Source organism: Girardinichthys multiradiatus, chromosome 5, assembly GCF_021462225.1.
Source record: "Girardinichthys multiradiatus isolate DD_20200921_A chromosome 5, DD_fGirMul_XY1, whole genome shotgun sequence".
In the NCBI taxonomy this organism is placed as follows: Eukaryota; Metazoa; Chordata; class Actinopteri; order Cyprinodontiformes; family Goodeidae; genus Girardinichthys; species Girardinichthys multiradiatus.
In genome coordinates, this window is record NC_061798.1 from 39,416,821 (window position 1) to 39,548,157 (window position 131,337).

At 40.0% G+C, this 131,337-nt stretch overlaps 3 protein-coding genes across 4 annotated transcripts; all 3 read left to right on the forward strand.

Moving 5' to 3' along the window:
• The first annotated feature begins 5,557 nt into the window (after positions 1–5,557).
• On the forward strand, positions 5,558–29,317 carry LOC124868576 (axin-1-like). 2 transcript variants are annotated; one of them, XM_047365990.1, is made up of 13 exons: positions 5,558–5,799; positions 8,046–8,724; positions 14,438–14,631; positions 19,430–19,582; positions 19,843–19,977; positions 20,122–20,218; positions 20,700–20,837; positions 21,952–22,342; positions 22,542–22,716; positions 22,807–22,989; positions 23,164–23,463; positions 23,564–23,713; positions 25,111–29,317. In XM_047365990.1, exons 2-13 carry the CDS (start codon positions 8,116–8,118, stop codon positions 25,235–25,237), a joined length of 2,652 nt encoding a protein of 883 aa, XP_047221946.1. In that variant the 5' UTR covers positions 5,558–5,799; positions 8,046–8,115; the 3' UTR covers positions 25,238–29,317. The 2 variants fall into 2 exon arrangements, with proteins under 2 accessions (XP_047221946.1, XP_047221945.1); XM_047365989.1 differs by having other exon boundaries at positions 5,559–5,799; positions 22,804–22,989.
• A 3,133-nt stretch (positions 29,318–32,450) lies between these two features.
• On the forward strand, positions 32,451–62,179 carry LOC124868566 (general transcription factor 3C polypeptide 1). Its single transcript, XM_047365973.1, has 40 exons — positions 32,451–32,873; positions 33,572–33,781; positions 33,943–34,119; positions 34,218–34,361; positions 35,751–35,847; positions 35,928–36,051; positions 36,361–36,543; positions 37,702–37,817; positions 39,207–39,259; positions 39,352–39,737; positions 39,841–39,909; positions 41,112–41,242; positions 41,328–41,416; positions 41,505–41,658; positions 41,903–42,006; positions 43,134–43,258; positions 44,866–45,177; positions 45,341–45,486; positions 46,490–46,587; positions 46,686–46,782; positions 47,097–47,280; positions 47,379–47,475; positions 48,546–48,678; positions 48,765–48,852; positions 48,968–49,029; positions 49,110–49,218; positions 50,638–50,780; positions 50,879–51,021; positions 51,110–51,194; positions 51,280–51,392; positions 51,471–51,530; positions 51,625–51,718; positions 52,009–52,181; positions 53,409–54,041; positions 55,999–56,141; positions 56,817–56,921; positions 56,997–57,286; positions 59,700–60,235; positions 60,355–60,541; positions 61,770–62,179. Exons 1-40 carry the CDS (start codon positions 32,653–32,655, stop codon positions 61,977–61,979), a joined length of 6,624 nt encoding a protein of 2,207 aa, XP_047221929.1. The 5' UTR covers positions 32,451–32,652; the 3' UTR covers positions 61,980–62,179.
• A 2,390-nt stretch (positions 62,180–64,569) lies between these two features.
• On the forward strand, positions 64,570–116,824 carry LOC124867728 (intercellular adhesion molecule 1-like). The gene is made up of 12 exons (XM_047364308.1): positions 64,570–64,711; positions 66,925–67,203; positions 67,324–67,668; positions 84,006–84,284; positions 84,460–84,786; positions 87,287–87,541; positions 87,744–87,852; positions 89,834–89,853; positions 111,927–112,205; positions 112,379–112,705; positions 114,363–114,617; positions 114,820–116,824. Exons 1-12 carry the CDS (start codon positions 64,642–64,644, stop codon positions 114,993–114,995), a joined length of 2,721 nt encoding a protein of 906 aa, XP_047220264.1. The 5' UTR covers positions 64,570–64,641; the 3' UTR covers positions 114,996–116,824.
• Positions 116,825–131,337: the final 14,513 nt, after the last annotated feature.

Here is a 131,337-nt window from a genome sequence, read left to right on the forward strand (position 1 = left end):
TAATTTTGCAGATATTTGTGCATTTTCTCATAAATACTGACATCATATCAGTAAATTTAAACACCAGATTACAATTTGAGAATTAACTAGCAAAATATGTTTCTTTTCCAGAGCTCAGCTAGCTCAAGAAATACAGAACGAAAATGTTTTGGTCTGAACTCTATCTTTTTTTTAATCTAATTTCTAAACCTGAAATTTTGCAAGAAAATTAACAATTACAGCGTGTTTCAAAATTACCCTTTTAATTGTCTTTTGGTTTTTTTTTAACATTTTGTCATATTACATCCACACATTCCAATGTATGATTTTCTCTAACAGACTGAATTTGAGAATAATTGGGAAGTTGAATGAAAGTGCATTTGTATTTAGGCCCATTAACTCTAATGCCCCCAAATAAAATCCACTGCACCCAATGGTTCTTTGGATGTGCTTAATTAGCATACAGTCCACCTGTGTGTAATTCCATGTTAGCAGCTGTTCTTCTAAAGTTTCAGAGGCTCGTGAGTAGATCTTTAATTAGAGAAGTAGTCAAGAGGCCCATGGTACATCTGGAGGAGCTAAGGAGATCAGGTGGGAAAATGTGTTCACAGCGACACTAGTTTTACTAGCAGTTACTACTTTTACTAGTAGTTGTCCACATCTGAGGGCTGCACGGTGGCGCAGTTGGTAGCACTGTTGCTTTGAAGCAAGAAAGTCCTGGGTTCGACTTCCGGCCAGGGGTCTTTCTGCATGGAGTTTGCATGTTCTCCCCGTGACTGTTAGGTTAACTGGTTTCTCTAAATTGCCCTTAGGTGTGAATGAGTGTGTGCTTGGTTGTTTGTGTGTTGCCCTGCAATGGACTGGTGACCTGTCCAGGGTGTACCCTGCCTCCCACCCATAGACTGCTGGAGAGGCACCAGCTTCCCCCGCGACCCACTATGGAAGAAGCGGTAGAAAATGACTGACTGCCCCCATCGGGTTTATGGAACAGTGATTGTTGATTGTTGATAGAAAGATGTAAGACATTGTGTTTGTAATTTAAAGTTGTACGCTCCTAACAGACACAGTGGTTTTCTGGAGTTTTGCATTTTGGTGACAGAACACATTTTTTGTAAGTATCCCAACATGCGAAACACTATACCAGGCATAAAATGTAACATAGCATCTCACCCGGAACACACAATTCCCACTGTCAAACATGGTAGTGGCAGCATCATGCTCTGGGAATGCTTTTTTTCAGCATGTTTGGATGATGAGAACAATGGTGTTAAAAAATACAGGGCAGTCCTGGATGAAAACCTGTTAGAGCCAACAAAAAACTTGAGACTAGGTCAGAATTTCAGCAGGATGATGGCTGTAAACATACAGCCAGAGCTACATTTTAATGCTTTGGGTCAAAGAATGTTAATGTCTTAGAAAGGCCCAGTCAAAATACAGATCTCAATTTGATTGGAATTCTGGTCAATCACACAATAAAATATATTTAGGTTTGCTGTTGTAACATGACAAAACGTAAAAAAAAAAAAAAAAAAAGCTAAATTAGTATGAATACTTTTGCAAAGCAGTGAATGGAAATCACATGCAAGACTAATTAATATAAACAAACATGCACATTAGAAAACACTGGTGTTAGGATGGTGATAACAACGTTATTTACTGGAGACGAAATTCTGATTTTTGCATCACTCCTCTGGTACTTTTTAATAGCCATCTCTGTCTGTCTGACTCCCTCCCTCCCTTTCTCTGCCCCCTCTCTCTGACACACACACACATACCAGCGGAAGCTCAGGCTCCTGGATGACTGACAGCCCGGCGGAGGAGAGTGACAGGGAGGTTGCTCGGGTGGCGGCAGCGGCGTGCTGTTTAAGTCCGGTCAGGGTCTCTGCCTGTGTGGATGTCGGTTCCTATAGGACTTGATTAAATGAACAACAAGACTGAGAGGTGAGGTTATTATTAACACGTGTATTGCCTTAGGGTTGTCGCGCATTTAAATCCAGAGTGAGGTTCAGCCTACCTGCGTGTTGGCTGGTGCGACTGGTGCTTCTTCAATTTTTACCTTTCATTTTATTTAAGTAGCGACTTTTCTTTTTTTTTTTTCTTGTCTCTATTGTGGCGTTTGGTCCTATCGTATTATGGTAAATCTTGTAATAACTTATCAGAAGCTTTCGTTGCAAATCTTTCACTTTCTCAAACTAGTGTAATAATCAGTTCTTATCGATAGGGGCGCTGTTGGGCGCATTTTTACTCGTACAAAAATTGCAAAGAATTGAACTGGTATGATCAATGAAGTCCGTTTAATTAGTCATTAAATGCTCCATCTCTTATGATGGGCACTAGAAAACTCTTGTATTTCTATATTTTCTATTTAGCTTGAGTTAGTTTTTCTCTTAAATCATACTCTTGCACGGCAAGTTAAATCTGCAATTTGACTCAGCTGATGTAATACTACCTGCCTTGCTATTTCCCAAATTAATTAATATTTCATCACATTCATTAGCCTAAAGTAGCATGTTTTGTTACTTGTTAGTGTATATAACAAGAATAATTCAACCTAGAGGACTAATCATAACCAGTTTGCCTGCTGTGCAAATTTTCCCTTTAATACATGGGCTGATAAAATTTATTTTAGTTTAAATTCTTATAATCTACCATATAATCTCAAGTAAGGCTGTTATATATTTATTGATGTTATTTTGCAGAACATGTCAAACTAGCTGTGGTACAGATATATGAATAAAAAGTGGTGCACTACAACATTTTTCCCTGCGTTGTTATAGCAACTGCACTTGTGTAAGTACTATGTATTGCTAATAAATAATAACTGTAATTACAATTGAAAATATAAAAAAATTATATTTGGTTTATTGCTGATTATAATAGACAATCTTACTAACTCATAAAATCTATGGTGACTTCTGACTTTGGTAAACTGAGTTTTTTCTGATTGAATCTTAATTCTGTAATTAATCCACACTTAAAAGATAAATATTTTTGATATATGTTTTTTTCTTGTATTACAAGAACACAGACTTTTGAATAATGTTTAATATATTTAATGTATGTATTTTTATTCAGGACATTTATACAGTGGCCAGTAGACAACAACATTTACTCTGACAACTGTCATCCCTAGGTATTTTGCTAAATAAATGAGTCAAGTTTAATAGATTTGTATTCAGTCAAGTCAGTGAAGTCAGATTCAGATTCAAAAGCAATTAAAAACAGTTCAGTTCCAACTGTTACAAAATACTGTCATAGGTCATACAATTCCAATTATTAAAATGCTCTCTATTGAACAAAACCAACAGATCCCCCATCCTGAGCAAGCATGGGGCAACAGTGGAGAGGAATAGGTCTCCAACAGGAAGAAACCTCCAGATTATTGTTTTCAAACTTAGGTTGGGAACTCCAGTAATATCCCCTTTTTAGATCATGCTTTCATTCAGTAATCTATGTGTATTCTTTACACCTCTCATTGAGCTGAATGGAGATTTGAGTCACCTCTTTTCCACTTTGGGAGGTAGTCCCAAATCTGTAACCATTACGGTTTACTGTGAAAGCAGGCATAGTTATGATACTAAGGGAAGACAGCTGCAGAACTAGCAGGACTCCACAGTGCACACACTGAATGATCTTTTAGAGTCCATCTAAGAAATGTGTTGATCAGCTGCATCCGATGCAGATAATGACATGTTGAGGCTAGTGCACATCAACTTTGCTCGTTTTTAAAGCGCTGAACTGAATGGATTTGAAAAGGCTGCATGAAGATGGGGAAATAGAGCTCAGCCCTTTTGGATAGCATTTCTCAAAGGGCAACTCCGAAAAAGACTCCAATGGATTTTTTTTTATTTTTTTATTAATACTTTTATCATTATCACTATAAGTACCACAAAATATTGTGATAAACTTTGAAATCTATATCGCCCATCCCTATTCAATAGCAAATTTTAATGCTTAACTACCAAGAAACAGCATTTTGAAATTATTTCTTTAAAAATCATGTTAAAAAATATATAATTCTGAACAACTTTTTAGAATGTAAATATAATTATCACTCAAAAATAAAAGTAATAATAATCAGTGATTCTACTTCGATCTCCACCCGGATGACAGTGCTCCTCACACTATCTCTAAGGCCTAGTCCAGCCACCCTCTAGATGAGGATCATTTCGGCCATTTTTATCGGGGATCTCTTTCTTTCGGTCATGATCTATCTCATAACCATAGGTGAGGGTCGGAAAATTGATGGACCAGTAAATTTAGAGCTTTGCTTTTTGGCTCAGCTTTTTTTTTCATCACAACAGAACGGAGCTGCGCCCCTGTTACTGCAGATAAAGGCCCAATATGTCTGTCCATCTCCTGCATTGCATGGACGTCTGTGGCTCTGCTGAGGTGTTAAGGAAGCCCATGTTGCTTTGAAGGTGGCCTTCAGCTTGTTTGCGTTGTTCGCTCTGGTGGTCTCATCTTCCTGACTGATACCTTGATTTTTTTAATGAAATGCAAAATGTAGGTTGGGATATGACGTCTGATACTGGCACAGTTGGTAGCACTGTTTCCTCGCTGTAAGAAGGTCCTGGGTTTGAATGCTGGCCTGCGGTCTTTCTGCGTGGAACTTCCTCACCATGCATGTGTGGGTTTTCTCCATGTACTCCGGCTTCCTCCCACAGTCTCAAAAACATGACTGTTAGGTGAACTGGTTACCCTAAATTGCCCTTAGGTATGAGTGCTTATGATTGATTGTCCTGTTTGCCTCTGTGTTGCCCTCTAATGGACTGGTGAACTGTCCAGGGAGTACCCTGCCTCTTGCCCAATGACTGCAGGTATAGACAATGGATGTAAAATTTACGTATGCATGTAAAGAGGACATTTGGACCACTGAAGCAACACTCCAGTCTCTTTTTATCCTTAGCACAGGTAAGATGCTACTGACTTTCTCTCAGGTTCAGGAGATGAATGAGACAGTTCATGTCCAGTCGACGAGACGCCTTGTGAATCTCCCCAAAACTCTGGTCTTGACTTCATAATCCTTCTAAACCTTTCCTTTCCACTTAGCTTGTCATGTAAATGTCTGGATGCAGCAATCTGTGAGCTTTCAGCTTCTTTAGCATTGTTTTTTAAGTTTACCCTCTTTGAGGTCTGCTGAGAACAGTCTGCTGGAAGATGGTCCATTGACAATGGAATATTTATGAATCAAAGTATATGTCCCTAATCTTTACTAAACTCCCACACATATGTATACTGTACATATTGTGTGTGTGTATATATATATATATATATATATATATATAGCACCTTTAATTACATTTGTGAAATAACTTCACTTTTAGGTTTATTCAAATTTATTTAGATGCACCTGTTTTATTTTATGGACAAGATGCTGAAAAGGTTAATAAAAACACTTAAGACATGTCTTTGTACAATTGGGCTGCAGTAACACAATGAAAAAGAGATCTATTTTTTTTACACTGTATGCATATATCTATGTATATTTTAAAGTTATAAAACCCAGTCTTAAGTCATTATTTTTACTTTATTACAAAAGAAATTGTGTGTAGTGTTCCCAGGTTCGGTTCTTGACATCGCTCGGCTTCCTGCAGTCCTTTGAACGTACTTCACAGTCGGCGTGCTCGCACGTACTCCGTCCCTCTCTGTATTATTGCTCTGAAACTAACCACCATGGGGAGTTGAAGGCAAAGCGACAGATATATTTTTGTTATTGCTTTAGCAACTGAAATCGATCCATATGCCGCGTTTTGGAGCACCGTGTTCACGCCAGTATCCCCAATGCAGCGGACCACGGGGAACGGGCTTTCAGAGACGGTAGGACGGACACTTTTTAGAGGAAAACACGGGACGTTAAGGCACTAGCTTAGGAAGCTAATAAACTAGCTAAGAAGCGAAGCTAGCTGCTTCTGCCGTTGCTGCAGCCGCTGGAGTGGAAAGCGTGCCCCCGCTTTCTTGTTTCTTTTAATGTTACACCAGCCGGTTTATGTCGGGCGTATTCATTAAGAAAGTTGGTGTTGCTTTCGCAGGAGTTTTTTCAATTGTACAATTCACGCTTGTATTGAAGTGTTGTTGCATGCAGGCCCGTCTTGTGTGGCTGTGGAGTTTGTTGCTTTTCCCATCCCCCCACCGTCTTTTGCAGGCCAACATGAATGAGATTCTCACTTCAAAGCTCTGGCATCGCTGGTGGCATTGCTACGCGGCTAGCTAACAGTCTTAGCTTGTTAACACTGGTTGATTGTTTGGGAAATGACGTTTAACTTTGCGAAGAGTGATCTATGCCGGCTGTTAACGATGCTTTGCGAGTTGAATGGTAAACAAACGGCAACAACTTCGTAAATCTATTGGAAATTTGCATATACTGTTCTCAGTTGTATCTGGAGCTTTGCTTTCATGTAGCAAAACTTACAAGTTGTTGGTTTGACTATGGGACAAATTAGCCGAGCAATATTTTGGTATTTAAGTGGCTGTTTTACATTCAATCTCATTTTGGGGGTTCAGTTTGTCTACTCTATAACTAGCAGAGACAAAGATACTGAAAATAATTGTCAATACAAATGAAATACTTAAGAGCACAACAAAAAGGTGTTAGCATTTTCCCTCAAACAGTTGAATGTCAAAACATATTTCATCTTAAGAGCAATAAAAACACTTTCAATTGTTTCAAAGATTAAAAATGTAGATTAAGAAATAAGACAGCTGAAATGTTTTAAAAGCTCTTATTCATTTTTTGTTCCTCTGTATAAAGTTGTGATCCAAAACTACAAAAAAATCTTACTTTTATTTTTTTTTTTTTTTTTTTTTTTTAGGGGAATGTTAAAAAGTGTTTGGTGAATTTTGTGCCTTTTTTGGTGATTTAACTAAAAGTCAAATAATTGCCTTGCAGTTGTCCTTTTATTAAGCCAAAAGGTAGTAATTATTTTTGGAAATACTGTTTATGCTTAATAATAGAGGCAGGGAATATTCCCTGCTTTGAATCAAACTGACGTTTGTCGTCCATTCTTTATCAAATTAAACCGTCCCTTAAATCCTAAAACTAAGCTCTACATTCTTTCTATATTTGATGGACGTTTAAGCACTGCGTGGCACAATTAAGCATGTAACACATGAGCACATGTTTATTGTAAATCAGACACTGTTTTGTTGGACCTAAATTGTAGTAATAAGCCCCAAATGGGGAAAAAAAATAGACAATGAGGGATATTCTGGATACGCTCACTTTGCGTTGGCATCGGAAATTCTCGAAATCGCAACCCACAAAGTCTCATACAAAGCTGTTTTTGAGGGGATGATGCTGCCAGTAAGATTTAACACTTGTAACTTTCAGGTTATTTGTCATTGGACTGATAGGTCTGTTGAATAGTGTTTGCCAGGCTTTAGAAATAATGTAGAAATCAGCCGGTCAAACCTCCAAGTAAATCCAGGAATTGGTATAGGCCAGCGAAAGCCAGATCCATCTGTGTTTAAGAGTAATTAACTTCCATCAATTTACATATAAAACATTTTGACCAAAATCAGACTATTTGTCACAAAAATTGGCCTAATTTTTACTGTTTTTTTTATTTTTTATGTTGGCATAAAACTGTTCTTGGATGAATTTACCCATTTTAGAACTTAGTATAAATAATAATCCATTCTTCCTGATTACGTTAAATATCAGCTTGAGTTAGTGAACTTTGAAGCATAATGTAGTAATTTTTTAGTTTTTAAATACTCCTGCACACTTTCAGGAAAATCAAGTGTGTTTCCATCAGATTGAAAGTTTTTATTTTGCAGATAGAAAGAAAACAATAGATGACAAATGAAATCTGTGTTTTTTTCTATTTACTTCAAATCCAACCTGCGGTAGCTAATAAAAAATTACTTTTAGAATGGCCACAACCTGCCAGGTTGTAAAACCATAAATCCAGCAGCTGTGTGTTCTCTGAACGTAACCTCCCTAATAAAGACAGTCTGACTCATGTGGACCGTGAGAGATGAGTTAGTCATTCACATTTTTTTAGGTTTACTTGTGTTGTGTCGAGTCATACTACTAAAGCTGTCTCTTTTTTTTTCCATCCTAGGCTGAATTGTTTTCCAGCAAAATCACTGCTAGAGGGGAAGGTCTGACCTCCTTCTTCTGCAATCAGAGACATGAGCGTTGTCACAGAATTACATGGGATTGGGTACAGAGGTGGTGGAGGCGTCATGGCCTCTATGAATGGTCCCACACACTTTACCGAAGATGCCCCTCGACCTCCTGTTCCTGGTGAGGAGGGAACTGATCTGGACCCTCCGGTCCAGTCAGGCAACAGCCGGCCAAGCACCCTTTCCCAAACCCAAGGATATCCCTCATCTAAAATGGGAGACCCCTCAATTTACACACCCTCCTCCTCGTCCGCGACCCCACGTCGTCCTGACCTGGACCTGGGCTATGAACCTGAGGGCTCAGCTTCTCCAACTCCACCTTATCTGAAGTGGGCTGAGTCACTACACTCGCTCCTGGATGATCAGGAAGGCACCCACCTGTTCAGAAGCTTCCTATGCCAGGAAGGGTGTGAAGACCTTGTTGACTTTTGGTTCGCGTGCTCGGGCTTCAGGCAGACCAGCCAGGAGAAAAGGGCGAAGTTGGCTAAGGTTATCTACAGGAAATACATCGTGGATGGAGGCAGCATTGTCTCCAGGACGATCAAAGCAGCTACAAAGAGCTTCATCAAAGACTGCGTGGGAAAGCCACATCTAGACCCTGCAATGTTTGAACAGGTGATTAAAACACTAAGTTATGGTTATTGTTATTTTTATTCTGTAACCAAATAGAGCTGGAATCTTTGTGGAAAATTAGGAGTGTGTTCTCTTTGCACTAGGAAGTCTGGTGTTTAGAGATCCCCCTCAAGATAGCAGTTTACTGAATAGCCCCAAGTTCAGTATCTAATATTATGCAGCCGCAAATAGTCCATGTAAATATGTCTGTTGGTATATTTAATGTAATTTGTTGGCATAAAGAACAGCAACGTGTTTTCTCCATGCCGCTCTGTGTGGCGAGTTCCTGGCTGCGGCCTGCAGGGGTCCTGTGTGTGTATCAGCAGAGTTTGCCTCCCCTCATTGGTCAGCCTCGTCCTGGACTTTAAATAAGGATAAAGTGTCTGTTTTAGTGACTAATTAGCCAGGGTGAGCAAAAGTTTTGAAAGGCCAAGCTTTGCAAACTTTATTGGTTCGACAAAGTGCAATGCATGAGTGTCAGATGCCATAGATGAACTGGCACGGAAAAGTCACAGTATGTTCATTTGAAAATGCTGCAGAATGCACTTTGTGAAGTTAGCCAGATATGTGTGCTGCTTTTTGTTCCGGACAAATGATTGAGGGAACATTTAGACAACAATCTGGGCCCATGTATGACTGATGAATGCTGTTCCTGTGCGTAGTTATTAGCAGACTTCATGTAGCTTACCATGTGAGTTTTAATTCTGTCCATTTTCAACACATTTAACTGTGTTGATATTTATATTTCAATGAATACCATTTATACCAGACAAATGCAAACATAACATTTTTAAATAATAATTACAATTCATATGTATGTAACATGGAAATGTTTCAGCCCCTATTTTTGTGTCTTTAGCAGGTTTTGAAGGATTTAAGAGGAACAGATGAGTTTTACTTTAGAGTTGCACTTATGAATGAAATGATTCCTATTTTTCTTTTTTTCTACTTGATTCTCATCATATTTGACTTCCTTATTTTTTTAATCATGTTGGAGTCGGCACTTTATACATACAAAATAGAAAATACCAAATAGCATTTATTTTCTGGTTGATAGATTAACCAAAAATAAACTGTGTTTATTGGCAGGCTTATTCAAGTATGGCTACTGTGCATAAATAAACAGTGAAAGTTGCTGATATAAACTATTCATCTCATTAAACTAGTGGAAATACTGTACATAATCAATTTGTAGACCCGTTACAAATTGATGTTTGTATGTTTGTGTTTGTATGCATGAAATAAGAATACATTGTTGTTTTCTGGAACTGCTGATACTAGTTAGCACCACAATTACCAAATTCCATAGGTTTTCAACTTGCAACTAGACCACTTTCCCTGACTCCCTAGTCGCATCAAACGGTGCATAAATATTGCCACATACAATCTTCTTTGTTCGTAATTTTATGTTTGCTCTGATTTAATTATCAGCAGTTTAATTGCATCAGTTGGACAAATATTTGTGTTTCCCATCCAAACTCTTGGTGCAGAGGATGTTGCATGCTTGTCGCATGTATAAGCTTCGTACAGTGTTGCTTCACTGACTTCAGAGAGTAAAAAGAGGGCTATCGGCTAGTTTTTCAAAGTATATTGTTTTTAACGTTTGACAGGAAGCCACTTCAAATGGCCAGGCTGCATGAAGTGTCAGTCTGCTCCTGGTAACCCAAACCAATGTTTGCTGTCACAGTGAGACCTTAATGTCCCACAGTTTGAGCACATAATCAAATGTAGTTACTGTTGCCAGCTTCATAGCCAATTCAGATGATAAAACATGCACACAAACTTTCCATCCCCTAATAAACGCATAACCTTAGTATCATTGATCTCAACTTTGACCTATCTGCAAAGAATGGAAATCACCTAAAGAGACTCTCTTTGAACTGTTGTCCCGTTAGATATGATCTTATCTTCTTCCCGTTAACTTGATCACAAGTGAAAGTGTTGGCGTTAAGCTTGAATTGCCCACCCTGTTTCCTACCTATTCAACTGTGAGTACTCGTACTCGGTCGGACTTTGTAACAGTTGCGTATCGCTTTCAGCACCGTAAAAGCTCGCTCTGCAGTCACATTAGATCTGAGTCTGACACAGCGTGGGTCTGGTTCGTTTGGTTTCACTAAACAATCAAAAAACTGCTTTAATGTTATAGTCTATGTTTTCTCACAATTATTAGGTGTTGCATGTTTTTAGACACTAAAATGAGTGAACTAGAGCAAATAATACATTTACTGCAGCTTCCTTTCACCACTGCTATGTATAAATCAACAGCATCTTGCTTGTTATAAATGATGAGATCTTTTATAGGGAGATTACATTAGATGAAGAAAAACTGGGACTCTGTAAAGGGTTATGTTGTAGCTCACGTGGCAAATGTTCAATTCTTGCATTGATGACAGTTTTCGCACACACGAATGCACCATTACAGCGAAGGGGTTTGTAAGGAATGAAGCTGAAGCAAGTTTGTAAAAACAATCATTCGCTAAACACACAGAGAACTCTATTTTCAGACTACGGGTGACACCCATGGAATCTTTACACAATGTTTGATGCTAATGAAGAGCTGCACAATCAGGGCTGCTTTGGTGCAATATTTGGTAGACGACTATATTTCCCGTTTGTCTCTGCGTTACCCTGTGATGGACTTGGGACCTGGCCAGGGTGGACCCTGCCCCCCGCCCATTGATCCCTAGAAATGGACACTAGCAGTCCATGCGACTCGACAAGAATTAGGCAGGTTCAGAAAAGGCATCGATGGATATTTTAAAATGTGATGTATTAACACCCGCTCATATACAGGGGTTGGACAATTAAACTGAAACACCTGTCATTTTAGTGTGGGAGGTTTCAAGGCTAAATTGGATCAGCTTGGTAGCTGCGCTTTGTCTGATCCCTCACCTAAGATCTGTTTACCTTTGGGTGACCCTACCAGGGGCATAAAGCCCCTGACAACATAGCTCCTAGAATTATTGGGACACTCAAACCCCACCACCACGGTAAGGTGGCAGCCCAGGGAGGGGTAGTTGAATATCAAGGAAAATACCACAATGTAGAGGAAACATACAGGGGTTGGACAATGAAACTGAAACACCTGTCATTTTAGTGTGGGAGGTTTCATGGCTAAATTGGACCAGCCTGGTAGCCAGTCTTCATTGATTGCACATTGCACCAGTAAGAGCAGAGTATGAAGGTTCAATTAGCAGGGTAAGAGCACAGTTTTGCTCAAAATATTGAAACCCACACAACATTATGGGTGACATACCAGAGTTCAAAAGAGGACAAATTCTTGGTGCACGTCTTGCTGGCGCATCTGTGACCAAGACAGCAAGTCTTTGTGATGTATCAAGAGCCACGGTATCCAGGGTAATGTCAGCATACCACCAAGAAGGACGAACCACATCCAACAGGATTAACTGTGGACGCAAGAGGAAGCTGTCTGAAAGGGATGTTCGGGTGCTAACCTGGATTGTATCCAAAAAACATAAAACCACGGCTGCCCAAATCATGGCAGAATTAAATGTGCACCTCAACTCTCCTGTTTCCACCAGAACTGTCCGTCAGGAGCTCCACAGGGTCAATATACACGGCCGGGCTGCTATAGCCAAACCTTTGGTCACTCATGCCAATGCCAAACGTCGGTTCCAATGGTGCAAGGAGCGCAAATCTTGGGCTGTGGACAATGTGAAACATGTATTGTTCTCTGATGAGTCCACCTTTACTGTTTTCCCCACATCCGGGAGAGTTACGGTGTGGAGAAGCCCCAAAGAAGCGGACCACCCAGACTGTTGCATGCCTAGAGTGAAGCATGGGGGAGGATCAGTGATGGTTTGGGCTGCCATATCATGGCATTCCCTTGGCCCAATACTTGTGCTAGATGGTTGCGTCACTGCCAAGGACTACCGAACCATTCTTGAGGACCATGTGCATCCAATGGTTCAAACATTGTATCCTGAAGGCGGTGCCGTGTATCAGGATGACAATGCACCAATACACACAGCAAGACTGGTGAAAGATTGGTTTGATGAACATGAAAGTGAAGTTGAACATCTCCCATGGCCTGCACAGTCACCAGATCTAAATATTATTGAGCCACTTTGGGGTGTTTTGGAGGAGCGAGTCAGGAAACGTTTTCCTCCACCAGTATCACGTAGTGACCTGGCCACTATCCTGCAAGAAGAATGGCTTAAAATCCCTCTGACCACTGTGCAGGACTTGTATATGTCATTCCCAAGACGAATTGATGCTGTATTCGCCGCAAAAGGAGGCCCTACACCATACTAATAAATTATTGTGGTCTAAAACCAGGTGTTTCAGTTTCATTGTCCAACCCCTGTACATGATCATTGTGAGATCAGTTTCCTTTAGCCTCACTTGTGCTCCTAACCTGAATCTGTGTGAGCCCAGTCAAACACTTTACTGCTGTTTCTTCTGTTTTCACTTCATTACTGGTTACATACTACAGCTCGGCTTGAATGGGCTTTATGCAGAAATTACCTCTGTGACTGAGAGAAAACGTCACAAATACAGTGCTCTGTAAAATCCTCAGTGCACTGATGATTTTTTTTTTTTTTTTCTCGTGCATTGGGAAAATTTTATAGTTTTGAACAATATTCTTATAGACTTTCTTAAGGTTTTTCCAAAGGTTTCTCTTCAGACTTTGGCTGCTTTTTCACAAATTACCCGTCCAGGTCTTGCACCCCAACATGATAGCATGCTTTTGAAGTGTAAGAAAACATGCAAAAGCGACAAACAAATCATTAATTAATCTAAAACATCTACAACAAATGAAAAATGTGTAAATGTCTATAAGAATAATTTAAAAACAAAATCCTGCAAAGATCTAGCAGAGGTACCTGAGATGAACCTGTAGTTTTTTTTGTTTAGGGAGGGTCAGAGATTTAAAAAAAACCCAAAGTCAGAACTAGTCTGATGGAACGTTGCGTTTCTATTAATGGAATAAATCTGTCTAAACAACCAGAGTGGATAATTTTTTATGAAGAATATAATCAGATGTAATATGCTGTCATGATATAATAAAATATATTGACTTAGTGGAGAGCTGTATTATTATTATTATAAAATAATATTATAGTTTCTTTCCTTATTGCTTGCTTTTTCCAAAGAGGTATGTGTATGAGAAGTCGTAAATTCCAAAAGATTTTTCTTTTTCTGCTCCCGTTTATTTATTTGTTGTCTTTCTTGTTCCATTATAGTGTGTTATGTTTATTTTATCCATTATCAAATGAAATAAAATGTAATTAATAAATAAAAAATACTAAATACCAGGTTTTCTTTAGCTTGTAGCACTATGGGACACTCATTTTATGTGGTAGACACACTGTCTTCCAAACCAATATTCTTAACTTCTTGCATTTATAGACATTAGAACAAATTGTGCCTTTATGACAGGCTGCTGTAAACACACTGCATAACAATTGAATTTTCTTTTCCGGTATGTGTGGAAAAACTGGCTTTTCCCATAGGTTTTATTTCGCAGGGATCTCAGTGATCGGGTTCTGGACTGAAAATGTGTGTTTGAAAAACATGAAACATGAAACATTTTCGGTTTTAACAAACCCAGACAATATGGTGAACAAATTCAAGTTTTACTTGTATTTGTGTTAGAGAGCTAAATTCTCAACCCTAACGACTGCGAGTCAAATAAAAAGTACAATATCAAGCAAGATCTTCGATGTAGTCTAAGGATAAAAATCTGTTCCAGGCTCAGACAGAGATCCAAGCCATGATGGAGGAGAACACCTACCCCTTGTTCCTTAAATCTGATCTGTACCTGGAGTACACACGGACGGGAGGAGAGAGCCCCAAGCCTAATCCCAGTGATCAGAGTCCCTCATCAGGCCCAGCCAAGCCCCTGCCTGGCTACCTGCCAACTCTGGCTGAGGATGTGGAGTGGAGGTGAGATAAACTTTATATTGACATGCAGTTCTCAACGTATGTTTTGTCATTTTTAATAAAGCAGTAAATTCCACTGGCTTTTGTCAGCTGGTCGGTTTCTGATGCCAAGTGCATCACTAATAGTGTTTGAAGTGCAGTACAGTAACAGTATTCAAACCCATTGAACCTTTTTGCACTTTGTCATGTTACAACAACAAATTTCAAAATATTATTTTTAATATGATAAACCATCTCACAGAAATGCATAATATTAAAGGGGAAAGATAACTAGACACAATTTGTAAATACAAATGTATTTATCCCGACCCCATCCCCCACCCCGCTGAGGCAATACTTCGTAGAGCGACCTTATGCTGCTATCATCCCTGTGCTTGTGACTAAGATTTTTGCCTCTTTTATTTCATTTCTACAGGTCCTTCTCAAAAAATTAGCATATTGTGATAAAGTTAATTATTTTCCATAATGTCATGATGAAAATTTAACATTCATATATTTTAGATTCATTGCACACTAACTGAAATATTTCAGGTCTTTTATTGTCTTAATACGGATGATTTTGGCATACAGCTCATGAAAACCCAAAATTCCTATCTCACAAAATTAGCATATCATTAAAAGGGTCTCTAAACGAGCTATGAACCTAATCATCTGAATCAACGAGTTAACTCTAAACACCTGCAAAAGATTCCTGAGGCCTTTAAAACTCCCAGCCTGGTTCATCACTCAAAACCCCAATCATGGGTAAGACTGCCGACCTGACTGCTGTCCAGAAGGCCACTATTGACACCCTCAAGCAAGAGGGTAAGACACAGAAAGAAATTTCTGAACGAATAGGCTGTTCCCAGAGTGCTGTATCAAGGCACCTCAGTGGGAAGTCTGTGGGAAGGAAAAAGTGTGGCAGAAAACGCTGCACAACGAGAAGAGGTGACCGGACCCTGAGGAAGATTGTAGAGAAGGGCCGATTCCAGACCTTGGGGGACCTGCGGAAGCAGTGGACTGAGTCTGGAGTAGAAACATCCAGAGCCACCGTGCACAGGCGTGTGCAGGAAATGGGCTACAGGTGCCGCATTCCCCAGGTCAAGCCACTTTTGAACCAGAAACAACGGCAGAAGCGCCTGACCTGGGCTACAGAGAAGCAGCACTGGACTGTTGCTCAGTGGTCCAAAGTACTTTTTTTCGGATGAAAGCAAATTCTGCATGTCATTCGGAAATCAAGGTGCCAGAGTCTGGAGGAAGACTGGGGAGAAGGAAATGCCAAAATGCCAGAAGTCCAGTGTCAAGTACCCACAGTCAGTGATGGTCTGGGGTGCCGTGTCAGCTGCTGGTGTTGGTCCACTGTATTTTATCAAGGGCAGGGTCAATGCAGCTAGCTATCAGGAGATTTTGGAGCACTTCATGCTTCCATCTGCTGAAAAGCTTTATGGAGATGAAGATTTCCTTTTTCAGCACGACCTGGCACCTGCTCACAGTGCCAAAACCACTGGTAAATGGTTTACTGACCATGGTATCACTGTGCTCAATTGGCCTACCAACTCTCCTGACCTGAACCCCATAGAGAATCTGTGGGATATTGTGAAGAGAACGTTGAGAGACTCAAGACCCAACACTCTGGATGAGCTAAAGGCCGCTATCGAAGCATCCTGGGCCTCCATAAGACCTCAGCAGTGCCACAGACTGATTGCCTCCATGCCACGCCGCATTGAAGCAGTCATTTCTGCAAAAGGATTCCCGACCAAGTATTGAGTGTATGACTGTACATGATTATTTGAAGGTTGACGTTTTTTGTATTAAAAACACTTTTCTTTTATTGGTCGGATGAAATATGCTAATTTTGTGAGATAGGAATTTTGGGTTTTCATGAGCTGTATGCCAAAATCATCCGTATTAAGAAAATAAAAGACCTGGAATATTTCAGTTAGTGTGCAATGAATCTAAAATATATGATAAATTTTCATCTTGACATTATGGAAAATAATTAACTTTATCACAATATGCTAATATTTTGAGAAGGACCTGTATATGGCTCTAGTTAGGAAAAACAAAGGGTCCTCACAGTATGATGGTCCCGCTACCTTGTTTCATGGTAAAGATGGTGCTTTTGTGTTAATGTGCTGTGTTTAGTTTTCTTTCACACCGTTTTTTATGTAGACACAAGAGTTTAGTATTGGTCTCATCTGACCAGAGCTCCTTTAAACCATGTTTTGTGTAGATTCCTGCCACTAGCTTCCCTGTAAACAGATTGTCCCACTTGAGCTTTGGGTGTCCGCAGTTCCTCCAGAGCTATCATGGGCCTCTTAGTTGCTTCTCTGATTAATGCTCTCCAGCTTTACCTGTGACCTGTCTGCTGTGTTCCTTGGTGTTCATGATGCAGTTTATTCACTAATGTTCTCTAATAAATCTCATTAGGTGGCTTAATTATTGGTCGAGACTTCAACGTTCATATTGACACAACATGTTAAACGGCAAACGCACAAACAGGGACATATTTTGGACTTGATCATCACTAATGGTCTAAACATTTCCAAAGTGTCTGTAACTGATGTTGCTCTATCTGACCACTTTTCTGTTATTTTTGAAAGCGTCATCTGCTATGACTCAGTTTGCCAAAGAGACATGATAAGAAAACGCATCTTTACGGACGGTGCTGCTGAAACCTTTAACCAGATTTACTCTTCTACCTCCACTTTGCCCTGTAACACTGTAGATGAGCTGGTAGATAACTTTCATTTTAAAGTGTCAGACATCATTGATTCAATTGCTCCAATTAAAGTGAAAGTCGTTTCTGGGAAGGAAAAGCCTCCATGGAGAAGTGCTCCAACAGTCAGAAGTAAAAAAAGGCAGTGTTGAAAAGCTGAACGCAGGTGGCGAAAGACTGGACTCAAGGTTCACTATATTATCTATAAAGAGACACTATACAGATATAACCTACAACTGAAAAATGTAAGGGAATCTTTCTTTTCTGAGATCATCAGCAAAACATTAACAATGCTCGTGTATTATTTGCCACGGTTGACAGGTTAACAAACCCTCCTGTAACTGTAGCATCTGAACTCCACTCTACCAGGGCCTGCAATGAATTTGCTACATTCTTTACTGAAAAAACCCAAAAGATCAGAGGGGCAGTCAGCACATCCACATCAACTCCAGTACCAATGTTGTCTCCAACTAGAACTGATTTTGACAAAATTTCCCAATTTCACCAAATAAATTGCAAAAACTAAGAAGAAATCATACAGCAACTAAGCTCTTCTTCCTGCTGTCTCGATGTTTTACCCACAGCTTTCCTTAAGAAAGCTTTGCCTGTAATAATATCTGATTTAACACAAATAATAAACACGTCCCTTTTGTCAGGTGTTTTCCCCCAGGCCCTGAAAACAGCAATTATCAAACCTCTATTGAAAAAGAGCAACTTGGACAAGCTGCTGGATGGGCCAAAATGTTCTTCAGCTGAATCAAAACAAAACTGAAGTAATAATCTTTGGACCAAAGGAAGAGCGTTTAAAAGTTGGCACACAGCTTCAGTTAATACAGCTAGAAACCACCAGTCAGGCTCGAAACCTGGGTGTAGTGATGGACTCAGACCTGAACCTTCAGATACACATGAAGACACCTAAAGAACATCTCCAGGATTGAAGGACTAATGTCTCAGCAGGACCTTGAAAAACTAATTCATGCGTTCATCTTTAGTAGAATTGATTACTGCAACGGTATCTTCACAGGTCTGCCTAAAAAGTTGATCAGACAGCTGCAGTTGACCCAGAACGCTGCTGCCCGCGTCCTCACTAGAACTAAGAAAGTGGAGCACATCACCCCGGTTCTAAAGTCCTTACACTGGCTCCCTGTAGCTCAAAGAATAGACTTTAAAATACTTCTGTTAGTCTATAAATCACTGAATGGCTTAGCACCAAAATACATTACAGACTTGTTGTTAGTGTATCAACCACCCAGACCTCTCAGGTCTTCTGGCTCAAATCTACTCTGCAGAACCAGAACCAGAACTAAACACGGAGAAGCAGCTTTTAGTTCTTATGCTCCACTAATCTGGTATAAACTCCCAAAAAACTGTAAAAGTGCTGAAACCCTAAGTTGCTTTAAATCAAGATTAAAAACTTATTTGTTTAGAGTGGCCTTTGACTATGCCATCTAGGCATGATTAGTTGCGTTTTCAGTCCAATATTCCTTTCATTTTCTTATTAATCATTTTATCATACATTTTTTATTTTACTTTTCTTAATTATCTTTTTAATAATTCATTTTTATTCTCTTTAATTATTTAATTAGCTTTATGCCACTGCAATGTACTTTTCCTCTTATGTTTTTTCTTTATTTTTCACGTACAGCACTTTGAATTGCCTTGCTACTAAAATATGCTATACAGATAAACTTGCCTTGCCTTGTTTTCGTATGTTGTGGTATTAGGGCTGAATATGTGGGACAAGGCAACATCATCTAGCACTATGCATACTCTGGGTTTTTCAAAGCGCTTTACATGAAGAACAAAGGAACATAATAAAAAAAAAAACAGGACACATCAAAAAGACAAACTAAGCACCACCGTTTTAAGATTTTTATTTATGAAAAAGCTTGAAAACCATGAATCATTTTCCTTCCGCTTCAAAATTATATGCAACTTTAGTTGGTCTTGGTCTATCACATAAAATCCCAATACAACATATTGACGTTTGTGGGTGTAATGTGAAAAGTTTCAGGAGGTATCAGTACTTTCAGTGCTAAATACATGGTTTAAATTGTATTTAACACACTTACTATTTAGGAATTATATTTACTCTATGTTTAGGTGTGGAAGTGGAGTTCGAGAGGTGGAGGATGAGAAAGATGAGGAAGATTGCGGCGATACACCAGTCAGTAGGCTGACTCAAAGCCTGCTGATGCACACGGCATCACAGAGAGCCTCGCCCAGCCGGAGGAGGCAGGACAGCAGGGAGTACAGGTGTGTGCCTCAGTTAACAGAAAAATAACAGTAATAGCTTAAATTTTGATGCTTTATTCCATTTTGTTATGCAGTCGAAGTAAGGGCAGTTTCAGATTGCAATTGCTTTTAGCCTAGAATGTACTTGTTACGTTTTATGCATTTTGTTGTGTAATTTAATAGGAAATGATATAACAAACCGAAATAAGACGAAACTGAGACCAATTAATGTGTATTTTAAGGTGCTTCTTCACAGTGTTTTTGTTCCCGTCCTTCCTCAGACCGTGGAAAGAGCCTGTAAACCCATACTACGCAAACATGGGCTACGCCCGAGCTCCAGCAACCAGTGCCAACGACAGCGAGCAGCAGAGCATGTCAAGTGATGCAGACACAATGTCCTTGACCGACAGCAGTGTGTAAGTAATTCATTTTTGTCACCAATTCATTCACACCTTCATTCATTTGGCTCCGTAATTTCATCAGGCTAAAAGCAATGGGACCCCTGTTCTTTGCACAGTTAAGACACATATTTAATGCTTCTTTTTTGTCTGTGTTCCCAGAGATGGTATTCCTCCATACAGATATCGGAAGCAGCATCGGAAAGAGATGCATGAAAGTGCCAAAGCCAATGGCCGTGTGCCCCTACCTCATATACCTGTGAGTGTAGTTATACATCAGTCACCCCATTGTCAGCTTGAAATGTTGAAGTATGTTCCACATTACACACTTGAAGTCTGTTTACATAACATTTTGAGGATTTATTGTGCATATCTTTATCTTGAGAAGCCATGGGCCAGATATCAAGATGTATACCAAGGCTTTAAGTTACAATTTCAAAGCTGCTCCGAGGGATTAAGTTCCTACTGTTTAGTCAGTTACATGTGATGCAGGGACCAGGTTTTGTTGTATTGAGCACAAAGTAATGCAGCGCTGCCCCTCCCCCACCTGTTCCTGTCAGCTGGCTGTGGAAGGCTACAGTACATTTCTCTTATGTTCAAGAAAGGCAGATTTGAGCAGAATAGATAGCCTGACTAATTAGCTGACCAATATCAATTTATGTTCTTTACAAGGTTAAAACTCTTGCTGAGGCAGTAGAAATGTAACTGTTAAAATGTGTTCTGTTTATGTTTTCTCAAAGCGCACGTATCGCATACCAAAGGACATCCACGTAAAGCCGGAGATGTTTGCAGCAGAGCTCATCAACAGGCTGGAGGGCGTTCTCAGAGAAAGAGAGGCCCAGGAAAGGCTTGAAGAAAGATTGAAGAGAGTACGACTGGTGAGTGTAGAGATTATAAAAGGCGTGCTTTATTTCAGCTGATGTGCTTTGTCTTAAAAAATATATTTATATATATATATATTGGGGACGCTTCATCTTTTACAGTTTTAACTTGAAAATGTCCTCTAGGTTACGTTATGTGTGGAAGGGCTGTGAAATTTATTGAATGTATTTGTTGTATCATGAAACTGCTCAATGTTCTATATCTATACGTGTGAAAACTGACAATATTGTGACTGTGAAGTGTAAATTTCCATAGCAACCATTGCACATCTACATACAGTTTTACTGATGGCCCAGTTTCTCTTAGCGCTCCTGAACACATCACACACTGCTTTCCCATGTGTAAAATTGTGCCACAAGCAGAGTGTTTACCAGGTGAGTTGAGAGGGAGCATGATGATAACAAAAAAAGTTAAGTGTCAGGTGTTGAATTAATAGAGAAACAGCTTGTTTGTAAAGGTAAACTGCTCTGGGTTGGGAAGTGTGATAAGAAAGAGACATTAGGCAGTCTGGACGTTTAGCGAGCAGTCATCCTGGACAACAAAGACTTCAGCTTGTTTCCATCAAATTGCTCAGATTGGTGAAAGCTATAATTTGGCTGATAATCTGCCGACAGAACAAGGGATGTTAGAAAAATCAGGATTCTGCTGCAGGGCAAAAAGAGTCATGGAGACATTAAGGGAATGTACAGATCATGTTACCCCTGTGCAACTAACAAACACTGAGCAGATTGTCGTAAGTTTTAACAGACAGAAATTATTGGCAGATTAACGGGGATAATAAAATTTATTATTTCAGCCTTTGTCAAAGAGTGAGTAATTTGGTTGTAAATAAGTTGCTCAGCTGTATAAAATGGCTTCTATCCTAAACTCTGTTCTGCTGTTCATGTAACCAATTATGGAGTTCATTTGAAACGTCATCATTAATTGACATATATTGCCGTAACCACTGGTTGACAAAGTTTCCGATCACATTGCAAAGTACTTATTTTTAAATGTAAAATATGGCCTGATGGGAAGGACACTGGATGTTTCAGTTCCCGCCTGGCGAGTCACCAGTCAGAGCTGGTCAAGCTGATTATTATTTTTTTTTGTGCATTTCTATCTCCCCAGGAAGAAGAGGGGGATGATGCTGACGTCTCCATGACAACCTCCATGTCTTCTCACAGTATACCACTCCCCCTCCCCTTATCGTTTCCACCTCTATACGGTGCCCGTTATTCAGAGACCACTGCGAACACAGGAACAGCCGCCACCTACGGCGGCCTGGTTACCATGGAGGACCCTCACGAAGACAACCCAGAATCTATTTTGGATGAGCATGTGCAGCGGGTGATGAAGACGCCGGGCTGCCAGTCGCCAGGGGCTACCAACAGCAGCTCAGGCGGAGGAGGTCGGCACACTCCACCCAAATCGTTGCGCTCACCTGACGGTGGAATCGGACCGCCTCACTACCCCTCTCACAAAGGCGGAGGACACAGTCTGCCAACTGTGGGGGCAAAAGGTGGGTCCCTCTTACATATTTTCCATTTTAAAATGGAACTTGACGTTTCTTTTTCCTTATGACTATATACTGTCACCAAATTGTTTGCCTAAATATTGACCTGTAAGTTCCTGTTTGGAAGAACGTCGTGTTGTGGCTAAAAGCACATGGAACCTGTTGGATGTCTTTCATCACTGAGACTCTCCCTCATTTATTTCAGGCATTTTCCACCATAAGCAGGTATACCACCACAGAGGAAGAGACGGACAGGAGGAGATTGGAGGTCGGCCTCTGCCCAACGTCCTGTGGAACGGAGACCAAGCCAATCAATACGCAGGCCGGAGAAACTACGCGGACGGAGCTGGAGCCAGCACTCTCGAGGGCATGGGTAACAGGTATACATGCGTGTTTTATCTCCAACATTGTATGAGCTTTTATTTATTCAGTTGACCTCCAAATTGTTTGTTATATTATTTCTGCAGTAGCAAAGGCAGCACAATGTCACGGCGGGGTGGTAAGAAGACAGAAACATCGAGCAAAGGTGACGAAAGTGGGCGTGGCCTGGAAACCCCGGTGTATTCAGGCACTCAGGTGGAGGATCTGGAAAGAAACCAGAAGATTATGCAGTGGATGATGGATGGAGACCGGCAAAGGAAGAGTTCCCATGGGTGAGGAAAACCTTGCATTGGCTAAAATATTTTTTTCTTGTTAGTTTTATTCTTCTGTAGCTACGTCGCAATTCTTCAGCATTGTTTGTGCCTTATTAACTTTCTCAGCTGTCTTCAACTGGTTGCATGTGCAAGAAAGATTTTTACAAATTTTTGTTCCCTTTTTACTCTCAGTGGCAGTACCAGTAGCTCCAGGAGAACAGGAACCAGCACCGACTCCCCACGTCCAACTTCAGTTGAACGACCTGGAGCCGTGCACCCATGGGTCTCCGCTCAGCTGCGCAACAACTCCTCCTCAGTGTCCACAGCTATCCCTGGCTCATCATCCACTCAAGTTCAGCCTTCGCATCCTTTCATCCAGGACCCGGCTATGCCACCCAACCCAGCTCCCAACCCCCTCACGCAGCTGGAGGAGGCTAGAAGGAGGTTGGAGGAGGAGAGGAGGAGGGCTGCTCTACTACAGGCTAAGCAGAAGTATGAGTTTTTTTTTTTATATTTTAACATCAGGTTTGCCTGAGATCATTACATGTTCTTCATTTCGGGTGTTTGACAAGGATCTCCCGTTTTCTGTTAGACACAAGTCTGGGAAACGACAGGTGTGTGAGAACATGACCGTAGCGTACTACTTCTGTGGAGAGCCCATCCCATACCGGACATCAGTAAAGGGCCGCGTGGTGACTTTGGGCCAGTTTAAAGAGCTGCTTACCAAAAAGGGCCACTACAGGTGAGAACAAATGGCTCATACACTACCTTCCATAATTGTCCATACTTCCTAAACGTTTTCACATTGTGGCATGTGAAAACCGCCAAGTTCAGTGTTCTTTATGAGCATTTTATATTATAAAGTGGAAGGAACATGATAGATGGTTTTCACAATGTTGTACAAAGATCTGAAATGTGTGGTGTGCATTTTTATTTAGTGCCGATACCCTTCATAAAACCCAGTGCAGCAAACATGTCTCATAAATCTTATTTCTAAAGTCCACCTTTGTGTAATTTAATAGTAGTATAAATACAGTTTTGGTAATACAGTTTAGTGAACATACAGCATCATGAAGACCAAGTAACACCCAATAAAGGTCAGTTTAGTTGTAAATTTAAACCAGGGGTTTGGAAAAATATTAAAAGTTTTGAAAATCCCACAGAGCACTGTCCCAATCGATCATCTGAAAATAGGATGAGTATGGCACAAGTGCAAACCTCCATGGTCGTCCACCTAAACGTACTGGCCGGGCACAGAGAGCCTTTGTCAGAGCCACATTTAAAAGCCTCACGGTAACCCTGGAGGAGCTGCAGAGATCCACAGCTCATCCAGGAGACCCTGTGAACACAACAACTCAACAACTATTCATCGTGCACTCAGCAAATCTGGCTTTAAAAGAATAGTGGCATTAACATAGCAATAAGAAGTCCCATTTGCAATTTGTCACAAGACATGGAAAGGAAATTGTTTTAGTTAGAGGGGAGGAAAAACTGACATTTTTGGCCTATATGCAAAATAAAAAAGCAAAACGTGACAGAAAACTGACACTGGATGTCACCAAGAATAGACCATCCCCACTTTAAGAAATGGTGGGGGCAACATCATGCTGGGGGAACTTTTCTTTAGAATGGACTGAGAATGTTGTCAGAGTTGATTTAAAGATGGATGTAACTGGAGGCTGAAAAAGACACCAGACTGGCGGAGAGATACAATGGAATGGTTTGGTTTAAAGCATTTTCATGTGTCAAAATGGCCCAGTCAAAGTTCAGACCTAATTCCATTTGAGAATCTGTGACCAGACTTAAAAGCTGTTGTTCATAGAGGCTCTGATTGAGCTTCAGCTATTTATGCAAAGAATATTATTGACCCAAGGTGGCTGGACAAAAAAAAAAAAAAAAACACTTTTTAGATTTTTTTAATTTGTATAAAATAAATCAATGCATCATTTTACATACATGTGCTACCTTGTTGGTCTTTCATTTAAAATCCCAATAAAATGTTTACGGTTGTACCGTGAAGAAGTTAAAAAGATACAAATACTTTTCAGTATGTTCTAAAAAATGATGGTAAGTTGGAATTTTGTCGTTACATGTTGAGAACTAATAGTTGACTCTGTTCCCTGATGCTGTTCTCTTCAGGTTCTACTTCAAGAAAGTTAGCGATGAGTTCGACTGTGGTGTTGTGTTCGAGGAGGTCCGCGACGACGACGCGATTCTGCCCATCTTTGAGGAGAAGATTGTCGGGAAAGTGGAGAAGGTTGATTGAAATTTGGGAACAGGAAATGGAATTAGTTGATTTTGAAAGGAGGAGATGCAAAGAAAACGTTCGGGTTGAAGAAACGGAATAACCTGTGGGAAATCGAACGTTGGCAAGAAGAATGTTGAATGAGCAACGTGTCTCAGAAGGGAGAGGAGGGTGCATAGAATGATTGAGGAAGATGGGATTTTCATGGATAAATAAATACCTGCGTGGATTAAAAACATAAAGGAAAAAAAGCTCAGTCAGATCATGCTGGAATGGAGGAAAGAACAAAATATTTCACCTGTTCTGTTCTTCATGCATCAATAAGGAGAGCTGTAAAAATATGCCTCAGCAGTCTTTTCCTGCAATCGATGGAAAGAGGTGAGGAGACTTCTGGAAGAAAAGAGGATAAAAGTAGTCTTCCACTTCTGTTCTGGAGGAGTCTGTCCTCTGCAGACCATTACAATGCTGCTACATTACCACGGAAACGCTTCAGTCGGTGCTTGGGACAGTGAAGATGGCAGGTTCCCTCCTCTCAGGATCCGAGCCGCCTCTCGCTGTCTCTGTTCCTCAACAGCTGGGGACCGGTGGGAGAGGACAAAAAAAATCTTGGAACTTTTTCACCTGCTTCTCGTTTTTTTTGTTTTGCCTTTGTAGCCTCAGAACAGAGAGACTTATCACGGTAACACGGCCCAACGTGTTACTCACTGATCTCTCACATCCTTTTGTTCAGACGACAGTTCTCTACATAACTTGTTTACCAAAGCTACATATTTTTGATAGGACAAGTATTCTAGCTACTTGTTATCATTTCATTTGATTTGTATATGAACAGGTACTATTACTTACTGCATTTACTGCATTTTTTAGTCATATCTCACTTTATATTGTATTATTGTGTATGTTTTGAAAATAGCTTGTCAGTCACGTTTCTCGTTATCAAATCATGAAAGTACCTGTCGTTTCTGTCCTGTCGACACACAGATTAGGATTCGCTTCCCTTAAACTTTTTTTTTTTTTTAAGCTCGCTTTTTTCTCCACTATAGTTTTAGTCACCGCCCTCCCCCTTTTACAAACGCCTCTGCATCTTTTCCACGTCCACTGGTGCACATCGATTGGAAATCATCCGTTGTATGTGAGGTTTGTTACGGAGTGCGGGTAGTGGGTGTGCTCAGTCCGTGCAGGTCCTTAAATTCTGGTCCCGAGTTGATCCCGGAGGGAGCCGCGGGTAACTTGCAGAGTGGTTCACATTATTGTGTTTACAGGTCTTCAGATTAAGTTAATATGGAAATTGCCTTTTCTTTTTCTGCTTGGTGAAATCCTCAACAGGAGGTTTATTCTGGGTGCCTGCCTGGTCAGTGCTATTACTCTATTAAAAAGCTAATTCTGAATCATATTCAAGCCTTTATCTATCTTCCTTGTAAACTCTGCCAAAGAACACGAGACCTATGAGCTTACATGCTTGTCTAAGAATACATTTTTTCCATAATGAGCTGAAGGGAATGTTCCTCCTGCAAATTTGCCAACCTAAAACATGGCAGTCAGACAATTAGTTTGAAATAGAGATGCAGCGATCAGACTTTTGTGATTTTTCTGGACCTATAATATCTTTTTTTATTTTTTTATTTTTTAAGATTTTATCTGCCTAAGTCTATTTTAGTCAATTTCTGATTTCTCTTTACAAACTTTAGTTACAAGCAGTCAAAATGTGTTTGTCTAGCTTTCCAGCCATGAACAGTCACTACTTATTTCGTTTAGAAGCAGAGGTGTTGTCACTGTGTATGTGTCTGAGAAAGTGTTCACTGTAAAACAGAATTTCACTATTTAAAGCAAAGACAATGTGATCACAGAGGTGACATTTTAAGATGGCATTAGCATGCTTTATTAAAGCCTAGCACGGTTACCTTCACAGTCTGTTTATTGCCTTGACCAGGGCTCTGAAACCAGTGGCTCCTTAAACCCTCCACTGTGGTTCTTAATATTTTGTCCAAAACGCCTAAGGCAATATTTTAAAATGTAAAAGTAATTTAAAAATGGTAACAACTTAATAATAAATAAGTACTATCAAAACAAGCCTTGCTTTTGTGGCTCTGAACAAATTAGCTGGACCAAAGGCGAAAATGGCTCTTAGGGTTGTAAAGGTTGCTGACCCCTGGAATAGGCAATGTGAAAATTTACCACAACTCTGAGAGGGGGGAGTTCCTATCAAACTTGTTAAAGTGTTGAACAGGTGCCCGCTCAGCACCAGCTGTTTGGGTTCTTACCACCACAAGCTCTGGCACAGATAAACTGGTTCAACCTTAGCACCGGATTTGAGGAAAGAGCTTGAGGTGTGCTTAATGAGACCACCAAACAATCAAAACCTGGTGAAGCGCTGTTTAGGACTCACGCTTTAGTTTGTTTTTTATCTGCCTAATTTAAGACAAGCAAACCCTAAAAAAAAAATCATTGAAACGTCACACAACCCTGAATGCCATTTCTGACTCTGATCCTAAACATAGTCTTTTAATGTCACGAGCTCTTAATAAATCCAGCTCTAAAATTGGTTCATCTCCCCTTTCCCAACTCTGGTCCAGATCAGAAATCAGCTGATTGGGATTTAGAAACTTGAACAGGTAAAACCTGTCTAAAACAGTGAAAACGTTAAGATTTTAATAATAGGACATCTGTTTGCAGATATGCTGAGATGAATAATGTGATTTCTGTAGTTAAATTGTCTCCTTGCACTGCGATTCTTTACAAAAACCCATATGAGGATTTTACTGGATGAGGTGTTTATAGGTTGCTCTCAGGTTGTGGAAAGTCGAACTGGTTCTTTTATTTAAAAAAAACACAAATAAAATTTCAAAATGGCTGCCCAGATATCCATATCATTTTAATTGATTGAGGTTGAAAGTTAAAAAACAAAGAGACATAGCGACTGTGCTTTGATATGTTTAGCCTCCCTGTTATCTGCAGGAACATCACTCCCCTATTGAAATGAACAGCCAAGATGAAGCTTCTTTCACCTTCTGTGCTTCCTTCATTTTAGGACCTTTTTGTACCATCTTCCTTCCTGAAGAGTGTTGCTATTAGTTTGACTCTGTCGTTTATAGTTATGAATCTAATCTCAGTTAACGCGCTCTAGGTTCTGGTTTTGTGTTTATTTTACAGACATGCGTTTGGTGTTAAATCTTGTCATCTAACGGTTGTCGAGGAAACAGAAAAAGCACATTTTAAATCCCCTGTCCTTTTAACCGCTTCCATTAGTACTTTACTGCAGGGGAGCCTCAGTGCCGCAGTATCTTAGTTTTGTTCAGCTGGTTCACTGAAACACACCAGCTATCTGAGCTGAATGTATTTTTATCTTTTGCTCATTTCCTGAAAGGAATCATCTGCCTCCAGTATTGATCTCATGCTGTTGGGTCGGGTTGCGCTTTTTTATCCCCATGCTGGTAGATAATTGAATGTGTCCGTCACACAGGTTCTGTTGGAATATCAAGGACGTTGTCCTGGGTTGAAAGATCTGAATTGTCCTTAAAACCCCTTATGCCTTCAGATGAAAATAAAAAATTTAGATATGTATTTGTTTATAAAAAAAATAATAATAATCACTGAGCATGTTGTTTATAAGGAAAGCTTTTGAAATAATTTAATTATCTATTTGTATTGTTTCTGTGCTAGCTGCTTTGGCCCTCTGACATCTTGTAACATTAGCAACGGGCAGTTAAATGACAACAATTGTCAAGTTTTTTTCTGATTTAGTTTTGAAACGACAGCAAGAACACCTTCATCTGCTGCAGTGGGGATTTGTGTCAAACACAGTGCCTTTTTATCATGTTTTCTTAACCATTCTATGTTTTTAATGTAAAAAATGTAGTCATAAGTCACTCCTGGTGTGTGTTTTCTTTAGGGCCGCAGCGTTGCTCTTTCACGCTTCTGTTCAGATCAACCTTGTGCTGTAAATATGTATATTATCATTTCATACATGTTCTCAGACCCGCACCACATTGTCTATGGTGTTCCTGTTTTTTGTTTTTTTTCCAATGCAAAGATGTCCCTGTGCTGGTTCCACTTGTACATTTCTTTTAAAAAGGTACTTCATAATAAAGATGTTGAATAAACCTTTTTTTTTTTGTTGTCTATTTTATATTTAAAACTATAGGTGCTAAAACTTTACATAATACCAATAAAAGATTACTCATGTATAAATGCAGGCCTGATGAAACGTATTTCCATATACTGTACACCATATCTCAATACTTGATTGGGGCTCTTTGTGCCTGAGTTACTTCATCAATGCAGTGTGGGTGGGAGGCAATCAGCCTGTGGCTCCATTGAGGAAGACCGGATTGCGTTATTTGAGACTTGCAGCTCATCTGCGTTGTTGGCTCTGGTGTGTCTCATCTCCTTTACTGTACTCTATAGATCCTCTGGGATTTAAGGCAAGGTGAGTTTGCTGGCTAATTAGGCACAATGTCATGGTCAATAAAACAGGCACTGGTATTTTTGGCAGTCTGGGCTGGTTCCAGGAACTGCTGGAGATTAAAAGAAGAAAGCATGAAGTGCTCTAATATTTCCTGGTGGACAGGGACTTTCAGAAAAAACAGTGGACCAACACCAGCACATTACATGGATACCATTACTGATATACAGGTCCTTCTCAAAATATTAGCATATTGTGATAAAGTTAACTATTTTCCATAATGTCATGATGAAAATTTAACATTCATATATTTTAGATTCATTGCACACTAACTGAAATATTTCAGGTCTTTTATTGTCTTAATACGGATGAGTTTGGCATACAGCTCATGAAAACCCAAAATTCCTATCTCACAAAATTAGCATATCATTAAAAGGGTCTCTAAACGAGCTATGAACCTAATCATCTGAATCAACGAGTTAACTCTAAATACCTGCAAAAGATTCCTGAGGCCTTTAAAACTCCCAGCCTGGTTCATCACTCAAAACCCCAATCATGGGTAAGACTGCCGACCTGACTGCTGTCCAGAAGGCCACTATTGACACCCTCAAGCAAGAGGGTAAGACACAGAAAGAAATTTCTGAACGAATAGGCTGTTCCCAGAGTGCTGTATCAAGGCACCTCAGTGGGAAGTCTGTGGGAAGGAAAAAGTGTGGCAGAAAACGCTGCACAACGAGAAGAGGTGACCGGACCCTGAGGAAGATTGTGGAGAAGGGCCGATTCCAGACCTTGGGGGACCTGCGGAAGCAGTGGACTGAGTCTGGAGTAGAAACATCCAGAGCCACCGTGCACAGGCGTGTGCAGGAAATGGTCTACAGGTGCCGCATTCCCCAGATCAAGCCACTTTTGAACCAGAAACAGCGGCAGAAGCGCCTGACCTGGGCTACAGAGAAGCAGCACTGGACTGTTACTCAGTGGTCCAAAGTACTTTTTTCGGATGAAAGCAAATTCTGCATGTCATTCGGAAATCAAGGTGCCAGAGTCTGGAGGAAGACTGGGGAGAAGGAAATGCCAAAATGCCAGAAGTCCAGTGTCAAGTACCCACAGTCAGTGATGGTCTGGGGTACCGTGTCAGCTGCTGGTGTTGGTCCACTGTGTTTTATCAAGGGCAGGGTCAATGCAGCTAGCTATCAGGAGATTTTGGAGCACTTCATGCTTCCATCTGCTGAAAAGCTTTATGGAGATAAAGATTTCATTTTTCAGCACGACCTGGCACCTGCTCACAATGCCAAAACCACTGGTAAATGGTTTACTGACCATGGTATCACTGTGCTCAATTGGCCTGCCAACTCTCCTGACCTGAACCCCATAGAGAATCTGTGGGATATTGTGAAGAGAACGTTGAGAGACTCAAGACCCAACACTCTGGATGAGCTAAAGGCCGCTATCGAAGCATCCTGGGCCTCCATAAGACCTCAGCAGTGCCACAGGCTGATTGCCTCCATGCCACGCCGCACTGAAGCAGTCAGTTCTGCCAAAGGATTCCCGACCAAGTATTGAGTGCATAACTGTACATGGTTATTTGAAGGTTGACGTTTTTTGTATTAAAAACACTTTTCTTTTATTGGTCGGATGAAATATGCTAATTTTATGAGATAGGAATTTTGGGTTTTCCTGAGCTGTATGCCAAAATCATCCGTATTAAGACAATAAAAGACCTGAAATATTTCAGTTAGTGTGCAATGAATCTAAAATATATGAATGTTAAATTTTCATCATGACATTATGGAAAATAATGAACTTTATCACAATATGCTAATATTTTGAGAAGGACCTGTACAGAGGGATCAACATGTTTTCCAAAAGCAACTTCTTTCTGCATCCCGGGTACAAGCTAGGGATTATCTGTCATTTTCCATCATTGCAGAGCAAGGCAGAATCTATTAATAGTCTCAAGATTAACAGGATTTAGATTTTCGACCCACGGCTTGAAATTGTCCCAGATCTTAACTTCATTTAGAACCAGGTGGATAATCAGGAACAGACAAATTACCATCATCTTAAAACACTAATATGGCAAGAATGGGTTCTCATCAGTCAGGATTAAAAGAAGTTTATAACAAGCATGCCAGCACCATAAATATTGACTGTTCAGTATACCATTGACAAATGTCAAACAAATAAATAATCCATTAAAAATATGAGTAACAAAGATGTGGGTATTTATGTAGTCGATCATTTGATAGGACAATTTCGTATTTAGAAATAAATAAATGATATAGCTGATGTTTTATACAGGGGTGTCTCCAGAAAGACATAAAGAGTCATATTCAATCAATTACTTTATATGTTCCAGTGAGGCTCGTTTATCAGATCAAAAGTACCTTTTCTAAATAACAACCTTTAAGCTGGTAATAAACATATCTTTTTTATTATCACATTTCTGTGATTAAAAAAATATTTTTATTGGACTGATGTTATATTCTTATCTTAAATGTGTTTTCATTAGCAGTAAGTGGAAAAATTATTAGGAAAAATAAAAAAAAATTTTCTATAGTATTCCAATTTATTGAATTGGTCTGTATAGGGAGGTTGGAGGCAGGACAAATAAATAAAAAAAATTCTTAAATAAACTGCTGTTATAAGGTTTTCTCTTCTTTGGTAAATTCGTATTTTAAAAAAACATGCAATAAAAAATACGTAAATGACCAGCAAATTTACAGAGGTGGCCTTTGGCCTCCTTGACCACCGCTTGGTGGCGCCACTGGTTTTCCAAAAGTGTACTTGAGCGCCGCCTTACGGAAATGTTTTTCCAAACAACATAAGGTCAAAGTTCAATTATGACGTAGACACGTATTAACCAGTTGAAGTTGCGGGAGCGTTTTTTCAAGCTTAATTTTATGAAAAAATATTTTATTTATTTTCTTCCTCAATAACAAGAATATCTGAGTCGAACTGAAGTAATCCGTTCGTATTTAATGATTCGGCTCTGTCTGTTAACTAGCGTGTTAGCTAGTAGCATGCTAGCCCAGTTATGGATGCGCTGAGCATCGTTGTGGATGAAGTGGCTTTGGAGGGACTGGACGGAATAACCCTCCCTTCTCTTTGGATACGTTTGGAGGACAGACAGCCAAAGTTTCCCCTGAAGCTCGATGACTGCACCAAGGGGCTCATTTGGAGGTCGCTTGTTAGCAACGCCGACCTGAGCTTCTACGAGCTACCTGTGGAGAGAGAAGACGTAGAGCTGTTTGACAGGTGAGTGTTACTGTGAGCACCGAGAAATACGTTCAAAACGCTTCGCTAAACAATTACAGCTTATTCCCATAAAAGTCAAAGCTTTATTGTATTTTCGACTTATGGGGTATCTTCTTAAAGGACTTTTGTAGAAGTGACCAACCTCGTGAAAATCACAAATTAGTATCCCCAAAGCCAAACATTTCTTCCAAGCAGGGTTCATGATGGTCAGCATTTGATTTCTTTTTTTTTTTTTTACTTCATAATCCAATTCCAGCTGATTTCTCACTGTTTCCTGTTTTTGACTACCCTCCTATTATTTTGTTGAACATTTTATTTTTGTTCATGTAATTTTAACTGCAGACTCATATTCATTATCAGACTCGTGTGGGTATTTGGTTTTGAAATATAAATTACAGGATGCTTCCAATTTTTATAAGACAGAATCTACAAAATAACACTTTTTCTCACATTTTCTGGCTATGAAGTAAAACTCTCCATCAATCTTCCGATCAACTCTGACCAGGTTCGTCTGTGCTGCAGAAAAGCATCCCTACCTCATGTTCCACAATGAGAATATAAAGTGTTTCATTCATTTCTTTATTTTTTTATAAGAAATGTATAAGACATTTTCAGCACAGCACAGTTTCTGTATTTGGGCCTAAAACTCCAAACAAAATAGAGCAGTCTTTTGTGTTTTGGTGCTCTGTGTTTTTTAGGTATAAGGACATCGACCCAGAGACGGGCTTTGAAACAAAACAGAAATTCTCTCATGAAAGAAGAGATGTCTATTCTGTTCATGCCATTCCCGAGAATAAGAATGGGATACAAGGCTCCTGTCTCTTCTTCAAGGAGAGGAAGAACATCACAAAGCAAGTCCGTTGCAAGTCCCTCACCCCGCTGGTTAACCTACAGGAAGCTCTGGAAAAGTTAGTACACTTTGTAATTAAAGAATGATAAGTTACATGTTTTTATATTGTTTACTTCCTGAGGCTGAGAATAATTTCAGTTAGTTGGATGTGGCATATTTCACCTTCATTATGTTCCCCAATGTTGGAAAGATTTTCTTCCTCTCTTTTTAACCCTCTAGATATGGACGAAAGCTTCTGGCCGTGGCTTCTCAGGCTCTGCGATTTCGGACTCTGATCGGAAGTGAGAACGATCCCGAGTTAAAACTCAGCAACGACTCTTACTGTCTGCTTGAGAGGGTTGGCCGTGGACGTTGGCAGGGAGAACTACAAAGTGATCTGCATGGAGGCCTTTTCAAGTAGGAGACATGCTACGCACCTGTCTTTGGGTTTTTGACCTTGTGTTACAATAGTTGTTTTAATGTCCACACTGTAACAAGCTGTTGATTCTGAGCAGGGTAGACGCTCGAAAACTGCACTACTTTAGGAAGTCTCTTGTCAAGCACGAACTGATCACCATGCAGTCTTACATCAGACGGCTGAAGACAGGACAGCAGCAGCACTCCATTCTCCTCCTGCTCAAACGCTTCCATGTTAACAGGTCAGTTTGGTTCTTGTTTTGTTCCTATTTTTAGCACTTATTTCTTACATTTTTGTCAACTGCAATAGAATCTCAAACTTTATTGCCCAATCATTTCAGTTTCTAACCCACAAAATGCCAGTGTAAACAGGGATGTAAAAACTGCACCAACAGCATCCAACGGCAGTACTTTTGTTTTATGTCTTTGTCAGAACTGTCATTAGCTTTTATATCATTTACAGCAAACATATGCTTTTACACATGATCATTTTCATTGCAGTTTACAATTGAGCCCTTCCATACGGGTTTTTATAATATTTTATAATTCCATAAGTTTTTTAAATCAATTTTTTGCTTTAAGCTTTGTGTGTCTCCATATTTTCCTATGTAGTCTTAAAATGTCTGGATACGAATAGAAAAAAGCGAAAATTGGGTATAGAAAAATGTTTGAGTGTGCAACCTTTGTTCCTTACTCCATTATATAAAATCTAAATTTCTTAAAATAAAGCGCTTTGGTTACACTTGTTTATTTGACTAAAACATCCATTATTTTAGATTTTTATACAACTTGTTGATTGTTTTGGGTTTGAGTTCCTGGCAGGTAAAATAATGTCCATTTCAAAGTTTCTGACCTATAGATCCTTACATCAAGGTTTTAAACTGGACCATTAGATTTTAAACTGGATCCAGTTTAGATGCCAAAAAGACTTGACACACTTAAATATAATTTTTTTTTGTTTAAGAATACAGAGGTATCACCTATCACAAACTCTGATTTAAAGAATCTATTTGTTGTATAATTATCACAAATGCAGTCCACGTTTGATCTAAATCTTATAGATTTTGAAATACAGCTGAAACAAGGTAGTTACTTTATTAGTGTCATTCTGTTGTTAAATTTCTGTAAAGATATTTTCTGTTGAATAACTCAATAATCCAGCTTTTTTCTGTTGAAGACCCATATTCTGTACACTTGAACTGAGGTAATAAACACATATATTATAAGGTTGTGTAAATAGCACAGAGCAGGAGTGTCCAATCTTTTAGGCTTCTGAATTTTTAAAACACAGGAGCCAAAACTTACAACCATGATTACTGATGGTTTAAGTATGTAATCTTAGGTAATAAGCCGACTAAAGGGTACAATAACAACTGCAGTAGTTTCTGCAGTAGTAATGCTGTTTTTATCCATTTCTAAATTTTTTAAATGCTTTCCGAAAGCATAAAATGTAATTTAAACTTACAATTATTATTAAAAACACAAAGAAATCTCAAGATTAAAATGACATCTATATTTTCTCTATAGATAGGCTGTGTTGTGTTTCTGTCTTTTGACAGATTTTCTCATTTTATCCTCTTGTCGATGTCCAACTCCTGAATAAATCCTCTCCCCTCTATCTGCTCTCTCAGGCGGAACAAATATGACATACTGATGGAGCACGTGTCCAACTTTCTGCAACAGTTACCTGATCAGTTCACGACTGTGGACAACCTCAAAGACCACCTTGTGAGCGTCTCTCAGTGTGTGCAACTGTATAAGTTTCTGTTTTATTGCAGCGTTCTTGTTCCTTTCTTTTCTTCTTTCAGAATTTGAACGATAAGACTATAAAACGTTTATTCAGAAACCTCCGATACACCAAGTTGGTCGAGTTCAGTCAGTACCCTTTAGAAGACTTGGATCCCAGTTCTGAACCTTGCACCAATAAAAATGGTAAAAGAGGATTTCTTTACACATAAGCGTCATGACAATAAGAGTCTTTAAGACTTTCACACAAGTCTGTTAGATCTCATGTAATTACACTCGCGTATGAAGTTGAAATCAGAACCAAAGAAAAAAAATTTTTTTCTTGTTGTCTGTTTTGGATTTTCTACTTAAAAAAAGATAAGTCCGTTGCAAATGTTGATGTTATTGTAACTGCAGGAGATCAACGTATAAAAATCCGGTAACTTTGAGTTTAAAGATTTTTATAGTGTACGTTTTTTTAATTTAACACCTGATGAATGCATTCCTTTGTTCCAGGCAGTAAAGTGCTTGTGCGCTGTATAAAACTCGTGAAGCCGTATGGAAAGAGAGGCGCTGCAGATTTTGACGATGAGGACGAGGAGGATGATGAAGAGGAAGGTTACACTGGAGGAGGAGGAAGAGTCCTCTCAGAGGGACGAATCATGGAGAGGGACGTCCTGTCGCAGGCCTACCACATCAGTGAGTTTGATTACTTTAATTCGCTGAAGAAGCAGAAAACTAAGGCAAAGTAAGCAGATGGTTTTATAGCGATTCATAAGCTGCAGGAAGTAGGAGAGTTATCACCAGCAAAACAGCAGCAACGGGTCCCTGGGCTGTAACACAATGCTGTACACTTGAAACCAGACATTTAAATTTGTTGTTTAAAGTTGTTTTTATTTGCGAGATGACAGAATACTGAGAGAGAAATTCAGAATCGTGCATACGCTAACCTTTTCCTTTTAAACATGTAAAAAAAAAATGGTGGGAAATCAGCATATCATAACAAAAGCATTAGACCTTTTGGAAGATTTTGACTGTAGCTGGTAAGAGAGAGTCATTATCTATAGTTAAACAAACCCAATACCGACATGGACTGAAAGGCCGCTCAGAGATGAAGAAACCATTATTCCAAAAGAATAACATAAAGAGCCTGGCAGGCATGTCCTTTGGTCTGATTAAACTAAAATGAAAACGTCTGGCGATTTTGACAATTATTACACAAAAGTAGGAAGGTTGTGAGCCCAACAGAGGGGGCAGCATCAATTTGTGTGGGCAGTTTGCTGCAGGAGAGATCGATACTCTTCAGAAAATGGATGGCAACATGAACATTATGTCAATACAACATCTCAAGTCTTAAAGCTTGGATGCAGATGGGTCTTCCAAATGTACAGTTACCATAAGCATACCACAGTTACAAAGTCAATGTTTTGGAGTGGCCCCCAATCTCTGGGAAAATGTTTGGCTGAAGCTGAAAAAACAAGGCAACGGGCAAAAATTCCAGTAAATTATTGTCAGAGACTAGTGGACGGACCCAAATCGTACAATGCAAAATGTAATTCTAACAAAAACTAAGGTTATGCACTTAAACTTCTAAATTTCAAGAACGTTAATAAAAATTCTCCAAAAAAAAGGCCTCGTTATTTTGGTATTTAGCAAATTAAACTGTTTTTGGTAATCCCAGCTGACCTAAAACAGAAATATTTAGTCTGATTTAGACCCAGATTTGGTTGGAGCTGAATTCTATCCCTTTTAACCGCTGCTGTACTTGTACAAATAGTCGTTTCAACTTCCTTTACAAGTTGCCTCATATTCCAAGGATTTAAAACTACTATTTTGGCCTGTTTTCTTTTATTTCAGTATTGTCCTCTGGTACGAAAGGAATCCCTCAGAGGGATATCGGATTAAGAATGAATGTTGGTAAGCTGGAATCTCGTATGATCTGTAGAAGGCTGTCTAGGGACGGCGTTATTAAGGTAAGGGGCTTTTAATTTTTTGCTTTTACCCAAAATAAAACTACATTCATGGTGAATACAAAGCCTGTCTTCTTTCAGTCCTAGTTAAGTTGGTTATTCAAATCTGACCTCGAGTTTACAAAAACACACACGGATTCCACATTCTCATCATATTACAAACAAAGATAAAAGGATTTTATTTGTTTTCTGAGCACCTTTAGCAGCCATAACTTAAAGTGTTAATTTGACTTTATCAGCCTCTCACATCATGGTGGAGACATCCCTTTCTGCAGAGCTCACTTAGGGTGCTGCCATAGTATTTCAGTTAAGCTGAGATGTGGACCATGATTGGACCAATGCAACACCTTGACTGGTTAATTTTTCAGCCATTCTGTTGTAGATTTGCTGCTGTGTTTCCAATCGTCGCCCTTTTGTTGACCCAATTGCAGCTAAATTGTGACCTGAGTGTACTTTGATAAACGGGGGGAGTTCATAACAGTCTCAATTACTGAATCTTACCCAGGTCATTTGACCGTAAAGCATTTACAGATGACTATAAATGATGAATTTAAAATAGTTTAGAAATGGCCTCATAACTATCCCCAGATTGATGGGTAATATCAGTTGTTTCTATGGTTATTTCTGTTGTCTTTCCTTTCTGGGATTGTGTTAAAGCACACCTGCAGATGTTAGGGAAGAACTGGGAAAACCCCTGCTTTTAAAGAGCTGGAAACTGTGATGATGACCAGTTAATTAGCTGCACCTACTTTCCATACTAAACCAGACACCAAGGGTGTACTTAGTTTTTCCACACACAGCTTCATCTTTGTTTAATAAATAACTGTTTGTGTTCTTTTGTACACTTGAAGGTAGATTGAAATAATATTTGAACTGGTAAATACCTGATGTGTGAAACCCTAGCGGTGAAAGAGGGTGTACTTTCTTTTTACCATGACTGTATCTCATACCAAATTTGTGTGGATAATCTTATTAAACTTTACTAAGTGACGCATTTTAAAATGGGTAAGATGTAGAGAAGATGCCATCAGTGGGCACCACTTCTTCTCCGGGAAACACAGATGACTAAGAGATTGAAGGAAATCTGTTTTTCTTAAACAAAAGTTCTGGATCCTTGGCTGGAAATTCCCACTGATGGCATTCTGATGTTTAGGTTTAGGCAGACAGAGCGTCCAACACGACTGGATGTTTTGGTTTAGTCTTTGTAGAGATTGTTTTTTTTTTCTAAACTATGTCTTCTTAAATGTATTTTTTTAAGTGTTTTTTTTTTGGGTGTATTATGTTTGTAATAAAAGCAGTAATAAGGCATATTTCTGATTGATTCAATTTTGTATTAGAATTTTTAGCTGTTTCTGTGTTGCATTCTTACAATTCATCCTTTTTACCCTACAGAGCTTTATGGTAGATGAGGGTCGGCAGAGGACTTCAAAATTTATCAGCCACAAGTCTGTATAAGCACTTGAGTTTCCATTTTTACGTTCGTGGGTCAGCACCCAGTCACTTCAGATGGCTCTGTTGTACTCATATCTCTGGACAGGTTCGCGAGTGTCAGCAATCAACTCCAGTTGTTTGCTAAGGAGCAGGAAAGAAACAAGCTGCTGTTCTTCTCAGCTCCAGACATGTTAGACACAGAACCCGCCTCCCCTAAAACATCGTCAACCTCAAGAGGGCCCGCAAGCAAAAGCTGTAGAACCCCCACAGCAAAGAAAGGAAAGAAAACAGGCGGAGGTCAAAACAAAGGCACAGAAGAGGGGCAGCAGGTTTGTGGCGATCCCACAGAGGACGTGGAGGAGGAAAAGCTGGATGGAAAGAGGGATGAAGTAAATGAAATATCAGGAGCAAAGAGGACAGAGGAGGAAGACGATGTGACAACAAAGCAGACGGAACCCGACATTCCCGTCACACAATCTACTCAAGCTGAACGTGAGCATTTAATTTGCATAACATTTGACATTTAATGAAATACCAGCTTTTTCGTGTGTAAAATGTTTGTTTTAAAATTTTTAAAAGTCCTGTGATTTCCCAGGTGAGACTCTATCCTGCAGTGGACCTGTTAACACTACAACACCTGAGTCGGCATCCATTCCTGCTGCAGGTAGTTTTACAAATATGGACCTTAATGGCTAAACTTCAGCTCCAACGCTTTAAATGTGCCATCAGAAAGAATCTGTAGACAAGATTTTATGTCAAACTGTAAAAGTATTTGATAAGTGTTTGCATATTTATAAATCCATAAAATATAGAACAACATTACCATACATTTAAAGTTCAGTCTGTTGAAATGCTAAAAATAAATCTAACAGTCAAACATTCGTTAAATCATCTTCTTACATGAAGTTCACCAGATTTTCACAGGCAAAAGTATGGAATTTGCTTTTAGTGTTTCACCAACTTTTCACGTGGCCAGAATAAACAACCACTTTTTTACTGGGTTGTAGTTAAAGGACATCAACCACCAGCTAATTTCTAATGAGCACCAGGTATAAGCATCTTAGAGTAAACTATCTGTTGTGATCTTAATCTAAAACAACTCAATAAAAAGTTACAGATCCATTTTATGGCATACGTTACTCAGGTGTTGGAGCAGGCCATAACAATGCTGAAATCTGGTATTTATGCTGATACATATTTACAAAAACAGGTTCAACTATTTAATTTAATCTTTTAAACATATATATGGTTCTACCAATAATAATATATAGGGAAATGTTGTATGTAGCCTTTAAAGGTAGGTGAAAAATCTGGAAAATTTGTTTAGATGAAATCAATAGAGACAAAGAAGTTGATGGTAATGTAAGTGGTTAGAAAAAAGGTTACTGCTACACCTAAACAAATGGCACCATTTAATTGTCCTTTAAAATCTTATTAGACATGTTGCCGAGATAAAAATGTTTTTAAAAAGTAGGGCTGAGATCTGGAAAATTCACAGGCATATTTTATGCATCCAACTCATTGTTTGCAGTTTTCCAACCATTCTGCGGCATCTTTGTTTGCCCTGCATACAAAAAGGCCCACTTATCAGGAAATACAGTTGCCATGAAGTGGTATAGGTGTTCACCTCAAACTGTAAACTGCTTCTCCTAAATTATCTTTTTGTTGTTGTTGTTAAATTAGAGCATTTAAGCGGTTTCTTTGGCTTCAGGAAATGCGGGCTGGCCACTTAAATATGCAGATGACAAAATCATTTCTTTCCCTGATTTAAAAAAAAGAAAATTGCACGTAAATCCATCACCTTAAATGTAAATTAAAAACCAAATATTGAGGTTGGTTTTTCTTAAAAAGCATTTCATCTTTAAGGTCCAGCGGGGGAAGAAAAACAATCCAATTCAACTCCTGCCAGATCTTTGTGTCAGAGTGAGGTTGTTCATCCATCTGAAAACCCAGCAAACACCGAGATTGTCGAGGTTGATAGTATGTTCCAGTCGCAGGTAATGATGCCTTATTGTTAGCGGCTTGTTTTTCCACATGAAAAGGTCATAGTTGACCCCTTTTATTTTCTTCATATCCCTTCAGAGGTCTCATGAGACGTACCGCCTGTTGAAGAGGAAGAACATGATTGTCGAAGCCATTCGTAGCTTTAAGATTATCGGGGGATTTTTCCCGTCAGTTTGTTTTCTTTGCTTTGTGAATTCAGTGTAACATTAGAAAGGAGACATGAGAGTAAATGTCAACATGGTTCTTTTTTTTTAGACTGCAGAAAATCATCAATGATGCAGAAAAACAGGATGGTGTCAATTCAAAGTGTTGCAAGAAGACTGTTTTACGGCTTGTCCACAGTCTGTCCAGAGAAGGCTTGTTGAAGCTTTACACCACCACTGTTATTCAGGATGGGGTCACTAAGAAGGTACACACACTTCATAAAGGTTTAAACGGGGAACATATGACTTATAGCACATCATATACATAAGTGGCTCCTCGTAAACCGCGGTGTGAATCATGTAAAATATTATCTGTGTTATTTATCTTTAACAAGGTACTTGCTTGAATTGATGCGAGGAGCACCAAAAGCTAGCAGAACTGGATTTATTCAAAGCAAGATTTATTCCCACATGTGTATTTCTGGTTTTCCTTTTTCTCCACACATGTAGGTGGACATAATTGTTGATCCATCTATTCAACCGAGTGATGAGAGAGTTGCTCAGGTCATTGAGCAGGTTCGGTTCAAGATCTCAAGCTCGTATGCAGCTGGACGGTAAGCAACAGCAAGATGCCTAATCTGTACTGAAGTTTATTAAAAAGTTCTGAATTTATTGTTTCAGGATAGGAAGTGGACTTTGGTACTTACAGGTGTGTCTTAATACATTTGATTGTTGTCAAAAAGAAAATCCTAATATTAAAGTTCTGTTCATTTTGATGATTATGGCTCACAGCTAATCAAAACCAAAAGTTAATTTTCACTGAAACCTAAAATATTGCATAAGATCAATTAAAAAAGGATTTATAATAATGAAATGTTACATTGTGGCATACATAGTCATGAGAAAGCTGGCTTTTTGCCATTTGCCAAGCATATTATGAGAAAGTTGAGTGGAAGTAAAATGTGGAAAAGAGTCTACAAGGGGAAACCACATCGTTGAGAGGAATGTGAAGCGAAGTCCATTCAAGAGTTTGGTTGAGATTCCTAAGGTGTGGACTGCTTCTGGATTCGCACAGACATATTCAGGACATGGACTACACCTGTCATAAACTTGTATTAAGCCACTCACCCAAGACAATGCAAGAAAAGTCCTACCTGGACTAAGATTAAATAAAAATCTTAATCTAAATCAAATTTAGCATTTCCTTTGGACATTAAGGGCCTAGAGTCTATAGGAAGAGTGGGGAGGCACAGAATCCAAAGTGTCCACTAGGAAGTTTCCACATTCGGTGAAGATTTAGTAGCCCTGTCCTCTGCTGTTGTTGGTCCACTGTCTAACAGAAGGTTTTAGAGCACTTCCTGCTTCTCTCAACTGTCAAGCTCTGTTGAGATGTTGATACGACCCACACTGCCAAAAGTAACAAACCTGCTTTAATGACCATGGTAACTCTCCGCTTGATTGGCTAGCAAACTCTTCTATCCTAAACCCTTTCATTGATAAATGATTGTAGTATACCACTAAGCATTTAGTGAATCTAAATAATACAGCGGTTTACATTTTTAGACTTCACTGCGGAAATGCATGAAGTTTTTCTAATGTGTAGAGATGCACGTGTAAAAGCTTCAGATTGCACATTCAAGTCTTACTTAAAACTGGTGCCTGAACTAAATTAAAAGTCTTTTGTTGTTTTTACTTCTATTCTCTTTTTGTGTCACCTTTGTCTTCCTTTTCTGTCCCTCAGTCTGCAGGGTGCTGAAGAAGAACAACTTGATTCAGAAAATCCAGCCATGTCTAAAGGACCCAGGAGCAAGGCTTCAAATAAGATCTTAAAAAAAGATGAAGATAAGGACTTTAAGCCCACACCAGGTTCTCGTAGATTACCTTTTATGAAGTATAAAAAAGTACTATGGTTTAAAGGTCTTTACCCTTAATTTAATAACCACCCATAATTACCTATTGAGATTTTAGTTTTTGTCAAGCCAGCATTTGTAAACAAAGGCATCAACATCTAGATCAACATCTCAGCATTCTTCTGGTTAATAGTTTAAATGGTTGTGCCACTGCACTAAACGTGCACTGTATGAGATTCTCACGCTATGATATCCTTAAGTAACAATAACACAGTTTTAGCGTATTTGCAAAGAAATTTAAAACAAACTGGTACACCACGATCTAACTACTTTCATTTGAACGAGAAACGTAACAATTATTTCTACTCATAATAATAATAATCTGTGTTAATTCATAGTTTTGATGCCTTCAGTGTGAAGCTACAATATTCATAGTCATGAAAATAAAGAAAACTCTTTGAATGAGAAGGTGTGTCCAAACCTTTGGTCTGTACTGTACTTTAAACCCCGTTCCACACAAATCACAAATAATACGAATTACCAAAGATTGCCAAATTTTGGGATTCTTAGTTGAATCGTGATAAGTTCCTAAATTCGTAGCTGATTCGTATATTATTCTTAGTCAGTTCTTGCAATTCTTGAGCCATCTGGAATTCATGGCAAGAGATTTGAGCTGTTCAAAATGTTGGTTCTGTTCTGACGAATCCAAAACATCTCAATTAATTCTTAATAAATTCCTACTTCATTCTTAGGAATAGGTAACTGATTCCTAATTGATTCATAGGCATTCCTATGCGTTCGATTTGTGAAGCATTGTCTTGACCCCCCTAGGCCGTTGTACCCCCTACAACTGCCCAAATCTTTCTTCTGCCCTTGGAAAAAAAATGAGGCAGTAAAGAAAATAAGTAATAAAAAAAAAAAGTAAAAACCAAACTAATAAAAAATAAAACCAAAATTCAGTTTTTTTTATTTAGTTTATTTTATGTCCAAAAACAAGCACTTTACTTGAAACGTTTTAATTCCTAAAGTCATCATTCCAATAACATTCACTCCTGCTAGTTCTTCACTTTTTATTATATCTTGATGGAAAATCCCACGAATTGTCAAGAATTAAAGTTTAATCGTACCCAATTATTAGATGCATTTGTCATATTAATTGAGTCCCAACCTTTGTGCAGTATTCTTAATGGATTCTTGTAAATCCATTAAAATTTAGCAATTGTTTCGTGATATTCGTGTTATTCGTGGTCTGTGTGAATTGGTGGCTTTAAGAGTGATCGCTGGTCAACCTTTTCTTTTAGGAAACCCATCCTGCTGCTGCTGATGGAGATTGTCATCAGAGGATATTATAAAGCTTTATAATCACATTCAATCTGTTGCTGATGCTAATTATGTCATAAAATGTTTTTCTAGGAGATTTGTATAAAAAAAAACCTTAAAACTTACTATTACAATTTCTTGTAAGCTCGAGAGTTCAGTCTCCAATTAGTTATCAAAAACATATAAATTATCATTTTGCTATAATACAGAATTATAAATAACTGCAGTTTTAACAGTTTTTTTGTGAGGTTATTACATTTTCCATTGTCTGTTGATGGATTACTTCCCGTTTGTTGTTTACAGTTCCAGGATTGGGCAAAACTTTGGGTTTCCAGCCCAAGATGATTCGTCTGCGTGTTGTTCATAGCTTTCTCTGGTACCTCATCTACGGCCACCCTCTGCGGGAGAACCCCTCTGAGTCTGCCTCTGCCTCTGCCAATCCGACACCAGCAGAACCAACCAGCTCTGATCCTGATGCCAAGCTCCCAGAATCCCAAGCAAAACAGGATGTGAGAGAAGCTGAAATCTCTAATTCGTCTCTAATAGATGAGGGTTCAGGGGATGAAGAGGGGCTGCAGAATTATAAATGTAAACCTGATCTGTCTGACTTGAAAGGTAAGAGCATTGTTGGGGTAAAGTTGTCGTGCATTTTGAAGAAGCATTTATTCATTGGTTTCTTCGAAACGTTGCAGTTATTTGTGTAGTTATTTTTCACCACTGCTCCAGTAGGAATGCTTTTCAAAACTTTTTTCTCTTTTCTGTTTTATTTCTCTGACAGTGTATGCTGATGAAGACTCATGGAGAAGATTTATCCCTCCTGTTCATGTACACAAAGGCTTTACCAGCGGCTGGGTGATGGTTCGCAATCTTCTCCTTTGCTTGCCTCTGTCTATTTTTGTGCAGATCGTACAGATCAATTACAAGGTAAGATCCAACTTTTATCTGGCTGTTAAAGGAATGTTAGCTCCATCTTACTGTCGAGGTTTTCAGAAATGGTTCTTTTCCGTTGTTGTGACATTATACTACATAGCGTGTACTCTTTAGGTAAAATTAAGTAAAAAAATATTCATGATAATAATAATCACTGGAGGTGTGGATTAAATGATCATTTTATTCTACCAAGAAGTTTGTTTCTGACAGGAGATGAATGAGTGTGTTGAAAACAACATAAAAGGAGTGTCAGTTCTGAAAACAAGTGATTTCTGTTGTGTTTTTTTTTTTTTTTTTTCTTCATTCGCATTTTATAAAAACAAAATGTTACCTAAAACTGACGGCTTACCCTGCTTTTGGCTCTTAATTACGGGACATCTCCGAGGCAGTCATAAAGCTTTGAAACTTCGCTTCCATACAGTCAGTTGGTTCTTTTAAATATGAAAAAATAGTAAAACAAGCCATTGAATTCCACATGATCCAAATATACTCGCACTATTCAGAATGGAAGTGCATCTAACGTTGAGAGACTCAAGACCCAACACTCTGGATGAGCTAAAGGCCGCTATCGAAGCATCCTGGGCCTCCATAAAACCTCAGCAGTGCCACAGGCTGATTGCCTCCATGCCACGCCGCATTGAAGCAGTCATTTCTGCAAAAGGATTCCTGACCAAGTATTGAGTGCATAACTGTACATGATTATTTGAAGGTTGACGTTTTTTGTATTAAAAACACTTTTCTTTTATTGGTCGGATGAAATATGCTAATTTTGTGAGATAGGAATTTTGGGTTTTCATGAGCTGTATGCCAAAATCATCCGTATTAAGACAATAAAAGACCTGAAATATTTCAGTTGGTGTGCAATGAATCTAAAATATATGAATGTTAAATTTTCATCATGACATTATGGAAAATAATGAACTTTATCACAATATGCTAATTTTTTGAGAAGGACCTGTATACCAACAGTTTGCTGGTTTTGCTTGTGTGTCTGCAGGTGGATGAACTGGAGGAGTATCTCAGTGACCCTGTGAAGCAACACTATCTTGTGAGAGCGCTGCCTGCAAGAATGAAAAGACAGCTTCTTTATAAAAGGTTTCATTTTGTTCTCCGCTCTCTTAACTTTGAATATAATTTCCAACCAGACGCCATGGCTTTATGTCACAAGCAACAACCAATGCCTTCTTTTTTAGGAAATACATCTTCATCTTTCACGAGAACCTGCAGAAGTTGACCTACATGGGTTTGGTGCAGTTCGGGGTTGTTGAGAGGTTCAAAGACAAAGACCAGGTACCGTGAGATCTCGTTGCAGGAATTAAAAAAACATTAGCTTCATTTATCTACATTTTTATCACTATGTACGGAAAACTATTTAAAAATCACAATTCCGATGCAACAATGATACAAGCTGGAAAATGGGTGATTTAGAAAGGATGACAATTTTTTTACATCCCAAGTTAATAGGTATTATATTTCTTAATCAGTCTAGTTTTATTCATTTCTTATTGATAATAACTTAATTAAAGAAGGAACTGAAGATAAAATACAGAATTTGATGAATTCTGTTCTCATGTGCCTTTATTTTCGTTTTTAAACTCATCCAGGTGTTTGTTTACCTGAAACGCCATGCCTCCATTGTTGACACAACCAGTTCAGAGCCTCACTACTGGTTGATCCAAGAGCCACCTGACAAGCCCTTTGAGAGGCGCCATTACACATTCAACACTGCTGAGGACGTGGAGAGCTTCTGGTTTGACCTGATGTGTGTCTGCCTCAATACACCTCTGGGTACAAGCAAATTCATTGCCTCAGTTTATCTGTAAAATAATTATCACTATTTGAAGATCTGACTAATTTTAGCTTTCTTTTTTTTTTTTTTTTTGAAGGTGTGGTTCGTTGCAAAAGAAATGGCACAGATGATGAATTGGCTCCTCCTGTTGTGCATGACCATAACGTGATTGTTGGAATGAGTTACCTGCTAGAGTAGGTGGAGCACAAATTCTTGATGTTTCTGTATATGTTTTATTGGCATAAAACATATTAGAATACAAAAGAATAAAATAGAAAGGCTTTGGGAAAAAGTGAGACTCTTATATAGATTTTTTGATGTATTTCAAGTGTCTATAAATGTGGATTTTATGTTTATGGCTTAAAGCCAATAAAAATTTAAATTAGAGTAATACATTTGAACTATAAAAACAGTTTCTTCAGGCTACTGAAAAGTATATTCATGTAGTGTACATTATATGTACTCAGTACTTGACTGGGGTTCCTTTTTGCATGAATAAATGCAACAATGCAGCTTGGCATGGAGGTGATCAGCGGGTGGCTCTCTGTGGGGTTTTTAATCGGGCAGGTTTGCTGGCCAATAAAGCACAGGTATACCGTGGTTATAAAAGCAGGTTCTTTTGGCAGTCTGTGCAGGTGCCAAGTCCCCTGATGATAGATAAAATCAGTTTCTCCATAAAGCTTGAGGGAAGCATAAAGTGCTCTTAAATTTCCGTTGACTTTGAAGCCCACTCCATGTGATTCTCCTTCAGACACTTGAAAGGTATTTGCTTCCTCTCAAGGCCGCAGTTATCCCTGTTTGCTTGTGCACTTTTTTCTTCCATGGTTTTTCCTTCCACTCAACTTTCAGTCAATGTGCTTGGACACAGCACTCTGTTAACAGCCAGCTTCTTTACGTGTTTTGGAAAGGACAATTTCTGAGTGTGTTTGTTCTTGTTTTTATGAAACTATGGGAGCTGCTTGATCAGGTGGGGTCCTGGGTGGGGTTGTCTTTCTGGGATGTTTTTTACCCAGATGCAGCTGCAGATGCAGGTCCTTTAGGAAGGAGAGGTTGCCCCCAATGACCATCTCAGCAGTTTTAGGAGTCTCTGGAAGCTTTTCCTGTTCCTGCAAATACTATGTCACACAATGATATTGTGCAGCAACAAACTGTCAATAACAGATTCAATGTTGCAGTTAAATTTTGGAATGTGAAAAGAAGAATCAGACGCCATTATTAATGCATGTCCTCTGCTCTTCATTTCTCCTTTCTGCACCAACTCAAGAGGTAGCTATGAGGTGTGTGAGGATGGCTCCATACCAGGAGATGGTAGAGGAGCAGGAGGTCTGGACTCTGAGCTCTTCAGTCATCTTAAACGCAACTGGTTGTGGACAAGTCACCTTCTTGCCAATAAAACGGTATCATAAACCTAAGAATTGCAGTTTAAATTTCAATAGGTCACACATATGTAGAAAAAATACATTTTATAAATTGTTATTTCTAGAGGTCAAGTGCTTCAAAGGCACCAGATGTCAAACTGAGACTGAAGAGCCTGCTGAGTAAAAATTCCCTCCGGATGGCTCTTGAAGCTGGTGAGTTTCATGGAGGGCTTTTCTTTCAGCCACTTGTATTAAAACCTAAGTTCTTGTGAAGCTGTGTTGTGCTTTCTTATGGTTGCTTCATTTGACAAGATGTTTGCAACGACAGGAAACACCATTGCACCTTGTTATTTGACCAACAAGCGGCCTGGGATCACAGAGAACATTGAGGTATGAGTTCTGCTCTTTCTTTATATCCACTTACTGATAAGGAGATGGTTCAAAAGTGTGAACGCTGTCTCTGTAAACAGGTGGGGATAGAGCCGGCTTCCAGGAACAAGCAGGTGGTTGGAGGAAAGGGACAGAGGAGGAGGAGGAAGAAAAAAGAAGTGGTGAAGCCCCCACACAAATCAAAAAAAGGTACCATGAGCTGTTTACCATAAAAACATGGTTCTTAGATGCTTGAAATTGCACAAAAAGTTTGAATTTTATCATTAAAGACTTGGATTGAGAACACAGTTCTTGCACATGAAGGAAAATAGTAAAATTACAAATATAGTTTCCAAAGAGGCTTTTAAAAAAAAGCATACATTTTGAATTAAATCATCTCATTTCTAGACCCTAAATGTTTTAAATGCATCAAACTCTCAGATTTCATTTAGTAATGTAATACTAATGGTATATCTGTTCATTCTTCACTCCTTCCATGAAATCAATCATTTGTTTCATGTTGTAATTCTAGCAAAACAATTCCGTAGTTGGCTTAAACCTGCAGTCAGTCACCAAAATGAAGCTCACTGAAGGCTATGAAGAAGGAAATAAAGTTAAATAAGCTGGACATAAGCAACAGATTCACATGCTACTGCCGAATAACACAGATAAACAAAGTTATAACTAACGTTTAATATTCAGAGCGTAAATAAGGGTTGGTAAGTAAATTCATATTGCAGTTATTTTTGATGGCTTTTAAAAGGTCTTACATTTTTTAAATAAACCTACTGAAAATGTCAGAAACCCTAAAAAAAAAAAAGATTTCCTGTTGATTTGCTTTTTAATATAGATTTAATAAAGATCTGTATACATTTAAATTAAAAAGGCTCAAGATGTTTGTGTGACTGCACTCCTTTAAGTCAAAATTGGTCAAATAGTTGTTCAGGGTTGGCACAGAGACTTTGGAGTACAAAGTATAAAAAACACATCTGCTAAAATGTGATAATGAAGTGAAATGGTTGTTTTAAGAAGGTGTCATTCATGTCCATAAAAAAAGGTTTGCTAAAATCCTTTGGTTTGGGTTGTCGTTTGGCTTGGCGGTAGAGTGGACACCCTGTAAATGTCTGATTACTGTGAATAAAGGCCTCTAATGCCACAAAAACTTTAAAAAAAAAACAACCTCGGCTACGTTCACACTTCAGGTCTTGATACTTATTTTAATTTTTTTTTTAAATCAGATTTTTTTTTTCCGCGTGGTCGTTCAAACTACCAGTTAAATGGGACCGCCAATGAGACGGTCCACTTTTCTTTGGAGGATTTAGGCCATTCTGATTGCCATGAAAATGTCGGATATGGGTCGCATTTGCCTACTGTGTGAACGTAGTCTACGTGGTTCAGTGGTAGACTAGGCACACCATATTTAGAGACTGCAGTCCTCCATGTGGTTGTCCTGGGTTTGAATCCCGGCCCATTTAGTGCATGTCTGCCCATTCTCTCTCTGCCCTTCTTCCTGTCAAGCTGCTAATGAATAAAGGTCACTAGTGCCAGAAAACCTTCGAAAAAAACTATGATTTGACATGTCTGATGAAATAAAAGTGAAAACCACAATTGTGTATGTTTGTTGTAAAGAACCTAGAAAACGCACTCCAGCCCATGACTTGACAGACCACCAGGCTCTGAAAAGGATGACCAGACACAGAGTCTACTGGTCCGTGCAGGAGGACTCAATCATGATGCTCTGCTCAGTGGCATCAGACCTGCTCAACAGCAAGGTACAAACACACGTCTGTAGATCTGTTAGACATTAGTTGTTTTTGTTCACTTTTAACAACCTTCTGGATATAATCACTACATTCTTCCTGATTTGCAGCTAAATAGGCCTTTTGTGCCTCACTGTGTTGTAAGAGACCTTCTCCACGCAGAGTTTGACATATCGAAAGATAAAACATCTCTCTCTGTTGGACGTCGCTCAAGATACATTCTCAAAAATCCTCGAACACTTCTGAACTACAGGTGGGGATTGGCTGCAGATGTTAAACCCATGTTTGTGTTTTAAATTAAGTCCCTCATGATGGTTTCACTGTGCAACCATTTGTCTCAGGATTTGTTTGGCTGAGGTGCATCAGGACAAAGCTTTGATGAAACTGTTGGAGGAGAACAAACCTGCTGACCCTGATCAAGCAGAGGTGTGTTGCTCTGTATCTGTTTGTTTTCTTTCTATTTCAAGTTGACGGTAAGAAATGTGGATTATTCTTATTTGTGGTGTTTTAGGACTGTGCTAAGGCCTTCTTGGAGTACATGCGGCTGCTTAGACAGAAGTTCAGCACAGTCATGGATGATCATGACCTGATCATACCCGACTCTCAGGAGCAGATCTTCAGACGGTAACAAAAGATGATGGGTTTGTGTGTTTATCCTTAAAACAAATCAGGATTAACATACACTTAATGTGTCTTCTGCAGGTTTAAAATTTCTGCAATAGACGAAGGAAAACATGTCCCGACGAAAGACACCATCAGCTGGTAGGGATTTCTATGGATTTCACAATCAATGTTTCTCTGTTGAGTATATCTTTCTGTTTTGGTGCCTGTAATAGTTTGTGTTTATCCCCCACAGCAAAGATGACATTCATGCTATCGTCTTACACAATTTGATCCAGAGCTCTCTGGCTATGACCAATGGTCAGATGAAGTCTTCCAGATCATTTCAGGTGACAAAACATGTCTAAAATGTGTTCTTCTGTTAATGGTTTAAGAAAAAATGGTTACAAAGTGTTAAGGCATGAATAAATGTGAAATACAGTTGGACATTAGGCTTCTTAAACAATTGTGACATTCAAAGTCAGACTTCCATTTGCTGCTCTTTTGAGGTCATTTCACAATCTTTAGATCAAGTCCGAGGACAAATGTCGCTGGTTTTAAAACAAATAAACAAATTCTATAATTCTGCTAAATATGATATTTTCTTTATTTGAACTTTTTCACCCGTTTCCTCTGTTAGACCTTCCACACGTACAGTAAGTATAACCAGGAGCTGGTCTGTCGAGTGTTCGTCCAGTGCAAGAAGAGGCGTCTGTTCAACCGCCGTCGCATCAGTGAGTCGCTTGAGCCAAAGAGGAACCGGGGCCTGCCCATCCTGCCCATGTCCTTCCAGATGTCCCAGTCCTACTTCAGGTCATTGTTGTTATTTTCTTTTTAGGTATCATACTAAAGTTCTTAAAGCTGGAGTAAATGTATTGTGATTAGATTTATTTATTTTTTTTTTTTAGGTTAAAACATGCAGAACAATGAGAGCAACATAAAAACTCACGTTTCCTGTATTAGCATACCCAAAACAATTAAATATATAAGCTGTTGGCAACAACAGTTTCGTTACAGACCTCCACCTCTTAATAAGAAACTTTTGGAGCCTTGAGCCACTTGTTAAATTCTACCATCAGGTTTCACTTACATTTTTAAACATTTAGTGAAGAGTTATGCAGACAGCTGCTGTCTATTTTTAACCCAAGTATCTCACTCTTCATCGAATAAAATCGAAATTAATTTGGTGTTGTAGAATTTTACATACAAAGCAAAGCTTGCCCAAATTGCCGTGTGCATTTCTATGTATATATCTGGATAAAATACACTGGGTGACCTGTTAGTAATAAAAAATAATAATAATTTCCAGTGATTAAAAGGAATGGACTGTTTAAACATGTAAGAAAACGCTACATTTTCTCCAGCCCAGCAGATTTTATTTTATTTTTTAAAAGAATGTTCCTTAAACTCAGTTTGAAGTTTTTGTTCTTGTTTGAAACTCTGGTATGGTAACGTAGATCTCCACAGCCCCTAAGAGGCATCCAGTTTTACTGTTGTGGTGACACACACATTGAGCCAGGACCCGCTGGAAGTTCATTCCTGTTGAAATAGAGTGGTTCTTCTCCACTGTTGCCTTGTGATGGTTACCAACTTGATGGAATCAGCTGTCATTTTTTAACTGTTAATAAATGGTTTACAGAATTTAAGTGCATCATATTATTATTATTATTATTATTATTATTTGAATCAAACTGGATTGAATTTGATGGTGACATTGGATAGAAATAGATTGAATTGACTTGTTTTGAATTTAGAACAAATTCCATATAATTAGATAGAAACTGGAGCTGTGTGTCTTGTAAAGTGTCACCATATAAGTAAACCATATCAAACCAAAGATTTTCTGGACAAAGCAGAAACACAAATGTCTTAAGGGAACTATTGCAAAGCAAATGAATCACAAAAACCTCAAAGTTGATCTTTAACCCTCTGAATCCCAGGAACTGTTTAAAGAAACATCTACAGATTTGTCCACAATGCCAATGCTTGCAGTCCTGTTTCTAAACCTTTGAACATAGGTTTCCCCCTTCTCCCTGGCAGGTATTTTTCATGGCGCTTCCCTTTTTCCCTGTGCACCGACTCCTTCTGCTTCTTGAGGAATTTAATTACTAGCGGGAGAGGGGACGACAAGCCTGCCACCGCTTTCTACCATGAACCAGAAAACAGGTCACAGACTGGCGAGGTGTGTGAAAGAAAAACAGCAAGACAAGGAAAGCCCGGTTGTCTGAGTGAATCTCTGATACAAACAGCTGGAGAAGAATCCATGAACAAAGTAGACGAAACCCAAAGTGTGACAAAGGGAAAAGAGAAATCTGTGGAATCAGATGTGAGGATGGAGAACGCGGAGGAGAAGATGACTTTAGATGAACAGAAAAACCCAGAATGTTCTGATCAATGTGAAGCTGATGATGGTTCCTCAAACAGAGAGCAGACTGATGATCATCTGCCTGAAGACCCAGCAGACACGGCAGCCGCTTCAGACGCAGCAGCTGGAGCTTCACAGGACCTTCCAGATCTATCAGATATGCTGGAGCTCCCTCTGAGCTCTCTAGGAGGAGCTTGCGCCGCCTCCCTCAGCCTGATGACTCTGGGACTGCTGAGTGTTCACGTGTCCATCCCCAAACAAATTGTAGTGGTGGACAGCAGCCTGGTGGACAATGATGTGGTCAAGAGGTGAGTTCCTGTTTGGGTGTCTTAAGTGTTTCCATTCTACAACTCAAATGACTCGCCGTAATGCAACAAAAACAGAACTTCCATTGAGAGCCTGAATATCACATTCATTTGGGGCTTTTAAAGTTGCACCTGAAGCCAAATTATTATCTGAGACAGGTTCATTGATAAAAAAAAAAAACGGGTGCACACGTTTCTTACCCTCAATAAGGTACGTACATCAACTCTAATATGTGTTGAGTTGTCTCTTTGCAGGTTGCAGAAAGACCACATGGCTTAGTATTGGACTATTCTTCTTGTCAGTAATGGTAGAGCTCATTTGAATTAGTTGACTTCTTGTCAAAGACTCGGCTTCAAGCAGTGTCCACAACTTTACAGTACGGTGGAAGGCAAGGTCCGTTCCAGGAGCTCAGTGTTTAGACTGGTTTATCTATTTGAAAACCAGTTTAGTTATGTTTTTGAGATCACTGTTCTTTTGGAAACCCTAATTGTGTCAAGGTTTCAGCCATCCAGCTGTTGAGTTGAAGGGAAGTCGAAGAGTTTTTAATCGTTCCACCTACTTTATGCACCACTTGTAGTAAAACGGCCCCACAGGATGATAGTACCACCACCATGCTTGAAACTTGGGGATAAAATCTTTGACCTCATCCTGATCTAAAATCTATGGACTATCTTTAAAAACTGGGTCTTTGGGGCTTAAATAAACTTATTTTTGCCAACATGAGTGATCAGGTATGCAGACAATATTACCGCATTAACAACAGTAACAAATCTTACTGGGGGTGTTTGTATATATTAGAATCTGTAATTATAGTGTTGACCCTCTGTAGTTTAAAGAAAATCTTTAGTAAATTCAAACTTTTGCAACCAGTTGTTTTAAAAAAACCAAACAAAAAGGCATTGACATTGTCGAATTATAATTTCTTTCTGGAAGAAGAAGAGTTCAAAAAGCCTAAAATCTTTGGCTGTGAGGCCCTTGATGAGTGCATGCAGATCTCTGGCCAGACAAGGAGGACAATGGTCAGATGCTTCCAGGGTGTTGTATTGTTTTCACATTCAGAATTAATACTTTGTTTCACTTTTACTTCATATCATACTAGAAAGTCCTTTTGAGTAGACTGAATGAAAGTGGGCACACAGTGCATTGCAAAAATACAAATATCTGCTAAAGGTTGTCACATTTTGTCTCCCAACTATCAGAAACTTCAATGTATTGGAATTTTTTGTGCTAGACCAACTCATAATTGTGCCTGATTGCTAAGTGGTTAAAAATCGGAAAAGTGTGGCAAGCATACATTTTTAGCTCTTTTTTTAATACTTTTTGCTGCAAGTACAGCTGTCTTTTTTGCGGTTTCTACAAGTTGTGTTAATCTAGAGCTCCAACTCCAGTCTTTGAGATCTACTGACCTGCAGCCTTTAAGTGCAGCATGTCTGCAGTGGCCTGGCAAATACTCAGGTGTGTTTTAGCAGGGATGCATCTCGACGACTGCAGTTGGAAACCCCTGGTCTTTTGCTACATGTTTATGGCTGTTGTCCTGCTGAACCTCCACTCCAGTCATGTTTTCTCCCAGGACTGGCCTGTATGTAGCTCTGTTCCTCTTTACATCAACCCAGGGCAGCTTCCCCGTCCTGCTAAAGAAAAGCATCCCCACAGCATGATGCTACCATCACCGTGTTTCACTGTGGGCATGGTGTTTTCAGGGCGTTGGTTTTCCTCCACACGTAGCTTTTTGCATGTATACTGAAATGTTAAATTTAGTTCTCATCTGATCAGAGCCCCTTATTTCTTGTGGTTGCAATACATGGCTTATTGGAAACTACGGCTTTCTCTTAACAATTTGACCTGTCTTTTTCTTTATTTTTTAAATATTCTAATAGCATCCAAGCCAAAATAAAAGTGAAGCAAACAACCCTCTGTCTGTTAAGCAAAAGACCAAAAGCACAACTTATTTATTTTCAGCATGGCTACTTTGGAAAATGATGATGATGATGATGAGGACGAAGGGGATGAGTGTGAAGGGAGAAAAAAGCTTCAAGTGACCGCACACCAGGCATCACACACCAACTACTTACTGATGCGGGGATACTGCTCTCCAGGGATTGGTAAAGCTTTTTTTTTGGTTCCTTTTTGTGCATTTACACAATGTGGTGTCTCACATTTGGGTTTAGTTAAAAAAAACAAAACTATGCTTTAATAGCAAGATAGTAAAATGTTCTTCAGGGAATCCTGAACAGTTGGTGAGGAGCATATTGGTACGGTGGTGGCTCAAACATTTAAGTGCAAAACATTTACTACTACATTCAGGACAAAAGGGCAACAATGACCAGAATGACTAGCAGCCTGAATGAACAACCAACACATATCTGGAGTAAATACAATTTCCTTTTAAATAGCTTCTTACACCTTTTTTGCTTCCTTTGACTTAATTTTTAAACACCTCACTGATACTAAAAGTGACTGAGTCTGAGCCCACCAGTAACACCATCCACACTGAAGAGCGTTGTCGGTGCAACCTATCAGTGCTGAAGTATGGTGTTTTCACTGATTAGAAAAAGACTGGATTTTTGTGTGTAAAACCATCCAGTCACAGTCAAGGCTGATCGTCATATTCTAGTCCTCGGCCGATCTGTTTCTTCCTTTTATTTCTTTTAAAAACACGTTTTTTTCCCCCCTCCTATTTAACAGCAGTTTTTAACTGCTTTTAGTTTATCTTTTAAAAACAAAAAATTTAAGATAAAAAACACAACTTCTGAATAAATGATGTTTTCTCGTTTTAGTTAAGATGCGAAATCTTAACACGACTGATAACATCGTGGTGGAGTCGTGCATCATGAAGGTGAAACTGCGCGACACTCCAGCTCACCATTTCTTCACTGATCAGAGTAAGTATCAGAGGATTCAAAACATGCCCAAGTAAGTTTGCTCCGCAGTAAAATCTTCTTTTTCTTTATTCTTAGGTGATGCGTCGTTGGAGTTGACTAAATATGGCCCCTCATTGCTGCCCTCTGTCCTCACCTGCAACATCCTCTCGCCATCCTTTTCTCCACCCAGTGTGGAGGATTGTGACCGGTGCTTCATCCAGGACAGAGGATACACCGCTCAGGATATTGAAGCATGTGCTCAGCTCAGGAGGAGTTTAGCTGAGGCTGGTGAAAAGGGTTTGGATGCGCGTGACCTCCACAGCTCTCATGTCCACCTAGAGGAGCCGCAGTCTGGACGCACAAGGAGCCTTCAGCAGTACCTGAAGGTAAAAATGTGCATAGCTTTCACAATGTGGCTGCTGATTCGTGGTTCCCTTTTATTTCCTGAGTTAATAAAATTGGTAAAAATAGATGAAAGAAAAGCTTAATTTAATTGTAACATGTTGTCTCGACCTGAAATTTGTTATCTCATTATCAAAGGGTTGCTGAGCAGAAGTAAGATTTATAGTTTTTCACTTCTTTTCTAGAAAGAAATGAAAAACTTCAGTTTTTTTTTTATGCGTACATTAGTCTGGTTTCTTGTTCTGTCCAATTTTTCTCAGTTAATCACATTTGCAAAAACATGTTTCAGTAATTTGCCAAAAAAAACAAAAACATTCACACAAGTTTTCTTTACAAGTATTTAGCTGAAACACTTTTATCATCAGATATACGGAAGTTTTCTTGGGATTTGACAACACTTTTTATTTTGGGGCCCCAGCTACACTACTATGGATACGTTTTTCCCTCTTTTTAAAGAACAATGGTCCAACAGAAACCCAACCGGCACAAGAAGACTGCAATAGCATTAGTATTCCCTTTTTAAGCGGGCTTTTCCTACTGATCACATAATGTTTTGTTTATTGTGCTTTTTATCATTTTATTTTGTAGCACTTTCAGATTTTCTTATTGAAAAGTGCTTTGCAAATTAAAATCATATTTTTTTTTAATTATTATTATTCGTTATCAGCTTCAAAATATGAAGGAAGAACTTTCTGAACATGACAAATAATTCTTACTAAACAATTGTTACTCATGTTTTTTATGACTCTGTTTTCCATTTACTCTCAGTAATTCACTTTTTCAGCTTTTATTTGAAATTTATTGGGAGAAAAGTAAAGAAGTGAGACGGGTGTTGTGAAAAAATGTTAATGATGTTTCTGTTGTTTTAGAGCACAGATCGTGGGGCTCCAGGTCAATTTGTCCCTTTGCTAATTTGTTCCCCCATTCAAACCTTTGCATTACCATTTATTACCTGTAAACAAATGATTATGTGCCATCATACTTAAATTATTGAAGCTACGTTTTTCCGTAACAGGATAATTATCATTAAAATGTTGTATTATCTAAAACCCTGTATTACACTGTATTTTTTATTCATTACAATTTCACCCTTATGAAATATGACAGATTAGGACCCATGATCATATCAAAATAACTGTAAGCAAAACGAAACCAACTAACTTGAAATCTAGGTTAGTTGGTTAGTTTATGCAAATGTTACTTTATGACGCTTTAAGGGGTCATCATGTTTGCACTTAGCAGCTATTTACACAGAATCTGTTGATTATTTACATAGGAAATGGATGTAGGAAGCGGTGCGTCACTAATGATCCTCCCCCTCTTTGCTCTTTTTGCAAATTCTTCCCAACATTCAATTTTAATATTAACAAAACATTGAATACTCATAATATCCATAATGACCACCTGGTGGTGACTTGGATCCGCTGGAAGAGGAGAAAGCCGGACAGACTTGGCAGGCCCAAGCGCATAGTGAGGGTCTGCTGGGAACGTCTGGCGGAGCCCTCGGCCAGGGATGTATTCAACACTCACCTCCAGGAGAGCTTTGACCAGATTCCAGGGGATGTTGGAGACATAGAGTCCGAGTGGACCATGTTCTCCGCATCTATTGTCGATGCTGCTGCCCGTAGCTGTGGTCGTAAGGTCTACAGTGCCTGTCGCTGCGGCAATCCCAGAACCTGCTAATGGACACCGGCAGTAAGGGATGCTGTCAAGCTGAAGAAGGAGTCCTATCGTCTGTGGTTGGCTTGTGGGACTCCTGAGGCCGCTGACGGGTACCGTGAGGCGAAGCGTGCCGTGGCCCGGGCGGTGGCAGAGGCAAAAACTCGGGCCTGGGACAAGTTTGGTGAGGCCATGGAGAAGGACTACCAGGTGGCGTCGAAGCAATTCTGGCAAACCGTCCAGCGCCTCAGGAGGGGGAAGCAGTGCTTCGCCAACACTGTTTATAGTGGAGGTGGGAGGCTGCTGACCTTGACTTGGGACATTATCGGGCGGTGAAAGGAGTACTTCGAGGATCTCCTCAATCCTGCCATCACGCATTCCCTGGTGGAAACAGAGGCTGGGGACTCGGGGTTGGACTCTTTCATCACCCAAGCTGAAGTCACCGAGGTGGTTAAAAAGCTCCGCAGTGGCAGGGCTTCGGGGGTGGATGAGATCCGTCCTGAGTACCTCAAGTCTCTGGATGTTGTGGGGTTGTCATGGTTGACGGCCCCACAACTCTTTTCATTTATTTTCTAACTAAAACTAAGACAAAACCTGTGTTCCAGTCAAAATGACCATAGCCCGTAGGGTGCAGTTGCTAGAATATTCTGTCACTGTGATTTTGTGGATGGGAAGCTCTAAAATTTGGGATCCACTAGTTCAAAGTACAGGTTTCTGATGAATATTTTTCCGCTTCAGGATCTACAGCAAGAAGGTCAGGTGGTCCGAGTCGGATGTTTGGGTGTCCGCTGGGTCCTTATGGAGCATGCCGAGCCGTGGCTCCTGACTGTAAACTGCAAGCAAATGTCTCGGCCTCATCTGACAACCGACAGGCGTCCCTTTCTGAGGACTCATCACAACATTCCCTTTGCACGCAAGAGATGCAGCAGAGAAGTGCAGCGCGAGGCAGAGGGACCGCCTGCCAAAAGACCCACTACAAATGAAGAAAAGGACGGAGGGGCTGTGGATGGATCATCAGGAGATGTAACTGAGAAACCAACTGAAGACGAACAGCCTATAGAGCAGGTGGATGATGGGAGTGGCGATAAATCACAGAATTTAGAAGAGGAGGAGCAAGTGCAGACACAGCCTGAACAAGGAGAGGAACATGATGGACCAGAGGAGATGAAAGCTGAGCAAGGGTGGAGTAGACCAAAGAGGACCAGAAAATGCAGGTTAAGTGATGAACAAGAGAAAGAGAAGTGCTCTCTGCCATCAGGATCATCTGATACCGAGTGAGTTTCATCTCGGCAGAACAAGCTTTAACCACCTTTTCCTGATGGGGTTATTTGCTCTCAGTACTTGGTTCTCATCTGTTTTCTTTGTGTCTATGACCAATCTCCCCTGCACACAGGGAGAACTTGAGTTTTATCAGCCGGCCGTGGCGCTTCATTGATGGAAAAGTAAACCGGCCGGTGTGTAAGGGAATGTTGGAGGCTGTTCTGTACCACATCATGTCCCGGCCGGGGCTCACTCAGTCAGCGCTCTTGAAACATTACAAAGACGCCCTGCAGCCTCTGGCAGTGCTGGACATTGTGCAGGTAAACAGAAATATGCTCAATGCTCAATCAGGTGCTGCATGTCAGTTTTTTTTTATTTGCATATATGCATTTAGTATAATGATGTATGTCAGTAAAAGGAGAAAATGTTTTATGACTCTGATGCTGCACTTCTGAGAACATAGATTTCAAACTGTTCATAATACAGTACCCGTCTTTAATTTTAGAGTTTAACTTGAGGTCAAAATGCTGTTACAAACATTAGCACAGAAAACCTAGCTGCACTATTGCAAAACTAGGTGGTTTCAGTAAAGGTTTTTATAAAAGGGATGATGAATCTACAGTGTTTTTTAAATATGTTTAAAACCTGGCTTTTCATAAATCTGATCTTTATGGGAGGCAAAGCAAGAAGAAGAGGTGCTCTGGTAGGAGGAGACAGAAATTTAGCTTTTTAGCTAACAAAGCACTAATAAAAATGAACACTGCACATCCACCCTGAATACACCATCCCCACTGTGAAACACGGCGGTGGCAGCATCATGCAGTGGTGCCACCTTTCTTTAGCAGAGCGGAGAAGCTTGTTGGAGTTGATGGGAAGGTAGATGGAGAAGGAAAGAGGAGGTTCAGTTATCAGCAGGACAACAGCTCTAAGCATGCAGCCAGAGTCGCAGTAGATTGGTTTAGTGAATTTAGAGCCAATTTGTGTGTTAGAAAGGCCCAGTCAAAGTCCAGACCTAAATCCAATTGAGAGTTTGGGGCGAGACTTGAGATTTGACTCAGACAGAAACTCTTCATCTGATCTTAAGATAATTTACAAAGAAGAATAGGCAACAACAAACTTTCTTCTTCAGATGTGCAAAGCTGGTAGAGACCTACCCAGGTAGACTTGCAGCTGCACCTGCAGTGAAAGTTGGCTCCACACATTATTGACTCAATGACCCTGAATACAAATTCATAATAATAATAATAATAATATTCATGCTACACTTCTCAGATTTTCATTTGAAAAACATTTGGAATATGATTGTATCCGTTTCCTTCCACTTTATAATTTGGCACTTATTTGTGTTTGTCTATTAAATAAAAAACTCTAAAGAAATTACATTGAAGTTTGAAATTGTGACATGAAAAAGTTCGACGTATATGAATACTTTGGCAGTTTACTGTGATTGAAACCCTGAATGATTGCATTTGGCAGCATTTGAACCTTAAAACCCTAACAGCTGCTTTTTTCTAACAGCTAATATCCTGTTCTCCGTGTTCCCATCAGGCACTCATAGATCTGGGGTGTGTAACCAAGAGAACTTTAGTTAAAGATCCTAAACCGTCGCTGTTCAGCCGCTCTGCGCCGACGAACAGGAAGGCCACAGTGACGGTAGAGGAACCAGACACGGTGTTTTATGAGCCCACCATCAGCTGCGGCCTGCGGCTCTGCCGGGTGCTGCCCAACGAGCGACGCTGGAACGACTGCGCAACCTGAAGCTGTCGGTCTTCCTCGGCTCACACGGCTCCACATGCTGTCGTGATTTTTTTAAGTTTACACCCTTTTGTTGAGTAAAAAGATGTTAAACTTTTTTTTTTTTTAAGATGGTGTTGAAAGCCATTTTTCTGTTTACTGTTTAGTTGTATTAATATTTTGTGCGTTTAGAATTCTAAATAAAAACTTGTGTTTTACCTAAACTTGTTTTGCACTAAAGCTAAAAAAAATTCCAGATTTTCTCCAGTAATAGTTACAGCACTGATGTCCAGTCATGGTCCTCGGTGTCCTGCGTCCTGCACGTTTTAGATGTTTCCCTGGCTTCAGCACATCTGTGTCACATAAGTGGACAGTAACTGCAGAGCTTAACAATGCTGAGGTTATTCTTGTGTGTGAATCAGTAGTTCCTTGTCTTTCTTTCCTTGCCTCTGTCCTTCCTTCTGTGTGTCCTCCCTCCCTTATGTCCTCTTATTTCCACATCTTCCTTCCTTCTTGCTGTCCTCTTTCCTTTCTTGCAATCTTTTAGTCTTGCAACATTGTGTCCTACCTTCTCTCTTGTTTTCCACCTTCCCTTCTTCCTTGTGTCATTTCTGTCTTTCCCTCTTTGGTCCTCCTGCCTTCTTTCCATTTTATCTTTTTTTGCAGGTTACAATCCCACCTTCTGCAGAAATTTTGATATAAATCTACAGTGAAGTTTAGTACTTTATATTTTAAGGTGAATAGAAAAGACCAGAAGTTCTGAAAAGTCTTGAATTTTTACATGTAAATTGTGAACCCTGTATATGTGGTCTTGGTGTAAGTGTAAAAACTTACTATGGCTCACAGAAAGGGTCACATCTTCGTTTCAGGCCAGGTTAAATTTCTTATGTTCTGGAAGCTGTTCTGGAAAAGGAAAGAAACAAAAATGGAAACTCCTAAATACATTCGTCATTATTTGCTCCATAAAAAGATGTTTGAAGGACAGGTGGAGGCACGTGGGGAAATTGATATGGTTTCAGGTGGTTTTGCAACCTTTACTTTCCTCTGTATTCTTGAGTTTCCTGATTAGTTCTGGGACAATTTAGGTCATTCTACTACGTTTTCTCTTTCTGTTCTCGCTGCTTGTATATCTTAAAGGGTTTGGAATGGAAAAGAAAGGGGTTGTAGCATTTGCCACAGGAACGTGGAAGTTTCCAGCAAAAAAGGGATATCGCTCAAGAGACTGATTAAGATCCCCGGAAGTAAACTAATGTACTGCACCAGGTTCTGCTGACAGCATTTCACACAAAACGTCCTCAACTTCTACCTTTTATTTTTCCTCTGCTTGTGTTTAGAGCACAGAGGGACCTGACATTGCTGTTGATCACCAAACTATACAAAGCATTTGCCCCCCTTATAGATTTCTATGTCTTTGTCAAATTTAAATGTTTCAGATCATCAAGCACATTTTGTTATTAGAAAAAGATGACCAGAGTAAAAACTAAATTGAATTTTCAAATGATTTTATTAATTAAATAAATCACTTGAATATAGCCTGTCTGACAATGTAAAGTTGGCTAAAATATCCCATAAAGCAACATATCAAGCCCACATTTAAAGAGGTTCAAGGATGCTCATCAGTCTGAAGATCACGGAATATGAGCCAATTATTCACAAACGTAGAAAACATGGAACTGTGGTGAACCTTCCCAGAACTGGCCGACCTACCACATTTTCTCTAGGAGAGCATCGATAACTCATACAGGAGGTCAAAAGAGAACCCAGAAGATCATGTAAAACACTGCAGGCCTCAGTGGCCACTGCAAACAAACAACTCTGCCTCGGGTCAGAGTTTTAAGAAAGAGACTGAGCATAAACGGCAACCATGGAAGTGTTTCAAGCCTGAAAACACAGTGCCTAATATCGGGTATAAAACTAGCACAGCATACAAACACCAGACCAAGAGTCAAACATGGTGGTAGTGTGATGGTCTGGGGCTGCTTGCCTACAAGATCTGGACGACTTGTCATAATTGAATTCTGCTCCCTAGTAAAAGGTCCTGAAAGAGAGTTTCCAGCCATCAATTCACAACCTTTAGCTCAAACAGACTCGGGTCATGTGGCAGAACAACGATCCAAAGCACACCGGCACGTCAATTTCTGAATGGCTCAAAAATAAGACAAAATGAATGTTTTGGAGTGGCCTAGTCAAACTGGACTTCAATCATATTGAGATGCAGTAGCATAACCTTAAACTAATTGTTCAGGATAAATGAAAACTCTTTAATGTGGATGAATTTAGGCAATTCCGCAAAGAAGAATGGGTCCAGCAAACACTTATTCACAGCACCGTAAATTTTCATGCAGGTAGAAATGATCAAGGACTTTCAGACGCCTAGCTGTTAGCATCTACCACAGCAGGTCACTTGTTTGTAGGGTGCCAACTACATAAAACGGGGAAAAAACATAATTTTCCAGGGATTCAGTGGCCAATTGCAATAAAAGTTTTATGTGCCACACTTTCGCAGCCAGTTGAGGGCAGAGGTGTGGAAACTCTGAGGCAGGATGCATGCTGAGGAAACAGGAAGAATGCCAACATTGTCTCACTGTGACAAAACACCAGAAAGGAGGAAATAACAATACCTAGCACACGCCCTGTGGAGAAGATTTTCATTTCCAAACGGAGCTTCGAAGTTCACAAACTGGGAATGATGGTTTCCAGTTCTGTTCTGTTGGTGGTTTTCTCTATGACTTTCTTCTCCTGTGTAAGCAGCTGTGGTAAGTAAAGTTCTCTATCCTAATATTAATTAGTACTACTCAGTCTTTTTGGTGTAAAATAGATCAAATCACACTTATTTGTTAAGTGAATTTATGAACTTAAAAAGTGACTTCATAGGAGAATTTAACTTATCATTCGGTTTTATTTCACTACTAAATTATCAGTAATCTTTGTTTTTGCAAATGCAGTTTGAATTGATCAGTACAGATTTCACCAGTTAACAGAATCCATCATCTATAAAATAAACATTTAAAATAAAGGAAAAATAAAATAAAATGATAGAGAATGGCTGCAGTTACTGAGATGCTTAAATGGTGGATCTGATGGTTGATTTTGTTTCAGTTATTTATAATAATAGTAACATTAATTTATTTTTACAGCACCTTTAAAGATAAAAATCACAAAAGTCCTTCACAACTGGCTTAAATACAAGATTAAAAACAACACAAGTTAAAATATACACAAAAGACAAAAACATAAGAAATTAATTAAAGAGATTAATCTTTAGATCTTTTTAAAAGGTTCCTGCGAGTCCTGGCAGTGACATGCGGATGTAAAACCTCTGAGATGCTCGATGTACAGGTCCTTCTCAAAATATTAGCATATTGTGATAAAGTTCATTATTTTCCATAATGTAATGATGAAAATTTAACATTCATATATTTTAGATTCATTGCACACTAACTGAAATATTTCAGGTCTTTTATTGTCTTAATACGGATGATTTTGGCATACAGCTCATGAAAACCCAAAATTACTATCTCACAAAATTAGCATATTTCATCCGACCAATAAAAGAAAAGTGTTTTTAATACAAAAAACGTCAACCTTCAAATAATCATGTACAGTTATGCACTCAATACTTGGTCGGAAATCCTTTGGCAGAAATGACTGCTTCAATGCGGCGTGGCATGGAGGCAATCAGCCTGTGGCACTGCTGAGGTCTTATGGAGGCCCAGGATGCTTCGATAGCGGCCTTTAGCTCATCCAGAGTGTTGGGTCTTGAGTCTCTCAACGTTCTCTCCACAATATCCCACAGATTCTCTATGGGGTTCAGGTCAGGAGAGTTGGCAGGCCAATTGAGCACAGTGATACCATGGTCAGTAAACCATTTACCAGTGGTTTTGGCACTGTGAGCAGGTGCCAGGTCCTGCTGAAAAATGAAATCTTCATCTCCATAAAGCTTTTCAGCAGATGGAAGCATGAAGTGCTCCAAAATCTCCTGATAGCTAGCTGCATTGACCCTGCCCTTGATAAAACACAGTGGACCAACACCAGCAGCTGACACGGCACCCCAGACCATCACTGACTGTGGGTACTTGACACTGGACTTCTGGCATTTTGGCATTTCCTTCTCCCCAGTCTTCCTCCAGACTCTGGCACCTTGATTTCTGAATGACATGCAGAATTTGCTTTCATCTGAAAAAAGTACTTTGGACCACTGAGAAACAGTCCAGTGCTGCTTCTCTGTAGCCCAGGTCAGGCGCTTCTACCGCTGTTTCTGGTTCAAAAGTGGCTTGACCCGGGGAATGCGGCACCTGTAGGCCATTTCCTGCACACGCCTGTGCACGGTGGCTCTGGATGTTTCTACTCCAGACTCAGTCCACTGCTTCCGCAGGTCCCCCAAGGTCTGGAATCGGCCCTTCTCCACAATCTTCCTCAGGGTCCGGTCACCTCTTCTCGTTGTGCAGCGTTTTCTGCCACACTTTTTCCTTCCCACAGACTTCCCACTGAGGTGCCTTGATACAGCACTCTGGGAACAGCCTATTCGTTCAGAAATTTCTTTCTGTGTCTTACCCTCTTGCTTGAGGGTGTCAATAGTGGCCTTCTGGACAGCAGTCAGGTCGGCAGTCTTACCCATGATTGGGTTTTTGAGTGATGAACCAGGCTGGGAGTTTTAAAGGCCTCAGGAATCTTTTGCAGGTGTTTAGAGTTAACTCGTTGATTCAGATGATTAGGTTCATAGCTCGTTTAGAGACCCTTTTAATGATATGCTAATTTTGTGAGATAGGAATTTTGGGTTTTCATGAGCTGTATGCCAAAATCATCCGTATTAAGACAATAAAAGACCTGAAATATTTCAGTTAGTGTGCAATGAATCTAAAATATATGAATGTTAAATTTTCATCATGACATTATGGAAAATAATGAACTTTATCACAATATGCTAATATTTTGAGAAGGACCTGTACATTTACTGTGTTTCTTTCAGATTACAGCTGTCCAGATAAACCAGTTCTAACTCCATCCAGACTGGTGGTGAAGCACGGTGATCCAACCTCCGCCATATGTGTAGCCTGCCAGAAAGACTGTTTTCCCCTGGAGGAAAGTGTTATTGATATGGAAATATCTCGGGGAAAGACCACTAGAAATGGAACCACATTGACCTGGAAAGTGGACCATCTAAGAGAGTGGGAATTAACTCCAAAGTGCTTCTATACGGATAAAAATGATAAGCAATGTTGTACCAACCTGATTGTTACCGTCTACCGTAAGTTCATTTTTGTATTTCGTTTACCAAAACATTTTCTAGTGAGGCTTTTTCCATCACAGGCATAATTGGATACCTTAATGTGTTACAATTGAATTGATTATATGTCTTTTTCATTAGAACCCCCAGAAGCTGTGTTAATCAGCTCACTTGGTCCCAATGGGCCGGTTTTAGACTGTGGCCAGTCCATCACCCTGCAGTGTTCTGTACATAAAGTAGCTCCTGCTAGAGACCTCATTGTGAACTTCTACAGAGGACAGACACAACTGGGTCACATGAAATCCAAACGTATCGTAAAAGAACCAGTCAATGAGACATTTACTTTTAGCTACAAGACCAGTAAAGATTATGATAAAGCAAGGTTCTGGTGTGAGGCTGTGCTTGATCTGGAACCTGGAACAACACAGCCCTTTCTAGTGGTGAAATCAGGAAACCTCACTGCCACAGTTCACTGTAAGCCTGAAGGTAAGAAACAAACTCAGTTTTCACCACAAATCTCACCACAAGTTTAATTATTTAATATCACAAAACTGCTGTTTAAACAGAGCTATGATCCATTAGACACAGAGAAACATATTTCACTATATTATTTCAGTTCCAAACAGAAATGTTACATGATAGCAATGCTATAGTCAACACAGTGAGGAGAAAGAAAGACAGTTGTTCAACTGTCATTGGCACAATTCACAAGGGGGATAATCCACTACCTGTCATTACCATAGAAGATGGCTGCTCCAAGGGCTGATTCCAGACATTTTAATATAAAGTTGTGTGGAAGGAAAATACAGTGCCTTGCGAAAGTATTCGCCCCCCTTGAACTTTTCAACCTCTTGCCACATTTCAGGCTTCAAACATAAAGATATAAAATTTTAATTCTTTGTCTTGAATCAACAACAAGTGGGACACAATTGTGAAGTGGAATGAAATTTATTGGATGTATCAAACTTTTTTAACAAATAACTGAAAAGTGGGGCGTGCAATATTATTCGGCCCCCTTGCGTTAATACTTTGTAGCACCACCCTTTGCTGCAATTACAGCTGTAAGTCGCTTGGGGTATGTCTCTATCAGTCTCTATCCGTTTTGCACATCGAGAGACTGAAATTCTTGCTCATTCTTCCTTGCAAAACAGCTTGAGGTCCCAGTCTCAGGTGTCTTGCAGACTCCAACAGGTTTTCTTCCAGAATGGTCCTGTATTTGGCCCCATCCATCTTCCCATCAATTTTGACCATCTTCTCTGTCCCTCCTGATGAAAAGCAGGCCCAAACCATGATGCTGCCACCACCATGTTTGACAGTGGGGATGGTGTGTTCAGGGTGATGAGCTGTGTTGCTTTTACGCCAAACATATCGTTTTGCATTGTGGCCAAACAGTTCGATTTTGGTTTCATCTGACCAGAGCACCTTCTTCCACATGTTTGGTGTGTCTCCCAGGTGGCTTGTGGCAAACTTTAAACGAGACTTTTTATGGATATCTTTGAGAAATGGCTTTCTTCTTGCCAGTCTTTCATAAAGGCCAGATTTGTGCAGTGTACGACTGATTGTTGTCTTATGGACAGACTCTCCCACCTCAGCTGTAGATCTCTGCAGTTCATCCAGAGTGATCATGGGCCTCTTGGCTGCATCTCTGATCAGTCTTCTCCTTGTTCGAGATGAAAGTTTAGAGGGACGGCTGGGTCTTGGTAGATTTGCAGTGGTCTGATACTCCTTCCATTTCAATATGACTGCTTGCACAGTGCTCCTTAGGATGTTTAAAGCTTGGGAAATGTTTTGTATCCGAATCCAGCTTTAAACTTCTCCACAACAGTATCTCGGACCTGCCTGGTGTGTTCCTTGGTCTTCATGATGCTCTCTGCGCTTTGAACCGAACCCTGAGATTATCACAGAGCAGGTGCATTTATACAGAGACTTGATTACACACAGGTGGATTCTATTTATCATCATCAGTCATTTGGGACAACATTGGATCATTCAGAGATCCTCACCGAACGTCTGGAGTGAGTTTGCTGCACTGAAAGTAAAGTGGCCGAATAATATTGCACGTCCCACTTTTCAGTTTTTTATTTGTTAATAAAGTTTGACACATCCAATAAATTTCATTCCACTTCACGATTGTGTCCCACTTGTTGTTGATTCTTCACAAAAAATTAGAATTTTATCTCTTTACGTTTGAAGCCTGAAATGTGGCAAGAGGTTGAAAAGTTCAAGGGGGCCGAATACTTTCGCAAGACACTGTAAGCAGAAATAAAATGGATACCTGGAGCCTTGATTGTGAAGGAAAATTCATTCTGGTTTTCAGCTTCTGTATCAATTAAAATAAATATATCTGTTTAATTAGGACTAAAAAAAAACCCACAACATTTATTTAAGTGAAATACAGAAATACAAATTCTTGCTATATCGGTCCTCTATCCATTTCCAATTCCGTGTCAAAGATTAAGAGAGTCGTTTTTCTTTTCAAACTCATAAGTCTGACATTTTTATGGATGTCATTTTTTAAAAGGTTGCATAAATACTGTTGAAAATGCAACACCGAGGTTAATTTTTCCTATGATTTATTTCACTCATTCAGTTTCGCATACTTAATCAAACATTCTTAGTATTTAGACATTCCAATTATGTGTGTAGAGAACAGAGAGAATATACACTGCTTCGCCAAAAAAAAGTCGCCACCAAAAGAAAAGTCACACACTCTAATATTTTGTTGGACCACCTTTCACTTTGATTACGACACCCATTCGCTGTGGCATTGTTTCGATAAGCTTCTGCAATGTCACAAGATTTATTTCCACCCAGTGTTGCATTCATTTTTCACCAAGATCTTACATTGATGGTAGAGTCTGATCGCTGCACAAAGCCTTCACCAGCACATCCCAAAGATTCTCAATGAGGTTAAGGTCTGGACTCTGTGGTGGCCAATCCATGTGTGAGAATGATGTCTCATGCTCCCTGAATCACTCTTTCATAATTGAAAGAGAATCAATGAATCCTGGCATTGTCATCTTGGAATATGCCCGTGCCATCAGGGAAGAAAAACTCCATTAATGGAATAACCTGGTCATTCAGTATATTTAGGTAGTCAGATGACCTCATTCTTTGAACACATACTGTTGCTGAACCCTGACCTGACCAACTGCAGCAACCCCAGATCATAGCACTGCCCCCACAGGCTTGTACAGTAGGCACTAGGCATGATGGGTGCATCACTTCACCTGCCTCTCTTCTTACCGTGTTGCGCCCATCATTCTGGAACAGGGTAAATCTGGACCCATCAGACCATATGACCTTCTTCCATTGCTCCAGAGTCCAATCTTAATGCAAACTAACAAATTGAAGTCTTTTTTTCCAGTTAGCTTCACTGATTAGTGGTTTTCTTAAGGCTACACAGCTGTTCAGTCCGTTCCAATCCCTTGAGTACCCATCACATTGTGTGAGTGGAAATGCTCTGACTTTCACTATTAAACATAGCTTGGCGTTCTACTGTTGTTTTTCTTCAATTGGATTTCACCAAATGTTTAAGTGATCACAGATCACGATCATTCAGTATTTTGTTCCGGCCACATTTCTTCCTCGAAGACGATGGGTCCCAACTATCTTTCCAGATTTTAATAATGCGTTGGACAGTTTCTGCAAACTCCTTAGATGTTTTCCCTGCTTGATGCATGCCAATGATTTGACCCTTCTGAAACAGACTGACAACTTCTCCACAACCACAGGATGTCTTCAGACATGGTTGTTTAAGAAATAAGACCTGTGACCTTTTACAGAGGAGTGATGGCACTGGGTCACATGAAATCCACCTCTAATGCAAAGGAACCAGTCAATGAGACATTAACTTTAAGTTACAACACCAGTATAGAAGATAACGGAGCCCAGTTCTGGTGTGAAGCCAAATTGGATCCGGGGTATAATCACCCAAAGCCCCCTCTAGTGGTGAAATCTGGAAATCTCTCTGTCAGAGTTCACTGTAAGCCTGAAGGTCAGAAACAAAACACCTCACATCGATTTTCAGCACGAATCAACATTTTTAGCCTTCAGAAGAGTTTACCTTATTTTATATTTAAAAGTTCTCACATATACTGAAGCATTTTCATTTATACTTTTAAATACTTTGAGTTAAAAATATATATTTTTTAATTTAAATCACTAAATTATAAATGTTTTTAGAACACGCATTATAAAAGACAAAACCAATTCTGCTTGTTACTAAAAAATAAACACTTGCAGATGAATTCAATTGTTTTGGATTTTTATTCCAATGACAAGTGTTTAAGTTTACTGAATGCCTCATTTATAGACCTGAATAAAATTACAGCTTCTGCCTGTTTTTGGCTGATTAAAACAGTGATGCACATCATATTAAAATACTACATTTAGATGATCAGCATTGTTTTATCAGCTTTTCTTTCAGTTGCTTTGATACTTTTCAGTTACTCGATCTCATTTTAATGCAGTTTGTTGATTTTTCTTTAGAAATATGTGGCTCCAGATCCAGGTAGTTTATCTGGTGTCTGCTCACATGTTTAGAATAACCGTGAATAACCGTCAGAAAACCTGGATTCACATCCAGTAATAACAAGTCTGGTTCTTTTCACAAGCAGTACAATTATGAGCGTATGTAAAAAGATTTTGAGAAAGTATTTTTCATGGTATAAGGTCATAAAGTATTCACAATCCTTCACTTTTTCAAAAATATGTCACGTTACAAGCTCAGTCTAAAACCAATTTGAGTTTTAGTTTCTCTAATCAAAATCTACAGATAATAACCCACGATGACAAAGGTGCTTTCTTGAAGCACAATTAGCAACGTTTAGAGCCTCGGGTCTTCTTGGGTGTGTCTCTAAAATCTCGGAACACCTGATTTGGCTGTTTTAACATTCGTCTCTGCAGATCCTCTCAAGCTCAGTCCGGTTTGATGGTCAGTGTCAGCAGACACAAGTTTAGATATTTCTAAAGATGTTTCACTACTTTTAAAGTCACTCCTTTGCTATCTCAGCAGTGTGCTTCATGTCATTATCTTGTTGGAAGAAAGATCGTCTCCTTAGTCTGAGGACCAGGGAGCTCTGGAACAGGTTTTCTTGAAGAATCTTGCTATGTTTCCCTGCTTTTATCTTACCCTGACAGCATAATGCTGCCACTGCCATGCTTCACAATAGGGATAGTGCTCACCAGGTAATAAGCAGCCCCTCTTTTTATCTCGACATGAAGCTTACATATCAGGCCAATTATTTGGTTTGGTTAGTGTTATGACCTGGCTCAAAGACCACAACATCAAGAGCTGTTAAAGTGCTTCCCAAACTTTTTTGGTTTCCTCCCCCAGATTTGTGCCCTCAGACAATCCGGCCTCAGATGTCTACAGGCTTGCTCTGGCATCGTTGCTTGGTTTCTCCTCAGATACACACTGCACCTGAGCTCAGTATGAATATTTATACACCTTTTAAAATAAAAAATAAAAAACATTCACGAAAGATCGGATCTGACGCTGTGCTGGTCCGTTGTGGTGAAGAGAGAGCTGTGCCAAAAAGCGAAGCTCTCGATTTACCAGTCGGTTTACGGTCCTACCTTCACCTATGGCCATGAACTTTGGGTCATGAAGAACGAGAACGAGATCACGGATACAAGCGGCTGAAATGAGCTTCCTCTGTAGGGTGGCCAGGCACTCCCTTAGAGATAGGGTGAGGAGCTCAGCCATCCGGGGAGGAGCTTGGAGTAGAGCTGCTGCTCCTCCACATCGAGAGGAGCCAGTTCAGGTGGCTCGGGCATCTATACCAGATGCCTCCTGGACACCTTCCTCGGGAGGTGTTCCAGGCACGTCCCACCGGGAGGATGCCCAGGGGACGGCCCAGGACACGCTGGAGGGACTATGTCTCTCGGCTGGCCTGGGAACGCCTTGGGCTCCCCCCGGAGGAACTGAAGGAGGTGTCTGGGGAGAGGGACGTCTGGGTGTCTGCTGATTGTGCTGCCCCCGCGACCCGGTCTCGGATGAAGCGAAAGCTGAGGACATTCACAAAAGAAAAAACGGAAATTATGGCTTCGTTTTGTTATTATGGGCTATTTTCTGTAAATATTTTTGATTGTTTTAAAGAAATCTTAAATCAAATTTGTTTAAGAATAAACTCCAAACTGGAGTTCAAAGGTGTGTAAATACTTTCTCAAACCAGTGTTTCTAATAGTTTTTTTTTTTGTATCTGCTGCTGGTTTCTGTGTTTAATTTAGATCCTCTTTAGTTTTCAGTGCGAAATGCTATTAATAGTTTGAAATAAATCATCTAGAGAGCAGTAATGAGGACCTGAGTCTGACTAACTGTTATTACATCTCTGTTCTCTTACAGATTTGAAGACAACTTCTAAACCAAACAGTGATGCTCCTAGTGTGAAACTTTACAGGTTCATCCTCTGTTTGATGCTTTTTGTCCCTGCTTTTATTTGAGTCAGAATTTGTTAAATGTTCTGATAAAATTGGATCAGTAAAATAAGAAGTCTTGAAAATTATTGTTATGGTCCAAAGGTTTTGTGACATTTTTTGTCTCTTCACTTTTAGCGTATGGTGTCTGAAGAGATTTTCCATTGTATAGTTATGATTTATTTGGCTCATATCTTCTTTCAGGTTTCTCCTACTTTTGTTAATATTCCTGCATTCCTGTCCTGTTGCATGGTGGCTATTATTTGAACTCTTAGATGTCTACTTTTCTTTTCTATTTTTTCTAGTTTCTGTCACCTCCAACATTTTTGAATGTTGTAAACATGTCTTCCTTTGTCATTTGTGTTCTGATAATCCTACCAAAGTTTTTGAAGATAACTTAAAAGAGTTTTAATTTGTTGTTTTTTTTACTAAGAATCTCTACATCTTTGTTTCCTTTCCCTCCAACATGTTAAAGTTACCCAAATTAAGTCAACTGTGATTCCTTTAGTATATGTTCAGTCAGAATATCTATGCTTTGGTTTTCTTCTTCAGTGATGTTTTGGAAAGGATTGGAATGCTGCTGCTCCAGGTCCCGAGTGAGGACCCTTTAAACCCTCGTACTCGTACTCGTCGTCTTCTGCTTTATCCGGGACCGGGTCGCAGGGGCAGCAGACTCAGCATAGACGCCCAGATGTCCCTCTCCCCAGACACCTCCTCCAGCTCCTCCAGGGGGAGCCCAAGGCGTTCCCACGCCAGCCGAGAGACATAGTCCCTCCAGCGTGTCCTGGGCCGTCCCCTGGGGCTCCTCCCGGTGGGACATGCCTGGAACACCTCCCGAGGAAGGCGTCCAGGAGGCATCCGGTATAGATGCCCGAGCCACCTCAACTGGCTCCTCTCGATGTGGAGGAGCAGCGGCTCTACTCTGAGCCCCTCCCGGATGGCCGAGCTCCTCACCCTATCTCTAAGGGAGTGCCCGGCCACCCTACGGAGGAAGCTCATTTCAGCCGCTTGTATCCGTGATCTCGTTCTTTCGGTCATTACCCAAAGTTCATGGCCATAGGTGAGGGTAGGAACGTAGACCGACCAGTAAATCGAGAGCTTCGCTTTTCGGCTCAGCTCTCTCTTCACCACAACGGACCGGCACAGCGCCCCCATTACTGTGGCAGCCGCACCGATCCGTCTGTCGATCTCCTGCTCCATTCTTCCCTCACTCGTGAACAAGACCCCGAGATACTTAAACTCCTCCACTTGAGGCAGGAACTCCCCTCCAACCTGAAGAGGACAAGCCACCCTTTTCCGGTAGAGTACCATGGCCTCGGACTTGGAGGAGCTGATCTTCATCCCAGCCGCTTCGCACTCGGCTGCGAACCGCCCCAGTACATGCTGTAGGTCTTGGCTAGAGGGTCCAGCAGGACCACGTCATCTGCAAAAAGAAGAGACGAAATCCTCTGGTCCCCAAACCAGACCCCCTCCGGCCCTTGGCTGCGCCTAGAAATCCTGTCTATAAAAGTTATGAACAGGACCGGTGACAAAGGGCAGCCTTGCCGGAGTCCAACATGCACCGGGAACAGGTCCGACTTAGTGCCGGCAATGCGGACCAAACTCCTGCTCCGCTTGTACAGAGATCGGATGGCCCCTAGTAAAGGGCCCTCGATTCCATACTCCTGGAGCACCTCCCACAGGGCATCACGAGGGACACAGTCGAATGCTTTCTCCAGGTCCACAAAACACATGTGGAGTGGTTAGGCAAACTCCCATGCACCCTCGAGTACCCTGTAGAGGGTGTAGATCTGGTCCAGTGTTCCACGGCCGGGACGAAAACCACACTGCTCTTCCTGAAGCCGGGGTACGACTATCGGCCGAACTCTCCTCTCCACTACCCTGGCGTAGGCCTTACCAGGGAGGCTGAGGAGTTTGATCCCCCTGTAGTTGGAACACAACCTCCGGTCACCCTTCTTATGTAGGGGGACCACCACCCCAGTCTGCCAATCCAAAGGCACTGTCCCCGTCCGCCACACAATGTTGAAGAGGCGTGTCAACCATGACAGCCCCACAACATCCAAAGACTTGAGGTACTCAGGGCGGATCTCATCCAACCCCGAAGCCCTGCCACCGCGGAGCATTTTAACCACCTCGGTGACTTCAGCCTGGGTGATTAAAGAGTCCAACCCTGAGTCCCCAGCTTCTGTTTCCACCAGGGAATGCGTGATGGCAGGATTAAAGAGATCCTCGAAGTACTCCTTCCACCGGCCGATAATGTCCCCAGTCGAAGTCAGCAGCTCCCCACCCCCACTGTAAACAGTGTTGGCGAAGCACTGCTTTCCCCTCCTGAGGCGCCGGACGGTTTGCCAGAATCGCTTCGGGGCCAACCGGTAGTCCTTCTCCATGGCCTCACCGAACTCCTCCCAGGTCCGAGTTTTTGCCTCTGCCACCGCCCTGGCCGCGGCACGCTTGGCCCCACGGTACCCGTCAGCCGCCTCAGGAGTCCCACAAGCCAACCACAGCTGATAGGACTCCTTCTTCAGCTTGACAGCGTCCCTTACTGCCGGTGTCCACCACCGGGTTCGGGGATTGCCGCCGTGACAGGAACCGCAGACCTTACAGCTGCAGCTACGGGCAGCGGAATCGACAATAGATGTGGAGAACATGGTCCACTCGGACTCTATGTCTCCAACATCCCTCGGAATCTGGTCAAAGCTCTCCCGGAAGTGAGAGTTGAATACATCCCTGGCCAAGGGGTCCACCAGACGTTCCCAGCAGACCCTCACTATGCGCTTGGGCCTGCCAAGTCTGTCCGGCTTTCTCCTCCTCCAGCGGATCCAACTCACCACCAGGTGGTGATCAGTGGACAGCTCAGCCCCTCTCTTCACCCGAGTGTCCAAAACATGTGGCTGAAGGTCTCAGATCGGGGACGCCATTCCTCCCGATCACGCCTCTCCAGGTGTCACTGTCGTTTCCCACGTGGGCGTTGAAGTCCCCCAGCAGAATAATGGAATCCCCAGGAGGGGCACTATCCAGCACCCCTGACAGGGACGCCAAGAAGGCCGGGTACTCCGCACTACCACTCGGCCTGTACGCTGAAATGATAGTCAGAGACCTCTCCCCAACCCGAAGGCGCAGGGATGCGACCCTCTCATCCACTGGGGTAAACCCCAACACGAGACGGCTGAGCTGGGGGTCGACAAGCAAACCCACCCCAGCCCGCCGCATCTCCCCACGGGCCACTCCAGAGTAGAAGAGAGTCCAGCCCCTCTTGAGGAGATGGGTTCCAGAGCCCACGCTGTGTGTGGAGGCAAGCCCGACTAATTCTAGTCGAAATCTCTCGACCTCCCGCACAAGCTCAGGCTCCTTGCCCCCCAGCGAGGTGACATTCCACGTCCCTAGACCCAGCCTAAGCATCCGGGGATCGGGCCGCCGAGGTCTCCACCTTCGTCCGCCGTCCAATCCTCTTTGCACCAGTCCCTCACGGTTTCCCTGCAGGTGGTGGGCCCACTGGGGCGTCTCTCATTCGGGCTTGGCCCGGTCGGGTCCCGCGAGGAGCAACCCAGCCACCAGGCGCTCTCCGACGAGTCCTGACCCCAGGCCTGGCTCCAGGGTGCGACCCCGGCTCCGCCGTACCGGGCGACGTCACGTGCCTCGATTTTGTGGTTGTCATGAGGGGTTCTTGAATCGCTCTTTGTCTGACCCGTCACCTAGAGCCTGTTTGCCATGGGAGACCCTACCAGGGGCATTTAAGCCCCAGACAACATAGCCTCTAGGATCATTCCAGCACTCAAACCCCTCCACCACGTTAAGGTGGCGGTTCAAGGAACCATCAGTGAAAAGAAACCATCAGTGAAAAATTGTTACTTTGTACAATAAAACATCATGGAACATCCTTTTTTAAATTCTCTTTTGATGTATTACTGTAGAGTAATATCCTGTGCAGAACAGCATATTCTACCTTTTTATCAATTCAAACAAACCTATAGGTGTTAGTTTTGTCCTTAAAGATTAACCTAGTATATTATTAACACACAAAACGAAGTTTGTTGCCTCTTAAAGCAGTTTCAATGTCATTGTGTCATTGTAGGTTAATATAATCAATTTGTTAAACACACTTAGAGTTATATTTATTAAGCCCCTGGTTAAAGGTAAAGTATGGTACTACAGAGCCCGCAAGGGGACATGGGGGAATTTTCTTTTCTTTTGTGTTTGCTTGCAAAAGTTGTTAATCACCTTGGGAAAGCTGTGCATTTTGGAACAGCAGCACATTTGACAAACTGCTCACAAAACAAACAGCACTGATATGGCATTAATATGGTTTATTTGTCATATGCAGATCTATGAAGGAAACAGTTAACAATAAATTACTGGATAAATTTACATGGCAATAATCTGAATCATCCCACACGTGATATTTTAAAATCATGCTGGGAAAAAGAAAAAAAAAAAAAAAATTAAGAGTTTTGGATGGATTATCAATAACATAACAAGAATTTCAAATACATCATATAGAAATAAGTTCAATGTTGCCTTTGCCAGTGGTATCACCATGGCTATTACCAGAGGCAGTGGTGGATATAGCATTAATGGAAAAGAAAAAGGATCCAAAATATAGTTTAGATTCAAGTATAATACAAGAATATATAAACAATGACTTTCAATATGTTCAGATTTACACAGATGCATCAAAAACAGATGAAAAAATAGGAGCAGCATTTATAATAGCAGAATTTAAAATAAAAGTAGGAAAAAGAATTACAAATGGATTGATTATCAGTATATTCAGGAGAATTATTAGCAATATTGTTAGCAGTGCAGTGGGTGGAGGACATAAAACCATTAAAAACAATAATTTGTTCAGACTCAAGTTCAGCATTATTAAGTTTAAAACATACTCATTCAGATGGCAAGCCAGACATTTTGTTGGAAACAAAACATATTTTATTCAGAATACAAAGGATGGGATTAATATTCGTGTTTTTATGGGTACCAGCGCACGTAGGAGTTGGAGGGAATGAGATGGCAGACAGGATGGCAAAATAGGCAACACAGAACCAGATTAGCTTTATAATTAATATTAGTAGGTCAGAGGCGAGAAATATCATTAAACAGAAAATCAAGACGGAGTGGCAAAAAAGGTAGGATGAAGAAAGGAAAGAAAGATGATTTTATAGAATCAACAAGATAGGAGAAGTCAGTCATTTTCTACTGCTTATTCCATAGTGGGTCACAGGGAACCTGGTGCCTATCTCCAGCAGTCAATGGGCAAGAGGCAGGGTACACCCTGGACAAGTTGCCAGTCCATCGCAGGGCAACACACAATCATTCATACACCTAAGGGCAAATTAGAGAGACCAATTAACCTAACAGGCATGTCTTTGGACTGTAGGAGGAAGCCCAGTGAGAACCCACACATGCACAGGGAGAACATGCAAACTCCGTGCAGAAAGACCCCTGGATGGGTATTGATCCCAGGACCTTCTTGCTGCAAGTCAACAGTGCTACCAACTGCACCACCGTGCAGCCCGACAGGACAAGTAAGAACTGGAAGTAGGAGCAGAAAAGAGGAAAGGTTAATTACAAGATTAAGATTTGGACATAAAGCACTTAATTCTACATTGTTTAAGATAAAGAAACATAATACAGGAAAATGTGACAAAATGTAATACTGAAGTGTCAGAAATATGAACAAGAAAGAACAATTTATAGGCGGGAATTTGTAGGTATTGAAGAAAAATTAAATTTGATAGATACATTGCAAAGACGTTTAGGGAGCAGACATATTCAAATCATAGTTAGATTTTTTTTAAGAGAAGTTGATTATTGTAATTGTAAATAAGTAAATTTAAAACCACAAAGAACCACACTCCATACCAGTCGGTGGAGGTAATGCGTACCTCAAAGTCATTTGCCAACCGCCCAAAAAAAGAAACACAAGAAGAAGAACAAGGAAACTTAGTTTCGGTTTAACGCTTCTGTCCGTCGGACATTGGTCGCTTCGGACAGATTTTTTAAAACCAGAAATCTTCATTTAAAACACAAGACACAAAATGTTCTCCTGCTCTATATTTCTGGGGATTTCTTTGCTGAATATTCTGCGGTGCTTCTATGTGTCCGCCTGCGGTGAGTTTTCTGTCTTACATCCGGGATTTTTATCTTCCTTTCATACCGAAAAAAATAGTCTAGAAAAGCCATTTTTTCAGGCAGACTAGTAGTGATGTCAAAATGAGGCTTTTTGAAGCATAGAATCATTTTGAACCATTGTGTCAAAAACAGGGCTGTGATTCACTACCCGAAGGTTCATTCAATTCCCTTGGGTGACATCTACTGGCAGTAGTGATTGTTGCACCAAATGAAGCCCTGCGAATGTGATGCACCTCTTGTGTAAATACAGGTCCTTCTCAAAATATTAGCATATTGTGATAAAGTTCATTATTTTCCATAATGTCATGATGAAAATTTAACATTCATATATTTTAGATTCATTGCACACTAACTGAAATATTTCAGGTCTTTTATTGTCTTAATACGGATGATTGTGGCATACAGCTCATGAAAACCCAAAGTTCCTATCTCACAAAATTAGCATATTTCATCCGACCAATAAAAGAAAAGTGTTTTTTATACAAAAAACGTCAACCTTCAAATAATCATGTACAGTTATGCACTCAATACTTGGTCGGGAATCCTTTTGCAGAAATGACTGCTTCAATGCGGCGTGGCATGGAGGCAATCAGCCTGTGGCACTGCTGAGGTCTTATGGAGGCCCAGGATGCTTCGTTAGCGGCCTTTAGCTCATCCAGAGTGTTGGGTTTTGAGTCTCTCAACGTTCTCTTCACAATATCCCACAGATTCTCTATGGGGTTCAGGTCAGGAGAGTGTGGGTACTTGACACTGGACTTCTGGCATTTTGGCATTTCCTTCTCCCCAGTCTTCCTCCAGACTCTGGCACCTTGATTTCCGAATGACATGCAGAATTTGCTTTCATCCGAAAAAAGTACTTTGGACCACTGAGCAACAGTCCAGTGCTGCTTCTCTGTAGCCCAGGTCAGGCGCTTCTGCCGCTGTTTCTGGTTCAAAAGTGGCTTGACCTGGGGAATGCGGCACCTGTAGCCCATTTCCTGCACACGCCTGTGCACGGTGGCTCTGGATGTTTCTAGTCCAGACTCTGTCCACTGCTTCCGCAGGTCCCCCAAGGTCTGGAATCGGCCCTTCTCCACAATCATCCTCAGGGTCCGGTCACCTCTTCTTGTTGTGCAGCGTTTTCTGCCACACTTTTTCCTTCCCACAGACTTCCCACTGAGGTGCCTTGATACAGCACTCTGGGAACAGCCTATTTGTTCAGAAATTTCTTTCTGTGTCTTACCCTCTTGCTTGAGGGTGTCAATAGTGGCCTTCTGGACAGCAGTCAGGTCGGCAGTCTTACCCATGATTGGGGTTTTGAGTGATGAACCAGGCTGGGAGTTTTAAAGGCCTCAGGAATCTTTTGCAGGTGTTTAGAGTTAACTCGTTGATTCAGATGATTAGGTTCATAGCTCGTTTAGAGACCCTTTTAATGATATGCTAATTTTGTGAGATAGGAATTTTGGGTTTTCATGAGCTGTATGCTAAAATCATCCGTATTAAGACAATAAAAGACCTGAAATATTTCAGTTAGTGTGCAATGAATCTAAAATATATGAATGTTAAATTTTCATCATTACATTATGAAAAATAATGAACTTTATCACAATATGCTAATATTTTGAGAAGGACCTGTAATAGCACTTATGTATGTATATATGCGTGTTGTACATATGTGTTTTCAGTAACCCATTAAAGATTCTGAGTAATTAACTCATGAAAAAATAATAATTTAAAAACAATGTGTACTGTCGGGGATTACAGATGAAAAATAGCCATTAGGCTAATTCTGGCTTCTTTAACCTGAGTTGTCATTTGTTTTATGAAATTCCACTTTCCCATTTTAAATAAATGAAAAGAAAAAAAAAATGAAGTGAACATTTTTGATTTGTCATTCATATCCATCCAGGACTTATACAGGTCTATGGTCAGGAAAAGAGCTGCAAAAATCTCTGCAGACCCCACACACCCTGCACATAAACTGTTCAGTTTTACCCTCAGGCCGTCGCTACAGAGCACTGTTTACTAAAACCAGCCGCCACAGAGACAGTTTCTTCCCTCAGGCTGTTTCTCAGTTGAACATTTAATAGTACAAAAGTCGCAATTCCACCTTGTATATGTGTATATTGTATATACAGGGGTTGGACAATGAAACTGAAACACCTGTCATTTTAGTGTGGGAGGTTTCATGGCTAAATTGGACCAGCCTGGTAGCCAGTCTTCATTGATTGCACATTGCATCAGTAAGAGCAGAGTGTGAAGGTTCAATTAGCAGGGTAAGAGCACAGTTTTGCTCAAAATATTGAAATGCACACAACATTATGGGTGACATACCAGAGTTCAAAAGAGGACAAATTGTTGGTGCACGTCTTGCTGGCGTATCTGTGACCAAGACAGCAAGTCTTTGTGATGTATCAAGAGCCACGGTATCCAGGGTAATGTCAGCATACCACCAAGAAGGACGAACCACATCCAACAGGATTAACTGTGGACGCAAGAGGAAGCTGTCTGAAAGAGATGTTCGGGTGCTAACCCGGATTGTATCCAAAAAACATAAAACCACGGCTGCCCAAATCATGGCAGAATTAAATGTGCATCTCAACTCTCCTGTTTCCACCAGAACTGTCCGTCAGGAGCTCCACAAGGTCAATATACACGGCTGGGCTGCTATAGCCAAACCTCTGGTCACTCATGCCAATGCCAAACGTCGGTTTCAATGGTGCAAGGAGCGCAAATCTTGGGCTGTGGACAATGTGAAACATGTATTGTTCTCTGATGAGTCCACCTTTACTGTTTTCCCCACATCCGGGAGAGTTACGGTGTGGAGAAGCCCCAAAGAAGCGGACCACCCAGACTGTTGCATGCCCAGAGTGAAGCATGGGGGTGGATCAATGATGGTTTGGGCTGCCATATCATGGCATTCCCTTGGCCCAATACTTGTGCTAGATGGGCGCGTCACTGTCAAGGACTACCGAACCATTCTTGAGGACTATGTGCATCCAATGGTTCAAACATTGTATCCTGAAGGCGGTGCCGTGTATGAGGATGACAATGCACCAATACACACAGCAAGACTGGTGAAAGATTGGTTTGATGAACATGAAAGTGAAGTTGAACATCTCCCATGGCCTGCACAGTCACCAGATCTAAATATTATTGAGCCACTTTGGGGTGTTTTGGAGGAGTGAGTCAGGAAACGTTTTCCTCCACCAGTATCACGTAGTGACCTGGCCACTATCCTGCAAGAAGAATGGCTTAAAATCCCTCTGACCACTGTGCAGGACTTGTATATGTCATTCCCAAGACGAATTGATGCTGTATTGGCCGCAAAAGGAGGCCCTACACCATACTAATAAATTATTGTGGTCTAAAACCAGGTGTTTCAGTTTCATTGTCCAACTCCTGTATGTATTTAGGGAGATAAAGATATATGCAGAATATATCTTATAACGCAAAAACAAACAAAAAAAAGAAACCCAGAGAGCAAAGTGTACCGGAGTCAAATTCCTTGTTTGTTGTATGTACGAACCTGGCAATAAAGCTGATTCTGATATTTTCTTTGGGAGTGTGTTTGGTGTACTGAGTGTTTTTGGACATTGTGCTTGGTGTAATAAAGAGGGTGCTTGTGTTACTTCAGGTGTTTTTAATTCAAGAAAAGTAATTTCTGCACAGTAGAAGAGCTCAAACGGTTTCGTTTTCTTGAGACAATTTCTCCAGCTTTGGAAAATACTCTTTCACAGGGAACAGAGGAGGCTGGTGTGACCAGGAACTGTTTGGCTGGGTGGTTTATGTTTCGATACATAGAAAGGCTGGGAGTCCTTCACTACGAAGTCCACAATAGCTTCATCAAGCTCTTGCTTCCTGGATCCAAAAAAAGAAAATGTCATTAACCTAATTATCCTACTGCCAAAACCAACACCAAAATCAAACATCTTTTAAAGCACATTTTAAATTACCTTGTGTCAGTGATGTAGCGTATTCAAAATCTAGATGGTGTTTGGCAGAAGGAAGGAGCTTCTAGATCATTTTATTTGTTTTTGGAACATTTTAAATGAGAAAACTTAGAAAAAACTACAGCTGAGAGGTGTGGTCCAGCATTTCCAATAACAGAATAATAGTTCTGAATAGATCTGGGTTGAACACAATTAAACACAGAGTGCATCAGGAAGTTTAGCCTATCCCTACTAAGCAGTATATTTACAAAAGGTATTGTTTTGTGTTTTAGCTTTAGACACATTGAAGGATAGTGTGAGAGGACTCAAATGTACTCATATTATTTACTGTGTTTCTTTCAGATTACAGCTGTTCAGATAAACCAGTTCTAACTCCATCTAGACTGGTGGTGAACTACGGTGATCCAACCTCCGCCATATGTGTAGCCTGCCAGAAGGACTGTTTTCCCCTGGAGGAAAGCGTTATTGATATGGAAATATCTCGAGGAAAGACCACTAGAAATGGAACCACAGTGACCTGGAAAGTGGACCATCTAAGAGAGTGGGAATTAACTCCAAAGTGCTTTTATACTGACGATAAAGATAATCAGTGTTGCAGCAACCTGATTATTACTGTCTACAGTGAGTACGTTTTCTAGTGATAATTCTTGTGATTTTTTTTTTAATCCATTATCACATTTTCATTGTTTTTCTTTTTAATGCTGTTGTCTTTGCTGTTTTTCATAGCTATTAGTATTATTTTAGTCATTCCTTAAATTCTTTTACATTTTGTTAATTTTTCTCTCCTTCTCCACAGAACCTCCAGAACATGTGATCATGCACTTAAATGAAACTGGACCTCTGACTGAGGGTACTGAGTACACCCTGGAGTGTTTTGTACAGGGCGTAGCTCCTGCTGGAAACCTCATTGTGGCCTTCTACAGAGGACAGACACAACTGGGTCACATTAAATCCACCAGTACCACAAAGGTACCAGTGAGTGAGACATTTAGTTTGAGCTACAACACCAGTAAAGAAGACAATGGAGCCCATTTCTGGTGTGAAGCAAAGCTGGAACTGGGAGCTGAGGGACCAAAGCCACCTCCAGTAGTGAAATCAAATGATCTCATTGTCACAGTTCACTGTAAGTTTAAACAGACGCACATACTAGAATATTATTGAAAAGTGAATTTTTTTCAGAAACTCAATTTACTAAGTGGAAACATTATAAAGATTTATTTCACACGGACTGATGTTTTCAAGCCTTTACGTCTGTTAATTAAGAGGATTTTCTACTTGAAGCTAATGAAAACACGATGTTTAAAATTAGAATTTTACATCAGACCAATAAAAAACGTTTTTTAATACAGAAATTTGGACTTAATGGTAAGTATGTTTAATACCTGCTTAAAGGTTGTTATTTTCAAAAAGTATTTTTAATCTGAGAAACGATTCTCATCGGAGCACATATTCTAGTTTATATATGACTGTATATACTCCTTTGTTTCCTTTTTAATTTGAGAGAAACAATCATGAAGGAATTAAGTTTTTAACATTTGAATAGATGACTACTATTTTAAATGGCTACAAATCTACTCATGATGTTGTACTGAAGAAACTTTCACAAAACCTTTTCAGACTACTTTCTACAGTTAAGCCAATACAAATGAATCATTATGCTTTTTAAAATTTTATTCAAGCTGGTTTTTGACTGTATTTTAATTCCCAAACACATGATAGTTATTTGCATAAAAAAAAATCTAAATTAGTATTTTTGATTGTAGTACAGGGCGAAGTCATTTTGACCCAATCGGGACATGTTCCTAGAATTTGACATCAGTTGATTTTGACTATAGTAGCATTGATGTACAATGGGCAAGAAGTTTTTGTTAATATTATAATTATTATATTATCATCATTATTTAGCCCCTGCAGGTAGATATATTTAAGAAAAGCTCTGCTGAACTGGTTACACAGTCTATTCATAACCAATAGCAGAGCAACTAAATATATTTTATTAATAGTTAGAAATTCACAACAGAAATAACCTATTTTTATAATTTAAATGCTAAATATTTTACATTTTTATTGTGTATGTAGTGTCTAGAAATACATACAGCTACACTCTACAGGTCCTTCTCAAAATATTAGCATATTGAGATAAAGTTCATTATTTTCCATAATGTCATGATGAAAATTTAACATTCATATATTTTAGATTCATTGCACACTAACTGAAATATTTCAGGTCTTTTATTGTCTTAATACGGATGATTTTGTCATACAGCTCATGAAAACCCAAAATTCCTATCTCACAAAATTAGCATATCATTAAAAGGGTCTCTAAACGAGCTATGAACCTAATCATCTGAAAAGACAACGAGTTAACTCTAAACACCTGCAAAAGATTCCTGAGGCCTTTAAAACTCCCAGCCTGGTTCATCACTCAAAACCCCAATTATGGGTAAGACTGCCGACCTGACTGCTGTCCAGAAGGCCACTATTGACACCCTCAAGCAAGAGGGTAAGACACAGAAAGAAATTTCTGAACGAATAGGCTGTTCCCAGAGTGCTGTATCAAGGCACCTCAGTGGGAAGTCTGTGGGAAGGAAAAAGTGTGGCACAAAAACGCTGCACAACGAGAAGAGGTGACCGGACCCTGAGGAAGATTGTGGAGAAGGGCCGATTCCAGACCTTGGGGGACCTGCGGAAGCAGTGGACTGAGTCTGGAGTAGAAACATCCAGAGCCACCGTGCACAGGTGTGTGCAGGAAATGGGCTACAGGTGCCGCATTCCCCAGGTCAAGCCACTTTTGAACCAGAAACAGCGGCAGAAGCGCCTGACCTGGGCTACAGAGAAGCAGCACTGGACTGTTGCTCAGTGGTCCAAAGTACTTTTTTCAGATGAAAGCAAATTCTGCATGTCATTCAGAAATCAAGGTGCCAGAGTCTGGAGGAAGACTGGGGAGAAGGAAATGCCAAAATGCCAGAAGTCCAGTGTCAAGTACCCACAGTCAGTGATGGTCTGGGGTGCCGTGTCAGCTGCTGGTGTTGGTCCACTGTGTTTTATCAAGGGCAGGGTCAATGCAGCTAGCTATCAGGAGATTTTGGAGCACTTCATGCTTCCATCTGCTGAAAAGCTTTATGGAGATGAAGATTTCATTTTTCAGCACGACCTGGCACCTGCTCACAGTGCCAAAACCACTGGTAAATGGTTTACTGACCATGGTATCACTGTGCTCAATTGGCCTGCCAACTCTCCTGACCTGAACCCCATAGAGAATCTGTGGGATATTGTGAAGAGAACGTTGAGAGACTCAAGACCCAACACTCTGGATGAGCTAAAGGCCGCTATCGAAGCATCCTGGGCCTCCATAAGACCTCAGCAGTGCCACAGGCTGATTATGGAAAATAATGAACTTTATCGCAATATGCTAATATTTTGAGATGCAGCAAATACGTGGAGCTTATAAATAAGAGTAATTTGGATCATGTGGTCAGAGATGTTCCTTGAAATGTGTAAAATGAAGTGTAAACTGTTGCCTGTCTGAAGTTTGGTATTTTTCCACCTCTTGGGATTGTTTCCCATGTTTTCTGTAGTGTTTGAATTGTTACATTTTGTTTCTCTCTTTGGTTCATGCACAGATGGACCTGAGCTGAAAGTTCCAGCTGATCCAGCTCCAATCAACATCATTAGTGGAAAAACTCTCCAATTGAACTGCTCGGCCGAGGGGAACCCTGACCCCTTGTACAACTGGACCCTGCCGCCCAACAAAGGCCACCACACTGAGAAAACTTTGACAGTTGAATCAGTTGATTTTAAGGATGGAGGACAGTACGTCTGTACTGTCAGCAACAAGGTGTCAACTGTCAGCGTTAGATTCAACGTAACGGTCCGAAGTGAGTTTTTGCATGGTCAGTTTCTAAAGTTAATAACATTTCCAGGAAGTGAGCCACAGTGTTTTATCTGTATTACCACAGCAGGTAATATTTACCTTTAACTCACATTCCCCATAGAAGGAAGTTAACTGGGACTGTTTGGGTATTTTGAATCATCTAATGTTTGACGTGTTCTGTTCCTTTTTTCTCTTCTCCTTGGCAGAAAACATCCTGCCCTACATTATAGCTGCCATCATTGCTGCTGTGGCTCTGTTTTTTATTGGTGCAGCAGTGTTCTACACCTTTTACTACAAGCAGAACCAAATGGGAACGTACTGACTAAAGGACGTTTTCCGTCTGGGCACAGTGGATCACACAACAGTTCCTTTAAGTTTGTAAAAAAAAAAAATCTACTTTAAAAAAAGCATTTGGTATTAACGTTTTTATCATGTCATTGCCTACCATTTGCAAGCTGTCCTTTGCCAGCTCATTTACATCTGTTTAACTTTACTAAGCTAAACTGTATTTTAATGTGACTGAAGTCATTTATGCATATTTTTCTGTTTTGGTTGTTAGAAAGTGAAACAACTGCAAAATTCTGATTGAAAATGTTCCCATTAAGAATAGGTTTTTAAATGCAACCACCCTCGAATCACTAATATTTTGTGTTCGGAAGAAGGCCCAGCAGAGACTGTACATACTGAGGCAACTCAAGAAGTTCAACCTTCCACAGGAGCTGCTGGTCATCTTCTACACTGCCATCATTCAGTCTGTCCTGTCTTCATCCATCCAACAGGACAGGTCCAGACTGCAACGAATAATCAGGTCTGCAGAGAGAATAATCAGGGTTGACATTCCCTCCATCCAGGACTTATACAGGTCTAGGGTCAGAAAAAGAGCTGCTAAAATCTCTGCAGACCCCACACACCCTGCACATAAACTGTTTAGAGTTTTATCTTCAGGCCGCCGTTACAGAGCACTGTTTACTAAAACCAGCCGCCACAGAGACGGTTTCTTCCCCCAGGCTGTTTTTCTGATGAACATTTTATAAAGTACCAAACAACCTCATACTGAAGTCGCAATTCCACCTTGTATATGTGTATATTGTATATGTGTATTTAAGGACATAAAAATATATGCAGAATATATCTTATAACGCAAAAAGAAAAAGAAACCCAGAGAGCAAAGTGTACCGGAGTCAAATTCCTTGTTTGTTGTATGTACGAACCTGGCAATAAAACTGATTCTGATATTTTGACGTTCCCCTGGCCCAGCCTGCTCCAAATAGCGCCTTCTTTTAATATTGATCAAATAGACCACCAAGATGGCGCTGACAACGGCTGTCTTGGAGCTTCGCTCTCTCTTTGTTTTTGTATTTTGTGTGTTTTTATGTTTTTCGAGCCACAGTTCTGTGGTGTCATTCAGCAGAGAGGAACTTAACATCAGAGTCCTCTCTTAGGATTTTTTCACCATCTTTCATCGATCCGAGGTTCACTGAGCTCCTGGCAAGCGGAGCTGCGGCTCTATATGGGAATCTAAGCCGAAATATATATTTTTTAATTTAAATCACTAAATTATAAATGTTTTTAGAACACGCATTATAAAAGACAAAACCAATTCTGCTTGTTACTAAAAAATAAACACTTGCAGATGAATTCAATTGTTTTGGATTTTTATTCCAATGACAAGTGTTTAAGTTTACTGAATGCCTCATTTATAGACCTGAATAAAATTACAGGTTCTGCCTGTTTTTAGCTGATTAAAACAGTGATGCACATCATATTAAAATACTACATTTAGATGATCAGCATTGTTTTATCAGCTTTTCTTTCAGCTGCTTTGATACTTTTCAGTTACTCGATCTCATTTTAATGCAGTTTGTTGATTTTTCTTTAGAAATATGTGGCTCCAGATCCAGGTAGTTTATCTGGTGTCTGCTCACATGTTTAGAATAACCGTGAATAACCGTCAGAAAACCTGGATTCACATCCAGTAATAACAAGTCTGGTTCTTTTCACAAGCAGTACAATTATGAGCGTATGTAAAAAGATTTTGAGAAAGTATTTTTCATGGTATAAGGTCATAAAGTATTCACAGTCCTTCACTTTTTCAAAAATATGTCACGTTACAAGCTCAGTCTAAAACCAATTTGAGTTTTAGTTTCTCTAATCAAAATCTACAGATAATAACCCACAATGACAAAGGTGCTTTCTTGAAGCACAATTAGCAACGTTTAGAGCCTCGGGTCTTCTTGGGTGTGTCTCTAAAATCTCGGAACACCTGATTTGGCTGTTTTAACATTCGTCTCTGCAGATCCTCTCAAGCTCAGTCCGGTTTGATGGTCAGTGTCAGCAGACACAAGTTTAGATATTTCTAAAGATGTTTCACTACTTTTAAAGTCACTCCTTTGCTATCTCAGCTGTGTGCTTCATGTCATTATCTTGTTGGAAGAAAGATCGTCTCCTTAGTCTGAGGACCAGGGAGCTCTGGAACAGGTTTTCTTGAAGAATCTTGCTATGTTTCCCTGCTTTTATCTTACCCTGACAGCATAATGCTGCCACTGCCATGCTTCACAATAGGGATAGTGCTCACCAGGTAATAAGCAGCCCCTCTTTTTATCTCGACATGAAGCTTAAATATCAGGCCAATTATTTGGTTTGGTTAGTGTTATGACCTGGCTCAAAGACCACAACATCGAGAGCTGTTAAATATAAATGTATTTAACACAAACTTAGGTTAAAATATAAGTTTCCAGTATGGAGTGTGAAAATCTGTGGTGCATGGTGTTTATGAGTGGAGGATATATGTGGAGGTGTTGTAATGCAGAAACAAAATAATCTGCAGAAAAAAGGTGGCAGCATACCTGTAGAGGAGGGCAAAAATAAGTTAGTTGCCAGACATCGTCCAGGTCGTCAGGTGTCCCATGTCGATAATTAGTGTTGTATATGAAAGATAAATGCTGACCTACCCACAAGAGTCCTGCAGGGATCATAAGAGTTACCTCAGACCAGAAAACTTAGTTTCTCCTGGTATAAAGTGTTTTCCTATGCTTATTTTTTGTTATTTTCTTTGTGTCTTTATGTCGTGCAACCACTTTGGATCTTTCTGGAACTCTGCCTAAATAACCATTGAGTTCTTGGCCTCCTATCTGCTGTGATTTAATTTGTTCAAGCAGTCACATCTAGAGAGGGTCCAAACGTCTTCTGTTTTTAAATAATGGTGACCAAAAGCATTTCAGGACATTCAGTGCTTCCCAAACTTTTTTGGTTTCCTCCCCCAGATTTGTGCCCTCAGACAATCCGGCCTCAGATGTCTACAGGCTTGCTCTGGCATCGTTGCTTGGTTTCTCCTCAGATACACACTGTCCACTTTGAGATCTTGTAGAGACGAGTGTGTTACACTCCAACACCATTCTCTATCTGCTTAAAGCTGCCACAAAGGGACTCCATTTTACTTTACAGATTCTTCACAAGGATGATCAAAGGAAATCAGATGCACCTGAGCTCAGTATGAATATTTATACACCTTTTAAAATAAAAAATAAAAAACATTCACAAAAGATCGGATCTGACGCTGTGCTGGTCCGTTGTGGTGAAGAGAGCTGTGCCGAAAAGCTAAGCTCTCGATTTACCAGTCGGTTTACGGTCCTACCTTCACCTATGGCCATGAACTTTGGGTCATGAAGAACGAGAACGAGATCACGGATACAAGCGGCTGAAATGAGCTTCCTCCGTAGGGTGGCCGGGCACTCCCTTAGAGATAGGGTGAGGAGCTCGGCCATCCGGGGAGGAGCTCGGAGTAGAGCTGCTGCTCCTCCACATCGAGAGGAGCCAGTTCAGGTGGCTCGGGCATCTATACTAGATGCCTCCTGGACACCTTCCTCGGGAGGTGTTCCATGTACGTCCCACTGAGAGGAGGCCCAGGGGATGGCCCAGGACACGCTGGAGGGACTATGTCTCTCGGCTGGCCTGGGAACGCCTTGGGCTCCCCCCAGAGGAGCTGAAGGAGGTGTCTGGGGAGAGGGACGTCTGGGTGTCTGCTGAGTGTGCTGCCCCCGCGACCCGGTCCCGGATGAAGCGAAAGCTGAGGACATTCACAAAAGAAAAAACGGAAATTATGGCTTCGCTTTGTTATTATGGGCTATTTTCTGTAAATATTTTTGATTGTTTTAAAGAAATCTTAAATCAAATTTGTTTAAGAATAAACTCCAAACTGGAGTTCAAAGGTGTGTAAATACTTTCTCAAACCAGTGTTTCTAATAGTTTTTTTTTTTTTGTATCTGCTGCTGGTTTCTGTGTTTAATTTAGATCCTCTTTAGTTTTCAGTGCAAAATGCTATTAATAGTTTGAAATAAATCATCTAGAGAGCAGTAATGAGGACCTGAGTCTGACTAACTGTTATTACATCTCTGTTCTCTTACAGATTTGAAGACAACTTCTAAACCAAACAGTGATGCTCCTAGTGTGAAACTTTACAGGTTCATCCTCTGTTTGATGCTTTTTGTCCCTGCTTTTATTTGAGTCAGAATTTGTTAAATGTTCTGATAAAATTGGATCAGTAAAATAAGAAGTCTTGAAAAGTTATGAACAGGACCGGTGACAAAGGGCAGCCCTGCCGGAGTCCAACATGCACCGGGAACAGGTCCGACTTAGTGCCGGCAATGCGAACCAAACTCCTGCTCCGCTTGTACAGAGATCGGATGGCCCCTAGTAAAGGGCCCCCGATTCCATACTCCTGGAGCACCTCCCACAGGGCATCACAATGGACACAGTCGAATGCTTTCTCCAGGTCCACAAAACACATGTGGAGTGGTTAGGCAAACTCCCATGCACCCTCGAGTACCCTGTAGAGGGTGTAGATCTGGTCCAATGTTCCACGGCCGGGACGAAAACCACACTGCTCCTCCTGAAGCCGGGGTTCGACTATTGGCCGGACTCTCCTCTCCAATACCCTGGCGTAGGCCTTCCCAGGGAGGCTGAGGAGTTTGATCCCCCTGTAGTTGGAACACAACCTCCGGTCACCCTTCTTATGTAGGGGGACCACCACCCCAGTCTGCCAATCCAAAGGCACTGTCCCCGTCCGCCACGCAATGTTGAAGAGGCGTGTCAACCATGACAGCCCCATAACATCCAAAGACTTGAGGTACTCAAGGCGGATCTCATCCATCCCCGAAGCCCTGCCACCGCGGAGCTTTTTAACCACCTCGGTGACTTCAGCCTGGGTGATGAAAGAGTCCAACCCCGAGTCCCCAGCCTCTGTTTCCACCAGGGAATGCGTGATGGCAGGATTAAAGAGATCCTCGAAGTACTCCTTCCACCGGCCGATAATGTTCCCAGTCGAAGTCAGCAGCTCCCCACCCCCACTGTAAACAGTGTTGGTGAAGCACTGCTTCCCCCTCCTGAGGCGCCGGACGGTTTGCCAGAATCGCTTCGGGGCCAACCGGTAGTCCTTCTCCATGGCCTCACCGAACTCCTCACAGGTCCGAGTTTTTGCCTCTGCCACCGCCACCGCCCGGGCCGCGGCACGCTTGGCCCCACGTTTTCCTCCACCAGTATCACGTAGTGACCTGGCCACTATCCTGCAAGAAGAATGGCTTAAAATCCCTCTGACCACTGTGCAGGACTTGTATATGTCATTCCCAAGACGAATTGATGCTGTATTGGCTGCAAAAGGAGGCCCTACACCATACTAATAAATTATTGTGGTCTAAAACCAGGTGTTTCAGTTTCATTGACCAACTCCTGTATGTATTTAGGGAGATAAAGATATATGCAGAATATATCTTATAACGCAAAAACAAACAAAAAAAGGAAACCCAGAGAGCAAAGTGTACCAGAGTCAAATTCCTTGTTTGTTGTATGTACGAACCTGGCAATAAAGCTGATTCTGATATTTTCTTTGGGAGTGTGTTTGGTGTACTGAGTGTTTTTGGACATTGTGCTTGGTGTAATAAAGAGGGTGCTTGTGTTAACTTCAGGTGTTTTTAATTCAAGAAAAGTAATTTCTGCACAGTAGAAGGGCTCAAACGGTTTCGTTTTTTTGAGACAATTTCTCCAGCTTTGGAAAATACTCTTTCACAGGGAACAGAGGAGGCTGGTGTGACCAGGAACTGTTTGTGTAATGGAGAGACTGTAAGGTGCTAGTCTAGGTTTAATCTTCAAGTTCATACTAGGGTGCCGGCCAGAGCACTTCTTAAGGCCATTCAGAGTACGGGTCAGAAAAGGGCTGGAGACTTATCCAATAATTTCTTCTTCTCTTTATTTCCACAAAACATATGAGGAGAGGATATTTGTATGTGTATGTGTGGTTTCCTATAAAACAACAAACACAACTTAGGTTATAATAATAACATATCCAGAAATTAGCTTAACCAATTACTGTCAACAGACTGGTATAAACAGCATAAAACAAATAAAGTTGCTAAATTAAAGATTACAATATCCCCCCTCCTCATTACATCATAAACAGAGCATTAAACTATACATAGACAGATATCTCAAATGTGTCAAGCCACTGTCAATGTTAATGTTGCACTTCCTGTAACGGAAACGGCATGGCGCTCTTATTGTGAAACGCCATGCAAGCTACTTCCGGTTAGTGTTAACAGTAGCTTTGAACAACGGCCGATAAAAGGTCAGCTTTAACTAATTACGACACATATTTGTGCAGGGATAACACTCTGGGAGCTGTACTGAAACCAGACAATGAACATAAAAGTGTTAGTCAGCATGAACATAATGCATTTACACCCAAGCTGCAGGCGCCGATGTGCTAGTGGCTAATCAGCAGGCGCAGGTACTGAGCCATATAGGGTAAGGAAGCTCCGTACCTTCATTTGCAGCAGTTAACAAAGAATATTTAATTCAATCCGTAATTATACTCACTTGTCATTCACGCACACGTTACGCTAACTAGTCTTCGGGTCTCCCACAACTGTAGCTTCACAGATTTATTTTACACGAAGAATAATACTTAATGAAAACAGTGAAACATAATAAAGGAATTTAAAAATCTGCCCTGTTTATGTCATCATTGTACTTTTTCTCATTTCACTTAAGCAACAACTTCTTTCGATTTTCTGCTGTAAGGTCATTTTATGAAATACAATGTATGAGTTCACTCAGGCTTTTGATGTGATTTATTTACAACATGTCATCATAATCGTCCCCTTCATTTTCGTGCATTTCTACCTGGTTCAGTGTTGCATATGCTACAGTGACTGACTGAGTTACTATTCTTTGTACCATGCATTTGCAACATGGGATAATACATATTGACAGGAGATACAGAAGGCCCATGCATGCTATTACTGCAACTAAGAGAACCTTAAACAGATTTATCCATCCCCTTGTGAGCATCCAATCTAACCAAGAAGAGTTAGGATCTGGGTGGTCATGTGCCATGACATTTTGCAGATTCCGTAGGTTGTTTAATGCTCCCGTTATGTTTGCAGAGTGTATATTATCTGGGATATATGTGCAACAGGTGTTATTCAATAGAACACAAACGCCCCCCGTTGATGCTGTTAGAATATCCAAAGCCATGCGGTTCTGAATTATCATGGCTCGCATAGCGCTCATTTCTGTGTTTTGACCCTCTTCTACTATTATGGAGTTATTTAGAAACAATCCAAATCGATAACTTAAAGTTTCCACGCGCAGCATTAATTTGCCCACACCTAACCAGGGTAAGAGAGATAATAATGTTTTAATGGAGCTGGAGATCAACAGACAGATTAGTGCGGCCACAGCAGTAATGAGGATGCTGTGCTGGTCTGTTGTGGGGAAGAGAGAGCTGAGCCGAAAAGCGAAGGTCTTGATTTACCGTTCGGTCTACTTTCCTACCCTCACCTATGGGCATGAACTTTGGGTCATGTCTAAAAGAATGAGATCCCGGATACAAACAGCTGAAATGAGCTTCTTCTGCAGGGTGGCCGGACACTCCCTTAGAGATAGGGTGAGGACCTCTGCCATCCGAGAGAAGCTCGGAGTAGAGCCGCTGCTCCTGCACCTCGAGAGGAGTCAGTTGAGGTGGCTTGGGCATCTGTTTCGGATGCCTCTCCCGGGAGGTGTTCCAGGCAAGTCCTATAGGGAGAAGGCCCAGGGGATGGCCCACGACACGCTGGAGGGACTATGTCTCTTGGCTGGACTAGGAACACCTTGGGCTTCCTCCAGAGGAGCTGGTGGAGGAGGTGTCTGGGGAGAGGGAAGTCTGGGCATCTCTACTAAGTCTGCTGCCCCTGCGACCCTTTTCCGAAACAGCGCAAGACGACGAGTTCAAGTATGAGTACGAGAACGAGTAGGAGTATGAATGAAACCCTCAGCCTCTAAATATTCTGTTTTTAACAGTGCCATATCCTGTTCATTCAATTAACTTTTTTTCTCTAATTAAATTCAACACTAAAAAATTTATTGAGCAACTGGTTAATCTAAGACCTGAAGCACATTAAAATAATTATTTGCTTGAAGGCCATATTTTAGCATGTTTGTTGCCAGAAAACCTACAAATCTTAAAAGTCCCACAACAAATAAAGCACATTCAGGTTATTCATTCTTTATAAAGGCAGATAAATAAATTTTAAGCATTGGGTCACTTGAAATTTTACCATATTTTTCCTTTGAGCCTCATCAGATAGTAGTGGATATGACTTCAGGGGAGATGTAAACAGGAGCCTCAGGGACCACAGCTCCCTCCAGTGGTGAAATCAAGGAATTTCAAAGTTCACCTTTAGTCTAAATACAATCATAGGGTTGCACCAAAATGTCCCATTAAAAACACATTTGTGAATCTTGTAAAAGGTTTTTATATGATATATGACAAAGCTTCCTGTAAATCTATGTGCTTCTTTTTCCATATTAATTAGCTGGGTTCAGTTCTTTTACAATTTATTTATTTATATAACACAAATTCAACAAATTGCTACCAATAATTTTGTGTTCTAATAATTGTGAGAATAACAGGGGTTCTATAATTATTATTATTATTTTTTTTGTCAGTGAATAGTTTTTTTTTAAATCTAAACTTTGAACCAAATTAATTAAACTTTTTTCAATGGTGCCCTGCATCCTGTTGATTTACTTTTTTGTTAATTAAATATTTAAACGTTGCAAAGTAAACACTCAATATTTTTAGATGTCTGGTCATAAGCAGAGTTGAGGAAAACTAGCCTATTTTAGACCTGATTTATGGGATTCTAAGTGTGCCAAAATCACTTTTTTCAGGGCTCTTTATTTATTTTATTATATTTTACTAACTATTTATTCTGTATTCTATTTTATTGGTCGTTTGGTAAAATTGGGAAGCACTTTGGTCAGCTAGTTGCCAGAAATTTACTGTTAAATAAATACATCAAATTTTTTCTTTTTATGTGTCAGTAGCATATGTTTTAATTTATCTGTTAATTTTACATGAACTTACATTTTGTTTACTGTAAATATCCATAAATATAATAAAATACTAAATCTGTTTATGATAAATTCTCTGTAAATCTGTAAAAAATGCCAAAAGATTACATTATTTTTCTGAAAACTTAAAATTCGCAGTAATTTGGTGGCTGGAGTGTTTGTCAGAAATTCATCATTCAAAGTGTTGGAGGTGTAGAGTTTTGTTTTGGGTCCTGAAATCTGATCATGATTCATGTTTTCCAGGTGGTTCTTATTAGTTCATTCCTTTAGGTTTGTTTCTTACTTCTTCTGTTCATGGTGCATTTTAGGTCTTGTAGGATTTATCCTTTGGTCTTTGTTTCCTTGTTTAGTTCTAATCATGTCTTGCTTGTATTCTCAACCACTGCCGCCATAACCAGCTCGATTCGGTCTACCTGTTCCATGCCAGTGTTATGGATTTTCTTATCAAAGTGGGAGAGAAATCAGCTCATTAACAATAGAAAGACCGGACTTTGTCTTTATAAATTTATTCAAAGGCAGTTCAGCGTTTGAAGACCCTGTCAGTGAAGCAAAGCCCAGAACAAGAGTTTACAGACAGTATTTAAACAGTATATGGGTGTTACCTCAACTTAAAAGAGTTTTAGAATCATGATCCCCAGACCCTCCCCGGGTCAGAGGTAACAAAGTTATTTATGAGGGCACCCATCTACCCTCCCTTGAGGCATACACTTCAGGGAGTGTTAACCATAAACTTCCTGATAATGAATTTACACACCAACTCCTCTAGGGTAAAAAAACACAGAGGTCAGAGAGGAGAGAGGTAAAGGGAAGTTCAGAGTATTAAAAAGAATTTTCCACAACACCAGTCAGTCTCACCTGTGCCATGCTCTATATTTACTCTTCTGTTTACTCCTCATGGGAGATTCCTGTATGCTAAGCCTGTCCATGTCTGTTGGTTCATGCCATGTCTGCTCATGTTATTGCCTGCTAGTCTTATGCCCGGATGTAAGTTTTTAAGTTTCTTCTACTCACCGTTTTGCTTCTACCTGCCTGTCTCCAGTTGGGTCCACTCCAAGAGGCTTTTTCTGACAGCTTGGATAGAAGTCCTATAACAGACAGAATAAGACAAGATTTCTTGCTTATCACTTTAATGTATTTTCTGTTCTTTTTCAGTTATCAGCTATTGGTAAATGTTACAGTGGAAACATGACTGCAATGTTTACTTTGGGTTAGATTTGAACTTTTGATTGAACTATGTGTAAAATGTCCCCATTCTTTCCCCTCTGTTTACTTTAGCTTCCTGTTTCATACAAAGCAAACAACAAAACAGCCATCTGTGTTTCAGTGCAAGTTCAATTTAACCTGTATCACATCATTGAGATCTGCGTTGAATGTACGAAAGATCTTACCTATGTAGACACATCTGCTTCCTTTTTCATTGGCCCCATCTCTAGCTTGTGATAAATTGTTTACAAAAACACTCAGACTCATTGATCTACTGGTCTACATGGCAAAACAAATTAATATCAACATGCATGCTAATCTTTTGATCAGCTGCTGAAAGCTTTCATATCAGTCTGTGTCATGTGGTTTGAAAATGCAGATTCATGCTACTGAAGGGCTCTGAGTATGTTTTTGACAACTTGCTGTGACGTTTTGCCTCTGTGTGTAGCATTAGAGAATGTGATGCAATTTCTGATTATGTACATTTCCAGTAAATATTAAAGACTTTATAATTATGAGAACGAAAAAAATGTGCAATTTAATACTTTCCCTCTTTTTGGTTTATCAAAGGTGAAAGCAGGGTTATAAAATTCAGCGTTATATATTATTGAACTGTCAGTTTGTAGTTTGGAAGGACCCAGATGCAGGCAGGAGAGAATTGATGTGAATTTACGACATTTATATAAAATAAGCAAAAAATAAAGCATACCTTTCATAAACTGAAACAAAGGATTAACTTGACGGAGCCATGATGAGGAATGACAGAAAACTAGAGGTGGTTTTAGACAAACTTACTCATTTTACTGAATTATGTTTTTTTGTTTTCATTTTGTTTTCATTTATTGTACATAGATTCTCACTAAAGGAATCAAAACTGAACACAGGGAATTATGTGACGAACAAAAAATTGTAAAATAACTTTAAATATGTTTTTTTACTTTAGATTCCTCAAAGTATCCACTCTTTGCTCTGATGACTGAAATATTAACCTTTGGGCTTCACTCAATGCACCGCTGGGAAGTTCTTTCAAGACTGTTTTGGAAACCATTTCAGGTGACCACCTCATGAAGCTCATGGAGAGAATGCCAAGAGAGCAAAGCAGTAATCACTATGAACAATTTAAAATATAAAAAATGTTTTGGGTAATTTCACACTTTTTGTTTACTACATAACTTCATGTGTGTTTATTCACAGTTATGATGCCGTCAGTGAGAATCTACAATGTAAATAGTAAAAATGTGTTTCTATAGATATACATTACTGTGCAATGGTTTTAGGCAGGTGTGAAAAAATGCTTTAAACAAAGAATGCTTTCAGAAATATAAATGATTGTTTATTTTTATCAATTTACAAAATGCTAAGTGAGCAAAACCAAACATACAGCCAAAGTCATTCAGAACTATCTTCAGCGTAAAGAACAACAAGACTTACTGGAAGTGATGGTTTGGCCCCCGCAGAGCTCTGATCTCAACATCATGGAGTGTGTCTGGGATGACATGAAGAGACAGAAGGATGTGAGAAAGCCTACATCCACAGAAGATCTGTGGTTAGTTCTCCAACATGTTTGGAACAACCTACCAGCCGAGTTCCTTCAAAAACTGTGTGCAAGAGGACCTAGAAGAATTGATGCTGTTTTGAAGGCAAAGGGTGGTCACAACAAATATTGATTTGATTTAGATTTCTCTTTTGTTCATTCACTGCATTTTGTTGATTGATGAAAATAAATACATATTTGTGTATATTTTTCAAAGATACTTTTTTTGCAGCCTGGTTTGAGATTTAACCAGTGAAAAAGACAGATGCTTTACATTTTATTTTTGTTTTCATAATTTTCATCTCTTTTCATCTTGCCTTTTTCTGTTTGTCCATAATGAACCTGTGTAAAATGCCATCATTAGCTTTGTAATCATACACATTTTTTTTTACTCCCTCTTAGAACAAACGTCAGTCACTCAACCAGAGTCCAATGACCCCAAACTGAGGGCAACAATCACTTGGTCCAATACCACACAGGAACTAGGACCTGAGGGGCCACACAGTGGCGACTCCTGACCCACAACAACTCATATCATTTTAAAAATCTAAGTTTTAGCTTTTCTTTTGTTTCACGTGAATGATGATGAAAAGGGGAAATTTTAAACAAGTCACCAGTCTCTAAACTCAGCACACAAAATCATGTGTTTAAAGCTTATGTAACATGTTTTCCATCTATTAAGTAATGTTAGTTGGGAAATTCAGACTTTTATAGCCTTCAGCATTAGTGAACTTTCACATGTTCAACGTTACAGCATTATTCATCACTACCCTCTCCTTAGCAGGGGTTGAGCTTTTGCAGATGTTTGTATGCAGATTACTGTAAGCCGTGAAGAGGGTCAACAGTATTTGTTCTGACCGTTTACAACAGGTCACTTAGTAAATAAATTACAAACTATTGCACTCAGAAAACTTTGAAAAGTTTAACTTTGAAAGTCTGTTCCGACAGCTGGAAAAGATTAAAAAGTGACTGCCATAAAATAGGTTATAATTTTTTTTCTATATCTTGACAACAAACATTATTTTTGTTTGGGACAATAAATACACGAGACCCAAGTGGAATTTGTTGGTTTCTCATCTGGAAGACATTTTTACAACTCAAGTCTGACCGTAAAAAGGCCAGAAGATGAATATTATTAGAATTATGTCTTTGCAACGTCCATGCAGAAAGTTTTCAGAGGGGTGGACAGGTGGAGGCCACTGCTAGTCTTTGCCCATGGCACCACATGGCCTTGGTATATGCTGCTTGACAGATGTGGTGATTTATTATATTTACTTTTTGAAGATCCCCCAGTGGGCCCACCACCTGCAGGGGGAACCGTGAGGGACCGGTGCAAAGAGGATTGGGTGGCGGACGAAGGTGGAGACCTCAACAGCCCGATCCCCGGATGCTTAGGCTGGCTCTAGGGACGTGGAATGTCACCTCGCTGGGGGGGAAGGAGCCTGAGTTTGTGCAGGAGGTCGAGAGATATCGACTAGAAATAGTCGGGCTCGCCTCCACGCACAGCGTGGGCTCTGGAACCCATCTCCTTGAGAGGGGTTGGACTCTCTTCTACTCTGGAGTGGCCCACGGGGAGAGGCGGCGGGCTGGTGTGGGTTTGCTTGTTGCCCCCCAGCTCAGCCGTCTCGTGTTGGGGTTTACCCCAGTGGATGAGAGGGTTGTATCCCTGCGCCTTCGGGTTGGGGAGAGGTCTCTGACTATCATTTCAGCCTACGGGCCGAGTGGTAGTGCAGAGTACCCTGCCTTCTTGGCGTCCCTGTCGGGGGTGCTGGAAAGTGCCCCTCCCGGGGACTCCATTATTCTGCTGGGGGACTTCAACGCCCACGTGGGGAACGACAGTGACACCTGGAGAGGCGTGATCGGGAGGAATGGCCTCCCCGATCTGAATCCGAGTGGTGTTTTGTTATTGGACTTCTGTGCTAGTCACGGATTGTCCATAACGAACACCATGTTCAAACATAAGGGTGTCCATCAGTGCACTTGGCACCAGGACACCCTAGGCAGGAGGTCGATGATCGACTTTGTTGTCGTATCATCAGACCTTCGGCCGCATGTATTGGACACTCGGGTGAAGAGAGGGGCTGAGCTGTCCACTGATCATCACCTGGTGGTGAGTTGGATCCGCTGGAGGAGGAGAAACCCGGACAGACTCGGCAGGCCCAAGCGCATAGTGAGGGTCTGCTGGGAACGCCTGGCGGAGCCCTCGGCCAGGGATGTATTCAACTCCCACCTCCGGGAGAGCTTCGACCAGATCCCGGGGGATGTTGGAGACATAGAGTCCAAGTGGACCATGTTCTCTGCATCTATTGTCGATGCTGCTGCCCATAGCTGTGGCCGTAAGGTCTGCGGTGCCTGTCGTGGCGGCAATCCCAGAACCCGGTGGTGGACACCGGCAGTAAGGGATGCTGTTAAGCTGAAGAAGGAGTCCTATCGGCTGTGGTTGGCTTGTGGGACTCCTGAGGCGGCTGACGGGTACCGTGAGGCCAAGCGTGCTGCGGCCCGGGCTGTGGCAGAGGCAAAAACTCGGGCCTGGGAAGAGTTCGGTGAGGCCATGGAGAAGGACTACCGGTTGGCCTCGAAGCGATTCTGGCAAACCGTCCGGCGCCTCAGGAGGGGGAAGCAATGCTTTGCCAACACTGTTTATAGTCGGGGCGGGAGACTGCTGACCTCGACTGAGGACATTATCGGGCGGTGGAAGGAGTACTTCGAGGATCTCCTCAATCCTGCCATCACACATTCCGTGGTGGAAACAGCGGCTGGGGACTCGGGGTTGGACTCTTTCATCACCCAGGCTGAATTCACCGAGGTGGTTAAAAAGCTCCGCGGTGGCAAGGCTTCGGGGGTTGATGAGATCCGCCCTGAGTACCTCAAGTGTCTGGATGTTGTAGGGCTGTCATGGTTGACACGCCTCTTCAACATTGCGTGGCGGTCGGGGACAGTGCCTCTGGACTGGCAGACTGGGGTGGTGGTCCCCTTTTATAAGAAGGGGGACCGGAGGGTGTGTTCCAACTACAGGGGGATCACACTCCTCAGCCTCCCTGGTAAGGCCTACGCCAGGGTATTGGAGAGGAGAGTCCGACCGATAGTCGAACCTCGGCTTCAGGAGGAACAGTGTGGTTTTCGTCCCAGCCGTGGAACACTGGACCAGCTCTATTCCCTCTACAGGGTGCTCGAGGGTTCATGGGGGTTTGCCCAACCGGTTCACATGTGTTTTGTGGACCTGGAGAAGGCATTCGACTGTGTCCCTCGTGATGCCCTGTGGGGGGTGCTCCAGGAGTATGGAATCGGGGGCCCTTTATTAGGGGCCATCCGGTCCCTGTACGAGTGGAGCAGGAGTTTGGTCTGCATTGCCGGCACTAAGTCGGACCTGTTCCCAGTGCATGTTGGACTCCGGCAGGGCTGCCCTTTGTCGCCGGTCCTGTTCATAACTTTTATGGACAGGATTTCTAGACGCAGCCAAGGGCCGGAGGGGGTCTGGTTTGGGGACCAGTGGATTTCGTCTCTTCTTTTTGCGGATGACGTGGTCCTGCTGGCCCCCTCTAGCCAAGACCTACAGCATGCGCTGTGGCGGTTCGCAGCCGAGTGTGAAGCGGCTGGGATGAGGATCAGCTCCTCCAAGTCCGAGGCCATGGTACTCGACCGGAAAAGGGTGGCTTGTCCTCTTCAGGTTGGAGGGGAGTTCCTGCCTCAAGTGGAGGAGTTTAAGTATCTCGGGGTCTTGTGCACGAGTGAGGGAAGAATGGAGCGGGAGATCAACAGACGGGTCGGTGCAGCTGCCACAGTAATGGGGGCGCTGTGCCGGTCCATTGTGGTGAAGAGAGAGCTGAGCCGAAAAGCAAAGCTCTCAATTTACTGGTCGGTCTACGTTCCTACCCTCACCTATGGCCATAAACTTTGGGTCATGACCGAAAGAACGAGATCACGGATACAAGCGGCTGAAATGAGCTTCCTCCGTAGGGTGGCCGGGCACTCCCTTAGAGATAGGGTGAGGAGCTCGGCCATCCGGGAGGAGCTCGGAGTAGAGCCGCTGCTCCTCCACATTGAGAGGAGCCAGTTGAGGTGGCTCGGGCATCTATACCGGATGCCTCCTGGACGCCTTCCTCGGGAGGTGTTCCAGGCACGTCCCACCGGGAGGAGGCCCAGGGGACGGCCCAGGACACGCTGGAGGGACTATGTCTCTCGGCTGGCCTGGGAACGCCTTGGGCTCCCCCTGGAGGAGCTGGAGGAGGTGTCTGGAGAGAGGGACGTCTGGGCGTCTCTGCTAAGTCTGCTGCCCCCGCGACCCGGTCCTGGATAAGTGGAAGACTACGAACGAACGAACTTTTTGAAGAATTAGAGCAGTTTGCCCTGAAAAGATTACATTTTCTGTTAATTGTTGCAATGAAAAGAAACTGAATTAAACTTAGTTTTAAAAATTTTATCTAAAAAGGGATTATGGGGCTCATTTTGCTTTGTTCAGTCTTTCTTGCAATATTGAGAAAACATTAATATCTTTTCCACACTTTACCCATTAAAAAGCTGCATTTACCCCTAAATTCAACAGTTGTGATTCTGTTAATAGACATTCATTCACATAAATGGTAGCCTCTGCTGGTTTATGTGTGATTCAGGCTGCTTGTGTGACTTTTATCTTTCGAGAAGTTCCCCTCTGAAACCATCATGTCATCGCTTTCTCAGTGACCCCGAAGAACTTTACTCAAGGTTTCACTTCAGTTTTTTTTTGAGAAAATGTAAACTGTTTTTCAAGGAGCCCATGTCAGTGTTTGTCACAAGGTTAATGGCAAAGAGAAAGAGGAAGCTTATGAGGGGGTTTTACTGGGAAAACATGAACAGATCTTCATGCTGTCCAACATATTCACTACTAAATTCAGCTTGAGTACAGAATCTAAAACAATGAAACATTACATTTAAATATTCACCTATAGTTTTTTTGATATGCATTGCCCTGTCAATAATGCCATCTATTGGAATGATTTAAAGTACAATGTCAACGCTAATGCTGCTTAAATAAGAGATAGCCCCCCCTAACCTATTGTACAAAAAAACTGCATCCCATGATTCAACCTGCTCTGCCTTTAGTGGCAAAAGCAGGAAATAGTTACCAGTCTCATCAATGTGGAGGAATGTTTGGACCAATCTTCTGTTTCTGTTTGTAGACTCGTTTTTCTGTTCTCTTAAGGTCCCACCACCGCCAAGTTGAGGTTTGGACTTTATCTGGGACATTTCAACACCTTGATTCTTTTTATGCCTCACCAGATAGTTGTAGAATAGCTGCATTGTTCTGGATCACAGTCCTGTTTCTTGAACCACTTTTGTTTATGCTTTAACTGTAGGACAAATGGCCTCATTTTTGTGTACTGTGGTATACAGAGAAGTTCCTGGTCGGTCTTGTCTGTCCAACTGGCATTGTTCTAGAAGTCCTGTGGTCCATTAATATGCAGCTTTGCAAACCTATATCAAGTTGACATATTTGCTTTAGAGAATCTTTCTCCTGACAAACCTTCACAATAAGCCACAATTGTTGAGTCATTTTCAAATAGTACTGGTGTGAGTAATTACCACGCTTGATGAGGTCAATGTGGTTTTAAAGAAAGTTCCTCAGCTGTTTTCTCTGTATGTTGCATCTTATCTTTAGGTGAATTTGCTGGAAAAGGGATTCTTGTGGAAGGCTGTCAACTGTCTGATGATTTTAACCTGCAAATAATATTTCTAACTGTGTAATGATGGACCTCAGATAGTCAGGAAACGCTGTATAACCCGTTCTACATTGATGACGAGTAACAGTTGGATCTCTAAGGGCATTGCCGTTGCTTTTCCATCTCACCCTTGTGTTACTACACTCCTGTCTGCTAAAGATCAGCAAACTGCCAAAACTCCTGCTTTTCTAGAGAAGATCACACTTGTTGATGATCAGGTAATCCACAGCATTTAATGATCACTACTTCTGGAAACCCTGAGGGTGTACCTACTTTATTATATGAATGTAAATGCTTGCTATTCTTTAACACTTAAGATGTCCGGTTCACTGTTATATTTTACCTCATTTATACATGTTAGGTTTTGCAATACTTCATACATTTGGAAACAAAAAGCTTGTTTTGATACATGTATGTTTGAGATCATTTTGTGCCTTTAAAGTGGTTTATTTGTTTCCGTTTTGGTAACAGATTATGTGAAGCACCTGCAAACTCACAGAGCCAATGTTCATGCAAAAGGGAGTTGCTTTTACATAGAAATCTATTTTGAAAAGCCTGATATGACTTATTTGCTTCTCAGGTATCTCCCATTAAAACAAACAGACAGCAGCTGAAATGAAGCAGCAAAGAGAAAGCGGTTTCTGTAGGAATGAAATGTGCAATTTAGGCAATTTCTGCAACTCAAAACAGCAAAAATAAAGCTTTTTACCCTCATGTTTTCATTAGTATATAGAAGAAGAAAGCTACGGTAACATTATGGATTTAACTGTGGATGGTTGTTAAAACATTGAGCATTCACCCACCTTGTTGTTTAGTTCTTTGGAGACAGATATGGCCACAGTTGGACATGAGGGGGAGCAACAGGGAAAATATACAAGCTCACATAAGCTGTTATTGTGGAGGTAGTTGTTTACATACTTGTCTCAGTGCTGTGCCTTTAAAAGAGGATTCCTGCTGAGGACACAGCAGCAAACTCAGACAGTTGGATCACAGCCAAAATACAGCAGCTTTAGTATAATACAGCACCTCGCAGAAGCTTGCCTCCTGTATCATTGGGATTTTATGAGATAGACCAACACAAAGTAGTGCATAATTGTGAAGTGAAAGCAAAATGATACATGGATTTCAACATTTCTAACACATAAAAAAACAAATTCTGAAAACTGTAGCAGGTATCCACATTCAGACTCCTTTACTTTGATACCTCTAAAAATAGTACAGAGCAACCAATTTCCTTCAGATGTCATCTAACTGGTAAATACACTCCACCTGTGTGTGACATAATCTCAATTAAAACACAGCTGTTCTGTAAAGATCTCTTTGTTGCTGATTGAACTTAATGTTTACAAACCTACAGCTGGTTAAAGGCTTGCTTTTAAACCACCAAAACACAGAGACTGGTGCACAACAGGCTATTCTTGGAGGTCAGCCTTTAGCTGTTTGACTGATACGAGGCTGTAGTGTCACATGCTTTCCTCTTTTATTTTCGGCACAGCCACAGCTATAATCTGCTGCTCAGAGATGACTATCTTTGGCTATTGACTGAGTGCATGCTTGGGTCATGAAAAATGACAAATATCTGCATAATTTATCTGCTGCCTGATTTACCCACCTCTGGAAACAGTTCACAAATCTCAGAGAACTGTTACACTTCTGTACAGCTCTGTAAATGCGCAGCCGAAATGACACATGTAACTGTTTATTTGCTTTAAACCAAAGTTGACCAGATGTCTGTTGAACTGAGAATGTTAGTTTTTTTTTCTCAGCGCTGATTTTGAGAAACACCATACAGCAGATTAGAGAGATCTTAATTGAGTTTCAAATGATACTGTACATAACATTACATTTTATTGTTAATATATGAACCTGACTTGTACATAAATTGTCCTCTTTATTAAGGCAATTCCTTTCAGTCCAACAAATGAAAGAATCTGCATTATTTATTTGAGTTGTTGTGAAAATGCTGTATTTTTTGTAATGTTGACTTTCTTTGTAAGACATCTCAGCTCACTTCCTGGTATGACCCTTGCACATTTTCGAAAGACTAAGACTGTTCTTTAGTTATTAACAGTCAGTGTTGCAGCATAATGTTTAAGCTATGTTAGTGTGGTTTCTGTTCATGCCTTTGGCTGGAAGGAAAAAGGAGGTTAAACCTAAAATAACTACTTTCAGATACAGTTCTGAGAGTTGCTCTTGATACTCATTTTCCCTTTTGGCAGGCCTCACTCAAGAGATAGATATTTCAAGCTTTGCAGCCCTGGCCTTCTATCTGCCACAAGTGTTAGTAAAATATCTGGCCTGCTGATAAGAGTGCAGAGTATCCAGGAAGTAACATGTGGAGTGGGAGGGTATAAGAATAAGCCGACCTGGGATAGCTGGACAGAGCTGAACAATGAATGAAACCAGGACAAGTGCCTTCAGTGGAGCTGGCTAAAAGATAAATAGGCAGGAAGAGTAAAGATGGCTAATGGTTTCTCTGAGCTGTATTGTTTTCCAGAGGTCAAATGTACCTTGGCTGAGCTTACGAGCACTGTTCAGTGTAAAGTTTTGAAATATTTTTATTTTTGCTTGTGTTTTACAGGTGACCCCTGTGAACTCTGTACATGTTGCTTACACACACACACACACACACACACACACACACACACACACACATTATATGAATTCAGATTCTGGGTTTATGCTTTTGGGACAGAAATTGGGATGTTTCAACCACAGAATGGGTCAAAAAAGGTGACTCCGTTTGTTTGGTGGAAGAAGAGATTTGAAAAAACCGCATCATTTCTTGCACTGCGCCATTTTGAACTTTACAATAACACAGACTTCATTGAAGTTTTTCCACAGTATGAAATAAAAAATGTTTTGATGGTAAAAGTATGTTGTCTAGCTATGCTAGTGGGTTGTGTTAATAATTTTAGTTCACACTTGAGAACGAGTTTGTTCACTAAAAATAACCTTTAACCAAATACTGGCCCAAAGATTGTGTCCCAGTTTGGTGAGTCAGAGAAGAGGCCAGAACGAGCCTCATCATCATCATGCTTTACAACCGCCATTTGGGTTCTAAAACAACCTGATTAGTTTTTAATGCACTTCTTCAACAGGAAGAAATGAAAATGGTAAGATAGCAAAATCAAACTGTATTATTATAATGAAGTCAGTGGGTTGTGTTAATAACTTTAGTTTACACTTGAGAATAAGAAGATCTTATTTTGACCTGTTTTTATGCTTTAAACAATCTGTTATTCATAAGATCAAACCTGAGTTAGATGTTAGTCACTTTAAGCTATTTTCTGGGTTAAATTATGCTAGCTCAAATCCATAACCTTAACCCTATGGTGTTAATTATCACAAGGCCAATTAGTCCATCTTTGCCTGAGAAGTGAGTAAGCAAACATTTCTGGTAGTTTTTAGCCCAGTAGTTTTAGAGCTGTGGCTCTAAAAACTAGAAGGTTTACTCAAACTCCAGAAGCAGACACTTTGTGGTCTATGTGAGTTGGGAGAGGTGAAAAATGAAGTTCATTTTGTGTTGTATTGTCCTTTATACGATGATTTGAGAATTGGGTTGTTTGATGAATTATTTGTTAAAAAGCCTGAAATGTTCTGGTTCAGTGATGATGATAAGATGGAAATGTTGTTTAATTTCAATGTATTTAAACAGGCAACCTTTGTTTGTAAAGGCAGGAAGAGGCGGCAGGCTTGTTTATTTAAATAATTTATGAGTATGTTGTGCCCAGTGTATCTGCTCCTTATGTTTGTCTAATAGTGTCTTATAAGCCCTTGAGGGCTGGGCACACTGAGGTATGCAAGACACAAAATAATAAAATATTTATTCATTCATACAGAAAACAGCACAAGGAGAACAGGATATGGGGCACAGGAAGGATAACAGGCAGAACGGGATCAACAAAGGAACCGGCAGGCAAACTGAAAGTAATGGGAGGATCCAGCAAAGAACAATGACAATCAAAAAGATCAAATACTGAGGGAAGAATGGAGAATGATATTGGATGTAGGTGAGTACATCAGAGGATGTGAAGCTGGGGCAGATAAACCAATTGACAGAGACTTATTTACACAGAGGGAGCTGAACTAAGACACAAAGAAACAACAAAACAAAGGAAAAAGACTTTATACTGACCAAAGGAAGTAAACTAGAATAAACACGAAACAGAACACAAGAAATAAGTAAGAAGCTAAACCTAAAAGAATGAACTAATAAGGCAAGACCTTTATAACATAATAAACAACAGCGAGATGATGAAAACAGGGACCTGGGTTCAGGTCTTGGGTTCAAATCCTGATGAGGGGTCTTTCTGCATGAAGTTTACTTGTTCTCCTCATATGATTCAGCATTCAACGTGGCCACCAATCAAAAAACTATTAGTTCCACATGACAAAGTTTTTTTTTTCTCGTTTCATGAGTTCCTGATACAAAATCCAGACAGTAAGAAAAAATAACAGGAATTACTTGATTCCCAGTTTTAATTTAATCTCTTTTTCCTTCTATTCAGGCTGACAAACAGTCTGTTTTGATCGCATCAGGCCAGTCCCCGCCGCCATAGGATTGAATCATGGTCCATCTTCATCTTCATCATCGTCATCTCTGCTGATAGTTCTGGGATTTCCCAGAAAACGTAATGCGTCTGCCGCTGTAATACAACCTACAACTTTCAATTTCACATTCCGTTTTTTTTTTTTTTTTTTACTTTTTAACACTGTGGGAAACTACATAAGCTCTTTCTCTTTGCGCCTCCCCTGTATTTCTATTCATGTAAACGAGCGGAAACTTTTTAGTTTCAGTTCAACGCTTCAGTCCGTCGGACATTGGTCGCTTCGGATCAGTTTTTAAAACCAGAAACCTGAAACACAAGAGACAAAATGTTCTCCTGCTCTATATTTCTGGGGATTTCTTTGTTGAATATTCTGCGTGGCGTCTATGTGTCCGCCTGCGGTGAGTTTTCCATCATCCATCCTGGATTTTTATCCTCCTTTCATACCGAAAGGAATAGTCTAGAAAAGCCATTTTTCAGGCAGACTAGTCATCTGACAAGAAGTCGTCTCTAGTCGGCAGGGTTGGTTTAAATTTTATATTTAGCACTAATTCGCAAATAGACTCCGTAGATTTAATAGTGGATCTAACTGGGTAACGATCCCCTCATTCCTAGCGTTAGATTTTGATGACTTATGTGTTTTGTCGCTTTATTAGTGTTGGTTTGCTGAATAATGTTGACACACATGAAAAAGTGGAATTTGAAGAGATCTGGTTTTCAAATTGTATTAATAACATAGTCTAGTATAATTGATTTATGTTTTGTTTAACAGAATAGTAGCAAACTGCTGAGACAATTATTATTTATTGACAACTTTAATAAAACCTTAAACAGTAAACTCTATGAGTACATTAATTACATTTCTGAATCAGAATCAGCTTTTTTGGCCAAGTTTCTGTGCACAAACAAGGAATTTGACTTTGGTTTCATACTCTCACAGTGTACAGACATTAAGTATTTATATATAAATATAAATGTGTTTGTAGAGAACAGCACACCACAAACGGAGCCACTTTATCTTTCATTTGGGTCTTTAGATACTTCAAAGTTGGGATGTAAGATATCAGGGTTGCGATATTATTGCTTTCAACCCTCGCTGTGGCACTTTAGTAGCTTGGGCACTATTATCTTTGTCAGAAATAATCAATTACTGCAGCATGACTCCATCTTAATCTTTTTGAGAAATAAGAATCACAATTATTTTGTTTTTGCAAATAAAAAAAAGAAAAACAATTGAAATACCCCTTTAATTTTGAGCAAAATAAAAAGCTGCTAATTATTGATAACTTCCTTGTCATTTACTAAGGCTCAGTGTGTTGACATATTTTCTTACAGTACTCACACAAGGCCCAACTCCTGTTGACCCTGAGATGGTCCAGCAGGCAGATGACTAACCCAACCCACTTCATTTTGACTGTCACAGCTGAGGATTTCAAATCTGTTTCTCAATCTGCTGTGAGGGAAATTAGGTTATGGATATTATCTAGACCAGGGGTAACACCATGGTTCTGTACATGACTACCAAATAGAAGTAGGCAGTGATAAAATGGTAACTTGTGTGTACGACAAAGGAAGCAAATTATCCTGCTGCCAAAACCAACACCAAAATCAAACAACATGGAAACATCAACAATCCATGTGCAAAGCATGTCTTTTCTTTTAAAGCACATTTTAAATTACCTTGTGTCAGTGATGTAGCGTATTCAAAATCTAGATGCTGTTTGGCAGAAGGAAGGAGCTTCTAGATCATTTTATTTGTTTTTGGAACATTTTAAATGAGAAAACTTAGAAAAAACTACAGCTGAGAGGTGTGGTCCAGCATTTCCAATAACAGAATAATAGTACTGATTAGATCTGGGTTGAACACAATTAAACACAGAGTGCATCAGGAAGTTTAGCCTATCCCTACTAAGCAGTATATTTACAAAAGGTATTGTTTTGTGTTTTAGCTTTAGACACATTGAAGGATAGTGTGAGAGGACTCAAATGTACTCATATTATTTACTGTGTTTCTTTCAGATTACAGCTGTTCAGATAAACCAGTTCTAACTCCATCTAGACTGGTGGTGAAGTACGGTGATCCAACCTCCGCCATATGTGTAGCCTGCCAGAAGGACTGTTTTCCCCTGGAGGAAAGCGTTATTGATATGGAAATATCTCGAGGAAAGACCACTAGAAATGGAACCACAGTGACCTGGAAAGTGGACCATCTAAGAGAGTGGGAATTAACTCCAAAGTGCTTTTATACTGACAATAAAGATAATCAGTGTTGCAGCAACCTGATTATTACTGTCTACAGTGAGTACGTTTTCTAGTGATAATTCTTGTGATTTTTTTTAATCCATTATCACATTTTCATTGTTTTTCTTTTTAATGCTGTTGTCTTTGCTGTTTTTCATAGCTATTAGTATTATTTTAGTCATTCCTTAATTTTTTTTACATTTTGTTAATTTTTCTCTCCTTCTCCACAGAACCTCCAGAACATGTGATCATGCACTTAAATGAAGGTGGACCTCTGACTGAGGGTACTGAGTACACCCTGGAGTGTTCTGTACAGGGCGTAGCTCCTGCTAGAAACCTCATTGTGGCCTTCTACAGAGGACAGACACAACTGGGTCACATTAAATCCAACAGTACCACAAAGGTACCAGTGAGTGAGACATTTAGTTTGAGCTACAACACCAGTAAAGAAGACAATGGAGCCCATTTCTGGTGTGAAGCAAAGCTGGAACTGGGAGCTGAGGGACCAAAGCCACCTCCAGTAGTGAAATCAAAGGATCTCATTGTCACAGTTCACTGTAAGTTTAAACAGACGCACATACTAGAATATTACTGAAAAGTGAATTTTTTTCAGAAACTCAATTTACTAAGTGGAAACATTATAAAGATTTATTTCACACGGACTGATGTTTTCAAGCCTTTACGTCTGTTAATTAGGAGGATTTTCTACTTGAAGCTAATGAAAACACGATGTTTAAAATTAGAATTTTACATCAGACCAATAAAAAACGTTTTTTAATACAGAAATTTGGACTTAATGGTAAGTATGTTTAATACCTGCTTAAAGGTTGTTATTTTCAAAAAGTATTTTTAATCTGAGAAACGATTCTCATCGGAGCACATATTCTAGTTTATATATGACTGTATATACTCCTTTGTTTCCTTTTTAATTTGAGAGAAACAATCATGAAGGAATTAAGTTTTTAACATTTGAATAGATGACTACTATTTTAAATGGCTACAAATCTACTCATGATGTTGTACTGAAGAAACTTTCACAAAACCTTTTCAGACTACTTTCTACAGTTAAGCCAATACAAATGAATCATTATGCTTTTTAAAATTTTATTCAAGCTGGTTTTTGACTGTATTTTAATTCCCAAACACATGATAGTTATTTGCATAAAAAAAATCTAAATTAGTATTTTTGATTGTAGTACAGGGCGAAGTCATTTTGACCCAATCGGGACATGTTCCTAGAATTTGACATCAGTTGATTTTGACTATAGTAGCATTGATGTACAATGGGCAAGAAGTTTTTGTTAATATTATAATTATTATATTATCATCATTATTTAGCCCCTGCAGGTAGATATATTTAAGAAAAACTCTGCTGAACCGGTTACACAGTCTGTAGCATGCCCTCTCGAACAAGGATGAGACTTTACTGATGGTTTTATGAGATTTTATTCCTTTTAAACCTTGTTCCATTCTGTTAATCACCATATCACCACCATAAGAGCTGCAACACATATAGAAATGTATAACTCAGTTTAAATCATTCCATTTTACATGCTGTCTTCAATTTATGCAAACATATCAACAGACAACTACTCATGAATGTTAAATGTTTAAATCAACGCACCTTTTGCCCCTTCGGAGGGCTGCCAGTATAAAATTATATTTACTGTGGCTGCACTTGTGGAAAACATGCTACTTTCTGTACAGCTGCGTTAGACAGGAAGTGTAAATTCAAAATAAAAGCATGCAGCTCAAAAACAGAAAGTCAACGATCTCATTCCAGAAACTTTGAACAAAAATTTAATACTTTCTAATTTGCTGTCACAAAATAAGCTTATGGTTATTTACACAGTCTATTCATAACCAATAGCAGAGCAACTAAACATATTTTATTAATAGTTAGAAATTTACAACATAAATAACCTATTTTTAGAATTTTAAATGCTAAATATTTTACATTTTTGTTGTGTATGTAGTGTCTAGAAATAAATTACAGCTACACTTTATATGCAGGAAATACTTTGTAAGTGGAGCTTATAAGTAAGAGTAATTTGGATCATGTGGTCAGAGATGTTCCTTGAAATGTGTAAAATGAAGTGTAAACTGTTGCCTGTGTGTGAAGTTTGGTATTTTTGCACCTCTTGGGATTTTTTCCCATGTTTTCTGTAGTGTTTGAATTGTTACATTTTGTTTATCTCTTTGGTTCATGCACAGATGGACCTGAGCTGAAAGTTCCAGCTGATCCAGCTCCAATCAACATCATTAGTGGAAAAACTCTCCAATTGAACTGCTCGGCCGAGGGGAACCCTGACCCCTTGTACAACTGGACCCTGCCGTCCAACAAAGGCCACCACACTGAGAAAACTTTGACAGTTGAATCAGTTGATTTTCAGGATGGAGGACAGTACGTCTGTACTGTCAGCAACAAGGTGTCAACTGTCAGCGTTAGATTCAACGTAACGGTCCGAAGTGAGTTTTCGCATGGTCAATTTCTAAAGTTAATAACATTTCTGGGAAGTGAGCCACAGTGTTTTTTCTGTATTACCACAGCTGGTAATATTTACCTTTAACTCACATTCCCCATAGAAGGAAGTTAACTGGGACTGTTTGGGTATTTTGAATCATCTAATGTTTGACGTGTTTTGTTCCTTTTTTCTCTTCTCCTTGGCAGAAAACATCCTGCCCTACATTATAGCTGCCATCATTGCTGCTGTGGCTCTGTTTTTTAGTGGTGCAACAGTGTTCTACACCTTTTACTACAAACAGAACAAAATGGGAAAGTACCGACTAAAGGACGTTTTCCGTCTGGGCACAGTGGATCACACAACAGTTCCTTTAAGTTTGTAAAAAAAAAAAATCCCTGGATGAACAATCTGAGGCTGAAGCTTTAAAGACGCTTAGCTTCAGTGCCTCTGATCTGAGTCAGGTCAGTGTTGATGAAGGTTCTCCTATTTCCAAACAAGGACATAAATGTTACTTACTATATGGAAATGTTCATTTCCTCAAAGATGGTTTCAGTGTTGAGAGAAAATTACAAGAGCTCTTTGTATTTGAAATCCAGTGGTAACTTGTTTCACACTGAGGCTGCAATGGACTATAATTGTTTACTCTTAATTATTTGTACTAGGATGAATTTCTTTATGGTTAAGGTAAAGGGACAAATGGTGTCAAAATCTTTGCTAAGCTAAACTGTATTTTAATGTGATTGAACTCTTTTATGCATATCTTTCTGTTTTGGTTGTTAGAAAGTAAAACAACTGCAGAATTCTGATTGAAAATGTTCCCATTAAGAATAGGTTTTTAAATGCGACCACCCTGAAAGCACTACAAGACTGGTGATACTCTTTGATTAAATCAGCTGGCAAAATGCCATGGAGCAAACCTGCATTTTTATTTCTGGGTATGTTAAACTCTATGATGGTCAGAAAGCAACATTAGAAGTGACTAAATGTATTAGGCAGGGATTTATTCCCCTGTCTCTGTTGAACATCTGCATTCTCACGTCTTGTCTGTATCAAAGTGTAGTGCAATAACAACATAAAATATGTAAAGTTCAGAGGTTGGGGTATGAGTCTTTAGTTTATACTGTTATGTTTACAGCAAAATGTTTTACTAAAATTTAAAGCAAGGAGAAAGGCAATAACAGGTGCCTACAGAGACATAAATAAGTCTGTACAGCAGCTTGAACTGCCCGCTGACACACACACCTACAAAAACACAGCAGTCACCACACTCTGACCTTTTGGGAAAATGTTGCAACTCTTTCATTCATAAAGAAGCTAAAGTTTGTCCTAAATATTTTTCAGGTTACATCTATGTTCACTCCAAAATTATTTATGCTGGGAAGAACTCGGCCACGTTGAAATCTGTTATATAATCAAGAATTGTTAAAAGTTCACCACGTAGGTTAACACCGCTCCTAAACTCTCTTTCTATGAATAAAGGAAATTTAGTATTCTACTGAATATTTTGAGCAATTTATGACGCCGATGCGATTGTTTAAATGTTTTTCATAGTTTAATTAAGAAATATGGAAGTTTTTAAATGAAACATTATTTGACATGTAAGAAATTTGAGAGAATGTGAAAAGGAGAGGACTTATTGGATGAAGACAAACGTATGTATATGAGTACTAAAGGTTATCTTTAACTGTTCATTTAACCAATTTTCTGATTCTTTCTGAGTTATCTGTAAATTGAAACATATGAATTTTGTTTTTGTTATAAAACAGATGTATGGTAACATTTAACTAATTGTATTGAGAGGTGTTGGTAATGTAGGTTTTTAACTTTTGAGTTAAAGCATAGGCAAACTTGCTTTTGGAGCTTTTGACAGCTTTACTTTGTTTCCTTGTGGACGTGGTCAGAGATGTCCCTTAAAATGTGTAAAATTAAGTGTAAACAGTTGTCTGTGTGAGAAGTTTGGTATTTTTCCACATCTTGGTATTTTTTCCCATGTTTTCTGTAGTGTTTGTATTGGTAAATATTGTTTCCCTCTTTGTTGTTTGTGTGGTAAACCTTATAAAATCACTGACTGTCTATATTTATAAATGTTTGTGAAGACAATGACCAGAACATGCAAATGTTTGAAAAGATTGAACATTATGAATTAAAGATACAAAATCTTTTTAATGAATTTTGAAATTGTAAATAAATGCCATTTTCTTTTAAAAAAAACATGCTTCCTTCTCCTTTCCATTGTTTGTACGCAATAAATGACTGCTAGACAGGCTCAGGATTTACTATGAAAAACATACCCCTACTGACTGTTAGCAGAAGCTATTAACATACTTCCCATTTGTAAGATTACCAGCTAAACTTCTTCAGTACTGTGGGGGATGTTTCTTTTTTATTTGTGAAGATTTTTTCTGAGAACACACGGACTGTGCCAAGGGTGGAATGAGGTAATTCCTTCCCAGAAATGCTTTATTCATCTCTTCCTCTCCTTTTACTCCCTGCTCAGAAAGAATGTTTTGCTGGAATTAGATGGGGGTTATTTGTGTGTACATGTCGGCTGCTTTTATTCTGAATGTGCTCCTTAAGCCATCATCTTGTTAGAAAGTCTGTCTGCTCTGTTTATATGAGGCTTGAATGGAAACTAATTAATATATCTTACTTTGAATCAACACATTATGTCAAGTCTCTTTAGGGAAGCTATCATGCTTCTGTCCAAACGCCCCTTTGTTGCAGCAAAAAACTCAACTCTTGAGAATTAAAGTGGGGTTGAGTCCCATTCTACTAAATGGTGTGTGTCGCTATAACTGGTAATTTGCTTCTCTCTGGGTGGGTTTTATGTTATGTGGGGGGCATTATCATTGACACCAGTCCTTGACCTTTTTGAAATCAGAACGATCTGGGACATGGTTTAAATCTGCAAAACTGGTGTAAAAGTTAATTTAGGCAGACTTAAGTTTTCTCTTTCCATTTATTTATTTTCTTAACTACAGTTGCTGTCTGTGTCACTTATGGCATTACATTCATTGACCAACAAATTTATTGCTCTTTTATCGGTTTATCAAAGTATAAATCTCACACAGTTCAAACACTCTTACTTTTGATTTGAGTCCATTTAACAAAATCACCAGTGTGTTAGGAATAACCTTTATTAAAATGCTCATAGCTGTTTTCCCATTTATACCGTAGTGAAATAAAGTATAAGTTCTAATGTTTCCCTTTTATTAGAATAGGATAAGCATGCTCATTGACACACAGTACAAGGATAAATGGCCTAAGGTTTGTCATAACTGACCTGAGGCTGGGGGACTGGGTTTGAAAATGGAGCAGCCGGTATAACTGGGTTGATTAGAAAGCTACAGCACACTTAGATTAAGGATGGACACCAGCTACTACACAATCTAACAGATAGACACCACAATGGTGACACATAGTCTACTGATAATCACTGAGGGAGAGCACATCCATTGCATTGGAGTGCCAGATATAAAAACTACAGTTCCTTCTCAAAATATTAGCATATTGTGATAAAGTTCATTATTTTCCATAATGTCATGATGAAAATTTAACATTCATATATTTTAGATTCATTGCACACTAACTGAAATATTTCAGGTCTTTTATTGTCTTAATACGGATGATTTTGGCATACAGCTCATGAAAACCCAAAATTCCTATCTCACAAAATTAGCATATTTCATCCGACCAATAAAAAAAAAGTGTTTTTAATACAAAAAACGTCAACCTTCAAATAATCATGTACAGTTATGCACTTAATACTTGGTCGGGAATCCTTTGGCAGAAATGACTGCTTCAATGCGGCATGGCATGGAGGCAATCAGCCTGTGGCACTGCTGAGGTCTTATGGAGGCCCAGGATGCTTCGATAGCGGCCTTTAGCTCATCCAGAGTGTTGGGTCTTGAGTCTCTCAACGTTCTCTTCACAATATCCCACAGATTCTCTATGGGGTTCAGGTCAGGAGAGTTGGCAGGCCAATTGAGCACAGTGATACCATGGTCAGTAAACCATTTACCAGTGGTTTTGGCACTGTGAGCAGGTGCCAGGTCGTGCTGAAAAATGAAATCTTCATCTCCATAAAGCTTTTCAGCAGATGGAAGCATGAAGTGCTCCAAAATCTCCTGATAGCTAGCTGCATTGACCCTGCCCTTGATAAAACACAGTGGACCAACACCAGGAGCTGACACGGCACCCCAGACCTTCACTGACTGTGGGTACTTGACACTGGACTTCTGGCATTTTGGCATTTCCTTCTCCCCAGTCTTCCTCCAGACTCTGGCACCTTGATTTCCGAATGACATGCAGAATTTGCTTTCATCCGAAAAAAGTACTTTGGACCACTGAGCAACAGTCCAGTGCTGCTTCTCTGTAGCCCAGGTCAGGCGCTTCTGCCGCTGTTTCTGGTTCAAAAGTGGCTTGACCTGGGGAATGCGGCACCTGTAGCCCATTTCCTGCACACGCCTGTGCACGGTGGCTCTGGATGTTTCTACTCCAGACTCAGTCCACTGCTTCCGCAGGTCCCCCAAGGTCTGGAATCGGCCCTTCTCCACAATCTTCCTCAAGGTCCGGTCACCTCTTCTTGTTTTGCAGTGTTTTCTGCCACACTTTTTCCTTCCCACAGACTTCCCACTGAGGTGCCTTGATACAGCACTCTGGGAACAGCCTATTCGTTCAGAAATTTCTTTCTGTGTCTTACCCTCTTGCTTGAGGGTGTCAATAGTGGCCTTCTGGACAGCAGTCAGGTCGGCAGTCTTACCCATGATTGGGGTTTTGAGTGATGAACCAGGCTGGGAGTTTTAAAGGCCTCAGGAATCTTTTGCAGGTGTTTAGAGTTAACTCGTTGATTCAGATGATTAGGTTCATAGCTCGTTTAGAGACCCTTTTAATGATATGCTAATTTTGTGAGATAGGAATTTTGGGTTTTCATCAGCTGTATGCCAAAATCACCCGTATTAAGACAATAAAAGACTTGAAATATTTCAGTTAGTGTGCAATGAATCTAAAATATATGAATGTTAACTTTTCATCATTACTTTATGGAAAATAATGAACTTTATCACAATATGCTAATATTTTGAGAAGGACCTGTATATGTGAACTTCTATCGAGGCTCTTCGTCATGCTCTAACAGACGGCGACGGTTTGAGACAGGAGCCTCAGCGCTGATCTCTGTAAACATTCCTCTGCCTTAATTTAGATTAAAGGAGCTAAAAGTTAGAAACTGGTTGAGAGTCGTTCCTTAAAGAGTCAGTGTTAGATATAGTGTGTGATTGCTTCTGGGGTTCAAGTACCGGAGGAGCTCCGAGGTGTCTGACAGCCAACAGGGTGCGGTAACTTGGACAAGTGCTACAGTTATTTGCAACCCCGCTATCCATAAAAATGGAATAAATGATTTTAGAAACATTCCTAATTTTATTTTGGTTTAATTCCCACTCAATAGAAACAGTCTCACAGCATCACATATCTTTTGCCATATCTATCAGTGGGTGCAAGGCATTTGTTTGTCAAAAAACTCAATCTTTGTCTCACCAGACCAAACCACAAAATTCGAGTTAAAACCTCAGCAGTATTTATCATGCTCTCCAAATATACATATGTGAAAGTTTGATAGAAAATACATTTTTGCTGGCATGCAGATAACATCTATGGGTTGTAACGAAGACCTGGTAATCTCCAAAATGGCGTTCTTTGCTGCAGTTTTCTTACAGGAACCTTTGGAGATAATTGTTTTTACCTCTCTCGCATCATCTTTATTGTGATTGTTAAATACACTCCGATCTTCATTCTTGTTTCTTGCAGTTACAGTTTTACCTTTTTTGTATTCCTCTGACAACAGAATATCAGTCAGACTGATACATGCAAATTTAGGCGAAAAGCAAATTTGTATGGCACCAGTGATTTTTTTATAAAAAACTATTCTTTGTTATTTTGGAATCCACTGAATAAATGTGCTAAAATTAAAGATTGGATTTTTTGTGAAAAAGATTATGTGTAAAATTACTTTATTAATGAGCTAGTAATAGATTAATTAATTTTAAGGGAATTTCCAAATTTTTACCAGCTAAAGCTGGTAAGAGGTCTGGAGGGCACTGCATATTTTTCTTTTGTGTACATATTTAATTGCAGAAACATTTTGAACAAAAATCCATGATCAATTATGTTTTTTGTCTGTCGATATAGGTCTGGAAATCCTGAGCTACATTTGTCAGGAACTAAAATAACAGTGGCAGAAGCAATGATAAGAGGAAAAGAAAGGAGGGTAGTCTGATAAAATTCTTTGGAAGAGGAAGAACTAACGTTCAGCAAGTCTCAGATTTGGACAAGCAGGACTAAATGTGTCATTGTTTTAAAAATTGTGATTTACTGTGGACAAGGAGAAACAAAACATTCTGTGCTGTGAAGGTTGAGATTTAATGATGTACAAAATTACTCAAGAAGGAACTACTTTGATGGGAAGTATATAAATTGTTTTGCCGAAGAAGAAAACTTTCTGTGCAAAGCATTAATAATATGAATGTGAGGCAGGTTTAATAAAGGTACAGGCTTTATCTGGTATAGGTGCATCACATAAATGAGATAACACAAGAACAAGTGTTGGTAGATGGACTGATAATTTCCATATTGCTTATGAACACAAGCCATACAGTCATATTCAATAAATTAGAATATTATTAAAAAGTTCATTTTTTCAGTAACTCAATTCACTAAGTGAAACACATTATACCGAATAATATACTGCTCCCTAAGTGATGGGTTTAATGCAGAGGACAGTTTCACCATTGTGAAAACTTGTATGTTAGACCCAATCCCAACCAAATTATTTAAGGAAGTGTTCCCTCTGATTACCAGCCCCATTTTAGATATGATTAATCTATCTTTAGTAAATGGATATGTACCACAGGCTTTTAAGTTAGCTGTAATTAAACTTTTACTTAAGAAACCTTCGCTTGATCGAGATGACTTGAAAAATTACAGACCTATATCCAATCTTCAATTTTTATCTAAAATTCTTGAGAAAATAGTTGCTAATCAAATGTGTGAGCATTTATACAGCAATGACCTGTTTGAAGAGTTTCAGTCAGGTTTCAGAGCTCATCATAGCACTGAAACAGCTCTGCTGAAAGTCACTAATGATATTCTTATCGCCTCAGATAATGGACTTGTGTCTGTACTGGTTCTGTTAGATCTCAGTGATGCATTTGATACAGTCGACCATAATATTCTCCTAGAAAGGCTGGAATATGCTGTAGAGATCAGGGGGACAGCGCTAGGCTGGTTTAAATCTTATCTGTCCGACAGATTTCAGTTTGTTCATGTAAATGATAAATCATCTTTAAACTCCAGGGTTAATTGTGGAGTACCACAGGGTTCAGTACGTGGGCCAATTCTCTTTACTATATATATGCTTCCAATAGGCCAAATTATCAGGCAGCATAGGATAAATTTTCACTGTTACGCTGATGATACTCAGCTTTACTTATCCATAAATCCTGATGAACCCAACCAGTTAGATAGACTAAAAGCATGTCTTGAAGACATAAAAACTTGGATGACTATAAATTTTCTGCTTCTAAATTCAGACAAGACAGAAGTTGTCGTCTTTGGACCGGAGTCTTTAAAAAAGAAACTGCTTAGTCAATCACTTAACCTGGATATCATTAAATTGACCTCCGGTAATAAAGTAAAAACCTTGGTGTTATTTTTGACCAGGACATGTCATTTAAATCCCACATTAAACAGATTTCTAGGATTTCCTTCTTTCATCTCCGGAACATTGCCAAAATTAGAAATATCCTATCCAGGAGTGACGCTGAAAAACTAGTCCATGCATTTGTTACTTCAAGGCTGGACTATTGTAATTCTTTACTATCAGGATGTCCACAAAATGCAGTTAAAAGCCTTCAGCTGATTTAAAATGCTGCAGTGCAGCAAGAGTTCTGAGGAAAATTAAAAAGAGAGATCATATTTCTCCTATTTTAACTTCCCTTCATTGGCTCCCTGTTAAATCCAGAATAGAATTTAAAATTATCCTCCTCACATATAAAGCCCTTAATGATCTAGCTCCATCATACATCAGAGATCTGATTGTTCCATATGTTCCTAACAGAGCACTTCGTTCTCAGACTGCAGGTTTACTGGTGGTTCCTAGAGTTTCTAGAAGTAGAATAGGAGGCAGATCCTTTAGTTATCAGGCTCCTCTCCTGTGGAACCAGCTCCCAGTTTTAGTCTGAGGCAGACACCCTGTCTACTTTTGAGGCTAGGCTTAAAACTTTCCTTTTTGATAAAGCTTATAGTTAGCTCAGGATAACCTAAGCCACTCTATCGCTGTAGTTATGCTGCTATAGGCTTAGGCTGCTAGAGGACATAATGACCACTTTCCCCCTCTTTGCCACATTCTCACACTACTCTCCAATTTTGCAATATTTGCTGTTATTTCAGCTTTTAGCTTTGTTCTCTCTCTTTTCTCTTCCTAGAAGCTACACCTGGCCTGACTCTGTGTCTACCTGTGACACCTTTCTGGAGAGGGGCATCGTCCAAGCTTCTGCTGGCAACAACTTAATGCTCACCCTCTACCGATGATCCACATGGCCCTGTCTTTCAGTGTTTAACCCTTTCTCTCTCCTAGACATGGCTACTGACTGAGCTTCTACTGTGATTAACTCTATGTGCTCTTTTTCAGACTCTAACCTTGAAAACTGGCTCAGAGTTTATCTGTTCTTTCTTTCTAGGTGAAATGACTAAAGAAGCTACATCCATTAACATTTACTTTTCTTTCCCATAGAAAGTACTCCTGGATCAGTGCTTCTTTGTTCTCTTTGTGTCTCTGCTCTGTTCTCTCAAACCCCCAGTCGGTCATGGCAGATGGCCGCTCACACTGAGCCTGGTTCTGCTGGAGTTTTTTTCCTGTTAAAAGGGAGTTTTTCCTCTCCATTGTCGCTACATGCATGCTCAGTATGAGGGATTGCTGCAAAGTCAACTCCAGTGACTGTCCACTGTCTCTACATGCTCATCCGGGAGGAGTGAATGCTGCAAGTCACTGACTGGATGCAATCTGCTGGGTTTCCTTAGACAGAAAAACTTTTTATCCAATTTGAATAAAAAGCTAACTCCGACTGCACTGTTCAATGATTAGGACTAATTGGAATGTATGTACCTGACTGTTGTGAAGTGCCTTGAGACAACATGTGTTGTGAATTGGCGCTATATAAATAAAACTGAATTGAATTGAACGGAATTGAAATCAATAGTCTAAATTTATTTATTTAAATGTATTTATTCAATTTAAAGCTTTTATTTCTGTTAATTATGATATTCTGCTAATGAAAACACAACATTTAACATTAGAATATTACATCAGACCAATAAAAAACTTTTTTATAGAAATGTGGGAATATGAAAAGTATTTTTAGGACCTATTTAAAGGTTGTTATTTTCAAATTGTATTTTAAATCGGACGAACAAAACCATGGTAATTTTTAAAGCAAACACAACTTGAACATTAGTTAGCTCATTGCATCTCATATCAACTCTCAGTGCGTCTGTGCATTCAAAATAACCAAATGTATTACAAGCTCAAAGGGTTACAGAGGTGAGATCAAATGGGGCTGGCAGTTTACCCAGATTTAGCTGCTGGTTTCTTAAAGGCTTAGCAGATGCTTCCCATAGGGTTAAACTCAATAATTATTTAAATAAAGGAAAGCCTGAAAAGAAAATCATTATTAAAAGGAAGATATCAGAGCTTTGGCAGAACTTTTAGGGATATATTTTCTAAAAGAAACACTTTTAATAAAATGCTAAATCCGGCTCACAGTGTCCACCATTTAGCCTAAATTAGGTCTTTACATACACAGCAGAATGTTGATTCATCCTCAGATGGTCTTCGGCCTACATGACTCCCCACCACAAGCACTTAGGGGGGAAAATTGTAATTTGTCAGTCAAACCATTAACTATTTTATTGTTTACTTGTAGTGTCAGTGGGAAATTGGCACCCCCAGTTGTTCACAGCGTATATGTATGTAGTATTTCTGCCACACCATATAAACTGGTTAATTTGCTGCGTGCAAATCACATTAAATTGATTGTTTGGTACACATAAGCTTCACGGTTTTCATCATCATCATCAACCTTATTTATACAGCGCTTTAACATCAGCCATAGCTGAACAATGCTGAACATCAGATAAAATAATAAAGATAAGCACACAACAATGTAAAAAACTTAAAAACTCAATCCAAACATAGTAAAAACCAAACATATAAAGCAAATAAAATCAATACCTATGAAATCTGAGTAAAATCAAGACGCAGTTGGGTTGAAGGCCAATGAGTAATAATGTGTTTTTAAATTAGTTTAAAAAATGGACAGTGAAGGGGCCTGTCAAATGTGCAAAGGTAAAGGGGCTGTGATGGAAATTCTTGCAGTAAGCATTCCACAGTGTATGACCTTTGGGTTACCTCACTCCTGTGAACATCTGTGTTATTGGAGAAAGCTGTAAAGGTCATTATCAGAAGTTTAATGGTTCAGACCCATCTTTAGGACAATGTCAGGAAGGGCAGTTAGGTCTGTTCCTAGATAACCTTGTCACCTTTGAACTCAAGAAGGGTTTGGGTCATAAAACACAGACTCTTTACAGTTGAGATAACACTGTCATGTTCTGGTATAAATACTGTGTGAAAATGTTGATCGGGGCTCTGTTTCACTGACTAACCTCAGTGTCAGGGTCTTCAAACGCTGAATGCCTTTGAATAAAACTTATTGAGACAAAGTCCGGATTTTCCCTTGTTATGAGTCAACTTCTACCCACTTTGATAAGAAAATTCCACAACAATTTTAGCGTCACGAACAGGATCTAACGTGCCAGAGGAGACCGCAGGATGGGACACGGACGCCTGGCCAGCCTGAGAGTTGTTCTCAGTCCACTTCCATTTTACGGAGGGGAGTCCTCATGTCCGCCTGCGGCTTCTGGACGATTAGATCCGAACTCTTTGTCTTCAAATATATCTGGGTGAGAAGTTGCTCTGTAGGATATAATGTATATTATTACTTTTATTACACATTAACCATCATCTCCTAACTAATTAATTAGGTTCCAGAGTTGCGAGAGGGAGGACATCAGCTGAGGGCCCGGTTACCCTGCAAAAGGAATTGCAGGGAGGTTCTCATTGGTAACAATGGGATAAAGCAGAACACAGGGTTTTGCGGGTGGTTTTTAGCAACTTTCTACACCTCATAAAGGAGAAAAGCCAGTGGGCAGACGTGCCGCTGAACGGGTAAAAAAAAAAATGGTTCCGGAACCTTGAGGCATCAGGGGTGTCTCCTTCTTCATACTCTGATTTATAAAATAATGAAAGGAAAAAGTGGGGATGATTGTGTTAAATGTGCTTTAATTTGGAAGATAAGTTTGGTTTTTCACAGCGTGGAAGTTTGAGTGTAAATAAGTTAAATAGTTTAAAAAGTTTCAAGTAAAACAGTTGATGGAAAAATAAAAAAAACATAAGAAGAATATTAAAAAGCACAGAGTTCATTAATTAAGGGGTTAAAGAGTTAAAACTTTCCTGAAGGAAGTTTTGTTGTCTTAAATATTGCGATCAGTCGGAAAAGAAGGTAAAATTGAAAAGGGACATTAGAGAGTCGAAAAGAAAGTTGTTTTAGAAAGGAGTATAGTTCATGTTGTGGAAGGAAGTGACAGGCAGGGGGACAACTGACTGACTGACTGATAATATTTCTTTGTGCAAAATCGGAACCTATACTAAACTTTTCTTTTGCCTCTCTCACACACAAATACACACATATATGGGATTTGAGTTCAACATCTGCGTTTTTGAGTCTGGATTTTAGAAACCTGCCCTTCTCCATGGCTACTCCGCCAGAGACGCTTCTTCAGCACGGCCTGAAAGAGAGAGATCTGCCTTCCTGCTTGTTGAAAATCGCAATGTGACTTTCTACAAGAAAAAAAAGAAAAAAACTCAGAAGAAGTCTGGACCCACTGAGATGGACAACGATCCATGCTGTTTGCAAGAGCCAGAAGAGTGATACACTGGATTTATATTGAAAGCATTTTGCGCGGGCAGAAGAGAAACCGGAGCAAAGTTTCTTCTTTCTCCCTCCTGGAGAAGTTAAAGTGGACAAAGAATGAGTGAATGTCTCACCAACAGACCGGGGAAGGGCCTGGTTGTTTTTTTGGACTGATAGAGGACTCTGTGTGACAGTCTGACTCTGGAGCGATTTAGAAACTGATGGGGGTAACGTACAAACACACACACATTTGCCTTTCCTATTTTCTGCAATGAAAAACGCTTATTAACCGCTGCTCATGTGACGCTTGCTTGACGTTGACAGATATAGCGGGTTAAAATATTATTTTAGGGTTAGAAAAGTATCTTTAAAAGGGTGATAACTTAACTCATTTGATACTTTCCAGTTAATTCTTTTAGAGAAACAAGTTCTCTTTCGTCGTGGAATATTCAGGGTCAATTATTATAGTTATTAAAAGTTATGAAAATGCAGAGGAAGTTACAACATCTCCAAAACTCAGCAGTAACCATGTGTTTCTATGTTATTCTCAGGACAGATCTCATGAAGGAGCATTTTTAAAACCCAGCGAATGCGTAAAACCTGATGGGTTTCTCCTTCAGGTATAATTTTCTGTTGTCAGAGTTTGTATCCCATAAATCTAATGGGTAGAGACCTCATTAAAACAGGCTTAGTTCTACTGCAGATGGTCTTCATACAGTTTCTGACACAGTACTTAAAGTTTGGTGCAGTTTTTGTCCGCAAGTGCTAACTGACGCTTATGGAAAGTACAAATTCATTGTTTTTCACAGCAGCTGCTGGAAGAGGTTATATTAGGTTTTTTTTCTTACCTCTTCTGATTCATGCAGCGTGTTGATTTACACTGTACCTTATATCAGGTCCTGACAAAAAACTATGAAAGGTTTGATTCTGCAGGTTCTTTTTTCTCCCTTTGGAGAAGGAAAGGACACCTGATCAGTTCTGTGTTGCATAGAAATATTAAAACACTTGTTGTTTTCTAAGATATCAGCAGCTAAAAACTTTTAAAACTTTTGAGAGTAATTGGTTTTGTTAAACACATTTCCCTTGGTAAAACAAACCTTTAAAATGAGTATGAAAAATTGGGTTATTTAGAAAGAATCTGATTGGACAGTGGTACCACACAAAAATTAAACTAATCTCATGCTTCCTAAAAGACTGCATGAAAAGGCCTTCAGAACTGTGGAGTTATTTTCCACCACAGTAACAAGTTTTTTTAAACATGCTTTTTCTTTATTTTAAAACAGATCTGTTTTTCTGTTTTGTTTTTGTTTTTTTAGCATAATGTTTGTCTGAAGCTTCTTATGAACTGGGTTAGAAGCAAATATGATCTGAGGTAAATTAGGAGCTGTGAACTAATAATTTTAAATCTGATTATTGTCCAAGCAGAAACAATATATTTAGCCAATCCTTCAATCTCTGCAGAAAGTTAACACCATTGTTCAATGCAGTAGTACTCAACTTGTGGTTCTTGGACTCCTGAAGCCTGTAAGCCATAGATTTTGGGTCCATAAAATTATAATACTTAATTAAAGGTAGGCTGATTACTTATTAAAATAGATCGAAGCCAATGATGAGTTCCAGTCATTTGGTGGCTTTGAAATGCAATAATACTCAAAAATTTCTACTCTGGGGAAAACAGATTGGGGTTGAAGAGTTTAGTTTTGGAACCAAGGTTAGGACTTGTATAACGGAATAAAGACAAGTAAAATCCTTCATTTTAGGAAAAGAAAAGAAATAAAGGCCCTCTTAACAGTAAGAGGATGGTCGGCTCAAACTCAAGTCTCCTTGTTTGATTTCTTAGGGTTTAAAGATTAAAGGAATACATATGAGTACAAAGATACACAAGGTGATTTCAGATTACCAAGAGATAAAATATTAGAACATTTATCAGCATTTGGATTGTAAAAGAGGGGTTCTAGTAATAAGTTCTCCCCAACTCTCAAAATTTAAATAGCCCAAATTAAAGAAAATGAGAAAAAGTCCAGTTTGGAGACAAGCTTCTTATCTTAATTTATGATTAAATCAAACACTGCAGTTTTTGTTTAGTTTGGGTATAACATGAAAATGTCAACGCTGACTTTTCTAATTTTCCCTCGGGGATCAATAAAGTATCTTTGAATTTGAATTGAATTAAATTAAAAATACTTCTTTGCATTTAACTTGAAATTCTGCAATACAGCTGCGATCAAATTGAGCCAAACAAAAAGAGAACTATAACAATAACTCTCAGGATTGTAGTTATTATTATTACAGAGTTACAGTACAAAGGATTAGCAAAAGGTTTCAGCATCAGTAAATTTGGATTCATATAGGAGAAAACTGTTGCTGTGCTTCTAAATACTTTGAGATTTTTTGGAATATGTGCACTCATTTTTTTTTAAAAAGGATCCTGACGATTGTCATAACAAAATTTATCAATTATAGCATTAAAAGATATGGCTGAGAAAACATATTCTGAAAAGAGATTGTTAAAAATTTCTTTGAATTCTTGAAGCTTCAAATTTGGCCATTTGTCTGTCTTTGATGTTTTGTCTTTGTTTTGTTGGACTGAATGTTTGTTTATATGTTGCATGAAACAATAATCCATGTTTAGAATAATGTTTCTAAATCCCAGATTGATTAAACTTTGAGTTTTCAGGAGAGTTAAGAAGCAGCTTGTTTCTGAGGTAGGTGCATGTTAACAGTTTTGCAGTTTAAGTTACACTAATGTGGGATGGGATGAAGAAACTGTGGTTCCGCCCATAGGCTGTCAATCAGAGGTTAGTTCTGCCTGACTCCGCCCACCTACCAGGTTGGTTCATGCCTTTGTTGTCATGGTAACGCTCAGCACCTCCCTTCCTGAGTTTTAACACTGTTTAACAGACAATAGAATCAAAATGCTTGTAGTGATTGTTGCCTTAAAAACATGTTTTTTTGTATAATGATTAAGGATGTAGCAAGACATTTAGATTTATGTGTTTTTTACTAAAAGGTTAATAAAATAGTTTAAACTAGTTTGAAGAATTAGTTTTGCATGCAGAATCATTGGTGATTTATTAGATTGAAAGTTTCCCTGGTACCATTAAGCTAACTGACAATTCAAGATATGCCAAAAGTAAGGAATATATTTTTGATAAAGAATCAGAGTTATGATTTCATACTTGGTGGGAATTATTTATGAGATTCAATTTGTAGGGTTTATGCATCTGAATTACATTAGATGTCCATTAATCTAATACTCATCTTCATACAAGACAAATCAGGAGGATATGTGACTAATTTCTAAGTGAGACATTGATGAACTGAATAACTAAAGTTTGTGTTTAGTTGTTAATGGAACTGAATTGCAGTTAAAAACATCTGGATTTTCTTTATGTTGCTTTCGTTAAATTCATAGTGACACATAGTTATGTCAGAATTCATTTCTTTGGTTCTAGGTTATGTGATCTTGGTTACTAAACATTTTTGTTCAGACTTTTTGCTGAATTGTCGCATGGGTTGGACCCTGCGCCAGAAGAGGGGAATGTCAGAATAAAGTAACATGGGGTTCCAAAAGTTTTAGCACTCATGGGAAAAAGGGTAGCTCATACCTCCAGTGAGGACTTAGTGACAATGCGAGAGAAACGTTGTACTTTGTTTATATAAATGGTGCATAGCTCCCTAAGACCACATTCTGAAAACCTCTCTGAAATTATGGTGTTGATTTTTTGTGAAATTTTATATCTCCACAGATTAGACCATTTTTGAAATTCTTTGTGGGTATTCTGAAACTATGAAATGTTGACCTGTAATCCTCAAACATCATGTCACATTTTTGATATTCAGAATATTTAGCTGATGGTCACTGCTAGTATATCAGGTGAAGTCAGAAGATCAATTATTTGGATTTTGTTGGATGTTTTGATGAAGTTCATGTAGTTAAGCACTTAGGTTTGAGAATGGGACTTTGAATTGAAAATTAGCCAAGTGTTGTCAAGGCTCTACCTATTGTTCTCACTTATATGAGATTGAGACAAAGGACACAGGCAAATCTCAGTCCTTTTGAAGTGCTGTGTGGCAGGTCTCCTAATTTGGACATGGAGTTATAGCCAAGATAATTTTCTTCCACATCTTTGTGTGAAGATAGGATGTTGTTTTACTGTCAAAACCTGTCCACTGTGTTTTCTCAAGTTTCACAGACGGTGAAGGCTGCATTACCAGAAACAGCCACTTCCACCCTCCAGTCCTTTATTCCTGGGGACTGGATTCTGGTCAGAGAATCTAGGAGAAAACACAGGAAGTCCAGGCGCTGGAATGGCCCATATCAGATCCTACTAGACACCCAGAAAAGCTGCAGGAAAGCTCCAGCTCCTCCAGCTTCATCTGGCTTCCAGGACGCAAGTCATCTTCCAACTGGATCATCCACGGCCTGAAAGGTGTGAGGACAGCGGACCACCACAAGATAAAGAACTGTAAGCTGATCACTGGCGAGTGATTGAACAGGTGGTTGAAGAACACTGTTCTTACAAGGGCACAATAATCCCTTGGGCAGTGCAACGTTATTTCAGAATCTACTTAAGGCCATCGCATTGCCTGAAAGTTAGAAATCATAAGGTCATTTGCCTCACTGCACACACACCACAGTGAGAGATTCTTTCCTCCCACTTTGACAGCGAGACTGACTCTGAGGAGGATATCTCGGAT

Excerpts from the sequence above, each read along its gene's own strand:
- LOC124868576 (XM_047365989.1), top strand. The coding sequence starts at position 8,116 with ATGAGCGTTGTCACAGAATTACATGGGATTGGGTACAGAGGTGGTGGA. Across the intron at positions 19,978-20,121 it reads TCCTTGACCGACAGCAGTGT|AGATGGTATTCCTCCATACA; the intron begins GTAAGTAATTCA and ends CTGTGTTCCCAG. Across the intron at positions 22,343-22,541 it reads GCCAACTGTGGGGGCAAAAG|GCATTTTCCACCATAAGCAG; the intron begins GTGGGTCCCTCT and ends CATTTATTTCAG.
- LOC124868566 (XM_047365973.1), top strand. The coding sequence starts at position 32,653 with ATGGATGCGCTGAGCATCGTTGTGGATGAAGTGGCTTTGGAGGGACTG. Across the intron at positions 32,874-33,571 it reads GACGTAGAGCTGTTTGACAG|GTATAAGGACATCGACCCAG; the intron begins GTGAGTGTTACT and ends TGTGTTTTTTAG. Across the intron at positions 39,260-39,351 it reads TCAAAATTTATCAGCCACAA|GTTCGCGAGTGTCAGCAATC; the intron begins GTCTGTATAAGC and ends ATCTCTGGACAG.
- LOC124867728 (XM_047364308.1), top strand. The coding sequence starts at position 64,642 with ATGATGGTTTCCAGTTCTGTTCTGTTGGTGGTTTTCTCTATGACTTTC. Across the intron at positions 112,706-114,362 it reads TCTCATTGTCACAGTTCACT|ATGGACCTGAGCTGAAAGTT; the intron begins GTAAGTTTAAAC and ends GTTCATGCACAG. Across the intron at positions 114,618-114,819 it reads ATTCAACGTAACGGTCCGAA|AAAACATCCTGCCCTACATT; the intron begins GTGAGTTTTCGC and ends TCTCCTTGGCAG.